The sequence below is a fragment of the Beta vulgaris genome, chromosome 7 (assembly GCF_026745355.1).
Source record: "Beta vulgaris subsp. vulgaris cultivar EL10 chromosome 7, EL10.2, whole genome shotgun sequence".
In the NCBI taxonomy this organism is placed as follows: domain Eukaryota; kingdom Viridiplantae; phylum Streptophyta; class Magnoliopsida; order Caryophyllales; family Amaranthaceae; genus Beta; species Beta vulgaris.
Genome location: NC_079208.1, coordinates 9,126,919 through 9,271,097, shown reverse-complemented (window position 1 = coordinate 9,271,097; position 144,179 = coordinate 9,126,919). Strand labels below are relative to the sequence as shown.

Sequence of the window (144,179 nt, the reverse complement as noted above, 5' to 3'; positions counted from 1 at the left end):
GCTTGGTAGTTGGCACTTGGTTATCTTGTGTCTAAGAATCTCTTTGGTGGTGATATAATAGAAATTTCTCAATATCTCCTTGGTGGTAAGATGCCAAAGGATAAAACAGGTATCTAACAGAAGTGTTTGGACATCATGTTTAACTGTTTCTTGGATCATATTCTCAGAGTAAGTGCCAGCATTTTCGGAATATACATACTAGCCTTGAGGGTTTATAGGACAGGGTGTCTATCTTGTTTCCCTTTGGCGCACAAGGAGTAGCAGATACAAAAAATTTATTCGAATCTCTGATGTCCGTATTTCGTCCCTCCCCACTTTGAGAATCCCGGCTCCGCCACTGCCTTGGGGGTGAATGGTTCTTACGCCCTATATTGCAGGTAAGTGTATATGAATGCTTTGGCTCTCTCTAACCGACCTGGTCATAGTAAACTGGCGGTGGCTATCGACAAATGTCAAGCAACAAAGCTGATATTCTAAAAGTCCCAAACTCTGTCTTCCTACTAGTGTTATCCCCTGAACAATAACTTTAGGTTAATTCATACCTTGAATAGCTATAACAGATTGTTCTTTCATATGAATTGAGCTTAACCTTTGAGCAATGTGCTCATCTCCTTCTAAGACTAGGAGCCCTTTTAAAATAAAAATAGCTAGGTGCAGGTCTTTCCCCCTTGATCTGGGTAGTGGTTACTACCAAATGCTTATGTTCATCCTATCTGATAGTTCAGGATCGCTAGTGCTTCATAAATCTTTGTCACTGAAGATCCCTTGTCAATATTACTTAACCTTTTTTACCCTAAGTGTTCTTATATCCGTTTCTTTACATTTTAGATGTCGGAACACTACTTGGGTCAAAGCACAATTATACAGAAAGATGTAAATTGGGTATGGTAGGCACATTTTTTAACAGTTTCACTTATCATTATCTGTCATAGTAACCCTTGCTATTTTGTCCTACTGGAGGAATATGTTTTCTTCCAGCTAATTAGAATTGAAGGTTGAAATTACTGTAAGTATAGAATATTTGTTAGTTAAATCAATTGGTGGTTCATAGTTTAGTTCTGTATAGGTAAATTAAACCTCTTGAGAAGTGAGAACATAGCTAGGAGAAACGTCATGGACATAAAGAATTCTCTAGAATGAGAAAGAGGAGCTTTAGTGATGCAGGAAAGTGTCAGGTGTGATTTTAGCTTGGAGGCTTAAACCATAAGCTTGGATTCACCGGTTTCTATGTTTTCCTAGCAATTGGGGACAAAGTTATCTGTTGTGATGGGAATGAAACTCTTATGGTAATTGGTAACTATGATGCCTTATCTGACATGGTAGCTTTAGAGATGGTGTTGGACATAGTAGCAGATATAGTAGAGGTGGATATAATTGAACGGTTGGAAATTGTGGTTTTCAAAATTGTGATCATTTAAGGGGTAAAGCTACTTCTATGCAAGTTTTTGGAAATGAGGTGAGTTTTTAGTTGCTACTATTATTGTTGTATTTTTCTATTTGTAAGGTGCTACTAAATTGGAACTCAATTGCTGATTGTAGAGAAAACAAAAGTGGTAGAAGTTGAAGTTTGGCTCAAGGAATTAAAATTTGGATGATAAAACTTCCTTATTTATATTTTGTACTTGGTGGTCATTAGTTATTTGAGGGATTAAGGATAGAGAACCTTTTAGAATTTGTGGTCTACTACTTGCAAATCGACTAAGGGTGTTTGTGATAAAACTTTGGTACTATATTGGAATCCAAAGTGGTCTTTTACACTTTGTTTGGATAGGAGGAAATGGGAGAAAGGAAAGGGAGGGTAATAAGTTCCTTGTTCGGATAAGGGATTGGGGGAAAGAAGGGAGGAGCGAGAGGAAAGGATCCATTTTCCCTCTCGCTTTAATAAACGTCATCCCTCCCAAATTAAAGAGATTTGGAGGTAAAATGGAGCTCCATTTTCCCCCTCCATTTCTTTCCCCTCCTCTATTCCTCCCTTCCTTTCCCTCCTATTTCGCTATCGAAACAAAGTGTTAATATTTAAAATTCACAATCATGGCTGACTATCTTTTTTAAGTGGAAAAACAAAAATAGCTTGGGTGGCTGAATAATTGTGGCAGAGTCCATGTAACATATCCAGTGTGAAGAGATATGTATCCATCTATCACTCTCACTCTCACTCCTATATTCTAGAGCCCAGATCTGGGCTTATTAAGTCAGGATTACTAGTTCTTTTTTAACCTGAAAAATCGTCAACATGCCGTATGATTGTTATGTCATAATTCAACATTTTGAGCTCCTGTTATTCTGGTGACATTAGGCTGTGATGTACCGTACTGTATATGCTAAAATGGCACTAATATCGCGAATTTGTTTCGCACTCAGAATCCTCATCATCTTAATATTTCTCTATTTTGCAGCTCTTAGAAAACCACAGATAAATAAAGATTCTTCGGAGAAGAATGCTGTAGAAATGGAAGATTAATAGTCTGGCATATCTATGAAAGCAATGAGGTGATTCACTTTGGTAAAGTATAGCCTTATAGGTCTAAAAATGTACAAGTATTAGAAAATCTCTTGAACTGCACTTCATGATTAGATGCTTTCTGCATCGATTCAATTTTTGACTGGGCACAATTTTTGCATACTGGAAATTTTCGTTTAGATTGCTTATTGATATTGTTTTAAAGTTTTTGAGGACATTTAGTTTAGGTGAGTGAGTGTAACTATATTGTAAGATGTTTGTCTCTCTTAGCAAATCGCAATAGTTTCTTGGATAAAATTTTACGGTTTTGTAATTTGTATTGACAATTATGGATGGTTGGGAGAAAGATTAGTACTCCTATATTGGATTTTGAATTGAAAGTGAACAACTCTAAAATTAACACTAGTAAATATGTTTGATTTCTTTTGATAGACATTATGGATCTGGTTGTGATTTGAATTCATTCTGATGTGAATGGAGTTCTGCTATTTGGCAAAAACTTTGCTAACCAAAAGAAAATATGCAATGATCCTTTTACCCTTACACATGAACCATAGTGGACAATTATCTCTTTCTTTTTTTCTTCTCTACTACGGCAAGGCAAAGTTGGTGGGACACAAACACTTTAGTAACAACTCAATCTCAATCACGATCTCACTTTTTCTACTTCATTGTTGGAGGTGATTGAAGCTCAATATATTTAGAGACAGGTCTAGGCCCTGTCTTTCAGTTGAATGTAAAAAAGCATCCTCAAGGATATAATGATTCAAATCAAATGATAGTCTATTTAATTGTTATGTTGAACCATAAGTCCATAAGTACTTAAGTAGTGACTCGAAGATTTAAGAACTAAAAACCCATGAATTTTATAAAGCTTAAAAGATGAATATGAAGATGAGCTTCATATAGTAATTGATTATAAGCTATAATATATAAAGTTAAAAATGGGAGTCCTATTAAAACCAAGAAATATAAGCCTACCTGCCATCCACGCTATAATAAATAGTGTTTTCGGAAAAATCTGCTAGTGGAGGAAGACCCCATAGGGATAAGAGGTCATTTCCTTTAGTTTTACATTCTTATCCTAAAATATTGAATCTAGTTCTTATAGGCATTTTCGGTGCTGCTATTGCGATAGCTTTTCAGGAAATTATTTTCGGCTACTCCGCTTATTTCATAAAGTATTCGACTTGATTTGCCAACAACTACCCAATATTCGGGAAATCCTTTCCTCGAACTCATACGGGATTCCGCAGATCTTACTGTAACTGGTTTGTTGGAAATTAATGAAATTTGGAATAAATGTAATCTACTAATATGTGGTTGAACATGTGGCTCAATTTGCAATCAAAGTAAATTAAACAACGTTTTTTGTCCATTTCATTTGGTAGTACTTCAATCTTTAGGTAAACCGAAAAGATAGAGGGCAAGCTTTAGCTTGACAAGGAGGCCTTATTATAAGTTATAATCAACCTCACACATCCCGCTCAATACACACCACTTGAATCGGCAAAGAACCGAACACTTGGGAGTCATCGAGATGCCAAGTGACTCCGTCGATAAGAGCTCTTGGGAGTCATCAACGTCTTATCCCCTGCGTACCTTGAGAAGCCTAATAAAGTAGGTAAACAAACTTATTTAAATGGCCAAACAAACATAAGTGGATTGACAATCGTTTGAAAATATAAGCGACATCCTTTAGTAATAGATGCACATTCAAGAATTACAAAATTCATGACCAAAATGAAAGAGTGCAATAAATGATCACATACTTATTTCATTAAGATCATTTACTTAAAAGCATTCTTATATATAAAAAAATCTATTATGGAAGAAATATGTCCTTGACTAATTCTTACATACATTTGTAAGTTTTTTTATTTAGAAAGATAATGGATTCACAAACCAATTCCTGCTAGGCTACTAGCCTGCATGACACACCAGCTCAGAGGCTGGGTATAAGGCTAAACTGCCCATAAGTAAATTCCTCAACATATTGTTGGGATGAGAATTCAAACTCTAGGCAATATCTTGAAATTCGAGGTAGTACTCCACTGGGCTACCACCTCTCCCTCTTACATACATTTATAAATAAGTATGGACAATCAGTTGAAAGCATAATATACACCTTTAAGTAAATGGATGTGTCACCATGAATAACTAGGCATATTACAACAAATCGAAGCTCGTGAAGTCAAGGTTTCAAAGGGAGGCTTTTCTATCAAAATTGCTTTGCTAATTACTCCCTTTTTAAAAATATTGCTACATTTGCTTTTTTATACAGATCAAGGAATTGGTGAGGACCCACTATGCATAGCCAATATTGAGGAGAAAAGCATATTGCTAATGACATAGTGAAAAGTTGGGGTTAATTTCATAAAAAAGGGAAGTTGGCCCACACAATTGAAATCTGGCGGAATTTTTCGGGGGAATTTCCAAACCTTTTTCCCCTCCAAAATTTGAGAGCACACTTTTATTGAATTTCAGTTACAACAGGGGACTAATTACAACAAGGAACTTATTTTGTTCTCTCCAAAGTTTCAGAGACCTCAAATGAAATTTCATACAACAGGGATTAAAATTTTCCCCAAAAACAAATTATTCACCCAAAATTCAAATTAAAAGGGGAATTTAAATTTCCCCCCAAAAAAGTTCCACAAAAAAATCCAAACTGAAAGGGGACTATTGTAACCCCCCACATTTTTAAAGAATTTTCATAAATATATTAAAGTATTTATGTGGTTATATTTAAATCCAAATGAGTTTGGAAAATGATTTGACTTTTAAAAAGGGTTGACTATTTTAAAAGTCAACTAAAAATATTTTTCATAACTTAATAAAATTTGTAATATTTTAATTAAGCATGTTTTAATAAGAGTTTTAATTATTAAAAGCATATTTGAAAAGAAAGCTTAATGGAATCGAAAGCCCAAAAGTAATAAAAGGGAAAGGATTATTTGATGATTAAAGTCCTAATAAGCCCATCTTGTTAGTCATCAAAGTTTTAATTATTGAAATCTCTTTTCCTAAGCCCAAAAGGATTAGCCTATTTAAATATCCTAAAACCCAAATATTTTACCCTACACTCTACTTTTCTCTCCTCCCTTGCACGTGATACTTTCTTTTCTCTCACCCGCCGGTTTCTCTCTCTTCTTCCCTTTGTGCGTGAGTTTCATATTTTCTCTTAAAGATTGTTTCTTCTTCGCTAAGTAACGTTTCTGTTGAACAAGAAACGTCACAAAACCTTGATTGAACCAGAAAGCTGCTGCCACCGCCCCCCTTGCTGCTGTCACAGCCTGCCGGCGCCCTTCCTTCCTCTTGTTTTGGTTGTTTTTCTTTTCTTCTCCTCTAAGATTCCATTAAAGTATTAATTTTATGTTATTTTATTACTTATTGACATGTTTATGATTTAAGTTATTATTTTATATGAAGAATATATTTTCGGTTTTATATGTATAAAAGTAATAATTTCAGATTTATTATTTTCAGTTTTAATTATGAAAGATATGTTTTTAGGGTTTTTAATCACTAGAAACTATATATTTAAAGTATAAATATGATTTTGATTAGAATAGTTTTTATATGCATTAAATATATTTTCAGAAGGTTTATAAATTTTTATAAGTGCTGGAATTTTGTATTTTAAGGGTTTTTAATGATTTTTAATCACTAGAATAGTTGTACTATACTAGGGATTAAAAATAACGAAAGTTTAATACATAAAAACGATTTTAAAGACGTTTAAAAGGGTTTGGGACGTTTTTAAAGTTGCTGTAATTTTTAGTTCAAAGTATTTACTTTTATATTTTATTTTCTAGGCGGAGAATTCATAGTAGGGGACTTTTAGAGCATAAAAGTGGCCTACCGTTGCGTTTACACAAGGTACGTACATAGTCTACGTGCTATATGATTTAGAAACATGCTTTAGGGATGTTTATTTATTAGTATCATGTATAGGACTCTGTTGTTCATATATATGATTTACTGGAATTGTTTTACATGTTATTTTGCCTATGTGCTACATGTAAACTAGAAGTATTTATGAGTATGTATGTTTGTATGGAAGTTTGATGCAAGCAGATAAGTCCAGTTCATGTATTAATTCGTGAGTGAATTAATGTAAGTAAGTTGAATCATGTGTTACATGGATTCATGAGTATTATTTATTTATCTTATAAGAACCGTGGATCTTATTTGGTAAGTATGAGTTATATCTATATAAAGATACAGTTTACTGTTGGCTAGGTTCAACAGGCAAGTTAGTAAAGAATAAAAAGAAGTTAAAGGAGTCTTGAATGATAAGTTGTGAACACTTGTTAATTCTAAGATAAAAAGGAGTTTTGTGATGTTTATGTGATTATTAGTTATGTTGTTATGTGCTTGTTGGTGTCAACACAAGTATTAAAATGAATGCAACGTAAAGTGAAACGAGAGTAGGTTATAGACTTTAGACTGGTGCACGTCTAGAGTTGGACACTAAGGGTTGGGATACATAGTCCGCCGTGATATGTATTTTCCTAGATTGGATTGATCACCTTTCCTTTTTAGCTCAAAGGTTCCTCGATATCGCAGGTCAATTGGAATATGTGGTAGCTCCCATATCTCCTACTTCAGTATAGACAACTCGTCCCATAACTATTTCATTTAAAGAAGAATAAAAGTTTAGAGTCTAGTTCAGTAAGAGTCGTCTGTAGATTGTTATATGTTTATTATTATTTATTCATACACGTTATATTTTTGTAGTATCATGTTTAGGTTATGTATGTCTTATATGGAGTACTAGCTTTGCTGATTACGTGCTTGTCTGTGTTGTGATCATGGCTTTGCCTATTGATCCTGTGGTGATCCTTCGGGGGAGCAGAGTCAATACAGCATTGACATTACAGGTTCGAAGATGCATATCATTGGGGAATCTAGAATGGAGAGGCTCTTGTGACATTAGTTTTATTTAATTGTTTTCTAGGAGTGTATATTTTCAGACAATAGTTTAAGTTGGTGTGTTTATTTCTGACATTGTCATTTGGTTTCATAAGTTTTAATAAAGTTGATTTTTAATAAGTTTTCCGCTGCAAAATTCTGAGTAAGCCGAACATTATCACACGGGCGATAATGCCTGGGTAATTCTCTAAGGTTTATTATAAAGTTATTTCTAGGAAAAGAGAATGATCGGGGTGTTACAACTATATATACAGGGGAATTGTAATTTTCCCCCAAAAAATTCCAAGGAGCCTCATTTCACCTTTGAGCAATTCACCACCTTTGAGTAATTTCACCTTTAAGCAGTTCACAACAACCAACACAGCAACCAACCAACCACCAGTAATTTGGGTGGAGGGGGTTGGGGTAGATTCACTCTCAGGTAAACATCATTGAGTGATTTTAAGTGTCCAATTTTTTTAAGCTTCACTTGAGCATAATGTTGAAGCATTCTCATTTTGAACATGTCTGACATCGATAGCTTAACTATGGCCCGCCCCCCCTAGACAGTTCTACTAATAAACATTCAGCATCATCCACATCAGCTCAATCCATACCACAAATTCAGCCAACATTTGATCTAAATGACCCACTGCTAGAACCAGAATCAGAGGTCTTTGATCTCAATATATCCCCAACAGATGCATCTCTAGAAGAACAAGATGTAATCTTCACTAAAAATCAAGCAAATGAAGATGATGAATTAGTTGCCGAATGGTTAGATAGTGACTTAGACGTCCAGGTCACAAAATATGATTGGACAGATAGTGAATCAGAGATGAATAACAACAACCAGAAGTCTTATATTCAAAGAGGAAGAGCTATATATGTATTAGACAATTACAACAGAGCTAATGTTGCAAACAAGCTACAACATATGGTACAAAGAAATGAGTATGGGGGAGTACAAATTACCTCATGGAGCTCTCACCAAGTTATCAATTGATTTCAAGGTGGATAGTGGGTAGAATATGGAAGAATGTTGCACGACAACTCCAATGTAAGATCGGGCGCCTTGAATCAGGTGAAGTGTGGAGAAAAATGGCAAGTCTGTGAGCTTGTCCGGTCGTGCGATGAGGCGCCCGCCCTGGCGGTTTGGCCCGGGTGACCGGGAGAGACGTTCGTGTGATCGCTATAGTTTTAGCCCGGTCGACCGAGCAAGATTGATTTTGACGTGAGTTTGACAATTTCGAGTCGGGTTATAAATAGATTTTTAACCTAATTCTTTTGTATGTCGATTAGTTCATTGATCACATATGTAATTTTGGTTTTCCTCAAGAGCAGTAAAACTATTATGCTCTGCCCGTGGACATAGCCAACAATTCGTTGGTGAACCACGTAAATTTGTGTTTGTTCTTTATTGATTTCTTTGTTCATTATTTGTTCTTTCTCACATCCGTTATAACATAGATGTCAATCAAAAGAGACCCGACAAAGTTGGAAGAAAGAGAATTCAGTTAGATCCTCAACAGTTAATGTTAATTCCACTACGGAAGAGGACAAGTGTAAGATCAACAACAACAACATCAGGACTGCACAAGTTGGTGCAAAGGGGAGCCATAGAGAAACACAACAATGCCATAAAACCTCATTTGACCCAGCACACGAGGTTGCTAGGGTGTTGTGGTGTTTGGATTCCATCATACCAAACACTATCCAAACAATACCAAAATTAAGCAACATTGTAACACCCCCAAATTACTCGCTTTTAAATAAGTAATTTAGTAAATAATATTTGAGTAATTTAGGAGTATTACCGCCACGTGACTAACACGTTTTCGGCAACCAACTACTAACTAACAAAATAACTTGCAGCGGAAGACTTTAACCAAAAATAATTATACTTCTTTATTAATAAAAGTAAATATTGTCTCAATACTCAATATAAATAAAACACCCTAACCTAGGTGAAGATCCCGTTCTTAGTATGCTCCTATGCACATCCAAAAATTCACCTGCAAAACTGCTTACCAAAAAAGTAAACAGGGCAAAGCCAAATAGGAAAAAAGAAATACGCGTCAGTGTAAAACTGAGTATTAAATATACTACATAAGTAACGCTTTTGTTAGTTCGCAATAATTTTTCATTTCGAAAACTCCATCACTAATAATTCAAGAATAACTATTGAAGAACAAACTATTGTCAAACACTTTAATAATAATTCAAGAATAACCTTTTATAAACAAACTCTCTTTCCAAACACTTGAATAATAATTCAAGAATAACCTTTTAAGAACAAACTCCTTCCAAACAACTTGGATTAAAAATAATCTTGAAAACAATTCATCTTCTTAACTCCTCTTCTATTTTGCTAAGTGTACACACCCCCAAGCCAGTCATCCCATCACAGAGCTATATAACTAGAATTGCCAACAAGTGGACTTTGATGCTATTGATATTAATCAAGCGAAAATAATAATAATATGACTTGTAAGTCATGAATAAACCTCTTTTCCTCATAAACAACTTTTTGAACATTCAAAGTTCATAAAAACCAATCAACCTTTCCTTGTAAAAATAATTTAATTATCCAAAAAGGATAACAAAACTTTTATATATAAAAATGATTGATAAAATCATTCCTTCTTCTCATTTCCAACAGTGAATAGTAAAATATTGTAACCATTTAAAACCAAATTAAACAAATCTAACCATCAAATAAATAAACAATTTTGTCACATAAAACCACATTTCAAAAGATCTAGCTACATAACGTACCTTGATCTTGCACAAATCGTATACTAGTATCTTTACTTATTCTTATGCTTGAGCTTTCTCATAACCAACCAATAAGTAACTTATCACATGAACTTAATCATGAATTTAAACATGAATGACCTATCATGAGCATAATATTTTTGAGTAAGAAATATGAAAAACCTATAATTTATACCATATACTTCAATCTAAATCAGCTCCATACAATTCCATATTCACTTCAAAAAGGTCCATACATTAATCTGATGTAGCTCATACTCTATAACACAAACATAGAAAAGTTGAAAAGATAATCGTCATAGTTAATCACAACACTTTCCACTACTTTTCACCTCATTAAGAATAATTAGGTATGATCTAGGTAATTGAAATAGTAATTTATACCGGACAATACTCGATCTATACTAGAATCAATAATACACCATTTTAAATGAATCGACAAATATGTTAAAGAGTAATATTAATCACATCTTAATTATAAACTCATTAAGGATTCAATAATATCTCTTAACAAATAACCAAAAGAAAGTTTCACACTTATGTCTCAAATCCATTTAAACTTTCATTATGCCTTCATCTTTTAAAAACTACTTCAAACTGACTCGCGAAATCGAGGAGAAAAGAAAATAAAAGGGGAAAAGTTGTTGACATTGGACTCCAGCTACCTCATTGAAGCAAAACTTTTTTAAAATTCTTATAGACTGTTCAATTATAAAAGTTTCATGAATATCACATTTCAATCCAATAAATAGAAGTCATATACAATTATAATGTACAATATGAAATACAACATGATTTGAGTTACAACAATAACGGAAACATACCAATTCACTTAATTACTTGGTCAGTCACAAATTGGAACTTAATTAGACATATGTATTTATAACAGTCCTTAAGTAAAACATGGGATTAGAACAGATAGTGGATTAACCATTTTCTCATAATGTTCCTCAACTAGAGGAACATGCTCAATTATACACCCATGAACTCCACGATCTCTTTGAACGTATATAATAGACTAATATTGCTTCCTAAAATCTAGGAGTTACTTGTGCAACAAACATAAATGTGGTTTTTTTAATTAAAAAATATTTTAATAAATAAAACCAAAATTAAATCCTTTTATCAAATAATATCTTTAAATTTTTTTAGAAATCAAAAAAGGACTTTTATTTTTCAATAAAGATAAAAGTCTTTTCCTAAAAAGATTTTCCTTAAAATCAGATTTTAATTAAATAAAAAACGATTTCTTTAATTTAGCCTTTAAATTCTCAACCGATACAAAATAACCGTTGTAGCTTAAAATACATGTCTAGTTCCTTTAAGTTCTTTAGTTCTTTTAACTAGTACGTCTGTTCCTTTCAAAGGAACACACATACATTCTCTTTTTAATTTGACATTGTTCCCCACCGTAACTTGCTCATTTCTTACCTATGAACTAAAAATAAGAGCCTCGCTTTGATTCTTTTGCTCCAATGTTTCTCCAGTATGAGTTCCTTGAGCACCTATATATACTTAGTCTTAAAAATCCAAACTTGATTTCTTTCTTAGACTTAGTATTCTCTTTGGTCAATGTTGTGATACTTTGTAAATTTCATTCACTTAACAACTTGTTAGTTTATAACTTAGTTTGTATCTTTGTTTCTATGTCATAAACAAAACTAGGGTTCAACATTTCCACATATAATTTACGAGCGAAATTTTTTTCACTATTTGTCAACTTTTGGCACTGGCAAGAATAGAGGAAGTTAAAAGTGCATACTTGATACTTTATATTCTATGAGTACTCTTTCATTTATAGTTTCTTTTTTCGATTTGAATTAGCAAATGATTATAGTACTATGTACGTCCTTAATATACTACTTAATTGTTTTTTTAAAGCTAAATACTTGAAAATTATAACCATAAATTCTCACCAATGTATGCTAAAATGTATAATGTGGGATGCTGTTAGATCTATATCCATACATACACTCATAATTACAATCTTTTATATCTTTTTTTTTTAAATATATGTTAGAGATATATGAGCCATTAAAGATATTTTTTAGAGACCGTGTGGTGTTTAACAACAACTTCTAAAGAAACTTTTATTGTTTGGATCAAGTTTTTTTTAGCGTAAATATTCATTCATTAATATTAAATGATACGAAATTTAGAAGTCTGAAACTAAAAATACAAATCAAATTGAAAGAAACTTAACGTAATATGGCAAAATCACGATCGTTGAGTAGAAATAACCCTTCTGCATACCATCTTTCACATCGCTGTCTGATGCTGCCGTCTACACGAGGAGGTTTAACGATATGATGCAGTTTGATGTTGAACTAGAGCTAATTCAACCGATTATACTCAAAGTAATGACCATCACTGTAATCTCGCACAAAATCCTATCAACAAATCAACCTTCAACTGGAGTCAGGGTCCAAAACCCCTAATACACAAAAAAACCAAACTAATACACCCACATGAAGGGGGTGACTATGAAACCTATAAAGGATATTAAAGCTATCACACATACGTAGGGGTGTTCATGAAAATCCAAAATCGAAAAACCATACCGAAATACAGAAAAATTGTTCTAAATGGGTGGTTATCGCAACGATAAAAAAAAGTTTCAACGGTACGATTACCAAACCGATAAAATTAACTGTTAAACGGTACGGTTACGGTTTCGTTTTTTTAGTGAACGGTTAACCGAAATACCCGAAATAATTTTTCCTCTATTTAATTGTTGTGAAACATTTTCAAACAATTACATTAATTCTAATATTTTTTGTTAATTACAACAATTAGAGTAAGTATGTAATTAATTAATAACTCTACTACTAATACAAACACTATAATTAGGAAATGAAGTGAACTGTTAGTGTTAGTTATATTTTCCTGTGGACTTATTATCCACTTTATAATACAGTTTATATTATAGTATATATAGTATTAAAATATATGCACAAAAAATTTGAAAATATATAGTACATTAAGTAAAACATAATAGTATATATTAAATATTGGTTAACGGTTAACCGAAAAACCGTACCAAAGAAGGTTAACCGCTTAAGCGGTAACCGGTCTAAACGGTCATGTTTTGCAAAAAGAGTGAACTGAAACTTCTGGTTACCGAACCGAAATGTTATTTTAGGACGGTTAACCACCCATGAACATCCTTACACATATGAGACTTATTGAAAACTGCGAATAGATGAAAAATGCAAGAAAATAAACTAGAAATTGCAAAAATGAGAGAAAGAGGGGCTTACCATGGACGAAAACATACAAGGCAGCCCATCTAGAGGGTTTTCTATGAAAAGAGAAGAGAGAAAGGAAAGGAAGGGGATAAGGGCTAGGGTTTTTTTTTGCTAAAAATACTGTATATGATTAATAGTTTGGATCAAGTTAAAACCTTATTAATAGTGGAAATTATTATTTGAATGTATCTTCAAAAAATTATAAAAATAGCTTTTGGGATAAAGGCACCATAAAGTAGCTTTTAAAGAGATATAGCTCATTTTGTTATATTTTTAAACTAATTGTTAGTTTTAATAAATTGTAATTGTTTTGAAAGAAATTGGAATTATCTGCAGCGATTCCTACATACTCAAACACCAGATTGCGAAATTACTATTTGCGAACACTACAATTGGAAAATTCTTCTTATTAAGAAACCATTTCAGAAATTTTATTATACGAACCAAAATCCAAACCTTTGCTAACACTATATTATTGAATTACTCCCTCTATCCCAATTTAGTTGCTACATTTGCTTTATCACAATTTACGAGATGCAACTTCGAACACCAATATCTTGAGTTACATATATGAAAAATTATAAAAATTATATATTTGGAAAATACAAATTGGGACGAATCTAACAAGATCCAACATAACTATGTTTTTTTCTTATATATATGAAGTAAAAGATAGTCAAAATTATGATATAAATAGTGGCTATGGTCAAAATGTAGCAACTAAATTGGGACGGAGGGAGTATTTTTTGTTGAACAATAAAAATTTCTTTATTTTAAACACCATTTAAGAAAATCGCTCTAAAAATAACCCATTTAATATAATTTCTATAAAATTTTACAAAAAGGTGCTAATCGTCAAAATCATACACACACTAAACACATCTTTCTCTCCTTGTTAAAAAAAAAAAAAAAACCCTTCTCTCTCTCCCTGATGCGAGTGTTTTGTTGAGCTCTGAGAGAAAAAAGCTCAGAAATGGCGTCGAAGGGCAAAGGAATAGCCGACGGTAAAAACTCATCTGGAAAGAGAAAGCGTCAAGACGACGACAATGGTGGTAAATCTACCAAGAATCGCAGCGTTCTACAGTTCTTCGAAGACGCTGCCGTTGAAGATGGCAACAGTGACAGCGACAGCTTAAGCGACGATTTTTTTGATGATGGTATAATTTTTTCCCAAGTCTCCATTTTTTGTCAGGGTTTCTTATCAACTTGTTTTTCTGTAATTGCCTTCAACTTTTCATCTTCTTTGCCTACAATATTCGATTTTAGGGTTTCTGCATGTACAATTTTCGGGAATCTGGGTGTGTTTTCTTGTTACATTGTACCGCATAAGTGTAATCGTTTTTTGGTGTTATTAGATTTTTCATTTTTTTAGCTTGTGGATTCTTTTTTCAATTTTTTAATTATTTTTCTGGGCAGTTCAGCAGTTATTTGTATTTTAAGGAAATGTAGGTACTTGTGGGAAGAAGGGAATTGTGGGTGCTTATTGAGAAAGGGAAATGTGGTAATGTGGGTGGGTTTTCATCGCTAATCTTATGGTGTCTTGTTATACTATACCTTAGCATGTCTGGAGCTTCTTTACTTGAATTTTCGGGTTTCGAGTCACGGCATGCATCAGGAAAATCTGGGTGATTTTCTGTGATATTGTAGTGCATAATTGCTTGGTTTTTAATTTCCAGCCTTAGTTTTCTGTAGTTATTTAAAATTTTGTATTTTATGAGTTTTATACATTTATTTGTACTTGTTTTTTAATATTGTTGATATTAATAGTGTCTTGTGAGTATTGGCATTCTTGTTGGATCTTTGATGGCGTGGGTGCTTTTGGCATTTTGTCTGCAATTGATGCCTTTTTAAGTGTGAAAGTTTTTGAACTACTTTGAACTTAGCATGGTTTGTGGTGTATCATTTTTGTTCTGCTACTGCGTTATAGCCTGTGGCGAGTAGGATAAACAACTTTTGTGGGGTCTATTTGCGATATGAACTGCATTTTAATTATTTCGGATGTTGATTTTTCGGCAGAGGTGTCAAATGTGGTTTGTCTTTGAATTAAGACTGTAAATTTACTATGGCAATTTGTTTAAATGAATGAAAGTAAAGAAATCATTGAATGCAAATGGGTGAAAGTTTTTAATGTTAATTTGGTGGAATAATTCAACTTTTGACTCAAAATTTACTTGTTGCTGTACAACTTTGGAACTAGATGTAACCTCTCTGCTCTTATTATGAGTAATGGTCTCTTTTCTCTTTTAGAAACATAAGCATACACATTTATTCTCTCTGGCTTGTAAATATTTATTAGTTCTTTCCTGTTACCCAAACCTAATGGTATTTTCTGCTCTGTGTTATCAATCAGATTTCCTCGCTGATTTTAATGTGGACCCTAAAGTCAAAAGTGAGCCTGGAAGATTTGATCAGGTCCCTTTTTGGCCTAAAGAGGAAGAGTTGAGCGGGGATGAACTTGAGAAAATGTTAGAAGAGCGTTATAGGAGAGGGTCTGGATATGTTAGGTATGCTGAAGATGATTACGAGTCTAAAAGATCTGTGGACAAGAGTGAATTTATGCCATCTGTGGAACCAACTATCTGGAAAGTCAAGTGCAAGGTATGATCAACAATGATCTCAGCATCAAATTTGGATGGCAACTCTCCGTTTTTGCTCTTTTTGATGCCTTCACTTATTGTGCATGCTCTAATTCTGTGAACACCAACTTTCCTCCACATTCAGGTTGGCCGAGAGAAAAATACTGTATTCTGCCTGATACAAAAGTTTGTAGATTTGAAAGTCTTAGGAACCAAGCTGCAGATAATATCTGCATTTGCTGTTGAGCACATCAAAGGGTTTGTATTTGTTGAAGCAGAAAAGCAGTCTGATGTTGCCGCGGTATTCTTATTTAAGCTGCAGTTTCTTATGAAAGTCCTATTTTCTCCTTACATTGCCTAACTTTTTATCCTCTTGTCTAAAGGTAATTCAATTTATAAATTTTTGTTAGGCATGTAACCAGCTTGCTGATGTATACTTTAGCCTTGTAACACCAGTGCCATCGAATGAAGTTGGTCAGCTCTTGGTTGTTAAAAAGAGGTATCATGAAGTCAAAGAGGGCACATGGGCACGGGTAAAGAATGGAATCTACAGGGGTGACTTAGCACAGGTTTGGTAAATTTTGAATGCAACTTGGTAGACATACGACAGTTTCTAGTTTTTGCTTCTCAATTGGAGCTCATATTTGTTTAGGTGGTGGCTGTCAACAACGAGCGAAAAAAAGCAACAGTGAAGTTGGTCCCAAGAATTGATCTACAGGCTCTTACGGTGAAATATGTAATATTCGTAGTCCTCTGTTTTAGTTTCTTTACTCTACTATTAGGAATGAGCATTTTTGTGAATAAATATAGTAGCTTCCATCTTTAAAGTGAATTGTGAATATATTTGTTTCAAGACAAGTACTCTTTGTCAGACAACTCAGAGAAATTCTTATAAGGTATTCTTGTGACATAACACAGCTTTAACAGATTATCTTAACTAACTAGTTATTCTCCACCCTTGCATGTAATGCTTACTTGTATTTGAATTGAGTCAAAATGCATGTTTATAGCTGCTCTTTCCCCTACCAAGTCACATGCTTCTGCAGTAGTGCAGTGTGAGAAACTTTTTCTTCATTACTACAGTTTTGATGTAATCTTTGTATCTTCCTTTACTAGTCGTTGATCATGGGATGCTGCTATACACTTCCATTGATTTTTGAGTTAGAGCTCAGCACGTCGTTCAAAACGGTATCCCAGTTATTTCACATTAGAAGTATTATACTTCGTCCATGCTTAAATTAATGAAACATTTGCAATTTTAGGCCATTTCAATATAAAGACAACGTTCCTTTTTTGGCACTTAGTTCCTATATCTCTCTCATCATTACATGGGTCCCTCTTTTTATTTCTCTCTATCTCTCTCTTCATCGCATGGGTCCCTCTTTTTTATTTCTCTCTATCCCTCTCCTCTCCTTAATCCCCCACCAATATTTCAATTATTTTAGAACGGAGAAAGTATTATTTTGTTAAGAGTGTATGCCAACTAAAAATTCAAATATGTAGAATATGGTTAGCTAATGTAAGTCTTACATGTTCGCAATTTCACTGTGCTTTGGGCTACATACAACTTACTTTCAGCTTTAAGAATGCGTCTGCATCATTTGTGCTAATTGCGGTGTATTCGGATGCCCTTTATACAATGTATTCTGTTGGATATCCAAATTCATCTAGAATTTTATTTTTACAAGTTCATTCACTCTGCATCGCTATTATGTTTTTCGTTTCCAGGTCTATATGTGTAATACACTCTTGTTAGCTTACTGTATTATGTTTGATTGTTCTAAAATTTGTATGCAGGGCGGGGGAGCAAATTCGAAGAGAACAAAAGGCACTGTCCCAGCAGCAAGATTGATAAGCTCAAGTGATCTGGAGTAATTAATATCTCTCCTTTTTAGTTGTAGCTAATTAGTTTACATTGTTCTTGTTTTCTGTTTTTTTTTTTGGTTGCTAGGCGTTGACTTTTGACCTCCTCAGGGAATTTCGACCTCTCATACAATACAGACGTGATCGCGACACAGGAAAAATGTTTGAGTTCCTTGACAGTCTTATGCTTAAGGATGGGTTTTTGTATAAGAAAGTATCCATTGACTCCTTGAGCTTTTGGGGTGTTAATCCCTCAGAAGATGAGCTACAGAAGTTCACGATTTCCAGTAATGATGAATCTGATAATGTGGAGTGGCTTTCACAACTTTATGGAGAGCCAAAAAAGAAGCCAATTGTGAATTATGATAAGGGAGGTGGTAAGGGAGGTGGTAAGGGAGGTGGGAAAGGAGAGGGTTCATCTGGATCCCAAGAGGAATCTAGCTTTGAAGTCCATGATCTTGTTCATTTTGGGTGAGCCATATTTTCCAGGCCTTCTGGCTCTGTCTTGACTGCTTTTGCATCATACTTGCAACATTGAAGTATGATACAAGATTTTAGGAGAGGAGAGATAGAAAGAGATAAAAAAGACCCCTGTGTGCTAGGAGAGAGAATATTTTGCTAAAAATGTCAATGTTGCAAGTATTATGCAACTTCTTAAAATAGGAAATGTTGCAAGTGAAAAGAAAGTGAGGAAGTATTAATTATTCGTTGTTCTGTTTTCACATTTCGCAGGAAAAGAGATTTTGGTATGGTTGTAGGCATGGAGAAGGATGAGAACTACAAGGTGGTTCTTTTTTCTTCTTTAGGTTTTTTTTTTTTTTTTTTTTTTTTGGGGGGGGGGGGATGGCTGAGGTCTTTCACTAAATGTTGCAGCCTTGTGTGTTTCTGATATGTTGCTGTCTATTTTAGGTACTGAAAGACTGTTTAGAAGGATCAGTGACGCTAACTCTGGGACAAAAAGATTTGAAGTATGTGCCTCAGGAGCAGAAATTTACAGCTTTAGATCATCGTATGAAGACAATATCCATAAATGACACTGTCAGAATTTTAGAGGGACCAGTCAAGGTTCTCTTCTTTCTATAGCATTGTTGAACTGTAGATTAAGATATGTATGCTAATATTAATAATGTAACTTTTATCCTTGTTGCAGGGGCGACAGGGGATTGTCAAGCAAGTTTACAGGGGGGTCATTTTTCTGTATGATGAAAATGACTTGGATAATGCTTATTTTTGCACAAAATCCCAGATGTCTGAGAAAGTGAAGCATTCTGCGTGTGTTGGAAAGGTATTCCCATCTTACATGTTATGAGAGTGTTTCCTGCCACCCACCTTCCCTCCCAGTCTATGAAAAGGAAACCATCAAAGTGTGGATGGATTCTCTTTTAAATTTTATTTCATTTTAGTTCTGATGTGCAATTTTCTGTTATTGTGCTCTCACACAGGATGAAGGAGGTCCATCAAGTTTTGAAGATGTTCCTTCCTCACCTAAATCACCTTTGTCTCCTAAGAAACCATGGCAGAGAGGGAATAATTCTGACGGTATGCATGTAAGGTATATGCTTGAAGTTAATCGGGATCTCATTCCTTTTGAACTAATTCTGTAGTTGGGAACTCTTTACTACAGTGGATCAGACAGAAAAAGATGGAATGTTCTCTGTTGGGCAGTCATTAAGAATTAAAACTGGTCCCTTGAAGGGATATCTGTGTCGTGTCTTAGCTATTCGCTATTCTGACGTCACTGTGAAGCTGGATTCTAAACATAAGGTTCTTACAGGTTTGTCGATTCTGAACTTATCTCCTCTAGATATTAGATAAGTATCTTAATGATGTGAAAATTCTGCAGTTAAACGTGACCATCTTTCCGAGGTTCGTGGAAAGAGTTCTTTAATTAGGTATATATCTTCTTTGAAGCATATGACTAGAAGCTCATTTGTTGCTGATTTTCATATAGTTGGTTGTATTATGGTCTGATGAATAATTGTATTGGCAGAGATGATCCAGAAACAAGTTCTCCGTTCAAACCTTTCGACTTGCTTGGCACTGAAGGCACCACAAACGGTAATAATCTGCAATATTTTGTGACGACTGGATTTTTTATCCTGATGTATGCACATGCAACTAATATTATGAAATTACCTTATGTTGGAACTTGGAAGTATGATGATTTTGAAAGTTTTTAGCTCATTATAAAGAATAGGTTTAAAGTATCCTTTTTACAGCAATTCGAGATGATTCTCAAGATCTTTTGGCTCTTATCCTGGGATTTCATCTAATTTTTTGCCATCAGTTTATCCTGGGATTTCATCTAGTTTTTTTTGCCATCAGCTTATCCTGTCGATTCCTCTACTAATCTCCTTCCTCTTTTCACCCCTTGGTTAAAAGAATATGTCAACATTGCTCTGGATACCCCTTGCAAAAAGAAAGAAAAAAAAAATGAAAGAGGTATAACATTAACATAATAAAAAAGATTTGTTCTGGGTTAGCTTGGTACTGGATTCAAAACTTGGTTTAAAATCATCTTTCACGTGTATTTAGTGTAGCCACTGCATTATTGCCGTAATTTGACCCTGTAATGATGGAAAACCTTGCTGATCCTCCCAAAATTTCTAACAGAGATAAAAGGAAGGAAAGAAGAATAAAACTGCAGGCAGTTTGCTGTCTCTAGAATCTGCCTCCTTGTTTCTTCTTAATTTAACCAATTTGAATTTTGTTTGTAAGGTGCGGAGAATTGAGACAGAGATACAGTTATTACATACTGTTTCTTTCCCAGTTATTACAAGTTTTATCTATGATTTTTCGAAGAATTACATACTAAAACGAGCTTAATTACCATTTTTGAAATATTCACCGTCATGGATATAGTTGCAATTTTCCTTGTTTTGAATGTGATGTTAAGGATGTGCATCCTTTCTATAACTTTCTCATTGATCTTTGTGTTCGAAGCATTGGAAGCTAACATGTGCCCTTTTTTTACAGATTGGTTACAACCAGCTAGCGGCTCAGCAGATGGCGATGGTTGGAATGTTGGAGGGATGTCTAGTGAAAGGTATGATCTATCTCTATTTGGGAAGTGTACTTGAGGTGCTCTCTCGAGCTCATGGTATATTCCTAATTCATGGTATTAACCTCCTGCTTTCTTCCATGGTCTGTCCCTGCATGTTTTTCATTTGTTTTTCACCCGCTTCACTTCCCCTTCTTGCTGCCCTCGTCCCCCTCAACTGATGTGGTTTCCAGCACACCAGTAAGATCCAAACCATAATATGTTATTGTTATGATTTTCTGTTACTGCAGTTTAGCTGTCATGGCTATATTGACGCATTTGTTTTTGACCTTGATGATGTCTTGTACAGCTGTTTAACTGATTTAATATTAGTGAAACCTCTCTTAATTTTTTGCATGCAGCCGAATGAATCCTGTTGGGATTGAGGATTGGTACTGTTGTAGTTGTGTGGCACACTGAGGTTTTAAGTGACAATAGAGTACTCCAAAGTCCAAGTGAGCTACTATGATGCCCAATGTGTCGCGCATTGATGTTTTAAGCGACGATAGAGTACTCCAATAGAGAACTGTTACCACAAACTCAGAAATAACCAAGCACATATATAAGAAATGTATTAAAATGTACTTAAGGTAGGATCAATTAGAATGAAACACGGAAATACGCTCTGAATCGATTTGCTGCCTTTAGGCTTGAATCAGAGTTCAATCAGTCTTACTGTTCTTTTGCCTTTTCCTACAATATGGTGTTCCCTTGGCAAGCTTAAGCTCCTATCTAAGCCGGGTAGCCTTAAGATTTCTTAAAAATGCTATGTGTCACCCAGGACACAAGCAGAATCACTTGACATTCTAATGTTCATAAAATCTGCTGGTATTTATTACTTACTGCCCTGTAGAATGTCAGTGTTCCTTTTCCTCTTTAATCATGTGTTGGCAAGGAAAAAAAATTTGATCTGACAACAGTAGCTTTAAACATCGCACTGTGAACTACAGTTTATATTACTGTCTTTTACAGTTTAAAAGTGGTTAATCACAGGCCCAATAGTTAGAAAAGACTTGTGGATTGGTGTCATTTTGTCATAGGAATTGCTGTAGATGGTACTCCCCGGCCCTTGAAGATTGCCCCCCTTTTTCTTCTTAGGCGATCTCTTAAAGATTTCCCCTTTTCTTCCTTTGCTAATATGGCCCCCCTCATCCCTCTCTACTATATCCTATGTGACCTGGACTATACCCAAGCTTGACGCGGGTACGTATCCAAGTGTTTGACACAGGTACTTGTCCAAGTGTGTGAGTTGGCTATTCTATGAAAAGTTTTCAATGGTTTCGACCCAAAATGAAGTGTCCAAGTGTCCTTGTCCATGTCCTAGTGTCAAGGATCTGACACGGGTACTAGAGGTGAATTGAAGAGTCCATGTAACTAAGACTATATCTACTTCCACACATGCTGAAAATACAAATCTACGTACTCGGTACCCACTCAATATAACATTTAGTTAAGTAGAAATTTGGGATGGGACAATCTTTATGGGATGGAGGCTTAGTTTTAAAAAGCGCGCCCAAGTTGTGCCTAGGCGAGGGGCGAGTCCAGGCTCAAGCAAATCATATCCGAAAACCTAGGCAAAGTGACCAACGACGTGCGCAAGGAGGCGCACGCCTCCAGCCGCCTTTGGCGAGGTGCCAGCCCCACCGCCTTTATCGCTTTCTGTGGAGAAGTGAATATAAGATGAGGAGATTTGAGTTCAGGACCAGAAAGAATCAAATCTCCTGTAATTTAAAACTCACTCAGGCTTAAGTTATCAATTCGACCTAGATCCCTCATTTTGCAGGTTTGTTAGATCTACTATCTTTCTGATGGGATACCGAACCCATCTACAAGTCCACCTCAAGTAGTTAAGCCTATTATAACTGATGTTAGGCGTAACAAATAGATCTTTAATTATTAATTATATGTTTACTAGATAAGTCTATCTTTTAATTATCCTATTTTAATTAGGTATCTTCTTCTATCTTAGTTAGGAATACAATAGGTATATAAGGACTTCTGTTATGTTCTAAATTAATTAAGCATTAATAAAGTTAGTATTTGGTAGTTGAATCTCTAATCAAAAGATTCATTGGTTGTTCGATCTCAAATCAAAAGATCAAAGTTCCAATATTGAGCTCGAAGAATCGAGTCTCATCACTTTCTCTTGTGTTCTGCCTCTTCGATCTTGATTCTTCCCTTGTCTTATCACTTTTCCATTCTTGTTCTATTTTATTTATATTGTGGCCCCACTGGCAGCACATTTTTACCTTTCACGTGAACTGGAACTAAATAACTAAATATCAGTCCTCTGTTTTTTTTTTCTTTCTTTTGAGTAATCTTTTTCTTTTTTTCCCCATTGATAAGTCTTCTTTGTCTATATAAAAAATTGACTCTAATGGGGGATGTGGGCCATCAGCCATGGCCAAAGTTATTTTGTCCTGTGATCAGATTTTTTCTAAAAAGTAAATAATTTACAAATGATATGTTTTTTCATGCATCTTTAATGTAATTATTATGTTATTTTGAGCATATATATGTTTTATAATTGATATAAAAGGTTCATGTTACCAACGGTGCGCCTCGCTTACGGGATGCGCGCGCCTCGCTTACGGGATGCGCGCGCCTTTGCCTTGCACCTCCATTCGCTTCATGCCTTGTGCCTAGGAGCATCTCGGCTTTTTAAAATCAAGGATGGAGGTAGTTGTCTGTTAAAAGTGTACTTGGGGCCTTGGGGGGGTGCTAATGTGAAATCTCTATTCTGGGTGTCTTCAATGTTTATGTAGGAGTGTGATATGACATTGTGCTTGGTCGCTTTGCACCACTTAACCATTTTTTGATAAATGATGCTTGTCATAGGATCTGGTGATGCTAGGAACTTCTTTTTGGGTATTTTTTTTGCCATTTATTGTTTCAGTCATTCAATGATCATCATTTTTTGCATATCTATCTGTGCAGGAGCGCTTGGCCTGCATTTCCTTCCTCGGGTGCTTCGGTTGGTTAATTGTTCCTTACTCTTTTTTGGTTTGCGTTGCATGTGAATTTACCCTACTCCCTTCCTAACATGCATCCGCCTTCCTGAAAGGAATGAGGATTTTGTAAATTCGTTGTCTGTGCTTATGCTAGTTCTCTAAATGAGGCCATTTTTCTTTTGGGAAATGCAGATTCAAGCGGGTACTGCAGCTACTGATCTGCCTTCTTCTGTTGGTAAGTATGTTTGTTGTACTACATCTTGCAAAAATAATTAATTGTTGGCTGAGCCAAATTCGTTAAACACATTTTCATTTTTAAAATTTAGTCTCTAAATTTTAGTTTTTACTTTTCTTGTTTTATGTGAAAATTTAGAAGATACTGCTTGGCTCAGTAAAGTTGCTACCGGCAATGAAAAAGCTGTTGATAACAGTGACCAGGTTGGAGGATGGGGTACAAGTTGTGGTGGTTGGGAGAAAGCAAAAGCCCCTGTTGGTGATCATGGAGGCTCGTGGAACGTTGGTGGATGCAGCTCGAGCCAAGGAAAAGCAGATAATGCAACAGACAGTTGGTCCGGTCAAAGTGCTGAGAAGAGCCAGCCTGATCCTTTGGACAAAGGAAAATGTATTGAGGAGCAAGGAGGTTGGAATAATATTGGCTCAGGTAGTGAATCTGGTACTTCTGGCTGGGGTAAACCGAAAACATGTACAAAAAGTGTGACTTGGGGTGAAGGCACAGAGTCCAGTAAACAGAGCATTGGTAAGGCAGGTGGTGTCGAATGGGCTGAACCAAAACGCTCTAGTAATCCAGCTGAAGATACTTGGGGGAAAGTAGCAGATAGGTGGGGCAAAAATGATACAGCAGCTGCATCATCTTGGGGAAATTCTTCGGTAGAGAATGATCGAGTAACAAGTAGTTGGGATAAGGGCAAAAGTTGGAATGACAACAAAGGGGATGGCTCCAAAGGGTGGAATAAGTCCAACGAACCTGATAAGGATGGTGGTGGCTGGTCTTTGGAAAAGTAAGTGAAGTGTAATTTAATTATTTCTGTACTTCCTTTGCTTAAATTTTATGCTCTTGCCATAGTTTTGATCAAATTAACTTTTAGCTGGTACTGTCTATGGAACTGCTTCATAATGACTAGAACTTTTGTGTCTCTTTTGCTTGCTATTTGTAAATGTGTTCTTGAACATGATTCCTCGTTACTGATAACAAATTGTGACATGATTTGCTGACTCATTAGATTTTGGATGTGTAATTGAAGGTTTGGTCTTTGTTATGGTTTTGATTTTGCTAGCAGATAATCTCGGCCGAAGTAGGACATTTTCTTTTCTTTTTAAGTAGGTAAGATGACGGGCTCTATCAGGCTGGAACCTCTTCTAGTCTGGGTTAGTGGGCTAGACACTTGGGGAGGGGTAAGGTTAAGGGAATCCCCTTACCCTTAGTTACCCTTAGTGCCCCTATTGGGGATTAAACCCCGACCAGGAGGTTGGGAGGTACAATCTTACCACTAAGCCAAACTTAGCTTGGTGGCTGTTGATGGCCCCTATTTGATATGCAACTGTTGATGTCCGAACATTATGCTTTGACATTTGGTGCATGATCTTTCTTGTACCTGTTTCTATAGTCATTCATGATGCCTAGTTCTCCCTGTTTTTGAAAAGTGATTCTGTACTACTTTATATATACTGTCGATACGAAAAAATTTGTGGATCTCAAGTTCTCGGACTTGCCCCACTTTGTCCGTAGGTTCAGTTAGTTATGTTTCTTTGTGTATGGATCATGTATTCAGATGCTGAAAAAATGTGCTGAAAAGCTATTGGTGCTTGCCCTTTTAGCATTGGCTCTCATGGGTCTTGTTTTCACCCTTGTGTTTACATTTACAACTTATTTTTTCTCTTAGATTTGTTTTTTTAAAACTTTACTCTTGGCAGATTCTTATGTTTAAAGCTGTAATAGTCACTTTCCCTTTTTGCAGAAGCTCTCCACAAACTGGTTGGAAAGGTGTCTCTTCTGGTTCCTCCAGTTGGGGTAATTCAAGTCAGATGTCTGAGGAGAAAGCATCGGATGGGTGGAAGAAGGATGCTACTACGACTTCAGGTGGCTGGGCACAGGGCGGAGATGTAAGCCAGGGTAATAGTTGGGGCAAAGAATATGGTGGCGAGGGCAGAGAGTCCTGGAGTAAACCAGCAGGATCAGGTGGGCGAAGCGGAGGCAGAGGTTTCGGTGGAGGCAGTGACCAATCAGGTAGAGGTGGTGGTGGTAGATCGGGTGGTGGGAATTGTTATAAATGTGGGGAGTCTGGCCATATGGCAAGGGAATGCCCATCAGGTGGTAGTAGCGGAGGTGGTGGGAATTGTTACAAATGTGGGGAGTTTGGCCATATGGCAAGGGAATGCCCATCAGGTGGTAGTAGCGGAGGTGGTGGGAATTGTTACAAATGTGGGGAGTCTGGGCACATGGCAAGGGAATGCCCATCAGGTGGTGGTGGTGGTGGCGGAGGTGGTGGGAATTGTTACAAATGTGGGGAGTCTGGGCACATGGCAAGGGAATGCCCATCAGGTGGTGGTGGTGGTGGCGGAGGTGGTGGGAATTGTTACAAATGTGGGGAGTCTGGTCACATGGCAAGGGAATGCCCATCAGGTGGAGGTGGTGGTGGTGGTGGCGGAGGTGGTGGGAATTGTTACAAATGTGGGGAGTCTGGTCACATGGCAAGGGAATGCCCATCAGGTGGTGGTGGTGGTGGCGGAGGTGGTGGGAAGTGTTACAAATGTGGAGAGTCGGGTCACATGGCAAGGGAATGCCCATCAGGTGGTGGTGGCGGAGGTGGTGGGAAGTGTTACAAATGTGGGGAGTCGGGTCATATGGCTAGGGAATGCCCTTCGGGTGGTGGCGGCGGAGGTGGTGGGAAATGTTTCAAATGTGGGGAGTCTGGTCATATGGCTAGGGAATGCCCTTCGGGTGGTGGTGGCGGTGGAGGTGGTGGGAAGTGTTACAAATGTGGGGAGTCTGGTCATATGGCTAGGGAATGCCCTTCGGGTGGTAGTGGCGGAGGGGGTGGTAAGTGCTACAAATGCGGGGAGCTAGGTCATATGGCGAGGGAATGCACATCAGGAGGTGGTGGTGGAAGCTTTGGATCGTCTTGGGGAGGTGGAGGAAGTGATAAATCAAGTGGTGATGGGACTGAAAAAAAGGGCTGGAGTATGGGAGGTGGAGGTGGTTCATCTTGGGGCAGCAGTGGTGGAAGGTACGGATCTTCTTGGGGAGGTGGGAACAGTGATAAACTAAGTGGTGATGTAGCTGAAGAAAAGGGCTGGAGTAAGGCAGGTGGTGGTGGTTCATCTTGGGGAAACGCTGGTGGAAGGTCCGAATCATCTTGGGGAGGTGGGAGCAGTGAAAAACCAAGTGGTGATGTAGCTGAAGAAAAGGGCTGGAGTACGGCAGGTGGTGGTGGTTCATCTTGGGGCAACGGTGGTGGAAGGTCCGAATCATCTTGGGGAGGTGGGAGCAGTGAAAAACCAAGTGGTGATGGGGCTAAAGAAAAGGGTTGGAGTACGGCAGGTGCAGGTGGTTCATCTTGGGGCAATGGTGGTGGAAGGTCTGGATCGTCTTGGGGGGGTGGGAGCAGTGATAAACCAAGTGGTGATGGGGTTAAAGAAAAGGGATCATCTTGGGGAGGTGGGAGTGGCGGTGATGGGGCTCAAGAAAAGGGGTTGTCTTGGGGAGGTGGGAGCAGTGTAAAACCAAGTGATGATGGGGCTAAAGAAAAGGGATGGAGTACGGCAGGTGCAGGTGGTTCATCTTGGGGAAATGGTGGTGGAAGGTCTGGATCGTCTTGGGGGGGTGGGAGCAGTGATAAACCCAGTGGTGATGGGGTTAAAGAAAAGGGATCATCTTGGGGAGGTGGGAGTGGTGGTGATGGGGCTCAAGAAAAGGGGTTGTCTTGGGGAGGTGGGAGCAGTGCAAAACCAAGTGATGATGGGGCTCAAGAAAAAGGATGGAGTATGGCAGGTGGAGGTGGCTCGTCATGGGGCAGTGGAAGCAACAACAAAAAAGGTGGCTGGGATTAATGCATCCAGGGCTGCATGTCAAGCTGGATCATCTTGCGGAAACTCAACGTTTGGTCGTAGCAGCGGTGCAGGAGTTGGAGAAAGTTGCGTGAATATGTAGTTTACTTCTTTCTGTTTCTACTAACTTTTACCTGGTTTTTTGCTTTGGAAGTCATTTTGACTGATTTGTCCTGCAGAAGGTATGAAGCTGCGTAACTGCTATATTTGGGCAATGTACATAATTCAGAACATTTGCAAATTGTGTTAACAAGCTACTCTTTAGTCTTTATTGTCATCTGGCATCTTACCAGCTTAACTAAAGTAATTTTCTGGTGGTGTTTTCAGTGTTTATAAGTTTTTGAGCTGGATTTTTAACCTGCATATCAAACCAGGTCCCCTTCATCTGGATTTTCTCAAATGAGGGAGTATATAGTCGTACTCAATACTCTCTTGTACTTTTTCGCCTTCGTCATACCGTGTGTTTACTGTAAATATGTATTTCCATCATACTTACCCATTAAATGTTCTTTTCAGATGGACTTTGCTATATTAAAGATTTCAGATTTTAATCTTAAATCTTATCAAGGCTATGTCTACAGTGAGAGACGACTACGAGCGATATAATTTCAAGAGCGTGTACTAGTTAATAGTTATTGTGGTTGTCGTTGAACAAGGGAACTCTTTTACGTTGTAGTCGTCTCACGCTTGTTCTTTTATGTCGTTTTTTCGAGGTAGGTACGATGATGGGTATTATGAAGGTTAAAACGGTCCGGAAAGTGCACGCTCTTTAAGTTACATGTCTTGTTTTTACCATTCTCCGTTTAGGCTATGTTAATTCACATTATTTTTACTGATTTCATATCAGATTAGAGTTGATCATAGGAAAGTCCAGATCATATTAATTTAGATTATACTTATATCTGAAAATTTAAAATTTTATTATTAATATTATTATTATTCTTATTGTTATGATGATCATGATTATTAATTATTGTTAATGAAATCACCACCACCATCACTACTACTACTATTATTTTTATTAAGAGTTGTAATATTAATAAATGATAATAGCAATAGTAATACTAATAATGAAATACTCCATCCATCCCATAATAGAGTGCCTACTTCATTTTTGGTGGGTCAAATTTTAAAATCTTTGACCGAATATTCTCATTTGTATATATAAAAAAACATATTCATGTGTGATCTTGTTAGATTCGTCTTAATATGTAGTTTCATAATATCAACTTTCTATATTTTTTATTGATACGAAATTGAAGATATTAAAGGTCAAAGTTACGTCTTGGAGACCGTGTAAAAAAATAAATAAGCACTATATTATGGGACGGAGGAAGTACAAAATAATAATAGATAAGATTATATCAGACTAGTTCAAAGCAAGTCAGAAACATAAGTTCAGATCAGTAAAAATAAGTTGAATTAAACAAAGCCTTAATATATCGTTAAAGAGGAAACTCCACATGTAACAGTCGCACATTGAAGAAGGAAGATAACCAAGTAGTATTTGGTCTATCGTTTGGTTTGTATCTCACAACCTCGAGGTTATGAGATAAAATCCCACTAGAAATACTTTGTTGGTGGGGTTTTCCCCTGCTCCCAAAGGGTGTTGCCTGCAAAGCCGTACCGGAGTGACCTGAGCGAGGTTTTGGTGGTCCAATAGGGCATCTTCTCCTTATTGTAAAATAATTTAATTTTGCGAAAAACTACCTCATAAATTTATTTTTTTTTTGCGAAAAACTTCCTAATAAAAAATATGTTGTGAAAAACTACCTAAAAAATTGTTTTTTGTTGTAGGATACTACCTTGCACCGGAGTTGGGTGGTTGACTTAGATCACCGGCATTGTCTATATCACATGAGTTGCACATGTGTTTTCTTATTTCTCCAATTTCACCTCCTGCTCATCATCGGAACCAGGCAAGCTGTGTACTTCATTATAAGATTCATTCAACTCCTCGTCACTAGAATTTCTTCTTCAACATGTTTAGTTTCATTAGCCATTATTTCCACCCAAGCTCCTGGGTACACTTTGATTTATGTCCATCAACATTCTCAACAAATATATCATCATTATACTCATCCTCATAATCCCCGTTACTTAAGACTACATTACTATCATCCTCATAATCCCCGTTACTTAAGACTACATTACTATCATCCTCATTAGAAGCATCAATTTACCCAATATCTCCATTTATTGACTCACCCTTTGATGATCCATCCTCACCCTTTGATGATCTACCATCACCTTCTATAATTGGATTCTCAATAGCAAATTTCTTTCATTTAACAGAATTAGTGAGTTGAATGAATCCCTTAAAGGGGAAAAAATTGGGGAAACTAGGGACAAAGGTTTAGATTAAGAGTTTATTAAAACACACGTGCAACTTACATGACTTGGTCAACGCCGGAGATGTGAGTCAACTTTCCAACTATGGTGCAAGGTAGTCTTTTACAACAAAAAATGATTTATTAGGTAGTTTTTCACAACATTTATTTTATTAGGTAGTTTTTCGCAAACAAATGAATTTACAAAGTATTGTTGCAAAAATTCCTTTAATTGAAAAAGGAAGAATCTGACAAACAATTGGTTCTAGAATGGGACTCTAATTAGACTTATTTGTGGTCAGACTCTTTTAAGGCGTAGGCTTGTGTTTCAATTATACTTTTACAGCTCTTAGAAAACCGCAGATGAACAAGATTCTTGAGAGAACAAGGCCATAGAAATGGAAGATTATAATATGTGGCATATCCATCAAACCAATGAGCTGATTAACTTTGGTAAATTATAGGTCTGAATATGTACTTTTGAAAATTCTCATTGGTAGCAATGAGTTTATTATATTATAAAAAATGGCCATTAACTATTGTTTATTTTGCAAACGTAACCTTATAAACAAAAAAACGGTTAGTTTTGTTAACTTTCAGTTAGAATTAATGCCCGACATGCAAAACGAGGCGGTTTCGATTCTTTTTCCAGTTTAGACCTCAACCCCCCAAACCTCAATCGCATAATTTTCTCGACACACAAAACGAGACACGTAAATTGAGGCGTTTTCAGTTTTTTTTCTTCCTAATTTCGACCTGAAAATTGACTCATAAAGGTCAAACTAAGACCATGTTCTTTTGGACTTATTTTCACTCAATTCGATTCAGTTCAGTTTAGCTCTATGTAATACAGTCTTACACAGCGTTTTAGTTCAACTCAATTCAGTCTAGTTTAGTTAAAATAAGTCTAAAAGAATAGGGTCTAACCCCTGCACCTTACCCGAGCGATTTTCTCAGCATGCAAGCCGAGATACACAAACTGAGGCATTTTGGTTTTTATTTACCAGTGTCGACTTCAAAATTGTCTACTAAAAGCAAAAATGACCCCAAAACCCTAATCGAGTGTTTTTTCGCGGCACAAATAGTGACAAAACTTCTAAACACAAATATCAAAGCATTATTTAACGGAAAGTTAACGGAAGAATGGTTCATAAGTTACATTTGCACCATACGTGATAGTTTAGGGTTATATTTGATAATTTTAAAACTGATGCCTACCATTGAGAATTTTTAAAAGTACATGGCCACCAATGAGAATTTCCTTATAATATTTTGAACTGCACATCATGAATAGATGCTTTGTTCATCGTTTCACTTCTGAGTTCGCGCATTTGTGGCATTTGGAAATTTTCGTATTTAGATTGCTTATTGATATTGTTTTTGTGAGAGCGTTTTGTTTAGATGAGTATAGGTTTTGTTGTTCCTTAGTTTTGGATGATGACTACATTGCAAACTTCTTGACATATTGGATTAGTTCCGGAGTAGGAACTTTGTTATCTAAGCGAGTTCTAGAGTTGGAATCATGGATGGCGTGACACTTATAATCAAGGCAAAAAAATATTATCACAACAACAAGACTTAAACTTTCAAATGATGATTTATGATTCAAGTTCCTATCCGCAGTTCCTCAAGGAACTGCCTGCTGTTCCTTCCCAGATGCATTTGCGTTTCACAATTCTTTCAAGGACCTGTCTGCTGTTCCTGAGATGGGACGTATGGATCTTCAAAGTTGAAGATTTAAAGGGATGACATGAAGTCTAAGTTCAAGAGTATGTACTTAAGATTTAGTAAGTAATTTACATTGCTTAATACTAAGGAACTACATGGAATTTAATCAATCCAACAGTGGTTTTAAAAAGTATTTAACTGAGAGTTTTTAGAAAATATTGTTAATAAATAAAAGTTTTTTTTATTATATAAAGATCCTTTCTTTGTTACCGAACAAATAAAAATGGATTTCCTAAATAAATTCCTTATTTCTCTCAACTGTTTTAAACCATGTACTGTTAGTGGATAGTCCATAACTTTGTTTGTTCCTCAAGAAGTGTGAACGTGGGAAAATAATTCTACGTGGGCTACTGCTTCACACTTAGTGGAGGGAATAAGTAGAACTGGCATGAGAATACTTCACTATATAAAGAGAAGTCTTCCTCATTGCAATCCACCAACTGAAAACATATTTGTCTACGTTTATATCTTAAGAGTTTTCACAAAAGTCAGTTGCATTCAATAAAAGTTCCAAAGTTCCAAAGTTCCTTAAGTACTTGAGTTGACATAATTACTAGTGTTTTCACAAAAAATGAGTTGTATTTTGGGGAACAAGGGTTGAGTGATTCTTGTAACGACTTAGAGTTAAGTCAATGAGTAGAGGCTTCGGAGTAGAAGCAAGAGAGAGGAGAGTTCCAGTAATTAGAGGGGATTACTGTGGAAACTTAGGTTCGAGAGGAACTCGAGTTGTAGAGTGTTATTGTAATAGGGTCATTGCAATAATAAAGTTTTGAAGTTTTCACTTCTTGATCAGTGTCAAGAAGTTTCCTCAATTTTAGATGTCTCTGCCTCTCGTATCACTGTTCCTTTATAGTTTTACTAGTCATATATGCACGCGATGCGTGCGAAAACAAACAAAAGGTCAATTGCGTAATAATATATATGAAAAATTATTCATAAAGTTAATTGTATATTTTTCTTCCGTTTTTTGAAAGCCAATATATCAATGATGATGTAAATATTTTGTTAATTGAGGATATAATGATGAAAAATGATGAATTTGTATTTTATTACTTAAGGTATAAAAGGAATTATCATTTTTGGTGTCCCCCCTCCTCTTCCCTTATATAATAGAGATAATTTCGTAAGAAACTTTGTCAAATTACAAAGTACTCCCTCTGTTTTTTTTTTATTGTTCTCACTTAGAATCTTGACACTATTCATACTTAGAGAGAATCTTCTCAATTTTTTTCAATTTATAAGAAAAAATATAATCATGTGGGATCTTGTTTGATTCGTCTCAATTAGTACATTATTAATATTCAATCGTTATAATTTTTACTAATATATGATAAAAGATATTTAAGTTCAAAGATGTGCATTGGAAGATGTGTAAATGGAAAGTGAGAAAGATAAAAAAAAACAGAGGGAGTACAATTCACCCCCTCTTATACGTGTTCCATTGAAGTATCAAATTTAAGGTAAGATGGTTGTCTTTCTTATTATCAAATAGTAATACGCTAATACTGTTTGGATGAAATTCAATCACTCTTGTAAGTTTACTGTATCGTTCTTTGGATAGGACGCTTTATACTATGTTGCTCCACGTTGTTGATTGGATCATTATTGTACTAATTAGCATCACTGAAGATTTTTTATGTAAGTTTTTTTTTTTAAAAAAAATGTGTCAGTTAAAAAGAAACGAAGGAAGTATAATATAAGAACTTTGCGGATCTTACACATAGCACATTTACAAAAATATCCCCATTAGACTCGTGAGACAAACATATCCCCAACTTCGACTAAATTCGATTGTCCCAACTTCTTTTGACTTACCTTCAATATATAAAATAAGAAGACATAAAAGATGAGCAAAAGTTGATTGACTAGAATATGTAGCAAATAGGTGTTATTGAACAACTATACAACACAACAAAATTTTCACATTGCATTTGCAACTATTATATAAATTGATAAATTCCGAGAGAGTTTGTAATCCTCAAGATATAGTAAATGGAGCTGGGAGCCAACCTAGACAATAGTAAACATATCTTTCGACAAGTAATAAAATGTGAAGAGTGAAATAAAAAGAGGAACAACACAAACAACTCCTTTAAACAAATCAACATCAATATTATCTTCCTCGAAAATGGTCTCTAATCTTGGAGGACTTGAACACTTCCTCTGCCCTCGATTCGAGTAGCGCAGACGTGGTGTCAAGACGACATAGTCTTGTATATGCTTCATCTCTATAAGCAGGAGGAAATCGACTGCGAAAACTTCTTTTAAGCGGGTTAGACTTTAACTTATACTTCAGTGAAGAAATGGTTTTGTTTTGTTTGTTTGATCTTGGAAAACTCTAGGTTTTATGGCAAGAGGTACCCGTACTTAAACTTAAAGTATCATGAGAAACAGAAAGTGAGGAAACTAATGGGTGAGTGATGTTTGGAAAGCAAGATCAACGTGGGGAATTGCTAAAAAATGAAATGAAATGTGTGTGGTGGATGGTAAACAAACAAGACTACAAAATATAAAAACTAATAAATGGTAGAATCTATGGCCAGTTGGCCAGTCTTTTAGTGGGGCGGGGCCGGCAGACGGCTCAACTAGACGTGTGTACCGCGTCAAGAAACTGAGTAAGGTAGTGTACAGTGAACTACTGAAGTGGTACGCCACCAACTTTGTCTTTATTGGCAACAAATGGAATCCCATACCGTAAGTATAACTTCTACACAAATTATTATAATAGACGGTCTAATTTTAATATAAAATTAGACAATTCAAGCCTATATTTTTCTAAGAAGCCCATTCACTTTCTCTCTAACCTAACACTATTTTTAGGTATCTTGCACCATCCTAGTCATCCATTCTCTTCCACTTCCTTTGTTTCCCTTTGAATTTCGAATTAGAATAAATAATTTTTAAAAATAGTCTGACAACTTTACGGAATGGATTAAACTAGTCACTAAATGGGTTAAATTAGTCACTAAATAAATTAAAGAATGTTATTAATGAATAGATTAAACTGGTCACTAAATAGATTAAAATGGTCACTAAATAGATTAAAGTAGTCACTATATTAAGAAAGATGATCCATTCTCTTATTAATATTGGGCTTGGGCCGCGCCTACTTTTAAATTAAAAGTAGACGGTCTCTTACAAGACCAACTATAACTTCTATTTTTTACAAGTTTTTTTTAAGGCATGGAACACAAAAAAATATACTTTCCATATACAGATATGCTGAAATAGTGTCTAAAAGTTTTCCAAGTTTGGTGCTGACTAAAACTGTTTCTACTGGTATCCTTGAAGTATCATTTTAGTTTGATGTGATTTGGAAGCATAAGTGGCTGGTTATCTACAGTTATTTTGACAGCTTAGAATTCGTTTGGTTAGACGGAAAACATTTCTACTGAAGAGTGATTTTTTATGATCATCATTTTGCACAGGAAAACATAATTTTAGATTGTTATCCTTTGTTTGATACAGTGGGGAAAAGCGTGGCTTCCCTTGAAAAGTGATTTTCCAAAATGAAGTTCAATCCATATTTGTTCTTCCTTGATCCTATCCAAACCAAACAGAGGAAAGTGAGGAAAATAGTTTTTCTAGAAAACACTTTTCTCTCAATCAAATAGACCCTTAGTTGGAAAAATGTGCTAATGGTAAGTCATGAGAAATTTCAAACACATTTTTCACTTCTTATATAATCACCAACGTGGTTCAATTGGTATAGGATTACTCGGGATAGGAAATCATATAATTTCTATTATGAAATAGGGATAGTAGTTATATCGTGACACTCCTTTTTCTCTTGAGCCTAGATAGGTTGTATGGTCACTTCATGTGGGCAGCATATCCGCAATCTGACACATGTTGGATACCGAACATGTCATACACACATAATTACGAGTCGGGCATTCTAAAAGACGTGTCCAGTACTTTTATTTTTATTGTCACATGTAAAGCTTGTAGTTGTAGGACACGTCTGAGACATGACTTAATTTTACATCATATGTAGACATATAGCTATAATTTAGGCATAAATGAATTTTCGTTGATACAAAACGGTAAGAATATAAATGAACAATTTCATAAAATTAGGAGTAGTAATAAAACAAAAGTTGAAATTAAAAGAAAATATATGGATTCATAAAATATATGTCTAATAATAACTTTAGTAAGAAAATACAAGTAACAAGTTTCTATTATATCTTTTTTCGTGTCCTCATTCTTAATTTTCAAGATGTCATTTTTTTTATATGCATATCATGAACATAAACCGAGGAAAAGTAACTTTGAAAACTTTTTATGTTTGTGATGGGTCCAATCGTTGGTTAACGATTAGATTGGATACTTAATCTTAGGGATGACAATGAGTCGAGTCTGAGTTAGGTCCGCCTGGATCCGGACCAGACTCAGACCCGTTTATTTTTCGCAGATTCAGACCTACCGCAGATTTGTTGGTTCTATATTTTTCAGACCCAGATCCGCTGGGTCTAGAGGGTCCACAAGTCCTAACTAGGTTCAAACTGGGTCCTTCTTAGTTTTGAGTTTTCATCACATTTTTGAATATATGTAATTAAAAATTTTCGCCTTAATATATATAGGCTCCTGTATCCATGGTTAAAGCATTCTTGAAACAAAATTTTAAGAATTAACTCATAAAATATTAAAATGTTACAATTTACAAAGTTACAAGTCTTATATGGAGTTACAACACTAATAAGTTCACAAAATCACAACTCATAAAACTTTAGAGTTTAAGTAAAAAAAAAAATCTAATATGTAAATGGGTCCGCGGGGCAGGTCTGGATCTAGCATATATGGACCCGGACGCAGACCCGACACATGTTATTCGAGAATCAGACCCGACCCAAACCAAATGGATCTAAAATTTATGGACACAGATCCTTATAAATGGGCCCGATCCTAACGGTCCAGGACCCATTACCATCTCTACTTAATCTTGCTTCATAAACGTTCATTAGTCTTTTTTATACTACTTTTTTTCTCCCGTCTTCTTACACTACTATAATTCATTGATCAAGGATAGAATACTTAACATATACTCCTTCCATTTTTATTTAATCTACACATCTTTTTTTAAATATATTACTTTTCAATTTATATACTATTATTTTCTCTATATACTATTATTTTTCTATTTTTTATAATATGTTCAATCTTGACTAATTCAATTGATTAATTCTAGCAAGGATGAGTAATAAGTAATACTAACTCTGTTTCAAAATATAAGGTATTCGCGCTTTACAAAAATTTGTTTTGATCATAAATATCTCTCAAATTTGCTTCGATCACAAATATCTCTCAAATACTATAATAATATTACTTTTTAAAATTTTATCTCACATATATTGAAAGTAATTAACGATCAAAATTTGACCCTGAAAATCGTATATGCCATATATAGTGAAACAGAGGGGTAAGTAATAACTATACAAAATAATTTGAAGTACACATAAGCTGGAACTCTTATCTTAAAAATGAATAAGAATGGGCACACCGCACACACACTCTAGAACTTTCGTACTAATCAACGGCTATGACAATAGACACCCACGCGGTGCTGAGTTGCTGACCCCATACAAGGCCACACGTGCGGTTAGCATTTAGTCTTAGCTCCATTACCAATTTAACAAGTCTATCACTATTAGAGATTTTGATAACGACAACCAAACCAATCTTTTCATCTCCAAAATTAGAACCATGTTTTTGTTCACGTTGTTGTCCTTTTCTTAGTAATAAAAACTTACAATTTCTTTTTCCTCGAAACTTCCTCTTTTCTCGCTTCTAAAACATCTCCCCTTTAAATTCTCATTCACGCCCACCACTCTTCCTCAACTTTCATAACTAGTCACAAACAATCTCAAAAAAATCTCTCATCATCAAAAGAAAAAAAATATCATCTTTATATTTGAAATGGCAAAGCAAATGAATTGGGTTGAAGTTGCACCTGATCATTTGATTAGACACAAGAAATATTCTGCTCCACCAAAATTAGAGACAATTCATGAAGAAGATCACAATTTAGAATTTATGAATGTTACAAAAAGAGCTGTTTATTTTCTACCTCTTTTGCTTTTTGTAGGGTCGTTTTTGGTGTTGTTTAGCAATTTTGAGAACTTAAAAATATGATAGGTTTTGGGTTCTTGAGATTCTGGAATTTGGGTATTACTACTAATACAACGACGACAACAACAATGTCAAAGTCTTAATCATCGTTACAATGATAAGGTTGGTTGCACGAGTCAAGATTTTATTCCCATTAAAAAAAGTTTTGTGGGATGTTGAAATTTGACAACTGGCAGGTTAGAAAGATGCCAGGATTCAATTTTGGATTCTGTGCATGAGACAGTTTTTTATATTTTTGAATCTTTTCTTTCTACCTTCCGTGTAAATATCTACTATGATTTTGTTATGTATAGGGTGTAAAACTGTGTAAATTATGATTGGAAATGTGTATTATGAATTCGGATATTGGCTTCGAATGAACAATTTTCAATTATGCAGTCTAATGATATGTTATATCATAATTTGAATCTCATGTTGTGGGTTTTTCCCCACCTTGTGTTCCTTTTACAAAACCCAATCTTATTTAGTCATTAGAAAATCTATGTTTGTGGTTGTTTTGGACATAAATACGTCTATTAATTTTGTAAGAGGGGTTAGATATTGGTTCAGGCTGATCCCATCACGTATCTTTGTCCTTAGTGAGAATCGAACCCTCTATCCTAAAGTGGAAAAGTCGAAAGGGTGTCAATTCTAGCAAATTAATCTTGACCTGCTTTATCACACCAATAGACGACTTTGATTATATGAAGTGAAAAATCATGAATGGTTGAGTTATTACATTATTGAATTTCTCAAATATGAGTTCGTACGGGGACTTTATATAGTTCGAGATGGGCATGTAATAAACCACTTTGATTTTAAGTGGGATTTGAATCCAATTATTTAGCAAAGTTTTGCTGGGAATAGAGATGATGTATGAGTTGTTTGTGCCTCTTCACAGTAATGGAGGAGAAGGCTACAATGTAATCAATCCATTAAAGGTAAGCAGTAAAAAAAACTTGTGTTGCTGAGTTAGATTGTACAAGGGGGCACGTCCGTAATTGGAAATTCTCAATCCTCCACGGCTCCATCAATTCCTGTAGTTTTTATCTTTATGTTTGCCGATTTATAATTTAGGATATTACTATATTCTATTCTATATTTGCAATTGATAATACACATTAAGATTACTGAACAGATTGGGAGACTACGATAAGATGTATTCTTTATACAATTCAAAAACATTTGATGGTCAAGAAATCTGTTAGTAATTGAACATGCGTGCACATTTTGCCTTCGTCTTAAAAGCATCAAAGTTTATACTACAACTCTACCGACTACAACTACAAGTATATATTCTCACTTTTTGCGGAAACTATCTTATAAAAAAGTTGTGAAAAGCTACTTTATAAAAATTACGTTACAAAAGGTACTAGTATCCCTGGCGAGTCAACTTGTCGGCATCAAGTGACTGGTTTGTTAGATAGACTTTGGTTTATATTGGTCTAAACTTGAAGGTTAGTTAAACTTCTTTAGTTGTTTTTCCTCATTGGTGGTGCATAAAGTTGTACCCCAATTTATATAGAGAAGTGTTTTATAATGCGTTAAACATGTTCTGAAGGAGATAGTGGATAATTTATCATGTGCCGTCATTTGTCTTCACACGCATCGGGTGGCGCAGGTCTTCGACTTTGGACAATAATCTTATTACGGCGTTTTGAATCTTGATAAAGTAAGATCCTAATCTTCCATGATGTTACCTATGAATTATGGAGTCAATCACCATTTCATGAACTATATAGATAGGTGAACCAATCACATACTTCAAAGTGTGTCAAGTCCTTCGTCTCTTAAACTTACGTTCAAAATAAAAAGAGACGAAAGCCTAATCTTCCATGATGTTACCTATGAATTATGAAGTCAATCACCATTTCATGAACCATATACAAATAGGTTAACCAATCACATACTCCAAAGTGTGTCAAGTCCTTCGTCTATTAAACTTCTTGGAACAAAAAAAAATAGAGGTGAAGGACTTGACATATGTTTTTCGGGTTGTTTTAAGGCTTCTTACAAAATTTTCACCGTTTTCTCATTAATTAATAAAGTATTATCAAGTGATATTAAGTTAATGATAGTCAATAATCATAAAACGGGAAGATAAATCATTACTAATAGTTCTCTAGCTATGTTATAATATCTTATAAAGATCTATAAATAGATTTAGATCTCTTTATCTCACTACCCTATGAAGCACGAGTCACTACCTCAGGGTGCCGTTTTCGTACCGGAGATGGGTAAGGTATGGGTGCGCCGAAAATACGTCTCCGATGCGTCTCTTAATAACGGGGACGGTGAATCATCCGTGGACGTAAAGGGTTTCTTGAGCGGGACGTCTCGGAGACAATTGAAGCAAGTTTAGAGGTATCCCCTTGCTCAATGAAATTTCAACCAGCAAAACACAAGCAAGTAGTCGGTGACGACGACGTCATTGGAGAAGGATGAATAATAGAAAGAGAAATATGAGTACTTGTGATTGAGTTTGAGAGAGTAAGATAAGACTGATTCCACCACTGCGAGAGTGAAAAGAAAGATAAATAGTGTCGGGAAGCTCATACTTGACCACCACCCCTTCGCACCGGTGTTGATACGACGCGACGCGGTTACTAGCATGAAATTCGGGGTACCGATGCTTTTGTAGAGGGAGAAGAGAGAGAAAAGTGCATGACTTTGGTGTTCTGGGAACTATGAATGGGTAAATAAACGGTCAAGGTTTATTGTTTAAATGGTTCAAACTGTCAATACTTTAATACTTTACAACTGGCACAATTTATTTCCACTTGCACTTTTACAGCTGGCACCCTAGCATCATTCCTTTCTTTTGATTTTTTACTATTCCCCAAATAAATTCTTTCCTTATTATTTCTTTTTAAAAAATCCTCATTTTCTCTGATTTTTTAACTTTTTTGATTTTTTTATTCTTCCCTAATCACTTGATTTATTTTGATGTTTGACACTTTGACTCATCAAAGATAACAATAGTTTCTTTTCAGATTTGTTTTTTTTATCTTATATTTTGCCAAATCCATACCATACCCATTTTTTGAAAATTTAATTTTGCCGTTTTTCGTCCCCGTACCATACCCGTATACGACCCCGTTTCGTTTCCGTGCTACCTAGTGACACTACCTTCTTCGGCATGTTCGTGGTTTAAGTATGGCCCTGTTCTTTTGGACTTATTTTTAGTTCAATTTCAATTTAGCTCAATTCAGTTCATTTACTCTCAGCATTTCAATTTCTTCCAGTTTAGCTCAATTCAGTTTCTCCCATTCCAAAAAAAGGCCCTATATTCCAAACATCCTTTGATGTGAAAATTACTAAGATGTCATCGAGTACTCCACTATCACCATTCACCAAAGTCTTGTCGTAGTAGAGACATGGCTTTTTGAAAGCAGTCATATATACATCCTTCATGGGGTCGTCCTTTCAATAACCTAAGCCAGGTTGTGAACGAAGATTATCAGAGTGGAGGGGTGCAAAACATTAGTAGGCAACTTACCCAATAATAAGAAGAATATTGTCATTTCACAAGTGGAAAAAACCTTATCTGTATTTTAACCTTTTTTACATACACAAACAAATGTTGGTTTAACAGAAACAAGGGTTTCAAACACATAAACATGGCTTGATACAACAATAACTAGGATTTTAAACACACAAACAGGGGTTCTTATCAATAATCAATTGTACTTTTGGCGAAAAAGCTGACTGGGGCACGCAAATTATTGGTGCAAAATCAGTTTGTCGACCTTGCAAATGAGTCAATGCATATCCAATAGCTTGATACTGAATGTCGTGGAAGGCTTAGTCCATGGGGGTTACCGGTTTTAATTAGATAAAACCTTACTAACGTACTTTGTTGCAATTTAATTAATGACTAATTACAACTCCCATTGAATTCAAACGAAATGCAATAAATAGAGCAATCAATAATTAATCTTTTAATTAAAGCAAAACATTCCCATACATACCACAAACTTTAAGAAAGATTTTACAACACATATGTAATCCCCCATAATTTTAAAGGATGTTATAAATATATTTAAGTATTTATATATTTATATTTAAACCAATTGAGTTTGAAAATGATTTGACTATTTAAAAAGGTTGACTATTTTAAAAGTCAAATGAAATTATTTTCATGGCCTTATAAAATTGAGAATATTTTAATTAAGCATGTTTTGATAAAAGTTTTAAGTACTAAATTATATTGAAAAAGAAGTCTAATGGAACTGAGGAACCTAAAAATCCTAAAAGGATAAAAAGGAAAGGAGTCATATTGATGATTAAAGTCTTAAGTTATTTATCTTGATGATCATCAAATTTCATTAAACCTTATCTCTTTTTCCTAAGCCCAAAAAGGAAGTCTTTATATAAATACCATATTACCCAATTATTTTATTCCACACAAAGATTTATTTTATCTCTCCTCACACTCAAATTAATTTCGGCCTTTATATTTCTATTCTTTCTTCTCTCATCTGTTTTTTCTTTCTCTCCTCTCTCACTCTTTTTTTCTCTCACCGAATCTGATTGGCCAGATTTCTCATAGTTCTATTTATTTTTAGCCAAAAATTCCTTCTTGAAAGTTGTAGATCTCGAAAAGTTATTGAATTTAGGATCAAGAATCACTCAATTTCGATTCTTATTCTATTAGTTATGGCCTCTGCAAGTTTCGCAATTCTGTTGCCATATTTCACTCGCGATTTCGGTATTTCACTCTTTTCTCCCTTTTTCTTTTCTTCTTCCTCAAGTTTCCATTAAAGACTATATTTTTTATGTTTTCTATTATTATTAATCATGTTTATTAGTTTTAATTACTGTTTTTAATAAGTAATTTCTGATATCTATAGTTTATAATATAAGAAAATTTCAGATTTGTTATTATGATTAGATTCTTAGTTTTAATCATGAAAACATGAGTTTTTAGGGTTTTAAATTGCTAGAAAACCATAGTAGCATATTATGTACTATGAGATTAACTTAGAATATGATTTTAAATATGTTATACATGTTTTAAGGAGGTTTATTAATTTTTAAAGTTGTTGTAATTTCAGAAAAGGTTTATTTATAGAGTTTTTAAGATTTTTTTAATTACTAGTATGGTAGTCCTATGCTTGGAATTAAAAATGTTCAAGTTTTGATATTAAACTCGACTTTTAAACGTTTTAAAGGGGTTTTAAGTATTTAAGGCTGCTGTAATTTTTATTTAAAGTTATTAATTTCGGTTACATTGATTTCTAGGCGGAGAATATTTCGTAGGGAACTTTTAGAGATTAAAAGTGGCCTACAGCTAGTTTACACGAGGTACGTACATAATTACGTGCTATGTGATTAGTATCATGTTTAAGAGATTTTGTAGTATCATGTATAGGAACTTATTATGTTCATATATATATGATTGCTAGTATATTTGATTATTACATGTCGTATGCCTGTGTGCAATGCATGTGAATTGAGATTATTTTTGAAGTATTGGATTGTATGTTTGTATGGATTATTTGATGCAAGCATGAAAAGAAGTTATTTATTAATTCGTATGATGAATTGTATACGTTATTGAGAACTGAATCATGTTATTCATGTATTCTTTGATGAGTATTATTTTATTATCTTATGAGGACTGTGGACCTTATTTGTTAAGTTGGAAATATACCTATATAAAGGTAAGATTATTGTTGGCTAGGTTCAACAAGTAAAGAAAGTTGAGGTTAAAAAGGAATTAAAGTATTCTTGGATTGTAAGTTGTGATCACTTGTTGAATCCAAAGATAAAAGAAGTTCAGTTGTGACTGTCTGATTATTATTTATGTGTTACTTGTATGTCTGTGTCAACACAAATGATAATATGTAAATAACGTAAAGTGTACCGAGAATAGTTATAGACTTTAGACTGGTGCACGTCTAGAGTTGGACATTAAGGTTAGAGTACATGGTGGTAGCCCATGGCTTTTCTAGGAATGGATGGATCACCATCCCTCTTTTAGTTCAAAGGTTCCTCGATATCGTAGGTCACTCTGAAGTACGGAGTCGCGCCCGTATTTCGCATTAGTAGATAAGACAACCTGTTCCAATAACTATTCCATTAAAGTAATAAAATGATGTTTAGAGTTTAGTTCAGTAAAAGTTATCTGCAGATTGTTGTATGATTATATTATTATTATCCCTGCATGTTATTTATGTAGTATCATGTTTATGAATGTGTATGTTTGATATGTAGTACTCAGCTTTGCTGATTACGTGCGTTGTTTGTGTATGTGATCATGGCTTTGCCTTATTGATCCTGTGATGATCTTTCTGGTGAGCAGAGTTGGTATAGCATTGACATTACAGGTTCGCAGATGTGCATCATTGGGAATATGGAGTGGAGAGTTGTGTAACTAACTTAGTTTAATTCTTGTTTTACTTAGAACATATTTTATTTGAGTTGTGAGTTATTAAGTTGGTTTGTTAAGACCTAAACATTTGTTATTTATTTTGAGTTATAATAAAGTTAAAGTTTAGTTAATGATTTTCCGCTGCAAAATTCGGAATAAGCCGATACGTTATCACACGGGCGATAATACTTGGGTAATTCTCTACTTGTATTTTATAAGAGTATTTTCTAAAAAGAGAGAATTATCGGGGTGTTACAACATAAGAGGATAACCCAGGCTGTGTAACACCCCGATAATTCTCTCTTTTTAGAAAATACTTTTATAACATACAAGTAGAGAATTACCCAAGTATTATCGCCCGTGTGATGACGTATCGGTTTATTCAGAATTTTGCAGCGGAAAACAATTTACTAAAACCAACTTTATTAAAACTTACTAAGTAAATGACAATTGTCTAGAACTTAAACAAACCAACTTAAATAAACAACCAACTGAAATAAACATGTTCCTACGAAAGCAGAAATTAAACTACGCTAGATACACAGTCTCTCCACTCCAGATTCCCAATGATGCACATCTGCGAACCTGTAATGTCAATGCTATATCGACTCTGCTCACCATAAGGATCATCACAGGATCAACAAGGCAATGCCATGATCACACACACAAATAAAGCACGTAATCAGCAAAACTGAGTACTACATATCAAACATAAACATTCCTAAACATGATACTAAATAATAATGTGTAGGAAAAAAATCATAAAAAATCATATAATAATCTGCAGGCAACTTTTACTAAACTAAACTCAAAACATCTTTTTATTACTTTAAATGGAATGGTTATTGGACTATGAGTTGTCCTACCAACCAGCCTTCATTACGAAGACGAAATACGTGGGCAACTACGTATTCCTGAGTGACCTACGATATTGAGGAACTTTTGACTAAAAAAGAGGAATGAAGATCAACCATCCTCGAAAAGCTATGACACGCTCACCATAACCCCAACTCCCAACGCCCAACTCTAGACGTGCACCAGTCTAGAATCTACAACTATTCTCGTTTCACTTAACGTTAGTTACCAATTATTACTTGTCATAACACCACACATACAAGCAACATTTTAAATAATCAAATCATCACAATAGCTTCTTTTATCTTAGGATTTAACAAGTGATCATAACTTACAATCCAAGAATACTTTTTTTTTAATCCGATCCATTTTAATTGTTGAACCTAGCCAACAAACCAACTTAACTTTATATAGGTATACTTCCAATTTACCAAATAAGGTCCACAATCCTCATAAGATAATAAAATAATACTCATCAAAGAATACATGAACAACATGATTCAGTTCTCAATAACGTATAACAATTCATCATACGAATTAATAAATAACCTTCTTTTCATGCTTGCATCAAATAATCCATACAAACATACAATCTAATACTTCAAAAATAATCTCAATTCACATGCATTGCACACAGGCATACGACATGTAATAATCAAATATGCTAGCAATCAGATATATGAACATAAAAGTCCTTATACATGATACTACAATCACTTAAACATGATACTAATCACATAGCACGTAATTATGTACGTACCTCGTGTAAACTAGCCTGTAGGCCACTTTTAAATCTCTAAAAGTTCCCTACGAAATATTCTCCGCCTAGAAATCAATGTAACCGAAATTAATAACTTTAAATAAAAATTACAGCAGCCTTAAAGTACTTAAAACCCCTTTAAAAACGTTTAAAAGTCGAGTTTAATATCAAAACTTGAACTATTTTTAATTCCTAGCATAGGACTACCATACTAGTAATTAAAAACTCTTAAAAACTCTATAAATAAACCTCTTCTGAAATTACAACAACTTTAAAAATTAATAAACCTCCTTAAAACATGTATAACATATTTAAAATCATATTCTAAGTTAAACTCTCAGTACATAATATGCTACTATGGTTTTCTAGCATTTTAAAACCCTAAAAACTCATGTTTTCATGATTAAAACTAAGAATCTAATCATAATAACAAATTTGAAAATTTTCTTATATTATAAACCATAGGTATCATAAATTACTTATTAAAAACAGTAATTAAAACTAATAAACATGATTATTAATAATAGAAAATATAAAAAATATAGTCTTTAATGGAAACTTGATTGAGGAAGAAGAAAAGAAAAAGGAGAAAAGAGTGAAATACCGAAATCGCGAGTGAAATATGGCAGTAGAATTGCGAAACTTACAGAGGCCATAACTAATAGAATAAGAATCGGAATTGAGTGATTCTTGAGCCTAAATTCAATAACTTTTCGAGATCTACAACTTTCAAGAAGGAAGTTTTGACTAAAAATAAGCGAAACTATGAGAAATCGGGTCAATCAGATTCGGGAGAGAAAGAAAACCACGAGTAGAGAAAGAATATAAAGGCCGAAATTAATTGTGTGTGAGGAGAGAGAAAATAAATCTTTGTGTGGAATAAAATAATTGGATAATAAGGTATTTATATAAAGGCTTCCTTTTTGGCTGAAAAAGAGATAAGGTTTAATGAAATTTGATGATCATCAAGATAAATAACTTAAGACTTTAATCATCAATATGACTCTTTTTCCTTTTTATCCTTTTAGCATTTTTGGGTTCCTCAGTTCCATTAGACTTCTTTTTCAATATAATTTAGTACTTAAAACTTTTATCAAAACATGCTTAATTGAAATATTCTCAATTTTATTAGGGCATGAAAATAATTTCATTTGACTTTTTAAATAGTCAACCTTTTTAAATAGTCAAATCATTTCCAAAATCATTTGGGTTTAAATATAAATATATAAATACTTAAATATATTTATAAAATCCTTTAAAATTATGGGGGATTACAGGCTGGACAACTAAAGGGAAAGCACGAAGGCTGTTTCCTTCACGGTTTCTTGCTTCAATCGGAGAATTACAGAACTTGGCGCTAGTGCGTGTTCTAAGTTTAAGGGACTAAACTATAACCCATAAGGGGGTTGGCTAGACTAAGCTAAGAAGAGAGTAAATGCAAGTTGTTGCATGTTGTTTATTCGTTGTCTTTTGCTTAATGATCATCCTTCTATTTATAGGAAGACGCGTTATGTAACTTTTCATGCTTTCTTGGAGGGAAAACATTTGAATCATCTTTGATTCGAATCTCAACAATCATTTGGCGCTGAATAACTGTAGCCGTGCACGTTGTTCCTTATGTGGATCCTTCTCATAATTACTCTTTAACCACCTGTATTTTTGCTATTCTTGACTTTCATCTCTTGATGATCTTGACGACATTCTTCTATTGACTTTGACTTATGTTGACTTCGTCCAATGGGATTTATGATCTAGTTGGGCCTTCATATTAAGGCGAAATTAAACCTTTTGAGGTCTAATAGAATGTACCATAATAAATGCTATCGTACATCTAAAAACGGTGGTAACAAATTGCCCTCCTGATTTGTGGAGTGATGTACTCTGCACCTACAAATTATAAACAAAGAAGGGCGTTCAATGGGTGTAGCCAATATCATCTAGTAGTATTCTGAATGTGACTTCTTCCATTGTTCTAAGGTGTTAAATGAACCTTTCTTTAGGATAACTTTATTTGGTTGAGAAGAATAACCTTTCGTGTATTCCTTCACCTTTCTTCCCAGCCATTGTGAAATCCATTAAGAAAGTTTATTCAAGATGCGAACTTGTAGGATTATTTGGTGATAACCAACAAGGACTTACATCATAGGTCATGAGATCGTACCAAATTTGACATGCACATTAATATTGTACCAAATCTCTAGATGATGACCCATCCACCATTCTATGAACTTTTATTTTCTTTGTAGTTCCCTTGACAAAGAGCTTTTTTAGATATTTCCAAGGCATGTTAGGTTGCCATATATCTTCCGTGATGATTTTTCTCCATGATTTGCAAACCAGAAAAAAAACCTGATCCTTCCTTTCAAGTTTAGAAAATATCCATTTTCATAGGAGATCTAACTTGGATTCTAGTTGGAAGGCCTTAGATCCTCTTGTATTTTCCAGATCCTGTTGTATGACAGGATTATCTCCAAAATATTTTTGAATATAAGTAATCCATTTAGTGGATTTATCCTAATAAATTCATCTTCAGCTCCAGATATGACATTTAATGCCTTGTGACGATTTGGGCATTTTGATGGATATGACATATACTCTGGAGCAGATTGTCGAAACATGGGCAGATATGTGTAATCCATTTTTATTTCAGTCTTGAATCATTTAGAGATTATACATATATATTTGTAAAGACTTGGATGCTTTAACCGTCCAATAATTTTTCCTAACTGCCCAATTTCATGGGAACAATTTTTCAAGGAATACAAGTATTAGATGGACACGTGTTTGTTTTTACTTCACTTCGGTGAACCAAAAACTAAAGTTAAAGGAATTGAATCATTGAATATGTATTTAATAAGATTACCATTTGAGGTAATTTCATTACATTTATATAATGATTTATCTGTATAAAGATAAGATCATTAATTGCATTTTGATTAAAAGGACTTGCATCTAGAGATAACATTTGGAAATGTTCCCTAGATACTGTCTCTACCATAGCCTTATACTCATCGGCTTCTAACTCGTGACATGCACTATTTCTGGTAACTCTAAAGTAGTGGTCATCTTCAGGGGAGTTGTTGAACCTTGCCTCGAAGATGGTCCTGTGGTAGCTGTTGTCCCAAGCATATCTTCCGTCGATCAATGCAATGTACATCCATGAAAAGAATTTTTCTTGGGCCAATAGCTCACATAGTTTGCACATGCACTTAAAGTGCACCATCCTTCCTTGAGGATCATCTTGACATTCTTCTATACTCACCACTTTGAGGGAGGACTGGATGCAAGAGAGAACTAGGCGCTTCACATATGCCCAATTCATCATTTGAGGTCTTAGAAAATTTAGATAGTGGAAACCTCCTTGCCCCACCTTTTGCAAACTGTCAGCAGTTTGTCTCGTGAATCCTCTTCCAATTTAGGTCAAATGTGGGTGGACAGAAGGTCGATTAGAACCAATCTTTGCAGCGCTTGATCCTGCTAGCGCCAAGTCTTTTGGCTATACTGCGAGTTCATCGCCAAACACCCGTGCCATTTTCTTTGCCCTCTTGGCTCTTTCATTTGTGATGAAAGATTCTTTGTCTTCCTCTATGTTGTTGAGGGTGAATCAATGATTGAAATAATCATTATCAAACTCAGCTGCCATGTTTGCATGCGCTTCGTTGTTCATTTTAATCACTAGTAGAATAATTGATTATTGCTGCGGTTTTGCCCATACGCAATAATATATCACGTAAAAAGAAAAGGTAAAATATAAAATAAAGATATTGTTGCGGTTTCGGCCAAAAACCGCAGCAATATGGTTTCAACAGAAAATTTTTGAAAAAATTTGACTTTTTGACCAGACATATTGCTGCGGTTTTGGAAAATAACCGCAACAACATATTGAAATAATATTAAAAACTAATATTGCTGCGGTTCCTTTGAACACCTGCAGCAATAGGTGTCTTGTTTATATAAATAGACACGCGACCCACTTAGGGTTCATAACAGCCGTTTCATCCTTTCTTTTTCAATACATGGCCAGCCGTCTTGTTCCTCTCCCTCAACCTCCTCTTCCTCTATTATCCTAACTCCTCTGATTTTCCAAACACCTCTGATTTGCTGACAAAACTCCTCTGATTCGCCGGCTCTTTGTCTCCAAACATGAACTCCCCTGATTCGCTGGCCAAAACTCCTCCAAACACGAAAACTCCTCCAATCGCCGCTCGACTCCTTCGTCGGTTGCGATTCTCTCGTATATCCTTCGTCGACTGCGCTTCTCCTCCGTCGGCCGTTCGAAGCTCGTCGCTCGACAACTCGTTCGTCGGCTGTGGTTCGCTTGACAACTCATTCGTCGGTTGTGGTTCGCTCGACAACACGTCCTCGTTTGACGACCGTTCACCGACTGCAATTTTTTGGCCATCGGATGGATTCAAGAAGGCGACGACAGTTTTTGAATTTTTTAGTTTGTTTTTTCCCTTTTTTCTCGATTTTCAGATTTTTTATATTTTATTTGTAATATAATTTTTTTCTGCTATTTTTTTTGTGTTTCTTATTTTTATTTTGACTTATTAATGCCACTTGATCTTTATCTACATTTTAATTTTCTCATTGATGTCTTGGTTAAAATCATTAATTCATGCTGTTTTTTAGTTTTTTCATTTCAGTTTCTTAATATTTTTTAGTTTTGTACCTTTTTTGCGTTAATTTGTTTCTTAGTCTCTTCATTTAACTACAAAAAATTTACGCCTCAAGAAATGAAAAAAAAAATAAATTTTTTTAACCTACCCATCATCTATTGCTGCGGTTTTAGGAAGAAACCGCAACAATAAACCTGTTTTTTTAATATTAAAATAATACATGTTGCTGCGATTTTACCTAAAAACCGCACCAATATGTTCAAATATTATTGCGGTTTAAAACCGCAACAAGATATTAATTACATATTGCTGCCCCTTAATTGCTGCGCGGCCAAAACCGCCGCGATAGACCACTTAATGACTGCAACAATAAACATTTATTCTATTAGTGAATTTTTTGAAATGAAATTGTGATGATAGGATGTTATGGCCAAGTCCCTTTAAATAACCATCCCATTTGTTCAACGTTACTTTCGTAATAGCTTCTGGGATGGAGTGAGCAATTGAGTACTTTGCCCCTTTTTAGAGAAGTTTGTAGACTTTTTGCCGATTATTATTTATTTTAAGGTTATTAATTTGTTGATAAGTCTTAAAATTAATATGTCAACTTTTTAGGCGTTTGAGCCTAAAATTACTTTCTTGGATTTATTATTATTCTTTTTATGAATAAAAATCAAGCCCATAATTTTTATATGATATGGATGTAAGAAGGGATGCCAGAAATAATAATTACTTCATTAATTGAAATAACATTTCTTAATCACAAAATATCTTTAAAAAGACATTTATTAATTGAACTTAAATAAGTACAGAATTTCCTAAGAAGATACAAACTCTGCACTATCACTATGATGATTACTAAGATATTTGCCCCCTACTGCTTGATCTATCAAGCATGGAGATGGGAAAGCTAATGGTGATTTGCGGCTCCTCATATTCATCTACATCAGGATCATCATCATCTGAGTAATCTTCATCCAAGAGCATAGGAATGCCTCTTATGGCTAAGTGTTCTTGCCACAAGAGACATGTACATTTGTACTGTATGAGATTTTTGAGATTATCATCCATTGGGACTACCCTATACTTTCTAGTGAAAACTTCCAAACTGCTTTCACAAACTATGGACCTGTGATACTTCAATGCGAGTTCAGGAGGAAAATACTGTTTTATAATGCATTCTCCTCATGCCTTGCAAATGCTTAGGATTTTCAATAAATCTTCTTTCTCCATTTTTGGCCATAGATTTAGCGCTAGGAAGTCCACATCATTTCCCATAATAGCAACACTGGATCTTTATTTCTCCAAATCTCCAGGTTCGACCTTTGGTTCCCTTCCAAAGAGCTTGATGATTTTGGATTTTCATATGTTCGTTTCCTCTTCTTTGAATTCCTTAGAATCTTCTTGTGTAATGTCTCTATTAAATCTATGCCTCCAACATTCTCAAGGAAAGAGTGATGAAGGAGCGATTTGTTGATTAGCCATTTCTCAAGAATTTTTCAGGGTTTTGATTGTAAAACAAAATTTTTAGGAATGAAGAATTTCATTGTTAAAATAGTGTATTTATAATACAATTATTTTAACCGTCATCCCTTTTTAGAAAATAATATCACGTATTTTGTAGCCAACCTCAACCACCTCAAGTTAAGACCCTTAGTGGGTAAAGATAGGTCTGTCCACTAACTCTTTGATGTGTCATATCACTTCTAGAGTTTTCCATTAGTGACGTGTGCAATTGGACGGTAATTATTACTTTTAGAAGTAACTTTTTCCCATCTCATTAATACATGTTAAGAGTTTTAGTATCCCAAGAGACACTTTATTTAATCTTAACCGTGGAGTTTGCATTATTTGATTTGACGGTTTTATTTTTGAATAACATATTGATTTGCACAATTCTGATTGGACAAAATATATAAACAATGCAAATAAAAGATAAGATAGAAGAAATTTTGGACTATATAGAGAAAATTTTCATTTCATTAATAATAATAAAAAATTTACAACCTAGGGCTGAAATTTTCATATTACAATAAAAATTACAACCTATTTAGAATGTTTGAATTCTAAATCCTAGGCCTACATTCAGTCCCTTGGCGACCTTGGCTTATAGGCGTTTGAATCCTCTTCAAAGGCGTCATAATCCTCTCTAGCAGTAGGATCGCTGGAGTCACCGCCAAGAGGGTAAAAAGTTATTCACCGCTGGAGGCGTCCTCTGGAAAACGATCCTCCTAAACCCTCTGCCATTAGACAGGGGGCTCATCGTCATCCTCATCATCATCATCAGATTCATCTGATGGTGGAGGAGTACCCTCTTCTTCTTCTTCTTCTTCTTCTTCTTCTTCTTCTTCTTCTTCTATCTTCTCTGGTATCTGGAGGAGGGAATAAGCACTGGTTAACCTCATGTAGGTCGAACTATGGAGTCCCAGTAATACAGGATTCGACAGATGATTGAGGGGCATCCATTTCTAGAGAAGAAGTTTGTTTGACAAGGTCTGGGAGATGAGAGGTTTTCTGGGGGTGTTGTTTCAAGAGATGAGTAGTGTGTCCAGATTATTACACTTACCCCTTTTTATAAAGAGATTTATTATCTCCTGAAAAACGAAAAGTTACCCCCCTTTTGAAATGGGCTTCTAAGTAACATACCCCTTGAGATGGGCTTCCAAGTCACTATGGGGCTTTTTAGTATGATGACTTTGGGACCCTATGTTTTGATTTGTTAAAACTTGATATTAACATGACCCAATAAAAGATGACCCAAAATAAAACATATCACGCATTCTGCACGTGTTTTCTTCTTTTATTGTTTCATTTTGGTTGTCTTCTCCATTAATACCCTTTTCAAGAATTTTAAGAAAATTTAAGATCTTTCAGACCAATTTATTTTATTTCTTTACGAATTCACAACCATCACCAAACTTCAATTCACCATGTCTAATGAAAGAATTCGTCGTGAAAATGAAATTCGTGAAGTGCTTGCTAGAAAAAGTGACGACGCCATGCAATCTGAGGCAGTTTGTCAACTATGCTACGCTATTAGAGTAGTGAACCTTGGGACTTATAAGTCTCAAGTGTTCTGGTATGTGAATGAAAGCATTGACTCTAGTACTCCTTTAGAGTACAGGATTGCCACTATTGGTCCTTGTTTTCCTTTCAAGATTCAAAAACCAAAGCGCCAAACAGTCTTACAGCAACGACACATCCGTTCTTGGATCATATTATTTTAGAAGATAATAAACCCAGGACGCTTCCATTTGCTTCAAAATCTGTCCACCATTTGCATTGGCCTTTATCCAGAAAACCTTTTAAAGGTTGGATTTCAGGAGTGGATGCAAGAGCATGGTTTCTGCACATGAAAATTTTTCATGACAAATAATGGTCCAAGAAGAAAATATATTCCTGCTTGAGATTGGCTTCTTATGAAACCATTCCCCTTTGACGGAGCCATGTCCACTACCTTATTGGCTTGTTGGGACCCTGTCATTAACTGTTTCTTGTTCCTGATGGGGACCAATGACTGTAACATTGGCTGCTATTGCCTTTATTACTAGGACTTCTTCAATAGGCAAATATGGAATTGAACTCCCTATCTTTCACCATGTTAAAGAATATAACCAGCTGTACATTCCGTGTTTATCAACCTTTTGCCAAATTGCCAGTCTTTCTGCTAGTGCTAGCAAATGTGGCTTTTAGAAATTTGTTGATTTCTTCATCAATAAGGATTCTAGTGAAGAAGTAACTCCTCTAGAGGAAGTATTGTTCCTCACTTTTGCATTTTCCAAATTAAGGATGTCTAGAGCTAGAGGAGTTGTAACATTATGGCTATCTTTAGCTGTTAATATCTCCTATAATTATGAAGAAGTAGCTTTGGCTCCTGACTTGGGACTAGGGATGGGCAAGGGTCGGGTCCAGCTAGACCCTAGACTCGGACCCTAAATTTTTTTGCAGACCCGAACCCGGACCCTAAGGGTCTGAAAAAATTGGACCCTGGAGGATGTAGAGGGTCTGGAGGGTCCATGCCTATATTATTTATTTTTGCCAAATTTTCAGCATTATTAATATCCATAATCATCTGAAATTCGCATGAAACAAACACAAAAAATCGCACGAAACAAACACAAGAATTCGCATGAAACAAACACAAACATATAAATTGAAAAAAAGAAACAAACACAAACTTATAAACTGAAAAAAAAAATGAAACAAATACAATTCACAAACATATAAACTGGAAAAAAAACGAAACAAACACAAACATACAAAATGAAAAAAATGAAACAAACACAACTTACATAAGAGTTTAGAATAGGTGTTTTGGTGTTTTAGTTTAGGTTTTAGTCTTTTAGAAAATCAATTTGTTTTTTTGAAAAAAGTTAAAATGTATATATTAAATAAGTTTAGTGTCTAAGAGTCGGGTCTGGGTCCAAAATTTTAAGACCCGGACCCGAACCCTAAAAAATTCACTTGGACCCAGACCCGGACCCTGAGTGTCTGAAAAAGTTGGACACAGACCCTTAAATTAGGATCGGGTCCAACAGGGTCCGGGTAGGGTCCTGGACCCATGCCCATCCCTACTTGGGACATCTTTATATATGTCTTTTCAAGAGTAGAGAATCCTTCAAAGGTTTTGGAATTCATACCTTTGAGTCCCTTATATTCTAAACCGATAAGGGATTTGGAGCTCCTTGACTTTTGACTTGCTGGGACCACATGTACTTACCTAGTCTGATGGTTCTCAACCCCTCTTCTACTTTTGAAGCACCTAAGATTTCAGAGGAAGAAGGCCTTTCTTTTGATCCTTATTTGTTCCTTTCTAGTCTTGAAGATTGTAGCTGTTATGGTGAAGTCAGCTTCAATCTTGTATCTCCAGATGAGGTTTGGCATCCAAACTTGACCTTTTTGTAATTCTTGGTTTTTAAATCCAACCTTGATATCTGGAATATTTTCTCGGGCAAGAGGGTTGTTTCTATTGAAATGAAACTTGGCGCCTTCATGCAATACCTGCTTGGCTACAATCCCTTGACATTGACTCTAGTTCCTTAGGGAGTGGAAAATTTTTGGAGTAGTGTCCTTAGGTCCAGGGATTTATTACTAGCTGCTGAACTTGAGTATTTTGGCTTTGAAGCCTATAATTCACAATTGGTAGCTAGATAATTTGGATTGGTCCAAATATTAGCTATACCTTATTTCTTGACCTGCAATAATTCTTGGACTTTAACGGGTCGTTTTGAAGAAGGTAGAACCCTTGGAAGTAAAACTTTCACCCTTACTTTCATGTCCATTTCTCACTAGTAGAAAAACGACGATTTGCGTCCCCTGATTTGCATCGCACTGACACGGAAGTGACGCAAAAAACCTATTTGCGTCGCACATGAAGAAGAGTGCGACGCACATCATGTGTAAACTAGCACCAAGATAAGCTATCTGCGTCGCATCGAACAAAAGTGCATTGCAAAAGCTTAATGTGCGTCGGACCACGTGGCCCATACGACGCAAATGAATTTCCCTATCTGCGTCGCATCGTATTTGAGTGCGTTGCAAAAGACCAAATTGCGTCGGACATCATGGCCCATCCGACGCACATTTGCGGCCCAACCAAATTCAGCCCACCGCTCCCCTTAACATATCCCTTAACCTAACTCATCTCTCTCAATTTCTCACTCCTCTATGCGCCGCTTCAGTACTCCTCTCAAATTCTCACTATCTCTCTTCACTCCTCTCAAATTCTCACTCTCTCTCACTCTATGCGCTTCACTCCTCTATGCGCCGCTTCAATACTCCTCAACCCTCCCTGCTTTCAGCGAATTCCAACGAACGAATCAAAGTATGATTCCAACGAATTCCCCCTTTCAAATTCAGCGAATACCTGGGAAATGAGCGAACGAATTCCAACGAACGCTTCACAACTCTCAAATTTGCGAACGAATTCCCCCTTTGCGAACGAACGAACGAATCAGATTTGTTTCCCAGGTATGATTCAACGCGAACGAACGAATCTGATTTGTTTCCCAGGTATGGTTCAACGCGAACGAACAAATCAAAGTACAATCTTGTTTCCCAGGTATGATTCAACGCGAATATTTGATTTTCTACTTTAGTTTTCAGATCTGAAAATTCGTTTTTTATTTTCAGATCTGAAAAATAAAAACTTAGTTCATGCAGATGAAAAATAAAATTTTAATCATTTCGTTTTTATTTTTATTTTTTGTATCTAATTTTTTTGTTTATTTTTTTGGCTTTTTTATGTTTTATTTTCAGATCTGGAATTTGTTCTCGAAGTTGTCTCCCTCAAACACATCGAAAATCGTCGCCATTACTATTTTCCTTTATTAGATTCATTAGATTCAGTTTTAGTTTTACATTTTTTTTTACATATTTACAATGTAATTTGTTTTGTATATATTGTATATATTTTTTTACATTTATTTGTATCTAATATTTACATATTAATGCAAAGATTTGTTTGTATATAATATTTACATATTAATGCAAAGATTTATTTGTATATATTATTTGTTTTGGGATCTTGTCTTGATTTACCAGAATGGTGAATGAAAGTATACAATATGTGAGTTTGAGAGAAAAAAAACTGAAAATAAAAAAAAATACAAAATCAGTAATTTGCGTCGCACCTATTGCCTCATGCGACGCAAATTACTGACTGCTGGGCACAATTACTGACTGGCGACTGCAAATTCCCTTTCTACGTGGTGTTGGGGAGAGTCATTTGCGTCACACCGTATATTAGGTGCGACGCAAATAGGTAAAGGATCTGCGTTGTTTTCGCATACGACGCAGATCAATTTAAGGTCATTTGCGTCGAGACCTGTGCCGTCGGACCTAGGTCCGACGCAAATAGGCGTCTCAGGTCCGACGCAAATCGGCATTTCTCTACTAGTGTCTCCTTGAAAATGGATCACTAAAGTTGGTCGAGGCTTCCATATGTGGTGGGATTATGTATTCCCAGACGACTCAAAATGTTCTAATGCTTTGGCAAATTTTGAGAATCAACTCTTCTTAGGCTATAAGTAATTTATTTCCTCATTTATTTTGTAACTTTCAGTAGGAATAATGAGTATTACTAAATATTCCTTGTGCCTTTTGTTGTCTTTCAGCTAAGGCTGACAGGAAGAAGCTAAGAGTGCCTGATGGGATGGCAACAAACTCTAGATAGGACAAGTTTTATTAGGTCACCACAGACAAAAGGGTTCCACCTCATGCCTCTTTAGAGGATGAAGATGATGTTGCTTATGATCAAGGGGTTTCCTATGGAGATATCCAGACTGTGGAGGACATTCAGACCATGGGACCTGGAGCATATTGACCCTTTTAAAAGGGATGCAAGGAAAAGAGATTACAATTATCTCTCTCCCTCCAAGGACACTCAACTCGAGGGGTTAGTGGAGCGACCCGAGCCTTTTCAGAAGGCTACCAAAAAGAGAGACCACAATGCCTTTCTGCTTCCAAACCTTTGAGACATTCCAATAGGAAACATCCTAAGTTAGAAGCATCTTCTGAAGTACAACAGTATGTAATCTCCTCTGATGAGGATGATGCTAAGACCATATCTCAAATCTTTCTTAAAAGAAAACTTTCTGGAGTCAAAGCAGGTATCGATACCATCGTTTACTCTCTTTTATAAGAAGTTTCATTCTATGGAATACTAACCTGTTTAATCCCTGGTTCTTCTGGTTTGAAAGAGCCTAAGACCTCCATTGACCCTTCTTTCTGAGAAGTCATCACCTCTTGGCTCTGCTAGCCAACCTTCAGTAGATGTTTCTAAAGTGGTTGACCCAGGATTGAAACTCAAAGATGGTTTCGTAGATGAACTTGTCATCGATCATCCCACTTTCCTTTCAAGCGACGCTGCCCCCAGTTGGAGCATATGGCTACTCCTTAGTTGGAAGGATGTGCTGCCCCCAGTTGGAAGAGACTGAGCACCTTAATGTGGAATTCCCTGATGAAGAATTGTTTCATCAATTTAGTAAGGATCCCTTGGAGTCAAGTCCTTTAGATGTTGAAGTTCCAAGTTATCCTGTTACTCCAATAATTGTCATAGCAATCCCTTCTATTGTTGGGAGTGAGGTTCCAAAAGATGTTATTCCTTTAGAGATCACACCCTTGAGGAGAAATACTAAGCTTTTGACTACCTCTGTGTTCAAAGGTTCTTCATCAACTTGACAATCCTGTTCTGGGACTGGTTTGCCTTTCTTTCCTCGTAAATTCATTTTAGACTTCCTCTATATGAATCCATATCCTCATAAAATTAGACTTCACTCTCTTGCTAATTTGGCTTCTCTAGTTTATGATGGAGAGCAAGCACTCAAGAAGAAAGTGTGATGAAAGAGTCTGATGGGGGAAAGAGGTTAATTTGCAAACATCCATCGTTATAAGGAATCAGCCTGCTTTTGTTAGCAGTGATCATTCCTCAAGTGATGAGTCTTCTGAGCATTTAAAACAAGAAGACAAAATATGGGACCTTTGCTTGACCCTAACAGACAACCCTCATGATAAGACTTCTGGACAGACACTCAAACATATTTTGGAGTCCCTAATTAACCTTTCAAGGCTTTGAATATTGGATACCTTGCCTTGATTATGTCAAAGAAACCCTTCTTCTCCAGCAATGTAATGCTGAATCAAGAGTCCAATCTCTCAAATTCTCAGCTAAAAAACTTCAGGAAGGGGAAGCTTCTTTGAAAACTCAAGCCAAATCCTTCAAAAACATCAGTAAACAGATCCAAGATTCTTTGAGTTCTTTTGATCAGAAGCTGAAGTTTATTTACGAGGAAAGGCAGTCTATTCAGAATCACCTGGCTGAGATCAATAGAGAGGATATCAACATTATCAATGAGAAGTCTTCACTTCAGAGCTCTATTGATATTGAAAAGAGGAAGCTACACCAAGGGCGAACCAAGCTTGCCAATTTGAGGCAAGAGATGTTCAAAGACATGGATGTACAACAAAGCTTGATCCTCCAAAAGGAGAAACTCTGTAATGCTTGGTCAGACATTAAGGGATGATTAACAAAAGTGAGGACAAGTGTTTAACAAAAGGATTGATCAACACAAACTCCTACTGCCACCACCTGATCCACCAAGGCCACCACCACCGAGACTACCACCACCAAATCCACCGAGTTACCACCACCATTGAGACTACCACCACCACCGAGGCACTGTCACCACCACCACCATCACCACCGAGGCACCACTAACACCAACGAAACGCCACCACCATCAAAACACAACACCCCCAAATCTACCACCAAACACCAATTTCACCATTAACACCAGCGAAATCCACCACCAAACCCTAATTAAACCACTAACACCACCAAACCCCAATTTACCAACACCACCAAACCCCACAATACCAACACCACTGAAATCCACCACCAACCCCCAATTTACCATTCAAAACCCCAAATCAACCAAAAAAAAGAAGAGAAAAGAGGGAGAGAGATCGAAATTTGAAGAGAGAGAGAGAGAAAGATCGAAATTCAAAGGACCTAGGAATGAGTACCAGTTGTCAGATGTTGTTTCTTTTCTTTTTGTTTGGGAGGAGGTTTTAGGAAAGGGATGGAGCCAGTTCATATCTCTCATCGGTATATTGCACTACCAAAAATAAACCGTTGTTTCGAAGAGAGAGAGAGAGGGGGAGATCAGAATTCAAAGAGAGAGAGAGAGATCGGAATTCGAAGAGAGAGAGAGAGCGATGGTGGAGACAAACTCCGGGATGGTGATGGTGGGGACGAATTCCGACGGATGGCAATGTTGGGGACGAAATCAACGGGTGGTGTGGAGATAGAAAGTGGTTGTGGGTGGGAGTGAGGAGAGAGAAATTGGTTGTGGGTGGGAGTAAGGAGAGATAAACTTAAGGGGGATGATGATGGAGGTTTAGATGATCATAGGTGTAATTAAGTGTGGTTTAATTTTTTAGTAAGGGTATTGTCGTAAATCCACACCTAAAAAACTTATCAAAAATAGAAAGTTTGGAAATGTTGCACTTAATTTGAAACATCCTAAAATGAAAATTGTTGCATTTAATTTGGAACGGAGGAAGTATATGTGACCATGCTTATTGGGCGACGGCTGGGGATCAAATCCCCCCCCGGAAGCGGAACGTTACCCCCTAACCCCTCGGGGGGAAGGAAGCAAGGGGTAAGAGAAAGAAGTTAAGCTGGAACTGTCAGCTTTCACTTAAAATTCTCTGCCCTCCCCATTCATGGCTTAGCAATATATTCTATCTCTTTTGTGACAGCAGATAGCTGCACCTCGTAACAAAAAGAATTTTATAGAGGTTTCAAATGAGGAATGCGTAAAAAATTGCCTTATATATCATGTTCATAATATACCGGAGTGTATGATAAAAAAAGTGATACAATACATATAAAAATCTGATATTCTTGTTAAACTTCAACTTTTCACATCTTCTCTTGATTTCTATTAAAATCTGTATTTAGCAAGGCAATAACTTAAACTGCATGCTTGGATAGTTGGATGGTATTGATTAAAAGTGACAAGTCAAACCCCATTATAACTAACACCACCTGGACTAGGAAATATATCCTCATCCTAACCAATAGTACAGCCCAGACAAATAAAACAACTACCAAAAAACACATAATATACAAATATAAATATCTTCCCATAAACATTAATTAATTAAATTCTTCCCATTTTTATCATTACCCTCAAAAACACAATCATATTCCTTCACATATTTTTCCCTTTTTTCTGTTTTAAGATTTCCCACCTCTAATTTTCTCTCTCTTTTCTCTTTCTTACTTTCTTCACTCTCAATTTTTTTTTTCACCTCCCAAAAAAATCTCCCCTTTTGTCTCTTCCCATCCTTTCTTTCTTCCCAGAAAAATCCCCAATTCAGTCCGATCAACTCGCTGCAACTTGCAAATTTCTGATCGAAATATGAAACTGACTATATTTCATATTTGCAGTGATGAGATTCTATAATCAATGGTAACGTTCGTAATTTTTTGATTTTTTGTTGTTTTTTTTGCTGAATAGATGTGTTTCGGATCGATTTGATAGGTTATTAATGATAAATATTGTACCAACATTAGGTTTTTGTAAGTGGGATCTGATTTAATTGCTGTGATTTCTTTGATCGGTTAATTTTTTCAATCTAGGGTTAGGGTTTTGTTTGAAAGATTGAGGATAAGAGAAAAAGGGATAGATTGGGGGGAAAGAGAGGGAGGGGAAGAGTGAGTGAGCCAAGATGTTGAATAAATTTATGAAACGAGGGAATCGTAAAGGTTCCAAATCAGATGATATGGCATTTCCCCCAAATAATCGAGGATCTGGGGTGGTTGCGTCGTCGAATGTGGTTGTTAATCATGCCTCAAGGGTTGGGGTTCCGGGGTCAGGTGGCCCGAATGCCACGCCACAGGGCGGGGGCGGGGGTGGGGGTCTGGTTGTGGCTGCCCCGCCTACAGGTACTGTTGAATCTCTTCCGTTGTTTAAAGATGTCCCTGCTGCGGAGCGCCAAAACCTGTTTATGCGTAAGCTACAAATCTGTTCTTACCAATTTGATTTCACTGATACATTGAAATCGGTTAGGGAGAAGGAAATCAAGAGGCAAACATTGATGGAACTTATTGAGTTTATTCAGTCGGGGTCAGGAAAGATTCATGAGACTGTGCAAGAAGAGATGATTAAGATGGTTTCAATTAATATTTTTAGGTGTTTACCTCCATCGTCCCACGAAAATACTGGTGTTGAGGCTACTGACCCTGAAGAGGAGGAGCCTTTTCTTGAGCCCTCTTGGCCTCATTTGCAGCTCGTGTACGAGCTTCTGTTGAGATATGTTGTGTCCCAAGATACTGACACTAAGGTTGCCAAGCGTTACATTGATCATTCCTTTGTGTTGAAGCTATTGGATTTGTTTGATTCAGAGGATCCAAGGGAGAGGGAGTATTTGAAAACTATCCTTCACAGGATATATGGAAAGTTCATGGTGCACCGACCGTTTATCAGGAAAGCGATAAATAATATATTTTATCGGTTCATATACGAGACAGAGAGACACAGTGGAGTTGGAGAGCTGTTGGAGATTCTAGGAAGTATAATTAATGGGTTTGCTCTTCCGATGAAAGAGGAGCACAAATTATTCCTTGTTCGAGCTCTGATCCCACTTCATAAACCTAAGCCAGTTGGATTGTATCATCAGCAGTTATCATACTGCATAACTCAGTTTGTTGAAAAAGACTACAAGTTGGCAGATACGGTGATAAGGGGTTTATTGAAATATTGGCCTGTTACTAATTGCCAGAAAGAAGTTCTATTTCTTGGTGAATTAGAAGAAGTATTAGAGGCAACACAGGGTGCTGAATTCCAGCGCTGCATGGTCCCACTTTTTAGACAGATAGCTCGCTGCCTCAACAGTCCTCATTTCCAGGTATGGGAAATCTTTAAATCAATGCTTGTGATGTCACTTGTCAGCTGATTTTTAAGTAATTAGATAGTAATGCATAGCAATGGTGCTCGGTTGAGTTATCTGACATGCTAATGACCATAAATTTGTTAGATTTTTGGATGAGACTCATCTACAGTTCTTTGAATCAGATACAAATAGATGAATATTATTGTTGTCTCAAGTATATAATAGTATTTGCGCACTTTTGATTAGAATAGCAAAGTTAATTAGGACAATAATTATAGCTTAAGTTTGGTCCTTTTCTTTTCTTTGTCTCTAGTCGATTAGTTACTCTCATTGTCTAATTCTTGATCTGTAAGTATGAGGGAGTTTTCTACTTCATGCTGTGTACTCATAGGAAACAGCCTTTTCGATTGCATTTGGTGCCAAGAAGTAGAGGAGGAGATTCAGCTGTCATGGCGTAGTCAGTTTAGTTTCTTTATATGTTTTATTGTATTTTACAGCTCTTTGGCATGCCTGTGTTTTTCCAGGTTTTCAGATATGGTTTGGGATATCTGTTTTTTTTTTTTTTTTTGTAGCTTCATTGAGTATGCTATGTATGCTTGATTACGTGGTGTTGGTATTCATTACTATCAAGCTCTTACATGCAGTTTTTTTTCTCGATCCCTTGGTATACTTGCAATATAGGAGCATATCTTATATGTGATTCTTCTTTCCTTTTCAATGTTGATCTTGTTCGTCTAGAAGTTTGTTGCATTGGGTAGGAGTCATAGGACAATTTACACTCATTTCTCCATCCTTTTCACTAAAATCATTACACTTTGTTTTATGGCATTACCCATATAAGAATAGGAAAAACATTTAGTCATGTGGGATTTGGTTAGATTCATCTCAATATATATTAGTATAACTTTTATAATTTTTACAAATATATAATTACAGATATCAACGCTCAAAGTTTTACATTGGCAAGTGTGAAAAGTCAAAGTGTATTTATTTGAGTGAGACGGAAGGAGTATTTGAAAACTACATAACATTTATGCCACCTTTTGGGGGGCTCCTCCCTCCTATGTGACAGGTCGTAGGATGTTGTTGCCAAGCCTGTCAAAGAATTGAATAATGCTCTTATATAGGATTTGCATCTTCATTATCGCATGAGGCATTAGGCATGAGGCACATTGTGGCTATAGAAGCGCTAGCCTACATACAAGTCAAGAGATGAAAGTCCACATTTTGGGGGATTACAATAAAAAGCTATAAGAATCGTAGTTCTTTTTAAAGTAAGACCACAATCACCACATGGTACCATATCATATGGAGAGGAAGTATTTTCATTTCTATGGAATATGACAAGGTTATTAGGCTCCCATAGGTGTCATGAGGCACATTGAGGCGATAGTCTAGATACAAGGCAAGAGGTGAAAGTCCACGCTTTGGGAAATAGAGGCCCTTTTTCTAATTAACAATATTCATCTAGAATTGCATATTACAATAAAAGTTATAAGGATCTCTAAGTTCTTTTTATAGTAAGACCATATGGTACCATATCATGAGAGGAACTATTTTCATTTCTATGGAATATGACAAGGTTATTAGGCTCCTGCAGGTGTGCCTCATAAGCTGAAGTGTGCCAAGGCAAACTACAGTTTAACCTGGTCATTTTTTGAGGCTTGAGCCTTGCACCTTGTACCTTAGGTGCAATTCTTTGTACATGGTGTGGCCTCAGCTCTTTATTTGGTTTAATGCAAGTACACCTCAAATATGCTATAGGCTTGACAAATGTTGCAAGGAACATTAGTGTCGCTCTTGAGAGTTACACTCCCTTGTTTGGTCCCTAATGTTGATGTTGGAAAAAGATAATGATTTGGCTCTGTGATCCCAAAAATGCATGATATTTTTGCCGGGATGGAAATTGGGTCAAAAGATGTCAGCCAAAACCTAGAGTTGACTAGGCCAGGCCAATGTTGATAAGTTCTACTACGAAATTTCCTTGTCTGACATTTGCTGGGTTCGTCAGATGTAATATGGTGCAAAGGTGTGCTCTGATTTGAACAAACATTCTGTTAGGGTACTGGGATTTTGGAGTGTTAGGGGGGAGGGTTGATATGTGTATATATTCAGAGTCCAATTCATATAGTAAGTATTTCATGTAAGTTGGATTTTTAACACCCCTCCCCCTCAATTGCAGACAGATGATAATTTTTTTTTGAAATATGGCTGCCTTTCTGTATGAATGGAATTGCAAGGTAGATGTAATTATGTAAGTTAAATGTGAGTTTTATTAGTACCTAGTGAAAATTAATGAAGTTGTTGCCTTTTGTGGATCATTTTCTGAGCATGACAAACATGTTTTAGCTTAGATGTTGTAGAGTTTGTAGACTTTATCACTAGCATTGTGCTATTCGCATGTTTTCTGGTTAGGTTCTACTTCCTCCATCTTTTTAGTCGCAATGTTTCCCATTTTTGGCAATTATTTATTACTTGCAACTTTTCTGTTTTTGGCAATATATTCTCTTTTTCTCTCCTAGCACATGGGGTTCTTTTTTTTTTTTTTTTTCTCTCTCCTTTTCTTGGTCCTTGTGCAAAGGAAAACGTTGCAAGTACTAGAGAAGGCAGGAAGTATTAGTTTAACTTATGGGTTATCATTTCTTCTCTACAACTAAGGTTTACAAACCTCACCACCAACCCTGCACAGACTGCCTGAGCAATGATATTCCTGCCTTTTCATTGCTAAGAATGTAGCTTGTCTTGTTCAATTCTGTCCTTACATATCGTGGTCCTTTCATTTTCAGGATAAGTGTTCCATGCTGCTGGTATAAATGTATCCTGTGTTCTTAATTATGAGGTCCCATTACATTTTGTTTTTAGTGACCACAAAGGGCAGCAACGTGGACTGGATATGGTCGGATCCCATGTCTTGGACATTAAATCCTTCCCAGACTTAACTAAGCTAGTTGCGTACCACATGATGCCTCTATCTAGCTCTGTGAATAGTACTTCGTGATAGTTGATATATTTCGCTATATAAGTATTTATTGCTTCAATTTGAACATATTTAGAATTTTTGAACATAATATGGGGCATTGGCTTTGCAGGTGGCAGAGCGAGCACTCTTTTTATGGAATAACGAGCACATAGTAAGCTTAATTGCCCAGAATAGGAATGTGATTCTACCCATCATTTTTGAGGCATTGGAGAAGAACATTCAAAGTCATTGGAACCAGGCTGTTCACGGGCTCACTGTCAACGTCCGGAAAATGTTCTTGGAAATGGATGTGGAGCTATTTGAAGAGTGTCAGAGGCAATATGAAGACAAAGTAGCCAGAGCGAAAGAGGTTGAAGAGCAGCGGCAGTTGACGTGGAAGAGACTAGCTGAAGTGGCAGGAGATGATATGGTTACAGCTTGAGTGAGTTTGAAGGTTCATGACTTTGTGTCCACCAGTATCAACAAGCAAAGACACTTGGTGGACTTTTCTTATCTCCATTTTGGTGGCATTCTTTTTTTTTTTTTTACTCTTATCTCATAATTTTTTGGTCCTTCAATATTTTTTTTCTCCTTTTAATTTCATTCTGACCACCGAAGATGTCGGGAAATCAGCGATAAAATGTAATTTATTTTGTATCAAAAAATCTGCAGATTAAGAATGATATTGCCCAAGTCTCTTCCTACTAGTGTATGTGCTCTTTCTTTTTAGAGAACTTCAAATTAGATTTATGGCTCCTGATTAAAGGTGATTTTTTGACCTGAAATTGGAGATGCAGATGTTTATTGTCTTCAAATTTAACAACTTGTGAGATCAATTGAGTTTTCTTTCCATAGGAAGGGAAACTACTGGCTTTGTGCCTTTAAGTTAGACAGTTGGGAAACTGATTCTTTCTTTCCTTTTTTCTTTTTCTATGTGCGTGCGCGCATGCGCTAGATAAGAGCTCTTTTCATTTTGGTATTGGAGCAAATGCATTTTGTACTGTGAAGCCCACATTGGGGTCTGAATAGCCAGATTGGCTATATGCGGGCCTGACTGAACCTATTGCTCGAAGTCCAAGCAAATGCTTTGAGGACATCGCTCATCCTATGTCCAAGGCTATGTGCAAGACTAGAGCCGGGTTAAAGGCTATGTCCAAGACTAGAGCCGGGTTAAAGGCTATGTCCAAGACTATGTCCAAGTCTAGAGCCGGGTTAACACGTTCATGTTGTGTTGATTTATTCAAGACCGAAACCATTTTGATGCTATTAATTTACATGACACTCAATCAGTCATGTTTTGAGTTTGGTGTTCGCGTGGAGATTTGATAAGCATACGAAACCGACGCATTAATGAGTTATGTAAAAGCCCTTATATAGATACCTTTTGCAACCATTTTAGGTGATCAGTTATATTACAAGAGAGTTTAAGAGAGATGTTTGAGAGTTTGTAAACTATCATTGAATTTGTATGATTCCTAGTGCAGATTTGATGGTTTTTTTTTCCCAAATTTTGGGTTTTCAGTCTTGAATCCCTTTTGTTCATAATTTTGATTTTATTGTTTTTTTAGTTGTCATAATTCCTTGCTGTATGTGATAGTCGATAAAACTTGGACTAATATCAATACCTAAGAACATTATCTTGATATTATGATTATTCAACTTGCATGTATTTTGTGGATTTGGTTATTTGGAGTAGATGAAATTGTTGACTTTTTTCTTCATGTATGTACAAAGCCATTGAGAAGTAGGTGATACACAGGTGATATCTTAACTTCAAGATCGAGTGTCACCCATTTTAAGAGGGATCTCTAATCCTCTCTTTTTTTTTTTGCAAAGGACTTTAACTTACTTTTAAAAAAAGTATGAAATTTTTATAAATATAAAAAAATATGAATGACTAGTTTAATTCCTTTAGTGACTAAGGGACTGTTCTCCCTAGCTTATTTTCACTTCAGTTCAGCTCCATTAGTTTATAACCATTTTGTTAAATATTATTATGTTGGTCTAATTTATTTTACTAATTATTATTATTATTATTATTATTATTATTTATTTTTATATCATTATTGTTAAGTATTATTATTATTATTATTATCATTATTATTATTATTATTATTATTATTATTATTATTATTTCTATACATTATTTTATTTATTATAGCTTTACTCATTCTTATTACTATTATCATTTGGAGTAACATGGTTTAGGTCAAAAACACAAATAAACCCACGTTTGTTAGCCCATAAACCAATTAAATTGCGTCAAAACGGTTAGTGATGCAATTTTCCGCGGTCCGACCCAATAATTATTTTTATACATTATTATATTATTAAATCTATTTTTTTGAGAGGTCTAATTATTAAAATATTAATATTAATTTACTTCTTAGATATTATTGTTATTATATAATCATCATCAAGTATTAATATATTAATACAAATAATATAAAATAATTATTATTAATTATCTTTATTATCATTAATTATTATTATTATTATTAATTTATAATTATTAATATTATTTATTTATAACTATCATTTAAAAATATCCAAAATACTATTATTATTATTATTCATTATTATTACTTATCAATATAATAATTATTTAATATTCATATTATTATTGTTTAAATATTATTTATATATTTATTACATTCAATTGAATTCAATTCAGTTTAATTCAATTCAATTCAATTCAATTTAGTTCAGTTCAGTTCATCTCCTCAGTTCAGTTGTTTTATGCCGAAAAGAACAGATCGTAGGTCTACTGTTATATTAAATCTAGACCGTTTCTTTTAATAATTTTTGAAAAAATATTTACTCACTTCTCATTATTTTTAAGGACCCTTTTTCAAAACTTCATGATAAGAAAAATTTTCTCTAAATACCGCTCTCGCACGGGGTCACTTAGGGCCTGTTCTCTTCGGCATAAAACAGCTGAACTGAACTGAACTGAACTGAACTGAACTTATCAAAGCTGAACTGAACTGAACTGAACTTATCAGAGCTGAACTGAACTGAACTGAACTTATCAGAGCTGAACTGAACTGAACTGAACTGAACTGAACTGAACTGAACTGAACTGAACTGAATTGAATTGAATTGAATTGAATTATATACATTGAAATAAATTGAATGTAATAAATATATAATAATATTTTAAACAATAATAATATGAATATTAAATAATAATTATAATGATAAGTAATAATGAATAATAATAATAGTTGTATTTTGAATATTTTTAAATGATAGTTATAAATAAATAATATTAATAATCATAAATTAATAATAATAATAATTAATGATAGTAATGATAATTAATAATAATTATTTTATATTATTTGTATTAATATATTAACTTGACGATGATATATATAACAATAATATCTAAGAAGTAAATTAATATTACTATTTTAATAATTATATTTAATAACTTAAAAATATTTAGATAATAAAAATAATGATTGCGTTGGCCGCGAAAATTATACAATAAACCGTCTTGACGCGATTTGATTGGTTTATGGGCTAAAAAAAGTGGGTTTATTTGTGCTTTGACCTAAACCATGTTCCTCCTAATAATATATAATGTAATAATAATTAGTAAAGCTACAATAAAAAAAATATATAGAAACAATAATAATAATAATAATACATAATAGTAATGATATATATTTAAATAATAATAATAATAGTAATTAGTAAAATAAATTATATCAACATAATAATAATAATATTTAACAAAATGGTTATAAAAGAATAGAGCTGAACTGAACTGAACTGAACTGATCTGAACTGAACTGAACTGAACTGAACTGAACTGAACTTATTGGAGCTGAACTGAACTGAACTGAACTTATTGGAGCTGAACTGAACTGAACTGAACTTATTAGAGCTGAACTGAACTGAACTGAACTGAACTGAACTGAAAATAAGCTGGGGAGAACAGGCCCTTACATTCTCTAATTTCCCCATAAAATTTTACAGCGAATCGCAAGGTTACAAAATCAGAATTGGTAGCAAAACTGAAGATTCTCGAAGCCCAGCCTAGTCTCTTAAACCCAATTTTCGACCTTACCCAAATCCCATCGTCACAAAATTAATCTCGTACGCCCAAAAAAAGATCATAGTGCTAAGTGCACCATCTTCATCTTCATCTTCATCTTCATCTTCATCTTCATCTTCATCTTCTTTTCCCTGCATAACTTACACATGTCCAAGAAAAGTGGAGTTGGGCTTCAAAAGGATGCGCCATGGAGGGCTTCTCAGGTGAAACCCATTCCCAAAATACACCTTTCCCCTCTTCTTCGCGTTCCTCATACACCCTTCTCCAATTACGCCATCTCCATTATGAAGGTATCATACTCTTTCCTTTCCCCCTTTTTTTTTTCTTTTCTGAATTTTGATATAATTATTTCTGGGTTTTGGCTCTTTTATTTTTTTTGTAATTTAAGCTGTATTTTGTTTAGTGTTAGAGAGCGACTAACCGCAGTGATGTAGACGGGATTAGGGCCCAATGGGCACCATCCCTACACGACTTTACCAACTAGATGAATTTTATGCTGTATGCTTAAATTTATTCACTTTTTTCTTTGTAATGTGATGAAATTTATGCAGGATGAAAATCCAGTAGGAAATGGATTAGCAGTGGATGCTGTATTGGAGGCAGCAGGACCAGATTGCATTGTTCCGGGTCAGGTTACACCTGTCAAATTACTTGGTTTGAAGGTCCTCTTTTTGTTCCTTTCACTGGCTATAAATGTGCATGACTGCATTCATTGATTAGACTTTGGCTGTTTGATAGAATTTCGGGTTACGGACTGTTTCATTGTATGTACAATATATAAAGTCATGGGAAAATCTCTTTTCCTTCTTTTATGTGTCGTACTATCTTTTAGCTTGGGATTTGTTGATATCTTTCGTCATTAGCTTTGTCTTGAATGATTGGCGTATGACTTCGAATGGATGAACTAATACCAATGAAGCTAGGTTCAAGTTCGTTAAGATACCTTGAGGTTTGTACTTATTGGAGTTATTAGTAAGATTGCTTGATTTTGCTCTTGTTAGTCTCTGGTGGTTAGGGAATAGTAGAAGGCTATTGAGAAGGTATATTTTTAGAGATCATAGTTGCCGAGAGTGTAAAGAAATAATTCCTCTTAGATTGAAAACAACGAGTTTGGGTTTTTAGATTTGGTTTCTTGTAACTGGAATAGGTTATATGAACTTCATAGTAATATAGAATGTGAAGCTTGAGAAGCATAGATCATCTATGTATAACACCATTTTTAACGAAGAGGGTCTAATGTGGTTTGTGCTATGAATCTGATATCTTAACTTTTTTTTTGATCACCTGCAATGGTTTGCCGTTTAAAATATTTTGAGGTTATATTTTAAGGAAAGGTTGGATGAAGCTTTTGTCTCATTAACTCGGTAATGTGAGTAGCCGGAGGCAAGTACAAAAATCCAAGAGTTCCATTTTCCTTCTTGTTCATCAATCGGAAATCAAGAGAAACTAGGCAAGATGTTCTAAATAAAAGAAACTTGGGTTGGGAAATTGGATTCCCTTATGAAATGAAAGAAAGCGGCAGCTATGAATTTGTTCACCACTCTATGGGTTCATTCCTATTCAATTTGCATCTTCGTCTTACTCATGCCAGACTTCTTTTCGCTCCCCGTCGGTTGTTGGAACGACGCGGGCTGGGCCGGGCCCAGTTCAGAATGATAAAGGGCCAAAAGTCTGAAATGAAACTCTTTGCTGTCTGAGACTACGTTACTCCGACACCCACTTGAACCCCGCGTGTCGCGTGTCGACTCGACACGACGCGCGACACGCCTGGAAATGGGTGTCGATACGCGTATCGAAAAAGTGTCGACTATCGGAAACTCATTTGGCGAAAGTGAGAAAGAAACGCAGAGAGAAGAGGGGGGAAAAATCAGATCTAGGGTTTTTTTGTCAAAATTTTCGAACTCTCTAACCTTAACCGAGAAACTAGTCGCCTACCGTCGTCGTCGACCGCCATCTCCGACAATTCCTCCTTCGCGTTTCGTGCTTCTTCGCATCTGCTGGAGATTTCTGCCATGAAAGGAGAAGTCCTTGCTCTAGAAAGAAGATGATGCGAGAAGAAGATGAAGGGTTTTTACTTTTTTGTGGTCTATCTCCTTCTGTCACTTAATGTACTATACTAGATTTTTAATTTTAAATTCTAAAGAAAAGGAGATGCAGTACATTTGAAGGTTTTTGACAGCTGTATTTTTTTTTTTAAAAAAAAGGCAAAAGGTGAGTAGGTGACAACTTTACTCCCTTTTGTTTTTCACAAATTCTTTTTTTTACTCCTTTTTTTTCTAATCTTTGACTTTTCAACTCTTTTAATAACAATTTAGTTATTAAATCAAATATTTTTTTTTTAAATTTCATAATTTTTTAAATAATACTTCCTCCGTTTCAAAATAAGTGCAACATTTCCCATTTTAGGAAATGTCATAATAAGTGCAACATAGCTTAAAATGGAAAGTTTTTTCTTTTTATTTACAGAAATGCCATTACTTAATTCTCCAACAACTTAATTAAATTATCATCTAACAACCTAAACAACATTAATTAATCACCACCACCTCCTCTCTATCTACCACCCCTCTTAACCACCCACCCTCTCAGTTCTTCCTCAACTCACCACCCAACCCCTCTCTTTCCAATCAACCCACCAACCCCACACCAACCAACACCAACCCCACCACCATTCCGACACGAACGCACCCGTACCGGCCGACATCTCCAGATATGTCATCTCCAGCCACCACCATGTTCAATTTCTTCTCTAGATTTTTCCTACTACCACCGTCTTCTTCTTCTCCTCCAAAATTTTCATACTATCTCCTCCTCTCCTTCTCTTATCCTCACCAAGTGACGGCAAAGAAACATTTGTTTCTCTTCTTTACAACCCGACTCGCATCCAAACCCAATAAAGTTTGTTAAGGAAAATTAGAGGTAAAAGAAAGAAAATTGATTATGGGTTTTAGTTGCAGGAGAAAGAAATGGATGAAGTGGCGGCGATAATGGTGAATTACCATTTAATTTTGGAAAGAAAAAAATGCAGGTTTTGTTCGGGGTTTTTATGAGAATTTTGTTAACTTTGTGGTATTTTATGGGTTCTTCAGGAGTAGTACAATTGAGATGGAGGAGAGAAACGAGACGATAAAAAAAGGAATTTTTATGGGTTCTTCAGGATTTTGTTGACTTTGGTGGTTAGGCTGGGGAGGGAGGGTGTTAGTTTCGGGGGTGGAGGAGGGGAAATGGGGTGGTTTCAGGTGGGCAGGGGTGGGGGAGGGGTTTTTCCGTGGAAAGGGTAGGGGAAAGTGGTTTCCAAGTGGTGGTGTCGGTGGTCAGTGGTTGGTGGTGGTGTCGGTGGTCGGTGGTGGTGGTCGTGATGTCAGTGGTTAGTGGGATATAAATTTATTTGGCATTAGTGTAGGTGTTTTATTTAATTAAGTTGTCTAATATCTCTATTAATTGTGGTCCCCAACTTTCTCTCTCTATGTTCCTTGGTCTGTGTGCCACTTCTCTCTGTTGCACTTATTTAGAAACGGAGGAAGTACTAGTTATTACAATTTAACTTTTTTTATCAACATAAGGTGTCGGGAAATTTTTCCCGACACTTTCAATTATAGACGTGTCTATAATATTGGTCAAGACACTCTCTTGACCGTGTCGGAGTATCGGCAAAATTTTTGAAGTAGGGTGTCGGATCCTCCGATCCCTACTTGGATACGACACCCGTATCCGTGTCGGAGTAACATAGGTCTGAGAGGTAGAGGAGACTAAGAAAGGAGAGAACTCGGCATCGTGCAAATAATTCCATCAATCTGGTCAATTCATTTCCGCTGCTCTACTCATTCGCTTTTGCATTTCCATATGAGGCAGTCTACCCAGGATTTGTCAAAAGATATGGAATTTCCTATTTGTATTATTGAAATAGGAGAATTGAGATCGAAAGATATCCATATCAGTGAAAGAAACCATTTTCTTGTGTGATAGGAACAAAGCTTCGGGCAAGCAGCTTAGTCGAGGCAGCAGCCTTATAAATCTTCCACGGCATGCTCAGAGAAAGACTTCATCCATGGCATGCTCAGAGAAAGACTTCATCCATGGCATAGCTCAATCATTCAATCATGATAGGGTCAGTCAGACAGGATTCTTCTCCTAAGTGAAGGGGGTGGAATAAAGTCCTTTAGGATACATCTTAATTATTAGCAAGTGGGATGGATTAGATAGCCATACAAGATATATTGATAATATAGGTTCTTTCTCTTATTGGAGCAACTTCCGAACAAGTCTTACTTCCAGGAACTCTCCCACTCGTTCGCTAAGCTCACCTCCCCTAGATTTTGGTTGTAAGTTATATGCCGTAGTACTCCAAACGTATCATCAAGGTTCTGCACTTAGTCCCTTTCTCTTTGCCCTAGTCATGGACGAAATAACGAGGTCAGTTTAAGATGATATACCATGGTGTATGATGTTTGCGGATGATATTGTGTTGATTGATGAGAAAAGGAAGGTGTTGAGAGTAAGTTGGAATTGTGGAGGCATACATTAGAAGCCCGTGGTTTTAGATTGAGCAGAAGTAAGACGGAGTATATGGAGTGCAAGTTCAGTGGGGTTACAAGCAGCGAGGCGGGGGCGGTCACTTTGGATAGCAAAGTGGTTCAAGGATCGAACGTCTTCCGTTACCTAGGATCCATTCTCCAAAAGGATGGAGAACTGGATGGAGACGTGGCGCATAGAATTAACGCGGGTTGGTTAAAGTGGAAAAGTGCCACCGGATTCCTTTGTGATTCCGGCATTCCCCAAAGATTGAAGGGAAAGTTCTACCGCACTGCAATTAGGCCTGCTTTGTTATATGGCACCGAATGTTGGGCGGTGAAACAATGCCACGTTCATAAGATGAACGGGCGGAGATGCGTATGTTGCGGTGGATGTGTGGCCACACAAGGAAGGACCGATTAAGAAATGAAGTGATCCGGGAAAAAGTTGGAGTTGCATCCATTGAAGAAAAGATGAGGGAGAATCGGTTAAGATGGTTTGGTCATGTGAAAAGGAGATCAGGAGATGCACCGGTGAGAAGAATTGAAGAGTGGAGGAGTAATCAAATTGTAAAGGGTAGGGGAAGACCTAAGATGACTTGGCTGCGGGTAATTGAAAGTGATATGAGGTTACTTGGGATTGAGGAGAGCATGACGTTGGATAGAATGGGTGGAGGGGTAGTATCTATATGGAGGAAGGGGTCTGATTACTGCATTTATTTGTTTTTCTCAATTGTGTTGGTATTAAAACCTTTTGCTGAAAACCTTTTCTAAACAATTTTTGGTGTAAACCTTGTTTTCAAAAAAAAAAAAAAAAACTTTTATCATTCTTGACGATGCCATCTCCTCTGGTCACGATTCCAGTTGACGATTCATGTTAGCCGACCCCAAGCACCTTGAGAATAAGGCTTAGTTGTTGTTGTTGTTGTATCTCTCAACAAAAACCCCTGAAATCTATGCCCGAGGATTTGGGCAACTCCCAAGTTTCAAGAATAATGACCTGATCCTTTTGTTTCTAACTGCTTCATATCAAGGATGGGTTTGCATTATCCTGTGAACTTCCTCTTGAGGTGTGTGGACCCTTTCTATTATAAGATCTGTCCCTATCAGGTCTTGCAGGGACCAAGCAGCTCCATCTTGTATCCTTTCCTCTGTGATCCTTCTTTGATTAATTTTTCTTCTTGCTGAAGGTACCCGTAGAGACTCAAAACCATTATCTAAAAGTTACCTTGGAAAGTCCTGTTACAAGCCAGCAGTTCCTGGAAACCCAGATCTCCGTCATCTAGGGGCGTAATTACATAGCTCCAGGCGACTAATCTTCTCCTGGTGGTTTCAGTTCCAGCCTACAAAATATGACCTACATAAAGCTTGATTCAGATCAGTAATACAATCTGGAAGCCAAAAAAAAGCTCAATAAACCAGGCCAGGAGCTTTATATAGGTTTTTGGCTTTCCAAGCCCGAGTTTTGGTTGTAATGCTAGAAATTAGAGCTACATAGTTTTCTCTCTTAGCCTAGAAGGGAGTAAGGGAAATTCTAGTATTCAGACTGGAAGTGTCCCATGCTCATACCAAAGAAGTTGACTGATCACTCTTGGATAACTTTGCATACAAGCCAGATTGACACACAATATTATCAAAATATTCTTTAAGATGCGACTGAATGAAGCTCGCATATACCAAAAAGGATCAAGTTTTACCCAAATCTTTAGGGGGCCAACTCGAGTTTTTATAGTATCCTGGATATGAAACTTAGAGCCATGGTTTTTTATGCTTCTTCGGACTTTCTTTAAAGGAACTCTGTTGCCAATACAATGAGATAAGGGGATAGTGAGTCTACTGTTCTCAGCCCTCTGGCTCACTGAAAGCCTCCCACTGTCCCATTGACTTAAATTGGGAACTTGGTGGAGCTGACACAAAGAGTGATCCATGTCACAAATGTCAGCAAACTTAGAGCCTCTCAGTTTGTTTATGTGAAATTCCCAGCTTATAAAGTTGTAAGCTTTCTATATCCACTTTAAAAGTACACAGGATAGATGACTTCTAATTGAAGTGTTTCAGAACGTAATGTCACAGGAACATTATGGTTCATCGACCTGTTATCTAGAAAAGCATGATGGGAGACATGTACCAGATCTGGCAAGATAGCTCTTATTCTCTCAGCCATACTTTTTATTATGGCTTTATACAGAAAATGTAGCACTAGATGGGTATGAACTATGAATCATTGAGATAGTAGCTTTCAAGCTTTTTGGAATCATGGAAAAAGAGCTTTGTGTTGATTGAGGAGCTTGCCATTTCCGAAGAACTTAGAACATGTTTGGGATCTAAGAAATGGAATCAAATACTTATTCCTTTTCTTCTTGATTGGTTCAACCTCTCCTCAATCCATTACCATTACTTGGTGGTAATGGATTCCCCTAGTTTGTTACATTCCATTCCCCATCAAGTAACAAAATCATTGTTTGCTGGTATTGGGTTTCCTTTTTTTTCCATTTAAAGCTTGAACAGTTGAACCAAACTTCATAATAAAGGTAACAAGTTCCATTACCATTCCACTCCTCTATATTCCATTCACTTTTTGTTCCATGCCTTGAACCAAATATGCTCCTAATGTCTTTAATGAGTACTGACTTTCTCCTACAACATGCCAGGACATTTTGAACAATAATGTCTTATACCTGTCTGGCCCTGGAGCCATATCGCCGTTCATAGAAAGAGGCCTGCCTCATCTTTCCGTCTTTGATTGGTTTATCTGGGACAGTAAGGATGCCTGACACATACCTTCTTTTCAAATTCAGCCTCCTCTCATCTAGTAGCAAATATAGAATGTCACAAGCTCACAGCAGCTTGTCTATCTGCTGTTTATCAACAAGCCTTCGATCAGCATCTTATTTCAGCATATATGTTGAATGGGTGGCTCGTCTTTGCTTACTGGAAGCAATTAAAAAGGAGGAGCATTCTTCTTCGTATCTAAACCATCCGACTTTGGGTTCTTGCTGATATGGGCCATACAGTTGTTAGAAAGCTGATGTTTCTCGCAAACAGTGGCAACCAAGATCTCTTAATGGTTTGATTCAGCATTAGATTCGTCTTCTTTGAGATCATGGGGTTCCAAGTTTCCAACAAGAGATGTACTTCAGTAATCTCAGTCCATATTTACAGACTCATAGTTCATTTGTAGGACCTCTTTCTGACTCTGATGGAACAAAATTCAAAAGCAGGCAGTTATATTACTGTGATTTTCATGCAATAGCAGCCTCATATTATTTGGATGTTCGGGGTTTTGTTTCAAATTTTCCCCCATCCGGTTGCTTGTGTTCTTACTCCTCAATTCTATCTCCACCCTTTTTGCTTGCTTCATTGTCTTCTGATCCTTGTTTGTCTACCCTGAAGTTTTCCTCAAGGTCTGATTCACCTTAAAATCGAGAGTTTAGCATATCCATGACGGGTTTCTGTTTGATCTAAGACCATCTTCCGTATTTCGTGGTAGAATCTGCAAGCAGCCTCCTGAGCTTTCTGCTTCGTTGCCATTGGGGTAATTAATTTACTGCATATTGTGTGCCTTCCAATGCACCCACAGGTGCATCCTCCTATAGGCTTCACTCATAGGAGGAAAGGGAAGGGCACTTAAGTAATTGCTGCTGGGGTTTTCAGTTGGAAGCAGAGAGCAGAAGGTGACGCATGGGAAGTTAGTTATAAAGAGAGAAAACACAAATGACAGAGAAACAGAACATCTTATGGTTGTAATACGTATAAATAGCAGGATAACAGAGAGAGGAAACGTTGAAATTAGCCTCTCGAAAGCTGAAGTTCATATACACCCAATTAGGGTTTATCAATACAACTATACAACCAACCTTACCTACCTTCTTCCTCTTCTTCTCTTAGGGCCTGTTCTCCCCAGCTTATTTTCAGTTCAGTTCAGTTCAGTTCAGTTCAGCTCTAATAAGTTCAGTTCAGTTCAGCTCCAATAAGTTCAGTTCAGTTCAGCTCCAATAAGTTCAGTTCAGATCAGTTCAGTTCAGTTCAGTTCAGCTCTATTCTTTTATAACCATTTTGTTAAATATTATTATTATTATGTTGGTATAATTTATTTTACTAATTATTATTATTATTATTATTATTATTATTTAAATATATATCATTACTATTAAGTATTATTATTATTATTATTATTATTGTTGTTGTTGTTTCTATATATTTTTTTTATTATAGCTTTACTAATTATTATTACTATTATTATTAGGAGGAACATGGTTTAGGTCAAAGCACAAATAAACCCACTTTTTTTAGCCCATAAACCAATCAAATCGCGTCAAGACGGTTTATGATGTAATTTTCGCGGTCCAACCCAATCATTATTTTTATTACTAAATATTTTTAAATTATTAAATCTAATTATTAAAATAGTAATATTAATTTACTTCTTAGATATTATTGTTATTATATATCATCGTCAAGTATTAATATATTAATACAAATAATATAATTAATTATTATTAATTATCATTATTGTCATTAATTATTATTAATTATTATTTATGATTATTAATATTATTTATAACTATCATTTAAAGATATTCAAAATACTACTATTATTATTATTCATTATTATTACTTATCATTATAATTATTATTTAATATTCATATTATTATTGTTTAAAATATTATTTATATATTTATACATTCAATTTATTTCAATGTAATATAATTCAATTCAATTTAATTCAATTCAATTCAGTTCAGTTCAGTTCAGTTCAGTTCAGTTCAGCTCTGATAAGTTCAGTTCAGTTCAGCTCCGATAAGTTCAGTTCAGTTCAGTTCAGCTTTGATAAGTTCAGTTCAGTTCAGTTCAGCTGTTTTATGCCGAAGAGAACAGACCCTTAATCTTCTCTTTTCTTGTTATTCAGGTTTAATCTACTGTATGCCCTTTCACCTTTGATCCTGTGTGTAGTTATGGTGTTTGTATATTTTTGGTTTCCTGATGTTCACCTTTTTATCTATGATGTGTAGTTTTTTCAAGCTTCACATGATTGTGCTTACCCTAATTTTTGCCATATGTTCAGGTGTGGCCTATAGAAGTGGACTTGAAGTTCATGGAGCCAGTTGGGCGGGAACTCAAGAATATTGGGAAGGTAAAATTTTGGGACATTCTTCTTTTTGCCTTATATCTTACCGTCGCTATTCTTTACATTTATTGAAGACAAAATAGCTCGTCTAAATTGAAATTTTTTGAAGTTTGTGGTGCTGTAGTTTATGATATTTTGAAATAACTAGATTCATAATTTTTTTTATCATAATTTAACTATTGTAAAGTGGTTTAGTTGCTATATTTGGGAAAGTTGGAAACTATTAACCAGAGACTTTGTATTTTGGGATAATGCATTCTATGGGGAAAACATAATTATTGCTCAATTATTCTCAAAGATAGAATTATGTGAGCTGAGATTTTAAAGGAGTTGGAGGTGAACTGCGGATTGGTTGGATTACTAAAAAGTTTAAACATTAATGCATCCCCCTGGGAATATGATCTCAAGTTCTTTGAGGCTGGAACACTTTGCTAAAATTATCATGGCTTTTATTTTAAAATATTTGGTGCACTTCTATTCTTATAAAGCCATGGATTTAAAGAAGCAGACTGTTATGCACCCATCACCTGTGTGCTCCACCCTGAGCTACTGGTAGAACAGTTTTATTTCAAAGGGTTTGTACAATGTGCCATTTAAAGGGTCTCAAGAGTGGGGTATGCATAGGCAGTTTTGGCACTATGAATTACCATCGTCAGAGAAGTAGCTGGCTACTGTTGAATGTCGCATCATAGTTGTTCAGTAGTTAGTACTTGTTTGGTTTACATTAAGAATTATGGGAAGTGAAATATCTTGAGAAATAGAAAGCTGTAAAGTTTGGTTTAACTAAAAACATGGGAACTGGAGGAAGTCACTTAGTCCCCCCAGGTAAGTAGAACTTTGCACTGGATTTCTATTTCCTGAACTAAAACAAACAACTTTTCTGTACTTCCCAAGAAATAGAACTTCCAAGCTACACTTCCTGCACAGTACAATCAATCTCGTGTCAATGACTCCCTTCCATAAGGACCGTTTGCTGCCAAGTCTGAAACATTCTTGATGGAAAGCTTTCTAGAAAAAAGAATTGCTAAAGATTTGGGATCATTAATTGAATGTTAAATGATTCGACTTTTTAAGGTAGTTTCTTGAGATATTAACTGAAGTTTGTGTTTGTAAATGGGCTTTATGCAGTTCATGGATTCAGCTGTTGATTTGATGAACAAGTCATTCATTGATCGTTAATATGCGTTGAGATGAGAATTTTTTTGATGAGATCCACGTCTTATTGGCTTATCTTTGGTGCATGCTACTGCATATATCAAGCTGATGGGCTGTGGTACGGAGCTGAAGATAAGTTGTGAGGTATACTTGGAGAGGCTTATGTTTCATAGTTTAGTAATTGTTAATTTGTGTCACCTGTCATAGAATTTTCTTACTGTTCTGTGACGTGAATGTAGTTTGCTACTATATGATTTATGATGGTGATATTGTGTTGTTTATATTAGGCATTCGTACTATTCTATGAAGTAGGTGAAAAATAAAGAGTAACTCCCATGAAATAATAAATTTTGAATATGCTGTGTCGCAGAACTCATAAGACTCAGCTTTTGAAGTTCACTGTAACACACGCGGAGACTGAGAAATTGTTTTGAGGACATGATTAGCTTTGCTTTGTTAATAGAAATAATATGGGTGAGCTTGATCAATAGGCCTCGGAGGTTGGTCATATCTATACATTTACTTTGTTGCAGGAATGATATTTATTGAATAAGTTGGCGAAGATGCTATCCATGCCATGTAACTAGGGCAGGAACACAGTGGTGGGTTTGATTACAAGTTTGTAAGCTCTAATATATAATTAAACCCGTTGGGGTGGTAGGAGCCAAACTACACATTCCAACGTCCTGCTGAGCATTGTATCTGTGAGCATTGCATCTGTGAGAACTTTCCTAGTCGAGAAATTCCTAACGTTCTACTGAGCATTGTATCTGTTAGAACTTTCCTGGTGGGGGAATACCATCATAAGTCTGAACTTTATGATTGGAGGATAAACAAGTCTCATGATTAGTTGTTTATGTGAGCATTGTATCTGTGAGATCTAGTAAGGATAACTCCGGAAGGTGGTGGGGAGTAAGGGAGGAGATAGATGTGGCCAGTGTAGAAGATTGATGTAACGATTGGTGCAAGGTTGAGGATGTTTGTGGTTTATGGAGATGTGGACATGCTAACTTATTTCTGGTACTTAGTACGATGTTGAAATCGGTCTGAACGAGAAAAATTCCTTTTGTAACCAGACCAGATCGGAATCCGTTCGATAAAATGAGAGCTGCATAATGAAGGGCTTTTAGTCTACCTTGGTGGAGCAAACTTGACTCTTGATGCTGCTAGCTGCTAGCTGCAACGACTCACTCAAACACTAAAGGGGTGTTTGGTCAGATACAGGATAAGCTATTTTTTGGCCTTTTTTTTAAAAAAAAGTCGGTGATACTTGTGTGTCTTTTCTGTAGGGATCACTAACTCTTCCTTTTTCTTTTCTAAAAAGAATCTGATTTTTCACTCTGAGGTCCAAATTAGAGGCGGCTGTGCGAAACGACTGTGTGTTTTGTCATCCATTGGCACAAGTAAAATCTTATTCCCATTTTTCCTAAAGGAAAAAATGACTGAAATAATCCTAATTATGGAACGCGAGTTTTTTTTTATTTATTCTCGACTATGAGTTATTTCCAAATGAGTCTAGTTATGATATGCGTCTTCAAAATATATTATAGTGACCTAAAGAAATTTGTTCGGCAAGGTAAATTAATTAAGTGTTACATTTTTATTAGATTTGTAATTTTCAAAATTTTAAATTTTCTTTGTATCTTTCGTTCATTCCTCTGTAAACAAGTGACCTATTTTCTCCTTGCCAGTTTTACTGGCGGGCATGGGCCATGTCGGGAGACCCACAGGCCTCGTGCCATGGGGGTTTGTCCCTAGAACGGTTCAAGATCAATTCGTGTCGTGTCGGGCTCATACTGAGTTAGAAAATAAGGCCCATGCACAACTCGACCCATATTTTGCGTTAGGTTGATTGGTGTCGTGGGTCACTTATAAAATTTAAGCGTGCCAACTGGAAGGCTAGCCCATTGTGCTCGTGTCAAATTTTTAAAAATGCTGTCCATGCATAACCTATGGCCCATGAGCGTGCCTCTTATGTCGTGTCATGCCAATAGCGGGCATGTTGGGTTCGGCCCAACTCTTATTGTGCCAAGCTGAGCCGACCCGGCCAATGCCCAATTCTACTAATTCTCGTTACAACTTTGACAGGTGACGACAACTCTCTTGAGTGGCTTTTTGACTAATGGTCGTCCGCCAAACCACCTCCACTACACCTTCCTCACTTTCCATGGCAGTCCAACCTAAGAGGCTAAAACTAGGTTCACAGTTGACGGTGCTATTGTTTACGCAATTCCCTTTGCTTAGATTCCCATTTTCTCTGTCCTCCAAACCTCTTTCTCCCACCCTCATGGACAAGGCAAAGGTAGAGATAGCGACGGTTAGAGATTATAGTGGGTAATGGACTCTACCCGCATTTGTGGATTCTGATCCATTTTTGATGGATCTTGGTCCTTTTTGAATATTATGGATTCGGTTGAAAAAAGGATATAGACCGGTCCTAAATTATTATCCGAATTCAGACCCATCTACTCGTTTTTATAATATTATATTTAATATTATATTATCATAATATCATAATATTAGTTATTACATGTAAAGACAGATTTTTGCTTGAATTTCGAATTATTGTTTTGAATAATGTGCGACTTTTGTGCAAATATACCGAATAATTGAGTTCGAAAATTGGATTGATAATTGTTAATTTTTCAGAATATAGTTAATTAATCTATAGTTTGATAATTGAATAGTTGTAAATAGTTGCAACTTGCAATGATGATTTTTCAGAAATTAAATGTAATTTTTGGTTGATAATAGAGATGACTTTATTGTTTAAAATCTTTAATTATTGTGAAAATCATGCTAGTTTGAAGAAAATAGACAAGGATCTGTTTAGAACTCGGATGCATACAGATCTGGATCCTCATTCTTATCACCTGATGGATCCGGGTAGGATCTGGATCCTTGCCTAAAAAACGGATCTAGATCTTAGAAAATCTTGTCCAGATCCTACCCATTACCATCTCTAGCGGCGGTGCACCACCACAACTATGTTTTGACTGCGGACAATGGTGTATCCAATTGATCATCTCCACTTAATATTCATTTTTCTTTTCTTTCTAAGTTTCCTCACAATTAACCAAACAAAAAAAGCATTACTTTAAAATTGTATTTTCTCTTAAAACTTTTCCACTAAAATAAGCCTAAGCAATTTTCAAATCAGCAAAGATTTTGGATTTCCACAACGCAGTTGTCCATAAACTTGCCTAACTCATCATAATTATCCATTGTAGATGATTCCTTAATAAAGAAATAACGGAAGCACATAAGATCAGATTTAGACGAAGATTTGTAATTTGGTATCTTTTGCCCTTCTATTCGCCACAATCGCCAGTGGCTCATTCTCTGGGTGTACATTATCCTATCTTATCTCATTCCTTCTTACACTTTCATGCTGCCTATTACTATTAAACTAATTCATTCAAAGTTTCAAGTGGACGATCATATATACGCAATCTTTTCAGAACTTGAAGCTTACATCACATAAATTAAGTATCTAAACACACATTAAACTTGCTAATTAGCATTTAATTACTTCCATAAACAGACAAAAGTGATGATGATGATGCAAAAAAGTAGCTAATTCTGTAAAGTATCTATGTCCCATTAGTGACATACTACATAATTAAACAATGATAATCACACGAGTTTAAGTTTAGACAAACAAATGGGTGCACTTTTAATTTGTATATCCACAATTATAACTTGGTGTTTTTCCACCTATTATTGCTGCCAGGTAAGATTTTGGTGAGTCATAATCACTTTTTGTGCACTTTTTTTTATATCTTCCTTCATTTTTTGTCACTGTTTTCATATGTATAAATAGACTCTATGACTTCGCCTATCTCAAGTTAAACATTGATATATATTCCATTTAATTAAACAATGATGAGAGAAGAAAATCTGCGAAAGGGACCTTGGTATGAAGAGGAAGATGAACGGCTCAAAGCTTTCGTCGCGGTTTTGGGTGCACGACGATGGGATTCAGTAGCTAGGATATCAGGTTTGTATATGAACGAAGATTAGATCATAGATAACATAAGATCATATGACTATGTGTTGGTTATTACTGCTTTTGAAATTCTTTTTTACATAGAATAGTTTAGTTAAAAATATGGTATAAAATTGCAGGGCTAAGGAGGAGTGGAAAGAGCTGCAGGTTAAGATGGTTGAACTATCTTAGACCTTTTCTGAAGCATGGTCCTATAACTCCTGAAGAGGAGCACGTAATAGTCAAGCTCCATGAAAGATGGGGTAACAAGTAAGTTTTGATGTTGATCTAGTAAGAATAAATGTTTTTTGATTCGGTAATAAACTGGCCCAAGCAGGCTCAGACGCTCAGTCCTCATGAATTTAGGGGTAAAAAGGGGATCCCGACCCATAAGGAAACTTACAGAGACTGGAAACTGGGAATTTATACGAAGCATAAATCCACACTAACACTCCAAATATGGGATTGATGAGAATCGAACTCCCGACCATGAGGTTGGGAGGTGGGAGCTCCAACCATTGGGTTCCCACATGATTCTCTAGTAAGAACAAATGTTGATGAGCCAAAATAAAATTCCATATATTAAAACAAGTTTAGTTTATTAAGTCACTAATTATATAGAAGAAATACAATAAATGAATAGAACTTGGATTTAATGAGGTAAAATCGGCTTCCAGAAGTAAACTAATTATAATGACTAACATAAACCATATGAAGAAAGGTTTAACAAATAACCGTTTAATTTTGAACTTCGATATATAAACAATTTTTACGTAGTTATTGATAATTCTTTAGTGAGACGGACTTACAATAATTTATTACTAGTTTTTATATGCACGCGATGCGTGTGAACATACGTACAAAATAATTTTTTTAGGAGATGAAAAAAATTAAATTAATTATTAATTATTTCGAATAAATTAGAAATATTTGAATTCTTGATGGTTTTCTTTTTGTAATATTATTTATTTTTAAAATTAATTAGGTAGTTTTCTTTTTTTATTTTTTTATTTTTTCAATAAAGGAAGTAGTTATAATAGAGAATTAGAGATGTTATGAGGGTAAAATGGGGTTTCTAATATTTTGGTGTCCTACCCCTCTTCCCATATAGAATAGAGATTAGAAGTTAGCAGTTATTAATATGAATGGTAAGAAATTACCCTTCAACATAGAAAAATGACCCCGGCTTACAATAAAGTATTTCTATTACATCCGCCTTATATAGGATTTTGTGTTTATAGAATTACATATAGAATCATACTTATTAATGAAGTTTGGTTTATTGATAGATGGGCTAAGATTGCTCGAAGATTACCAGGAAGAACTGACAATGAGATCAAGAATTATTGGCGAACTCACCTAAGGAAGAATATGCAAATGAAAATTTCATTACCACACAACTCTACCTCATCTAAATCCCCTTCAAACAACATTTGGACGGTGGAATTATCTTCTTCAAGTGATCATACAAACAATTATTCCATTCAATCAGACGCCTCGCTTAAAGAAGGCGATACGATTACTCCAGAAATAAGTAGCAACACTGATAATATAACATCTTGTACTGATGAAACTATTGGAGCTATAAGTGGTCATTCTAGCTCTTATAACAATGACGATCATCAGAAGGGATTAATATCAGATTGCATGATCACGAATTCGCCGTATGAAGACCGGTTATCGGACTGGATAAATTTGCTGTTGAAAGATGAGGAAACTGATAAGTGTAGTTCATCGGAGTTACGTTTAGATTGTCCCAAAAGTTGGTGTCTTGGAGATGATAGTGCATGGGACTTCCTTGATACAAAGTGGGATATAGATTTGTTCAATATGTAAATATATTGAGTTTAATATAGTTAAATGTGAGTGATTAGACAACAACAACTTCTAAGGATTATATTGTTGTTTTTACTGATGAATGAATTGTTTAAAATGATGAAAATTTCTTTAATTTATTAATTTTTATAGCTAAGGAATCTCTAAGAGATTTTCCCTTGGACCGAAGCCGCAGTATAAGAACATTCCACGATATTTAATGACCTCTAATTATTGAAGTTGGATTTGTGAGTAGGTAATCACATAATAAAGTTACGTGTACAACTTTGAAAGATGCCATCATCTAGACAATTATGCAAGTTTACTCATACTATCCTAATCATGTTCAATTTTAGTTTTCTGTTTTACTTGGACTTGGACATAATAACACAACCCGAAGTAATCAATTTATACAATTAGACCCAAAATGTTGTGGATTTGAATAACTTATATATTTTAAATAGTACTTCCAACATTCTAAAATATTTTTTACATTTTTCTTTTTTATCTGTTTCATAATTAGGGCTGTCAATGAGTTGAGACAGCTCGCGAGCTACTCCAACTCGACTCGGTCAAAACTCGATCAAAGCTCGACTCGAGCTCGAACTCGACTCAAGATGTTAACGAGTCGAGCAACTCAATACTCGACTCGAAAAGCTCGTGAGATACTCGAAAAAATTATATATATATATAATATATATTATATATATATATATATATATATATATATATATATATATATATATATATATATATATATATATATATATATATATAATTTTCTATTATTTTTTAAAGAAAATTATATACATGTATGTCCAAGCCGACTATGTAGTGATATGATGATAATGAATTTGTATTAGTTGTTTGTTTGGGATTGATTCGAAATTTTTTTTGATGTTGATGTTTTATGTATGGTTAAGTATTTTTAGGAGATCTATTTTGAGTTTGATATTTCTTGTTCATAAAAAATCTTCAAAGAATGCATATGGATAGCTGGAACAAACGAGTTCGAGCTGGAACAAACGAGTTCGAGTTCGAGCTGTAATCGAGTTCGAGCTGTAACCGAGTCCGAGTTCGAGTTCAAGCTCTATCATACTTACTTTTTAATAAAATAACAATTGATAACCAAACAACTTATTATCTAAACTACGTGCCTTGAGAAGTGTTAATAAAATTTTGGGATGGAGGGAGTATGAAAATTGATTCAAACTATATGACTTAATATAACTAGAGTCGACCTATCTTTTACAACTAGAGTTGACCTATCTAAAAAAATTATTGTGTAAAATTATTGAGGTAAACTAATTTAAAAATTGTTAACATATGCAAACTATTATGTTTTATGTAGTACAACCAATTACCCATTATTTAATTGAATGGTATTATAATCCTTTCTTAATTTTAATTAAATCCCTAAAAATCTTCCAATATATATATATATATATATATATATATATATATATATATATATATATATATATATATATATATATATATATATATATATAATAGAAATTATGAGAGGATTATATTGTCAAGTAACATAACTGTATGACAAATCTTCCAATAAAAAATGTTATTTAGCTACATTTGGTGTTTAATGTGATTCAAAAAATTATTTTTTTCATAATACCATATAAACAAGGTTGTTATATGCAACTTATTACATCTCAAATTTATAATCTAGAATTTATGTTTCATTTAAATAAAAATTTGCTATGAATGACATGCATGCAACGATCAGAGGTATAAAAAACGTAAGTAGCAATGTTTCCTCCTCTCCATTCTCTCTCTAATTCTCTTTTTAGGGTTTCAATTTTCTTGGTCTCCTAGGCCAGAACTAGTATAATTTCTTCAAAAGTTAGACTATTTATTTCCGAGCTTTTCCTTCGTTTTTAGGGTTATAATCTTCTTTACGGCTTTGTTTGGTTTGTTCTCTCCATCCTATGACAGTTTCGACCTCCTTTTTAGTGTGTTGCATCTCATTTGGGTAAGAGTTTTCTTGGTTTCATGGTGTTAAAACTTCAATTTGGAGGATGGTCTGCATCTATGAAGGTTTAGCTTTTTTTCAGCAATTCGTCACTGGAAATAATTATACCACATAATCAGATTATGAAGGTCTTTATTTGAATAGATGCAAAGACATCAAAAATTCAATGCTCGCGTCAAGCTTGAAGCGGTGCAGTTGGAGCTATGCTCGAATATTTGTTAAAATTAATTGGTTTTATTGTGAAAATTGTTGTGATTTGCTAAATCTGTATTTTTCAAATCTTATTTACCATAATGCATCGTATGCTTATTATTAATGATATTTTCTTTGAGTAAAAAAAAAAAGAGCTTGTCTTGTAAGAGACCGCCTACTTTTAAACTAAAATTAGGCAATGGTAAAGCTAATATTAAAAATAGATTTAGCCCAATAGTGACTAGGTTAATTTCTTTCGGTGACTAGTTTAATGCATTTAGTGACTATGTCTAATTATATATTAAAATTAGACCGTCTCTTTTAATAATTTTTGAAAAAAAAAACGATCCGAGGCATCGGCAGATCACTAACTAGAGTTTTAGTTTACAACAACTATGTAATTACAAAACATATGCGTCAAACATTCCATGCGTGGTCAATGATTATTAAATATTAACCATGCCAAACTGTTGCTGATATGCTTAATTTTTGTATTACAACTTTCGCCCAACAAAGTTTAAAGACATGTTATGTTCTTCTTTTTCTTTCTTTACCGAAAAAAAGACCTGTAATGTTGAATTGAATTTCAATTAAAATATCATTAATTTTCTCTTATCTAATTTACTTTAGTGCCTTAATTCTGTCAGCGGCTTCGATCATGCATAAACTTGTAAGCTTAGTTTATCTATTATCACATATGCCGTAATCAGCGCGCGGATATGATGATGCAGTTCAAATGTTCAAATATAGCTTATCCAGCTGTGCTACATTTTTCTAATCCCAACTTTTTATCCCGTTTTTGACATCACAGGCAGCCCTCAAAAGCCAAAGCTGCAAAATCTTCCCAAAAGAAGAAATTAATACTATCCTAAGTAATTAGAAAAATGGAAAGGATATGAAGATAACATGTGATGCAAATTCTTTGGAGATAATTTGGTACCAAATTTATCCACTAACTGTTGGAACATTCAGTTCATTTAGACTGAGCTCTTTCCGCAAATATATCAATTGTGGTGCAATATTCTGCGGAATATTGTGCTTGCTCATTCGTGCTTACGCTTGACCAACTTCATGATTGGATTAATAAGTGTAATTACCACTTATCGTATACGCAGTTACGGGAAGCATTATGATTTATGCAAAATTTAAACTAATAAAGATTTTGTGGTGATGTATGATTATTGAAGAAGATATATGTTTACCCGTCAAGAAAAGAAGATGATGGATTTGTACAGTGTCCCTCGTGTTGGAATGTTAGGATTAAAACACATGTACAAAAGGCGACCTAACCTTTTCCGTTATCAGAATTAATCGCCTAACTTGTCAATAATGAGAAACGGTATGACGACGTCCTTAAAAAACATTCCTTGAAACAAGAGATGTTCTGTTAACATCTCACTCGGAGTGAGTAAGAGTCGTAATAGCATAATTTCCTTCTTTTATCATCGTGTAGCTTGTATTACTATTGTATGGAGGGTGACTAAGTTCCATACCGATCTTGAGGAACCGCTAACGAGCATCATAGTCAATACATTTGCGATATACATCATACCGGTTTTATCAGGATACCTTGATGGTACTCCTACCTAGGCCATTCTCATATGGGCCTGCGTACGATCCAATGACCATCTAATATGCCTATGAGCCTGAAGATAAGTATTGGAAGAGGATAGAATTGTATCCAACCAATAGGAGCAGAGTTCTATCTTAGCAAGAACACAACCGGCTCCAATAAATACCCCCTGATCTGAGTCATAAGGTACGTTCACATAAATTATCATCATACTCTACTTGAGATATACCGTCTATTACCTTACTGACTTAGGCAACAGAGGAGGGTTCCTCGGATCAACCCCCGAGGTTAGTTTACGTGTTCTTTCTTTCAGGATATGAAACCGGCTTATACACTCACAGGATACTGGTTCACTCTAATGCATTTATTCCATACCGGAACGATTGGCTCTAGAAGGAGGGGTGAACTATACCTTTAGTCTTAAGTCATAATTTTGCCAGCATACCACTCTCATGGATCCTAACTAAGCAGACTTTTTAGGATGTCGGAAACTAATGAGAATAATGTTCCACTGGGGAAAGTATCACCTGGTTTCTCAACTCCGCAACCGGTGGTGGGATCTTCCAGGGCACCTGTCGATAAGGAGAAAACTGCTAATGAGACCGTTCAACCTAACATCTTTGAGGCGCTCCAGCTGATGTTCAGTCCTGAGCAGCTCAAGAGTGCTGCAGAGGTCTTCAAAGTCGCGGCAAGCCAGACTTCACCGACCGGTCATACCGGCAAGCGTCCCCTGAGTAGGCCTCATAGCCCTGTGAGAAAGATGCGTTCTCTCGCAACGGGCCGCCAGGGTGACCAAGGCCGGAATGATTAGGATTAGGTGGAGAATTCCAAGACCCCTATGGAGCCACTGGGAGGAGGAGGTGAAGAGGATCAGTTCACTAAGATCCGTAGGAGGAGGTGAAGAGGATCAGTTCACTGAGATCCAACAGTCAACTCAGCCCTGAAAAGAAATCTAATACCGGCGAAGGGCAACGATATCTCTTCGTAATTCCTCTTTCTCGACGACTATCCATCAGGAGCCCATGGAAAAAATCAAGATGACGACATGCAAGTATGACGGTAAGACAGGTTGATCACATCTCTGTGTATGAGGGGCACATGTTGCTGTATACTGATACCGACTCGGTCTGGTGTGAGGTTTTTCCTTCCACTATATCTGGACTAGCCCAAACGTGGTTCAAAAGCATACCGTCGACAATTATCTTTGACTTTTGGCAGCTCACTTCCATGTTCGTGACACACTTCGTCAATAACAAGCACAGGGAGAAAACTACCGGCGAATTGGCGTCTATCAAGCAGGGAGAGATGGAAAGCTTGAGGGATTAGATATGACGCTTCAATTCCAAAGCAGCTACTATTCCCAACCTGTAGCAAGAGATAGTAGTCCTAGCCTTGATGATGGGTTTAAAAGAAGGAACTGCCTTCAGAAGTCACCTAGGTCGCAAAAAAATTGACTAGCCTAACAGAAGTCATAGGAAAGGCCAATGACTTTATCCAGGGGGAAGAATTTGACAAGGCGGCAACTACAAAGCGACCTAAATGGGATGGAAAGGAGAAGAATAAGGACAAGTACCAGAAAGACAAAAAGCCTAATAGTTCTGGAAGAAAAGAAGAGCGTAATTCGATGAAAAAGGGAGCAGAAGGGCGATCTGACTGTTATCGCAACTACACTCCTCTCACAATCTCCAGAGCCGAGATCTATGAGCTCCATAAGAAGGACGACAAGTGGCAGAGGCTCTAGAAGATGTTCTATAAGGACTAGGATAAGTCGAAGTGGTGCGACTTCCATAGAGATTACGGTCATATCATCGATTGTTGTAAAGATTTGAGGGACGGGATCGAAGACTTGGTACGAAGAGGTTACTTCAAGCAGTACCAAATAAGAACAGATCGAAGCGACCCATCCAGAAAAGATGAAGATGGCAGCAAGAAGTCGGTAAAAGAGCAGATCACTGAGATGCATGTCATCTCAGGAGGACCGGTGCACGGAGGTAGTATTCACGGTGCAAGGGCTAGCCTGAAAGAGGTAAGGCACCAGGTGAACTACAATAACACCGCACAGTGGCCGGCACCCCCAAGCATGCCATCGGTAGCATTCACGTCAAAGGACGCCAAGGGGATCATTTACCCCCACGATGACCCCTTGGTAGTATCTCTGCAAATCTCAATGACGATGGTTCATCGCATCTTGGTGGATGGTGGCAGCTCCGCCAACATCCTGTTCATGGACACATTTGAGAAAATAGGTATCGTGGTGTCATGTCTGAAACCGGTCTTTTATCCCATGATCGGATTTATCGGGGCATCAGTTGTTCTGAAGGTACAATTCAGCTGGTGGTCAAGATCAGAGAAGGATCCCAAACCAGGAACTTGATGGTAGAGTTTCTGGTGGTCGACGTCCCGTCCGCATATAACACCATCATTGGACGGCCGTTTATCCATGACGCGCAGACGGTGGTATCCACCTACCATCTGACAATGATTTATACGTCAAACACAAGAAGGTTGGAAAAGATAAAAGGGGATTAAGAGTCAGCTAGGGCATGTTACCTAAGAGCTCTAAAGAACTCTAATCACAAGCGACTGGTAGAAACGCCACCATCAGAGAGAAAGAGGTGCGGGACTTAGAACAAAACCAAAAGGGATTTGTCAATGGAAAATTCGAGGGAAGGCCAGCAAATTTACCGAGACCTAGCTTAGAAGGCGAGATGAAAGAAATCAGTCTTGAGCAGGAAAGATCAAAGAGAACGGTTAAGATTAGGGCCGACCTGGCAAACGATGTGTCAAGGTAAACTTGATAAGTCTTTTAAACGTAGCCACGCAGATCAGATGTCTTCGCGTTCTCAACGGATGAAATGCCGAGAATTTTCCCAACGTTCATGGTTCACCGGTTAAATGTCAACGAGGATGTGAGGCCGGTAAAGCAAAAGAAGAGAAAATTTTTTGCGGAAAAGAATGCGGCTATCGAAGAAGAGGTTGATAAACTAGTGGCGACAAATTTCATCAAACCATGTGACTATCTACAATGGCTGGCGAACATGGTAACGGCCAAGAAGGCTAATGGGTCTTGGCGAATATGCGTAGACTTTGCCGACCTTAACAAAGCCTGCCCCAAAGACTGTTACCCATTACCCAGAATCAACCAGCTGATAGACTCCAGTAGCGGCCATGCCCTGCTCAGCTTCATGGATGCTTTCTCAGGATATCACCAGATCAACCTCCTAGAATTTGATAGGAACAAGGCAGCATTCATCACCGATGTAGGGGTTTATGCTTACAAGGCTATGCCATTTAGTCTGAAGAATGCCGGCGCTACTTATCAGAAGCTGGTGGATAAGTTTTTTTAAGCACCAAAAAGGCCAGAATGTGGAGGTATACGCGGATGATGGCATTGTGAAAAGCCTCACAGAGGAGGCCCACGTCGTCAACCTTGAAGAAACCTTTGCAACCCTCTGCAAGCACCAAATGAAGCTGAACCCTAAGAAGTGTGTATTTGGGATAAGGTCCAGCAAGTTCCTCGGCTTTATGGTCAGCGAGAGAGGGATAGACGCGAACCCCGATAAGGTCAAGGCAATCAGCGAGCTTCTGGAACCAAAGAGTATCCGCAATATACAAAAGCTAACAGGAAGAATAGCGGCCTTAACTAGATTCGTCCCCAAATCAGTGGAAAAAGCCTTACCGTTTTTCAAAGTCATGCGAAGGAACAAGAAGTTCGAATGGGGAGACAAACAGAAGCAAGCTTTTGAAGGAGTAAAGGAGCACTTCAAAAAGCTATCGACCATCACACGACCTGAGCTCGGGGATAAGCTGCAGTTGTACGTCTCGGTGTCAAAGAAAACGGTGGCAATCGTTTTGTTGGTAGAAAAGAAGGGGCAACAAATCCCCATCTATTTTATAAGCTATGTGCTGGTTGGGGAAAAACAAAGGTACAAGTTGGTGGAGAAAATGGCATATGCCGTACTCATAGCGACGCGAAAGCTTAGGCCATACTTCGACTCTCATACCATCCAAGTGCTCACGAATCAGCCCTTGGAGAAGGCACTTCACAAGCTAAATACGATCGGCAGGCTACTCAAGTGGGCAATTGAATTGTCAGAGTTCGACATCGAGTACCGGCCCCGTACGACCATCAAGGCCCAAGTTTTGGCCGACTTCATTATCGAAATGACCTATGAAGAAACAATCGAGCTGGTCGGTACCTGGTAGGTAGAAGTAGACGACTTCGCTGCCCAAACGGGCGCCGGGGCCGGAGTAGTGATGACATCCCTAGAAGGGGAAACGTTCGAGTATGTCGTCCGTTTTGGCTTCAAACCTCCAATGATGAGGCCGAGTACGAATCAGCCCTAGTCGGTATCAGCCCGAGCATAGCGGCGGGGACCAAGAGAATAATCATGCTGACGGATTCGCAGCTAGTATCCAGCCAGATATAGGGTACGTACAAAGCCAGAGAACCTGTCATGCAAAAGTACTTGAGAAGGGTCAAGCACATGACGGTGGGATTACAGAGCTTCGAGGCCAAGTTGGTACCAAGGACGGGGAATATGGCATGAAGCGACATGAAGCGCAGCGTAATGGTAGAAATGCTGCCGGGAAGAAGCATCGACACTTCCCCGCCAACGGTACACACAATCAGTCAGGGGAAAGAGTGGTATGATGATATAACCGCCTACGAACCAACGGAAAGTATACAAGAAGACAAAATGGCGACTAATAACCTTCGAAGGGAATCCATGTGGTACCGCATCTTCCAAGGGCAGTTGTACAAAAAGGGTTTGTCACTCCCACTTCTAAGGTGTGTAACGGCCCATGAGGCCACGAAAATTATCGAATAAATACACGAGGGAGTGTGAGGAAATCATATCGGCAAAAAGACTTTAGCACTAAAGGCACTTAGAACAGGATTTTACTGGCCTACAATGCTAGTAGACGCACAGGCCTACGTAAAGAAGTGCGACAAGTGTTAGAGATTCGCCCCATTTATCTACCAACCAGCAAATGACCTACCGCTGATCGTTAACCCCATCCCTTTTGTCCAATGGGGGATGGACATAATAAGACCATTCACACCGGCATCTGGGGAAAGGAAGTTCCTAATAGTGGGAAATGACTACTTCACAAAATGGATTCAGACCGAGCCGACTGCAAAGATAACGACCAATAATCAGGTAAAGAAATTCATTTGGCAGAACTTGATCACGCGATTCAGGATTCCCATGGGGATTGTCATGGACCATGGCATCCAGTTTGATTGCGGTCCCATAAAAACCTTCTTTAGCCCTTATGGTATTAAGTTTGCATACTCATAAGTATGCCATCCTTAGAGTACTAGTCAAGCAGAAGCTACCAACAAGAAAATCCTGAACGCGCTGAAAAAGAAGTTGGATGATTTGCAAGGTGTCTGGGCGAATATGGTTCCAGCGGTATTATGGTCAAACATAACCGTCGAAAAGGAAGCTATCGAAGAAACCCCGTTTAGGTTGGCCTTAGGAGCAGAGGCAGTGATACCAGTCGAGGTAGGACTACCTAACTGACGAATCCTAAACTACGACCTTGAGATGAAGAATAAGTTGAACAAAGAGGACCTCGATCTCCTACTGGAGGTGAGGCTAGATGCAGAATTGATGTTAGTTGCATACAAGAACCGGATAAGTAAAGCCTATAACAAGCGAGTACGAAGTCGGCCGATAGAAAAAGGAGATCTCATACTCAGACGCACGACGACCACATGGAAAGCGCATGCAATAAATAGCAAACTAACTAATCTATCTAATTCACATGCCTATTTTAAGATAAAAATAAAAATAAGACTCCTAATTAGACTCAATGACAAAGGAATTAGACTCCTAAGTATAATAGGATTCCTTCATCACTAAAACACTTAAATTAAAGCAATTAAACTACATAGTCTCCTAACAGAACTAGGATACTACATAGATGTCCTAACAGAACTAGGACTCATCCCTAAAAGACCTTAGCCCCGCATCAATAAAGATCAGATCTATAAATGGAGGGAGGAGCTTCAATCCCAAGTGAGGTCTATATTCGATAAAAAAAATGGCCAAAAGGTTGAAAGATAATCACCGCTTGATAGTAAAGAAGAAGGGTGGTGTATGTCCGACGTGGATGTCTGTGAGCATTCACGAGCAGATGATGAAGAATGCTCAAGATGAGAAGTTCAAAGCCCGATCTGAGAAGGCCAGCAAGAACCGGCGAGGAGGTGACTTGACCAGCAATGTACCTCCTTCTCATTGTCAGGGCTCCATTTCCTCAGCAGAGCGCGCCAAGAGATTGGTAAGTGTAACTTGTCTTGAATATATTTAATCCAGAAACTTTATTTAATTAATGCGTTTGAACGTGTAGGCTGCACAACGTGGAGGGTGGTGCCTTTCGCTTTGGACTTGTACATGGACACACACATGAGGGATGAGTCTGGAAAGAAGGTGCCGATCAATTACAAAGTGCTACAAATCTAGGTAATGGAAATAATATTGTTAGCTTTATATAGTGGGACTTGCATAAGGCATTAGAACTTGAAATAGGTGTAGAGATTAGATTATAGGAACATTATATTAAACCCAAAAAAGGGCTCGAAATGGCTTACTTTCACTCATTTTTATTGGCTAAGTGTCTTAAACTTGCTTAGAATCATACAACTAAGTAATAGAAAGCTTAAATGAGTATTGTAGGACTTGCATGAGGCATTAGAAGTTGCGAGATTCGGGTGTTTTGAAACTTGTTATTGATTTTACTATCCGCAAACACATCATTTGCTTTATAACTCTTTTTCGTAGTTGTTGAATGATAAATGGGTCCTATATGTTTAGGAGTCTAATTCCCTAAAATCATTTGATTCTTGCTAGTTGTTTTGGTTTACTTTGGAGTCTTCGATTTATATCTTAGGTTATCGTGTTATATATTTATCACAATGGCTGATTTTTTAATTTGTTCGGAGTCCTAACTTAGATAAGACTATTCATGCTTATCTTTGCTTAGGCGTGGCTTTGCTTGTTTAGCATAGCTCGGAGTCTTTGTTATTTATTTTCTAAGTAGTTGTGTAATATATATATGCACGTTATATTAGTAATAAAATTCGGTGTGTGTTTTTAATTTTACCACTTTCACACAAGCTTGGCACTACAAATTAGGCCATCCCTCCCTTCCCATTTTGAAGTCTTGAGCTTCTCAGTTTAATCTCAATATTTCGGATTTCAGTACTTCTAATTGTGTTTTATAGGTTAAAGGCCACTTTGACCTATTGGGAGAATATTGATGTAAAGTTTGTATTATTAAATAATAATCAAAAGTTTCTATTATTGTGAGAGAACGGCGAAAAGTTTGTATTATTGTAATTAAAAAATCCTAAAACTAATTACATTTTGCAAATCGGTACATCTTCGGAACAACGATTATGGACTATATAGTTGAAGTTTACTTGTCATGACTCCATGTGTATGGTCAACGAACCAAATAGTGAGATAGGAAGTGATAGGAAGTGAGGGTACAAATCAGGATGTGAGCTTGGATTTGTCCAACCTCTAATTAACACGCTTTATTATATTCCCTCCGTTTTCTTTTAATTCTTACACTTATTTTTTGGGGGAGAATCAAAGAGATAGGGGTGTAAGCGGACTGCGAAAAGTCCACAATCCATCCCAGTCCGAATTTGTCGGACTAGATTGGACTGAAAATGTTATGGACTGGACTCGGACTCAACTTTTCGAGTCCAAATATTTTCGGATTTGATTTGGACTCACCCCTTTGGAGTCCAATAAGTCCAGTCCAGTCCAAAAATATTTTTTATATAATATATAGTTAATATTTATATATATAATGTATATATATTTAATATTTATATATATAATATAGATGATGTATGTGACTTATTTTAAAGAATGGATATAGTGAGTTTAATTTTTGAAAATCAATTATGAGAAAACGTTATGAATCATCAACTCTAAATCAGAGAAAATAATAATATAATAATCGGACTGGACTGGACTGGTCAAAAAATAATTTGGATCGGACTTGGACTCAACTCTCAAGTCCAAAAAACTTTAGACTGCATTTGGATTTGGCAAAATCCAATCCAATTCAATCCACTTACACCCTTAGAAAGAAATAGTGCAAAAAACAAGGAGTAAGTACAAAAAGAGAATGTTTGATTTTGAGAAATGTAAAAGAAGCAATATAATAATGTACGAGAGAGAATAGTTGTTAATCAATAAAGTGAAAAGTGGGGTATAAGAGGTAGAATAATAGAAAAAATTGATGTTAATGGTTACCCTATAAGGAGAAAGGAGAAAGGGGAAAGGAGAAGTATAACAATTAAAAAAAAAAGGACTAAAAAGAAAAGTTTAACAATTAAAAGAAAATGAAACGAGTAACATTTATGATCACCATATAAATTTAAATATTTATGCATATACCAGTTAATTAAGACAAAACTAAAAATTTAGGTGATAGATGAAATAAGCCATCGTATTTCAAGCTTCATAAGCCAATTGTCCAAATTTTTGACTAAGCGTTAGAACATTTTATTAGGCCTTGTATTTTAAAATATACAAGTGCTGGTTAGATCAAAATAACGAAGGAAATAGAAAATAACGCGATCATCGAGATTAATTCTAAGTAATAAATATAATAAAAGAAGGAGAAAAATGTTAGTATACAAAATGTACGAAATAAGAGACATCGCTATAAATTACATCATGAAAACATGTGTTATTAAAAAAAAGATAATAATAAAAGTAATTAATTAGGATCCTCGAAAATATTAAAAAACCTTGTATGGACCCTCCACCAGATATGATAAGATATAATCTTTTTTTTATTTAATATAGTTTATTTTTATTTGATATAGGTTTTTTTGTATGATATATATATCACCTTTTATATAGTTAGATTTTGTATGATATAGTTGAGTTTTTATATAGTCTGTTTTTGTATGATATATAGTTAATTTTTTTTTAAATCATAATCAATTTTTAATGATATAATTAGTTTGGATTCACAATAACTTATTGTGCATCCGGTCCATCCAATACTTGCCATAGAAAAATTTATTTGTAAGAATTTGAATTTTTTTTATAAGCCGTTTAAAAAAGAAGTGTTAGTAGGTGTTTTTGTAGGTGTTTATAGGATTATCTGTATGTGTTTGAGAGATTTGAATGAGTTTGAAGGATTTTATTAGGGTGTAATTTATATACTCCCTCCGTCCCAAAATATAGTTCCCATTTCCATTTTGGGTGTCCCAAAATATAGTTTCCATTTCCATATTTAGTTCCACATTTTTCCGTATTTTATCTAGAAAAACCGTGTCCTATCATTTATTTGCTTCTTGAATTTTGTTTTTTCCTTTGTTTATTCAACCAAAATGTTACAATTAATGCTCTTTCACCAATTATTCTCCATTCTATCTCCTAAAATCATCTTTTCCCATACAACATTTATTTAAATAAACAAAAAATATTTATTATCCCTCTTATATTCTACTTGCATAAATTACCGTGAAAAAAGGGAAATGAGAACTATATTTTGGGACGGAGGGAGTATAAAAAAAGTATTGTTTAGAGAGAATCAGAGAAAAGAAGTTTCGTAATTCGGACAAAGGTATTGAAAAATCAATCAGAAAATATGAGGAATATTATTAGGGAGATATGATAATTAAGACAAAACAAAGGCAAATTAATGTCCGCCATGGTTTTGTGCGCCACAAAAGAGTCGTGTGTGGCCCGTAAAGCAATTGTGAGGGATGCAAAGCCTTGCGCTTGCTTAAACACCTAAAGTTTTGATACTTTTGCATCTACCTCTTAATTAAAAACAAAGTTTAACGTTGCACACTGAGAGACTGCGTTAGATGTACGAAAGAATTGATTGCTTATATTTTAAAAATATAGAGGAAGTACTTACCATATTTCGGTCTCTAATTTGGCTCTCGCCAACACGTCCATCGACATTTAGTTGCTACCACAACTTCATTTGCAACAAAATTTGGATTAACTACCGATAATATCGTTGGAGTTTTTCTTACTAATAATATCAACTTACCCTAATTATTTGCTTTTCTAAATTTGGCTCAACTTATATTTATTCTTCCAGATTTTACAGGTTTCTTGTTAGGAGCAAGGTGTTACTCCCTCCGTCCCATAATATAGTGCTTGTATTCCTCTTTGGGTGTCCCAAAATGTTGTGCCTATTTCTTTTTTATCAATTTGTTTGGACTAAATTATCCTTCATTTCTACATAAAACTTTCCAAAATATCCCTACTTTCTTTTAAAATATGTGCCCCTATTTAATGTTTTACATCATTCCAAGGAATATTTATTGCTCTTTCACTTTATTTTAAAGGAAAAAGAAGAAAAAACTAGTCCCAAGATAAAAAATACCCAATAAACATTTACTTAAATAAATATTTTTGAAAAATCCTAAAACTCCTTTCATTTTTCTTAATTCTTGTGAAGAATGAGAAGTGAGCACTATATTATGGGACGGAGGGAGTAAATTTTAGGAAAAGTGTAGTTTGTGCAGCTATTAATGCTATCTTGTATTAGGTGTAGAAGGCACAAAAAGAAGGCTACACTTGGAGCACAAAATTCCTGCAATAATAGGGGAATGTAAAGATTAGAGTTAGGTCTAATTTTGCATAGGAATGAGTTAAGTACACAGGAGGGTACTGAACTTTGAGAAAAGTTTCAGTTAAGGTACTGAACTTTCAAAAGTTCCAGTTAAGGTACTCAAATTGGATGTCTGTTAACTTAAGGTACTAAACTTTGGTTTGTACCGTTATCAGCCCCAAAAATAAAAGAAAAATATGACATGGCATTAATTAAACAGAAAAAGGTGACATGACATTAATTATAAAAATTCCAAACTCTTTTCTCTCTCCTCTAATTCCTCCCCCTCTTTTCTCTCTCCTCTGATTCTTCACCCTCTTTTTACTTTTTGCTACTTTTTCTTTTCTTAAGTTTCTCAGATGATTATTAGAAAAGTGTTGCTCTAAATTTCAGCACGCATTATTCCTAAGGTTTGCTTGAATTTTTTTTTTCTATTATTCTTCCATTCTTTTAGAAAAAAAGTTTGAGTTGTTGTGGAATTATAAATATTTTCTTTGACTATTTGAGAACTTTTTTCTACTCAGATTTACCATTATCAAGGCAGATTTATACTAGTATTTTGTTTTTAGAATTTCAAGGCAAACTTCATTAATTATTTGTTCTGAAACCATCACAGATTAACTTACTCTTCTTAAAATTTTAGATTCATTCATTCATTCATTTATCTCCCATTGTTCTATTTGCTTCAATTTCCTGGGTATTTCCTCATAATTGCTTGCTGATATATTTTTTTATTATTCTAAAACAATTTATACTCTTTATGTTTCAGAAAATTTGCTTCAAATTATCATAAGGGTTGAGCGGGAAATTGAAAGCTTGAAACTTTACCTTATCTTTGGCAGAAAATAAATCATGGGTATTGCTGAAAAAAAGCAAAAAACCCAAGAATTTTGCATAATGTGTAAAGTTGAAGATGGTGAAGTAATTAGAGAAAGAAAAGGTGTTAATGGTGGACGTGAAAAAGAATGGAAGATAGATATAAGTTGGAAAATCTACTGGGTGATGCACAAAAAGTTGATAGATTAAGATTATCAATGGCAAATCGATCTAGAAGTAAAGCAATGGATGATTAGAGGATTAACTTTGATAATTTTGTGGGTTTGTTTGATAAAAGAAAAATGTGACATGGATCCTTTGTGTCGCGGTACATGCTGGACCTTCACCTAGAAACCATACTATAGTCATCACTGTTGATTTCTAATCCCATCAAAACAATCAAACAATCACAACCATCATCTTATTCCTATTTCCTATGTTTGCATCACCATTCACCACATAACAATACTGCAATGGTTGAACTTTGAGGAATAATAGAGGAGGAGAGAGAAAAGAGGGGGAGGAATTAGAGGAGAGAGAAAAGAGTTTGGAATTTTTATAATTAATGTCATGGCACCTTTTTCTGTTTAATTAATGCCATGTCATATTTTTCTTTTATTTTTGGGGCTGATAACGGTACAAACCAAAGTTTAGTACCTTAAGTTAACAGACATCCAATTTGAGTACCTTAACTGGAACTTTTGAAAGTTCAGTACCTTAACTGAAACTTTTCTCAAAGTTCAGTACCCTCATGTGTACTTAACTCGCATAGGAATATGTCTAATGTTAAATAGAGTCCAGTTAGATAATTGTTAAAGTTGGTTCCCTTTTATGAGTACATGTTTGTTTGTTGGTTGTAAAATTGGTTTAAGCGTGGCTGTTTGAGCTACAAAGTACCTATGAATTTATTGTGGGTAGGTAAGATAAAAGGTTTACCAGCTCTATGGACTATGGGTCAATCTGGTCCAAATTAGTGTAGGCCACAATTTTATTGATATTCATCTATCCAGGTCAAGTGTAATTTGATGATTTGGATAGGATAATGAAAGTGCTCTTAAACATGCAAGTTATCATCATTTCATATCCTGAGTACAAGTTGATTTAGTTGATAAAGTCTTAAAAATATTATCTAAGAAAGACTTTAACATTGGGATCAATCTTGTCTAAATTATCACTTCTTGTAGTGAAGTTTAGCAAGAAAGAAAAGCAAAATTCACTATTGTTCAGAAGAAAATGAAATGAACAACAATTCTAGAGACATGACACTTACTTATCAATGTCCAAGTTAGAAGTAGCAAGAAATGAGAAGCTTCTTCTCAAGATGTTTGTCATAGAAAGTTGATGATAGGAATTGCGTATAAATAAAGAAACGACATAGTCAATAAAAGAAATAAAAGGATATATGTCGGGGAAGAAACTGAAGATGTACCACCATCATAGTCATCATTATAATCATAATCGTCTGAATTTAATCCAGTTTTTTCACCAGGTCCAGCAGTCCACTTGCCAAGACTATGTCTCCTACATACATTATATATATGAAGTTAGAATTTACATTTCTATATATTAATTTGCTTCATGAATCTTACGACTCTAAAAGTATAAAACCCTTTGAACTTATCACTGAAGGAAAAAGAAATTTGAAGAAGAAAAGGAGAAAAGGGAGCAATTACTTGTCACCGAGAACACCAGCATACATGACGAGCTGGTCAAGGTTGGCAGCAGATTTGGGCTCCACGCTATATGCTTTCTCGTATTTGACTTCGACTCCTGCCCCAGACGCCACAAAATACGCACCGTTCATCATTTCGTCTCCTTCTGATCTCCAATTCCACCCTTTCCAATTATTATCGTTTGTATCTACTCTTTTTGTTACCTGCAACACAATTAATCATTACAAAGTTTTGATCCAGCTCAAATTATGTTATAACGAAGAAGATATAATATCAAATGACTAAAACCTATTATAAATGTAAAAACAATATGCTCAACATTGTACATTATAGACTTATGCCTCCATTTATTTCTAATAAGTGGATATAGTAGGTTAGAATTTTTTTTAAAGAACTTTAGAAATCAATAATTCAATATAGACTTGTTGCTTCACTATTATCTTATCTATTACTTAGCTCTATTTCGATGTACCTTCGATTAATCTTCTTGATATGCAGTTTTAGAAGGATGATATACGAGAAAAATGAAAAAGTCAAATAAGATAATTGAAATATACAGTTAGCCAATCGCTCCTCTAACTTGTGATCTATTTGATATATTTTCCTAGTTTTTATTAGAATAATCAAAAAAATCTTGTAATATATGTCATTAAAGTAGCTAGAAAAATCTAGGATAGAAAGACCTAGAAATTAAGTCTAGAAAAATCTAAGCTAAGAAGCAAATTTAAGAAAAAAAAAAGAGAGATGTATCTAGAGTAATCCTAAGCCTTAGTAGATTACTATATGGATATTACTAGAAGGAAAGTAACCGACATCTTTCCTGTATAAATATATCATTACACTATGTGATGGAATGAAGAAGGAAAAAACAATCCAAGTTCTTTGAATACAAGTTTTTCTCATATACTAATCTCCTTCCTTATCAACACTAATATCTCACCTTGTGATTATCTCTTTTTCCCATTACACTTCTTATTGTTAGAGTACTACAAAAGTAAAAACAACACTTTTGTTAAGTCACCAAAAATATCTATAAGTGGTATCAGAGCCAAAATTCCCAAAGCCTCACTACTTTAGCCACAAAACACATTTAACCCATATACAACATAAATTATAATGGCACTCAACAATCCAACCTTCCCAATTCCAATTTTCGGGGGAGAAAATTATGATTTTTGGAAAATTAAAATGAAGACATTACTTAAATCTCATGGGTTGTGGAGTTATGCTGATAAAGGGTATACAGAGTACGAAGACGAGAGTATCCTAACTGAAGCTCAAAAAAAGCAGCTTGAGGGTGAAAGAATGAAGGATGCTAAGGCATTATATCTAATACAAAATGCGGTCACGGATATAATATTTCCAAGAATTTTAAGAGCCAACACGGCAAAGGAGGCTTGGGAGATCCTGCAACAAGAATTTCAGGGAGATAGCAAGGTGAGAAGTATCAAACTCCAGTCTCTAAGAAGAGAATTTGAAAACTTAAAAATGAAAGAAGGAGAATTAATGAAAGGTTATTTTTCAAAGGTAATAGAAATAATGAATCAGACGAAATCATATGGAGAAGAAATTTCAGATGAGAAAATTGTGAAGAAGATTTTATTAAGTTTAACGGAAAAATATGATAACATTGTTGCTATTATTGAAGAAACAAAAGATATATCAAAATTAACAGTAGAGCAACTTATGGGATCTTTGGAGTCCCATGAACAAAGGAAAAATAGGCATATTGATGAAGAAATGATTGAGACTGCTCTTGCAGCAAAATTTAAGAAAATGCCCAAGAAAAACGTTGAGGAAGAAGATGAAGAAAAATCATCGAAAGATATGAATCAAAAATTCTCCTGCAATATTTGCAAAAAGACTAACCATGATACTGCAGATTGTTGGCACAAAGGAAAGCCACAATGCTGGGAGTGCAAGAAGTTTGGTCATGTAGGAAAGAATTGCAGGACCAAGAAAAATAATGAGATTGCCAATTTTGGCAAAGAAAATCAAGAAGAAATTTTGTTTTGAATCTTGCTAATGACAAGAGCATTAGCGGGAAAGGTTGGTGACATGAGCACCAATTACAACAAAAGAAAATTTGCAAAAAAAAAAAAAAAAAAAAAAAAAATATTTGGGTGATGGCTGGTGACACGAACATCAGTAAAATAGTTGGTAACATGAGTACCAACGAGAAGATCAGAAAAATTGAAAAGTCGTATTAAGAAGATGGAGGTTGGTAACATGGGTGCCAACATTGAAAATCAGAAGTTCATGTTCTATGGTGGTTGGTGACAAGTGCATCAACAATGTTTAAGAACATTATGAGAAAGAAATCAAGAGTGCAAGATTTTTTAGATTAGAGGGAGTATTAGAATAATTAAAAAAATCTTGTAATATATGTCATTAAAGTAGCTAGAAAAATCTAGGATAGAAAGACCTAGAAATTAAGTCTAGAAAAATCTAAGCTAAGAAGCAAATTTAAGAAAAAAAAAGAGAGATGTATCTAGAGTAATCCTAAGCCTTAGTAGATTACTATATGGATATTACTAGAAGGAAAGTAACCGACATCTTTCATGTATAAATATATCATTACACTATGTGATGGAATGAAGAAGGAAAAAATAATCCAAGTTCTTTGAATACAAGTTTTTCTCATATACTAATCTCCTTCTTTATCAACACTAATATCTCACCTTGTGATTATCTCTTTTTCCTATTACACTTCTGATTGTTAGAGTACTACAAAAGTAAAAGCAACACTTTTGTTAAGTCACCAAAAATATCTATCAGTTTTTTGTTTCAACCATCTTCATAAAACTATATGTCATGGAGTTTACTTTTGAGGATTACATTATGAGTTAGAGGAAGCATGCACTACATGTAAATGAATTACTCTTTCTGAAAGCAGGGGAGGTACCACACATAAGCAATATCATAATAATATTAAAAAGAAAAACATCTTATTTAAAGTGTCATGTTCTTTGGACCGTCATTCTTAAATTTTTTTATAGGGCCTTGAAAATATTTGAGACAATCTTATCACCAAGATAAAACTACGCCTATTTAACAACAAAATTCCAACCAAGGATGTCTTGGCCTAGTGGTTAAGATTGAGGTGCTGTGAACGATAGGTCACAGGTTCGAATCCCCCCTCCCCTTCTTTGTACTTTGTATCGCCTTTGTGGCTCATATGGATCAAAAAAAAAACAACAAAATTCCAAAGCCAATTACATCTTCTCGTCTTATTTTTTTATATGTAAAACTAGCAAGACATCTAATAAAATGACAAAAGGCTTTACAAATCAAAGGTTAAGATTAACACTACTTCAATTTACTATTCAAATGGTTTTAATTTGAAAATATGGTCAAACAAATGTGCAACTTTTTTTGAGGGGAAAAACGAATAGGTAACTAATAGAATTGCTTTGGTATATTGAACACCATATCTTGCTAAGGTCTTGTTGAAAAATAAAACTTGGTTTTGGAAATAGGAAACCATGTTAAAAATTACAAGTAATGATATTTTTAAATGTTCCATAAGATACAATTAGAAGATGTAGAGACTTTCTCCTACATATTGATGGCAATGGATCGGATGAAGGGCCGGTTCAACAAGATCCATACTCGATTTTTTCGAGGTGAACCCAGACCTGCTCCACACCTGCTCCAGACCCATTAGGTTTTAAAAAACTTAAACCCTTACCCATACCTACTTGGTCTAACGGGTTCCGGAGTCAAAATAGGTCCATAAGATTAATTTTTTTTATTCTCAATATCATTTAATGTATACTTTATTCGCCAAGTTTTTTTTTAGATATACTAGCTTTTTATGCACGCGATGCGTGCGATGACATTTTTAGGCCTAATTATTACTAAGTAATAAACAAAAATAAAATGCAAGTTAGTATTTTTAAGTTCACCTCCATTTTGTGAATAAGATTCTTTGAAATACAATCAAATAGTACTCCCTCTACATTCTGTTCTTTCTTTTGTAGTCATTAACTCTTTGCATTTAAGTAGCATTACAGTATTACTCCCTTAGTTAAACTTATCTCTATTGAACAAAAAAAAAATGAGTCCATATTATCTGTTACGTTGAATTTCCAATGCAACAATATTATAATTTGGCTAATTTATACTTTGATCTACACTTCTATTTGAAACCCACATTATAATTTGGCTAATTTATACTTTGATCCACACTTGTATTTGAAACCCAAAATTTTGAGTGACGTATTGTAGCCTGTAGGCACATCCTTCTAGAATTTTAACAAAAAATATTTCCCCACCTTTTTCACTACTTGGCAACATCAGTATAATTCCACTATTTTTGCTATTCATTTTCTCTCTCCACTCACTACAAATCTACAAGCCATATTTTCAAGGAACCTAGTTCATCAAACTATACATTATACAATAAGAAAATCAGCCTTTTCAAGTATTAAGCAAAGCAGTAGATCTAATTCATCAAAAATCCATTAGCCGTATCAACCACTTTTGAAGGAAGCAAACCAACTTCAATTTTTCTTGGGTCGATTTTCTAACAAAGAAAGGTAATTTCTTAAATCAACTAACTTCAGTTTTTTCTTGGGTCGATTATCTATCATCCCAAAATTTAATTTGAAAAGTATGAATCAATTTCAGTTTTTTTCCCTTGCCTTCACAAACTTATATTTAAAATTTCATCAGTCTCATATTTAAAATTATATTTGAGATAAAATTGTAAATTTTCATACACAATTTGATATTGGAATTTTTTTAAAAAACAAAAATCGTTTCTTTTATCTTGTTTTCTGATTTAACATGAAAATGAATTAAATTTAAATTGTATAAAAGCCCTTTTTTTCCATTTCAATATTTTACAGTTGTCTTGGTGCTTAATTTCACTATTTGTTTTTGCAAAATAATGTAATTTTTTTTTTCTGAAAATGGTTTTAGCAAATTAATTTAATTTTTTTCTGAAAATTGATTTTTCGAAAATTTTGATTTTGGGTTGTTTTTTCAAAATTTATTTGTGAAAATGGTTTTTTTTGCAAAAGTTATGAGCATAATTTTTAATATTAGAATTTTTTTAAAAAAAAAAACTAAATTTGTTACTTTTATCATGTTCTCTTATTTCACGTGAAAATAAAGGGTTAAATTTAAGTCCTCTTTAACTAATTGCTATCATCTCCCTTTTTTCGTTAGTCGCTACATAACAATTGCTATTGTTTTTTCAACTAATTTGAAATAACTTGGAAGATTAAAAGAATTATGTACCTTTTTGGAAGTTTGCAATTCGTCGATGGACAAATGTGTGATATCCCCGTCGAAATTTTATGTTTTTTACAGATTTTTATGCATAGCGTGTATAGGTAAAGAATAATTTGTAAGTAAAATTTGTGAGTTCTTGAGAACAATCATTTGTAAGTGAATTTTGTTATTTTTTTTTTTTATGTATTTACGCCCTACTATATTAGTTTCGGTTTGTAAGTTGATTTTTAGTTTTTTGTAAAGTTTAATGATTTGCGGGATTTCTTGAACGTGATTTAGAAATGGTTTTGTAAAGTTTCCTAACATAAGTGATTTGGGAGTGATGTTGAAATTTCATTTCCGGTAGCTTTGTTTGAATCCCCATTTTGATATTGATTTTATCTTTGTAATTTAGTAAGGAACGAAAAGGGGGCAAAATAGTCTGTTCAAAAGAGGACACCATAGGTCCCCCTTCCCTTATGTAATAGAGATATTATGAAATAGGAAATGTTAATTATGGTAGCACAGAATCAAAACAAAAACCACAATGAAAATGTGAAAAAAATTGAAGAATAAATGATTTCAAGATTACCTCTTTGGCGTAAGGATTAAAAGGAGCAATGAAACGATTCCCCTGACTATTGATGGTAGGATTCCCGCTACCCCCAATGGCGTACATCTCCCATTGGACAAAAGCATTATTAACAACATGTATATACCCTTTCCTACACCTTGGCATCCTCTGTACTAACTTAGGCCCAAAATGGTTGAATGCGACGGTTACCTGTTACACCAGTATTGTTGTACCAGTCACTTACAATTTAGTTCCTCTGTTTCAAATAATCTTTAGTACGTATGTTGAAGGTATGACTTGTGAGGTAGCTATCAGTACTTGTGAGCTGAGTGTTTCATATTGATAGAGAAGAAAGATGAGTAATGAGTTCACTTTATAATACAGAAAGGTTACTCTTTTATTGTCATATGGTTAAGTGTTAACCTTCTTAGTCTTGTAAATAAACAATTTTTTTATTATGATGGATGCGGCTCAAGTCCACATTTAACAACGTATCATAATAACATAAGTTTAAAAGGTCTTTTTTTTTTATCGGTTGAGGTGTTCATAAAACTAAAGTACAACAAAGAATGCCAAGCCTCGTTTGGTTGTTAATTGTTTATTAGAAATTCTTTATTTTCTTTCAAGGGTTTATAATTAATTTTTGATTTCCCTTTTATAAAATTATCTTTCTAGGATTGATGTTATTTGAAGTTACGTACCTGCATTCCTGTATCTGGCTCGTATGTGTCACTGTGACCTAGTAGCATGACCTCATTGTGGTGGGAGAAATGGTTGTTAGACACGGTGATCCCGGTTGAACCCATTATGATGTCGATTAGCCCATCTTTACAGTGGGACAATGAGCAGTGGTCAATCCAAAGGTCCTTGGATCCAAATACAGAGATCCCGTCGCCATCGGATAAAGACCGATAACCGTAATGGGTCGGGCTCGACCTAACCATGGTGTTGCCAGATTGGTAGCAGTGGTGGACGTGAATGTTGTGGATTATAATGTTACTTATGAATTGTAACATTATGCATCCTCCTCCCGTTATGTGAACGTCCGCCCCTCGGCCGTCTAAGGTTTTGTAACTGTTAAATATTAGCTCCTGCAGTGCATTATAAAACAAAAATTTACCATTAGTAAAAACGGTAAAAAAAGTTGTTGTAAAGCAAATGTCGGGCAAGTCCCGAACCGCGGGTCAGAAGAACGTATCTAAAAGCCGTGCCATTTTCCAATTGACCCATAAAGTAGGTCTATGTTGATCACCTCTAAAGTCAAGCAACACTTTTTTTTTCCAACAGAAAAAAGAAAAAAATAACAATTTGGCCAACGTTCTACTTGCTTTTTTTTATATTGTTTCTATTGTTTTATTGAAATCATTACTACGCTCCCTAAAATAATGTGACACGACATATAATAAAAACATCGTGTTAGTATAAAAAAAATGTACCACATATGTATTTTGGATCATCTATTTGGATAAGGCTACAATTAGCTAGAAACGGCTTAAAAATATTTGCTTATAACAGCAACGATTGATCCTTGCAGGTTTGCAATTAGCGAGCGACACACTGCCGAAAGAGATTGGGCTCCAAAAGGCCCCAAACCCATAATATATAACCCGCGCCTGCGCCGCGATCAACGCATGCTCAGCACGTACGGTGTGCGTGTGTTGTCTACCAATTCCTCTAGCCTTTAATTTTGCCACACAAGTCAAAGGACTATATAAATGTGTAAAGCAACTCCAATGGTGAACATTAGCGACTTGCTAGCAAATAAATAAAAAGTTAAGCAATTAGCGTAACCATTGGAGTGAGTAGCTAGAATTTCATTTGCTAGCCAATGTATCTTAACTAAGCCAATTGGCTTGAGCAAAAATTGTGGGCCCATGTGGGAATTTTGGTGAACAATTTCTATACTCTTCTCTAAAAAAAAAACTATCTTACTTCAAGTAGGACCCACTCATATTGGCTAAACATTAGGGGAGTTTTGACTTAAATTGGAATTAGCTAGAAAAATCTATGTGGCACTCTAAGCCAATTTTCATTTTGCTCTACCATTAGAGTTGCTCTAAAGACTAAAGACCTTGTCGTTTCTTTCATTGAGACAGTGGATTTGAGGGATAGGTGATAGCTCAGTGGAGTACAATATTAATCCTAAATTATAGGACGGTCTAGGGTTTGAATCTTAATCCCAACAATATTTTGGGACATTTACTTCTGGACTGTTTAACCTTGTATCTAACCTCTAAGCTGGTGTGTCCTGCAAATTAGTACCCTGATAGGAGTTGGTCATCGTACCAATTATCTTTACTAATAAAAAAAATTAAGACAGCGGATTTTCTCTTCATCTTTTCTCTTTCTTTTGTACGCTTTTTGCTCTGAACTCTTTGTAAACTTTCATCATGTAATTTTCCCTCAGGATTTCCTATTTATCCAATATATACTTCGTATATATGTCAGTAATTACAGTTACATAGTCTTAATAGGAATGCAACAAAGCGCTTTGAGCAATATACTGTTGAGTTTGTGTCACCAATTCTACATTAATTATTCAAGCTTAGTCTACAGGCCTCGGAGAAAATCACACATAATGTATCTTTACCCTCTAAGACTTGTGCTAATATGCTTGGCTTCCAAGAAAGGCGGAACATAGGGGGTGCACAGGACAGCCTCGGTCGGCAACCCCCAACTTCAATTTTTTTTGAAAAATTAAGGTAAAATTTGTTGTATTTTTTCAAAAATAGGTAGAAGTATTGAACAGACCCCTTGTAATCTTTTGAAAATTTTCCTACGGTCCATCTGAAAATAATTTTCTGGTTCCACCCCTGCCCCCAAGCTTTCTTGTACTATAAAATTCCCACTTAGCATAAACTTACAATTTGTACCAAGTGTACAAAGAGTACCATACACAATATAAGCTCATATAGAGAACACCATTTCTAGCTCCTTAGTTCTTAGTGAGTTTGTTGACCCTCGTTCTTTGAGAATTAGATCCAATATAATTTAGAGAATCGTACCATTATTCTTTTACCGTTCGCGGTATACCCCATTTCAAATATTGGATAATTAGTGCTTGTCGTTTGTGGGTTGTTTACTTCTTTGAGGGTTTTTCCTATGTTAAGTTATATGTGTTTATTACTTCTTATATTGTGCATCTTTTACATATATATCTCTTTTTGTCAGTATTTGCTTCTACTTGTGCTCCTAACCCCAACATTTATTACTACCACGATATTGATAGAGCACCTAAAAGCGGGTGAAGCTACAAATTTGGAAGTTTGACCTTTAATAATACATACATGTAAATAAAGGGTAAAACTCTATCTTATTGTGCGAGTGTAACTTGGAGAACTATATATGTAGAGAAGTTACTAAAATTAATTACCTGGGAAAGGTGGATCACCATATTGGAAGCAAAGACAATCCAAAGAGGTTCAGTTCGTATGACAGCATAGCGAAGGGTACCAGGTTTTGGATTAACAGCATCATCATCTGAAGGGTCGGTGACTACGTAAAACTCGCCACCTTTGCCACCAAGAGCATACTGCCCAAATCCGATGCCGCAATCGGCTAACCTTTGCCGGTTATTATGCCAATTCGGGTCGCATCTCCAGCAATCGTCAATTGGATTTCCAGTCATGCAATTGGAGGCTTCATCTTCAAGTAAATGTCTTCTAGCTAGGGAAACATTAACCTTTCTGCATGAAAACCCAGATAATGCATGTGGGTCACGTATTGCAAATAATGACATTCGAACCGTGGTATTAGTTAATATATTTTTTTTCAGATGTGGCCATTGTCCATTTACTTAGGTTATCGATGTATTAAGGTGCGTTCTCTCCAACTTATTGGCCCTGAACTTGTTGGACTTTATCTGAACTGAACTTATTGAACCTGAATTGAACTTATTAGAACTTATTATTTTACATAGTATTTCCTCTGCTTTATTAATTTTCATTTTCGGTATTGTGATATCTCTATCTTTCTCTTTATTAAATGAGTTCCTTATTTTAATTACTTGATCCGTCTATATTTCTTATTCTTTAATATGTATGCCTCCTCTATATATAGCAATTAATAAGGAACGGAGTAAGTAATAACTATATAGGATCCCACTATTCTGGTGACTGGTGTAAATCATGTGATCTGCTTCCAGTTTACGACAAGGTTATTTATTTGAACCCGAAAAGATTATAATGTTTAAGGGGGAATGAGTGATATATTATAATAGAATAATGGATATGCACTTAATTGAGGTGTCTTACATAAGCTTCCTTGTTGCACTAAGGGAGAAGTACACATACTGATCTAATAAACTAATTAGATAGTTTGCACAAAAAATATAAAATGATAAAGCAATTGTGATTAGAAGTGCGTCCAGTTTTTCTTCTCTTGAATTGACTTTATCTAGACAAACATCCGCCCCACACTCAATTATTGTTTGAAAATGTATCAATAACAAAAAATTGCGCGATAAAATCTTTTTTTTTTCTTTTAAATGTTTTGGAAGGATTAGACGTTACTCTTTCATTATCATTAACAAAAGTAATCCTATAAATCATTAAAGACAAAATCTTGTAGAATGAGAATACGTATAATATACTCCTAAATTAAAATTTTTTTTAAGGTAAAATGAAGTCTCTTTCAAGGAGGGAGGAGAATTGGAGATCCCGCCTTACCAGATGTGAGACTTGATCCATGATCTCAGGTATCGTATGTGATGCCAACACCACTAGACTATGGGAGTGTTTGGCAAGTAGAGTTTTGGAGTAAAAAGAGTGTTTTGGACCACTTTTAGAGTTTTGACTAGTAAAAAACTCTTAAAGAGGTGTTTCGTAAAATAGAGTTTTAGAGAGAGTTTTGGAATGAAACCTCTAAAAATGAAAAAGCTCCTAATAGGAGTTTTTTCTTTAGAGAATTAGGTAAAAATATGTTCAATGACTTTTTTATCTCTAATAATGCCACTACACATTGTATTAAAATGTCTATAAATGTCATTTCACTCAAACAAATGACAATAAGCTTTTAGCAATCAGTTAATTGTTACCAAACACATTTATAAAAAAAGTTGTCAAATCAGTAGTCAAATCTGCTGAACAAAAAGTTAAAACTCTAACAGCAAACTCTAAACTCTAACAGCTAAACTTTAAACTCTATTTGCTAAACAAAGCCTGTCACTTGTTGCTCATAATATCCTCCTAAATGAATATACTTTCTCCTTTTTTTTACTTGCAATACTTTTTTTTTCATTAACTCCAATGCAAAATTTGGGTAGGAGAGATGTAGAGAAGAAAAAAAAGAGAGGGCCTCATGTGATTGTAGAGAAATAGAGAGAAAGGAAAAATAAAAATAAGAAGTGTTGCAAGTAATTAATTATTTTCTTTTTAAAAAAGTGGTATAAGTAAAAAAAAAAAAAAAAAAAAAACGGAGGAACTAAATAAATTCATAATTTCGGTAGAATGTCGTTGCATGAAAGAATGTGAAACTGTCGTATTCTTAGGGAGGCTCTCTCTGCATTGTTAGAAATTCATAGATTTGCATTGCTCAAAAAAAGGGAAGTAGGGTAGCTAGCTCTCATTCCAACTACAAAGAAAGATGGATTTACTACTTTTTATCTTTTCTTTTTTGATTTTATTGATTTAAGATTTTGGAGTGTGAACCATAAAGATGCCCGGTAAATACTATTGTATTATCTGAGCATAATCCACTGCTAAAAGTAAAAGTGAAATATTAAAGGAAAAAAAAATAATCTAACACAAAAGTAGAGAAAAAAATGTCTCAAGTCATGAAATAAAGGATTTGTACCCTACATTGGATGCAATTTACCGATTCATTTTGCAAAAAAATTGTGTTTCAAACTAATATCTATCTAGACAATCACATATAAATTTTAATTGAGTCATAATCAGTACAAAAGTATAATGTATTATTTTAGAAAAACAATAATACTATTTCTAGTAAATTTGTAACCATAGAGTACATGAAAATTTTAACAAAAATATTTCGCAAATACTCTGCAGTTTTTTTTTACAGTAATAATGTGTTTAGTCAAGATAATCCACATTTTTTTAATTTAAATTACAGAATAATTAGAATATTGGTGAATCAATAAAATGCATGAAAGGAATATTTCATATGCGTTCACTTAAGTATATATGTAACCTTATCTGATTATTCTCCTTTTCTTAGATAAGGACCACTTTTGTTTCATGGTTGAGCACTTTAGTGTATTTAAACCACCTTTGTTTCTAAAAAGATTTCACACTTGCCTTTACCTATACATGGATATTCCAAATAAACTTCTATTTTTCTTTCTCACCAATAAAGACTATTTTTTTTTCAACGTTGTTTCTCCTTCTATTCCCGTATTTCCAATTATATAATTTTATTTTATTCTGTACATAATTTTAGTTTTTGAGCTAAACACAAAAAATAAAACATGCAAAAGCAAAATACTTAGGCTTTCTTCATCTCTACTTAAATTTGTTGAACTTAACTTAGTTTTGAGAAAATTAGTATATTTATACCGAATTTAAAAATGTCATTGCCTTGCTTCAATGATCTTATTAGCAATTTGTTCTTATTTTTACTTATATTTGTTGAACTAAACATATCTAAGCTTCTTTTTTTCTTATAAAAACTAAAAATAAGGTGAAAAAAATAGATCCTTATTGTTGAACTTAACTTATAATCTTTGCTTAATTTTAGTTATTTTTGTGAACTTATTTTTTCTAAACTTTAACTTCTCTTCCCAGACATAGTTTGTTTCTTTTGTTGGTAACTAAAACTCTTTTTATTATACTTAAGTTCATGGTGAACCTGACTTATGTTTGCTTAATTGAAAAATAAAATGAAATTACTTTTTTGCTAAAATTAACGTCTATGTTATCTTCATATATTTCATGTGAAGATAACATAGTATTAGTTTTACTCCATTTATTAACAAAGTATAATGACGTGTAGCACTCCAAATAGAGTTACAATTGTTTTTAAAGATCATTTCATATTATATTGTCTTATTGGCCAATGATGCAACAAAAAAAAAATCCAACTGCAAAAAAAAAAAAAAAATTCCTAAACATCAACTATATTAAAATTGGCAATGTGATCTCATGCCAAACTAACCAGGTGTATATATAGAAAGTAGAGCGAAAACCAAAAGAAAATATAGAGTTAGGTATTTCCATGATCCATTGCCTCGCAAGTCGCATGTAATGCATTTTGTTGTTATCTTTTAATTGAAAAGTTGATCGTTGAATTAGTTTGCTGATTTAATTTTCTAGCTCAACAGAAAAAAGTAATGTACATATATGATGTATGTACCTATAAAAAAAACAATTACTAGGTCTCGTAAGATGGTTATATAGCATGCTTGTGTTGTGAAGATGTAACCAACAACTTAAACTTAAAGATTATAAAATACCTATGAACTTCCCGGGCAACGGCTTCCGGGTCCGGGTGCTGACCCGGGAGAGTGAGGTTGAGGATGGACGAACCAAATGCAAATACATAGCATAGCACCAATATTTGCACAATGTAGCTTCTTTGAAGCATTTTTTTTTGTAGTAGACAAGGGGAAAAAAAAGGCTGGTGAAATAATTTGTCAGCCTATATCTAAAAATTGGTGAACGAATTTTCGCTATAGTTAAAGAAAGTACATTTTGGAGAAAATGGAAAAATAATGGAGATAATTTTATAATATTAATAATAGTAATGTACCTTAAAAAGAGGCATTAATATAGCAGGAATGAACAAGTAGGCTCTCTCACTCTCTTATAATTATCCACTACTAAGCAGTGAGGAGTGAGGAGTGAGGAGTGAGGAGTGAGGAGTGAAGTAGTGTAGTGAGAGTGAGAAGTGAAGAGCCTACTCACAACAGTGAAGCAGTGTGATTATGTCTAGATTTATAGTAATGATATATGTTTGGACCTTTTTTGCATTGAGAGGAGATTTACTGCTTAGAACGGTGAAAAAGGTGGAAAAAGAAAAGAGGAGAGAGAAATTATGGAGCATAGTGAAAGTTTGACTGTTTGGTCTATCTCTCGATTTTGTTGCCATTGTTACACTTACACACACCAAAAAATAAATAAAAGAAAACAAGAAGGTTCTTTATTTTGTTTTATTTTCCTTCCCTTTTTCTTTTGAAAGTTATTGTAAGAGATTGGTGCTTTGTAAAACAGGTTCAAAAAGATTCCGAAACAATGACTAGTAAAGAATGCAAAGTGCGCCTGTTTATTTGGTGCTTATAACTCATGCTGCCACTTTTAGAACCCTTTTTGGCTGGGATTAGGGGGCTAGGATTGGGGAGTTTTTGATCAACTTTTTAAACTGAAGACAGGCTTTGTGGTTTTGTCACTGTTTTCTTTTCTCCGTTGAGTAAGCAAGATTTCATTATATGGAGCTCCATGTAATACAACTAAAACTCAATGTGCAATTTTTTTATGAAGGATCCTCCAAAACCATAAAAAGTTGAAAACACATAAGCCACTGTTAAGAAAACGGGGTGTTGTAATGTTTGATTAATGCAGAATAAGTCAATGAAATAATAAGGATGAGAAAAACCACAATGAAGATAATTAAGAAGAACACAAGGATTTACGTCGTTTGGTCAAAATAGACCTACGTCTACAGGTGGGAGATTCGAGTTTCTTCACTATAATGGAGAAAAAATCAGAGAGAATAATACAATGAGTCCTAAATTCTATAGGTTAAAAGTGTTTCACAAGTTGCGTCTATCATAATAAACACTAAGGAGGTCCTTATATAACATAAGGATCCCCGCACAAAACCTAAAAAGAGAATCCGATTCGAAAATCACCAAGCCGCGTCAAAATCCCAGCCGCCCGGTTGGGCGGTCAATTTCTCCAAACCTACTGATGTCTCGGGCACGATCAGGCATTATCCGCCCGGTCGTGATTCGTAAAGGATGCCCGATCTGGCGTGCCCGCTCGACCTAACCGGGCGTGGCTGCCCGACCTGACCGGGCGTGCCCGCCCGACCTGGCCGGGCGCCTTGCCTTAAGAACCTGATGAAGATGAGCGACCCCGCCCGATCGAGCGAACCTTCTCGACCTGACCGGGGCAAACCTGCGAAAACTCTGTTTCACGAGATTGAAGGCATCAAACTAACAAATCTCCACCTTAACTCTAAACCGATCAAACAAGATAACTCCACCTTGAACCAAGAATTGATCATCTCCCAAAAAACCATAAAACCTCCACCTTAAACAAAATTCCATAAGCCTTTCACTTTAGGCAATCTAAAATACGAACATCTTGTATAATTGTGTACCGATGCATCTTCGAACGTAAAATTCCATATATGAAACCATCACATGGCCGAGATTGAGAGTACAAAGTCACCAATGGGAAGCCTGCTTATTCAAATTGACCAAACTCTCTTCAAACGCTTCTTCATCTCAAAAACAAACTCAAGCAATTCTAGAAAATTAAATGACAACAATAATTTCTAATTTGCAATTGTACTTAACAAAACACAAAAGTACCAAATTGAGATAAGAAATAGCATAACTAGAATAAAATCTAATGCATAACAAAAAATTGCTAATTTATTACAAACTCAAAAGCAACTATCAAAGACTCCATAGCGATAAAAACATTCCACACAGTTTCTCATTTCACCAAGAAATCTCAAAGGGAACCAAACATGAAGAGAACATAGAAATCACAGCCCCAAATCATGTAACCTTAGAGTACAACACTATCATCAAAGACATCGCTGGCAATATTTGCGGATTGGTCCTCCTTAGAATTTTCCCCATACTTCTTCTTTAATTTCCAAAACTCAGCTTGGATATTGACCCTTCACATGACAATAGTTACAAATATTATTCTTGCCAGAATTCTTTCCACCATGAGCGAGCAACCAAAGCATTAGTTTGAGCAGAATTATTAGATTTATTAATCAACTTATTGTCAATCAAATGTCTATGAGTTAAGACATCCTTAACTTCCTGCAAACTCATATCATCTCTACTACACAATAAAGTATCTCGAAAATGCTTATACGAAGGCAGTATAGAACACAACAACCTAATAGCCACATCCTCATCATGGATCTCAACATCGATGTTTTGCCAATCCGTAATAATAGAGAAGAATTTATCTAGATAAGTCTCAAGCGGTTTACCTTCTTCTAGACTGAGATCATGAAGTCTAGATATGAGTAGTAGACGGTTGGTCACGCTCTTTGTCATATAATTAAGTGACTCTAACTTCAACCACAAATGAATTATCGAGAATGCCTTCAAATCGATCTCCTCCCACTGATCATCCGTCATACCCGAAGGCTTTTTGGATGCACCTTTAAGAGCCTTGTGACAACCACTTTGAACCAAGGTGGCTTTTATCTTCAATTGCCATAAGCTTAAATTTACTTGTCTATCAAATTTCTCAATGTTGAATTTCATTGACATAATTAAATCAAACTCGTTATATGAGCACCTGAGGTCTTAAACAACCGAGCTCTTGATACCAGTTTGTTAGGAAACGGGGTGGTGTATCGTAGTGTATGATTAATGCGGAATAAGTCAATGAAATAATAAGGATGATAAAAACAATAAAGAAGATAAACAAGAAGAACACAAGGATTTACATGGTTCGATCAAAATAGACCTACTTCCACAGGTGGAGGATTCGAGATTTTTCACTATAATGGAGAAAAAACGAGAGAGAATAATACAAGGAGTCATTCTAGAGGCTAAAAGTGTTTCATAAGTTGTGTCTATAACAATGAACACTAAGGAGTTCCTTTTATAATATAAGGAATCCCGCACAAAACCCTAAAATGAGAATCCAATTCGAAAATCACCAAGTTGGGGCAATCTCAACATGGACAAGAATAGCCTCTTATAGTTTTCATACAATTTCATATATTGGAATTTTAAAAGGAAATTTCATCCTATGTATTTGATGTTAAATGAAAATTAAAGTTAGACATTTAAAACAACATTATATTAAAGTTTCATTACTATGAACAATAATAATTCTAATTTATGCTAACAACATGTTTGGTAGAAGGGATTTGGAAGGAAAAGAAATGAATTTAAAGGAAATATTTTAGTTTTCAATGTTTGATTTGGTTCAAAAATAACATTCTAAGTCATGGAAAATGGAAGGAAAACTTTCTTAGGTCCATGCTTAATCTCATGGGCTTCAAAGAAACAAAATTTTGTCTCCCTTTCAACTGTCGGGGCTGAATATGTTGCAGCTGCCTCATGTTGTGCACATGTATTGTGAGTAAGACAATAACTTCGAGATTTCGAAGTTATGATTGATAATGTGCCAATTATGTGTGATAATACAAGTTCTATAAACATCTCAAAGAATCTTGTTCAACATTCACGCACTAAACGCATAGAAATAAGATATCACTTTTTGCGTGATCATGTCGAAAAAGGTAATATAGCCCTTGAATTTATTTGTAGTAACGATCAAATAGTAGATATTTTCTCCAAACCACTTGCTCGTGAATGTTTTGAAAAATTTAGAGTGGCATTGGGATTGATTTCTGAAACTTAGCTGAATCATATGCTTTGTTGTCTTCTTTTCATATGTCAATTGGAGTTAAAAAGATTATTATTAAACTTAGTATGAACTTATCTCTCAAATAAACTAGGACTTATAAAAGAACTATTAATGTTGTCCTGATATAATACACCTAAGTTGCTTCATGAATTTCCTTGAAAACCTCATATGTGTCGCAATCTTTTTAAACTACTTAAAGTGATGTTGCTTTGAACAAAACAACAAAAATTGTTTCGAAATTTTTATAATTTTTTTTTCAAAAATGTTCAAGGTCCATCTGAAATTCATTGTGCAGCCCTCAATAGGCCTGACAAAAGCTTACCCAACTCGACCCGAACCCAACCTAAAATTAGCGGGTTTGGGTTGATGTTTTCAACCCGATTAGTTAAATGGTTTGACATGAACCCGATCCGAAAGTTAAATGGGTCAGGTTCACGTCAAATTTTCTGACCTGAAAATCACCCGCATGACCTGATTTGCAAATGGATCAAAATCAGGTCGGGTCAACCCGTATAACCTAACCCGAATAATTGAACTAAGAAAATAAAATATTGGTTTTGATGTTTGCCCAACCCAAAAGATAACTTCCCCAGCCCAAGAACACAATCATAAACTCCTAACCCTAGAATTTTTAACGCCTCACGCTCACCACACTCTCTCTCTCACAATTTTTCACACACACTCTCTCTCTCACTATTTTCTTTTTCGCTGGCTCGCTGCTCGCTAGCTGCTCTTCGTCTTGCAATTTCGTTGCGCTTCATCAACAATTCAATACATCAACATTAGGTCGTATTTTTTTTTTTCGTATTTTCACTTGCAAAGTTCAATTTTTTTCGTTGTTCTTTATTTCTTCAATTAGTATTTTTCTTTGCTCGATTTTTTTTTCTTATTTCCTTATTTTCTTCATTCTCCTTCAGAAATCAAAATATTTGTTGTCTTCTTCAACATTAGTTTTCTTCTTTTGCCATTTTTTTTTCTTCTTATTTTGTCCTTTATTTTCTTATTTTCTCGTTTACTTTCTTTCTTTTTTTCAACTATTTCTGATATTTATGTGATTTTCGTATTTTGACCCTTTTTTGTTTCTTATTTTGTCATTTATTTTCTTTGCTCTTTCTTTCATTCTTTTCCTACTAATTTTCTGTTTTTTCTATTTTTCTATGTTATTTTTGTATTTTGACATTTATTTTCTCATTTTGTCATTTATTTTCTTTGCTCTTTTCCTTTTTTTCGTTTTTTTTTCTGTTTCCCTAATGTGTTTAAGTTCTGGTTTTTTTCTATATATTTATGTGTTTTCCTATATGTTTAATGGTCTAATTTTTTTTTCTATTTTCCTATCTTTTCTTGCTCTTTATTCATTTGTATAATTTGGTTTCTAGTTTAATATGGTTGATGACGACTTCAAGCAGCAAATTGAGCTCTCATCAGAGGCAGAGGAGGAGATTCATTTGTCTAAGTCTAAAACATTAAGGATACATTAATGTTGTTATATTTTATAAAACTTTGCTGATTTGGTTTGTAATATTGCAAAGTATGAACTTGGTTAGCTAGAACTTGGTAGTTGGTACTATGTATGTGATATTGGCAAGTATGAACTTGGTTAGCTAGAACTTTGTTAAAATTTCAAGGCCCTACCAAGTGCCAATTATGAACTATGTGTACTGTTCAGAAGAAAAAAAAAATCAGGTTATATGGGTCTGCTCAACCTGAAAAAATTGGGTTAAATAGGTTCAGGTTAACCCATTTACTACACGTTTAAAAAAAATTCAGGTCAAACAGATCAGGTCAGGTTGATCCAATAATTTTCAGATCAGGTTAGAGTTGATGACATCGACCCGAAAATTAAAACAGATCAGGTTCAGGTTAGGGGTTCTCAATCCGATTTTACTTGACCCTAACACGAACCTCACCTAACCCGACCTCATTGACAGGCCTAACCCTCAATAACCCTCAGCCCAAACACAACTAACCCTGCACTCCAAAAAAAGCCCAGCCCAAAATACCAAATCCAAGCCCCAACTCTCCTATCCAAACCCGTAAACCGCCTCTCATTTCAAATTACCCTTCTCACTCCTTCTCCCTCCATTTCTCTCTCGTTCTCAAACCGTAACAATGGTCAAGGTAAAAACTACCCGCTGACCGTTCAAGAAAAATGCCACCCCCACACCGGTGACACCCACTTCATCTTCTTCTGCCACCCCTCATTCCACTCCCAAAGAACAAGCCACTAGTAATCCGGCTCGAAACCCTCCCGTCTCCAAACCAACCGCTAACAAAACCCCAACAAAGAAAACCACCGCAACAAAAATCCCTCCTAAGAAAACAACCGCCCGCAAAACTATGGCTCCCCCTGCCAGATCCTCGACGGTTCCTTAGCTTCCTCTCCGATTCCGCCGCCATCGTCCGAACCGTTGTCTGCTGTGCCCACTGCTCCTCATCCGCCTCGAAAATGTCTCGCCTCCACTACCAGTAAGTCTGCTCTAGGTCCTTCAAGTTCCAAGAGGCCGAAATTTTCCGCCTCCTCTTTGGTGGTGAAAATTTTGTCCGGTCGTATTTTTCCGGCCTCTTGGTTGTCCCGGCCTGAGTTTAAATTTTTATCTGATGCGATTCGTTCTTAAGGATGGTTGGAATTGATGGATTTTAATGATGCAGTTTATGAGGATGAGGTTAGCGAATTTTATACAAATTTGGATGTGAATGCGGATTCGAAACTTACCTCTATCGTAAACAATATTGAATTTAGTGTTTCCCTCCCTAATTTAGCCCTACTGTACGGAGTTCCCTATTCTGGGTTTGCGGATTATACTTCTCAGGCTTGGCCGTTTGTTCTCGGAGTGGACAACGCCACCATTTCCCGTATACACTCGGACCAACCTCTCCCTCATGCTCAAATCTTTCTTGTTTTTATGCTTTCTGCCAAATTCAAACTCCTTCGCAACCTAATTACCAAAACTCTTCTCCCTCATGTCGAAAACCGAGGTGATTGCTTGATCATGGACATGATCAAGTCTTGCTGTGGTTTCTTCACCACGGCACCCCTATTAGCCTTCCCCATCTCATGGTCCTTCACATGAGCAATTTGCAATCTAGCCTTGGTTTCTATCCGTATGGTTTATGGCTTACCAAAAATTTTCGGACCTATGGAGTGTTGACTGAAAGTTCGAGTGGTCTGAGTTTTAGGGATGTGATGGGGGATGGGGTTCTAAGTAAGATGGAGCTGTGTGTCATGGGAGGAGAATTGTTGAAGAAGGATTTCTTGGGTTTTCAACCAAAGGAAACATGTGATGGCTGCCTGAAAATGCAGATCAGGTGGCACAGGTGAACAAGCAGCTTCAACAACTTTTGGCTCGTGATCGTGCTCGAGATAGGTTGATGGGCCAGCAGCATATGCAGATTATGTCACCCCTTTCCTTGCTCCTCAAGCCTCCGTCTCATTGATTCACTTTGTACTTTGTTTTTGGATGTTGGGCCTTAGTTTTATAACTTTTGTTTTTATAATTGTTTTTGGTCATACTATATGGTTTTTTTTTTGGACTTTTGTGATGATTATGAAGTGGTGCATTACTGTAGCACCAGCATCACTAACTTACTTGTTTGAGTTACTAGACCTTTGTGGATCATTCTTATTTTGTGCAGTTTTTTGTCTCTTTGCTCCTTTTTAATAATGTCAAAAAGGGGAAATTACACATATAATATTCTAACTTTGGAACTATTTCAATGCTATGCTTTGTTTTGAATATAATATGAGCTTTTGGTATGTTGGTCATCATGGATGCTATTGGATTAAAGTATGAATGAATGTTACATGTGATAGTGCATATTTTAAGGGGGAATATTGGTTGTTTGTCATCATCAAACAGGGAGAATTCGTTATGTATGACTATATAGTTTTGATGATGATGAACAATATATATATATATATAATATATATATATATATATATATATATATATATATTATATATATATATATATATATATATATATATATATATATATATATATATATATATGCTATAATCTATATGGTTGTAACAGTGGTCCAAGAAAGATTATCAAGATTCGAAATTCATGAAAGGTTGAAGACTTTGAAGAAATGGAAGATTAAGATATTGTTACATGTTTCGTTACGATTATGCAAATGTAAAGTATTAGAACTGTGTGATGAACTTTGTGCTAAAAATAGAAATGTGAAATTAGAATGGTTGTTATTTTCTTAGAGTTAAGAAATTTGATAATCATATTAATTTCATATATCTATATGAAAAGGAAATACTAGTTCGAAATTCAAGATTATCAAAGAAAACGTATTTTAATAAATATCTTAAAAAACCGATTTGAAAAAGGATTTTAGAAAAACCAAGTAAAACCAAGTTTAAAAAGATTTTGTAAAAATCAATTTTAAGGAAAAAAACGTTTTGGAAAAGAATTTCGCAAGTAAAAGAAGTGTTAGTAAAGATAAAAGGAAAACTGATTTGGTTATCAAGTTGTAGATAAACATTGGTTTGAGAAAACTTATCTTATAAGGGTTAAAGATAAAGTTGAAGTTATAAGAAGATAAAGATTGTTTTCTTAAAGGAAAAAGTTTTATCCCTAATATTAGGAGTAAAAGATGATTATCACTTAGAGAAGGATTTTCGTTCAGAAAATAAACTATATAAGGAATAGAAACTCAGTTTCATAACTCACATTTTCAGAGAAAAAATATCGGAGATTTTGAGAGCTGAAAACTATTTCCTAAAGCACGGAGTATAGGACAAAGTACTAATCAGTGTAGGTAATTCAACGTTTGTAATTGTGCTCTATTTTTCTTGAATAAGAAGCACACTTTTGAGGATTTATTCTTTATGTAATTTCATTATTTATGCAGAGTAGCAACACTTAGAGTTTTTAGTGTTGGGGAGCACTACTAGGGTTAGTAGTGGGAGAATCATATTGTATCAAATGTTTGATATTTTAGGATTCAAATAATAAAAGAGTTTTGTTGTGTGGACGTAGATCTCAGAGGTGAGATTGATCCACGTCATTTCCGGTGTTTGTCATTTGAATTCGTTGATTTTAGATTGTGTTACGAGTTAGTTTTCGCAAAACACAAATCGTAGAATTCACAAGTCAATAACACTGTGTGAGGCACAACGCTATAGCAGAGTTTTTGCGAAAAGGGATTAAATTTTGTCACTCAATTCAACCCCCTCTTTCTTGTGTGTCACTTACGCTCTAACAGTTAATTTTTTCTAGGATTCGGTGATGCTTTTATTTTGGTGATGTTGTACATTCAATATTTGATCTTTTAACTCTGTACAACGAGAAAATATGTAATACATTTTGTAGAGAAAGTGACGAGCTCTGTCAATACCAGTAGTATAGTGTCTTTGGTCTTCAGCTCCTCACGTGGAAATGGGACATATCAATGAAGTTGACTAGTGTGTTGCGATTCATAAATATGAAAAGGGTTTCATAAGCTCGCTACACAAGGAAGCATTGGAGAATCAGGAAATGAAAGCTCCGTCTGTCCAGTCAATTGGAAAACGAAATGTTTTCGCTCTTTGAAAATCTCAAGGAAAATGTGCAAAATATTATAAAAGACTTGGTTTTTTTTCATGTCTAATTCGTATATATTCACCGGTTTTGTGCAACATAGAATTAGCTAGAGATTTCGTAATAGATATATGTAGCAATTATGAGAGTATTTTGTTTGATTTGGGTTTGGTTGTTCGATAATATCAGCTTTTCCAGCATTAGAGGTTGACAATTTCTCATACTTTTGCTAATAACTGCCTAAAAGCTGCTTGATTCTGTAGAACATTGGCCCTACTATAAATTCATCAAGGATCAACTCGAAAAAAACTAAAGGATAAGAATTGTTTGAGTGACTGGAGAAGGCTTATGTACGTCTATACCAGTACCCGGCACTATTGGCATTGTAAACAGAATAATTTATAACCGGTTTATCGGTTATGCATGTAAAAGCTTCTTTGGGATTTTGAAAAACTGCACTAACGTCTGGCCGTATTAGGTCGAGTTCGGACCTAGGCACGTGCTCTTATGTGCAGAAAATTCTACTACTAATCCGGTAATTTTCACACAATATATCAGGCTTATATATATGTCGTCCCTTTTTATGTCTCACCTGATACATGCTGACAATATTAGAGATGTTGATTTATCTCCATTACTAGTATTTTTTGTACGCTATGCATGCCGAGTAATGATAAAACCATATCAGATATGGGTAATTTTGCATATATCAAGGATAAGTTTGTCAATTCAAGTAATTTAGTAAGATGAGATTGTAAAAGCATGGGAATGGAGTATTCCCTTTCATTTCATAAGTTAGTTTGATAATATTTTTGAAAATTGTGCCATCCTCTCTCCAAACCTCACTCTTCAACCCACCCACCGAAATTGTAACTTAACGTTTGATGCTGGAAAATTCGCTGGAAAGACGCACGAATTAACTGTGTTTTTCGTGAATTGAAGGTATGTGGAGTACATACAAATGCAAATTTCTGTATTGGAGGAAATTACTTTATTAATATTGGAAGAAAAAAACCTTAACAAATATTTTAATGTGATATTAATAAGTAATTTACCACATGTTTTGTTAAAAAAAAAGATATGACTTTAAAAATAAAAATAAAAGACATGACTGCATGGCGGTGCTCACATCATTTCTATCATTTTAGCAATATATGTCAACTCAGAAACACAATATGTTACTACATTGTACATAACATTTTCGAACTTACAAAGTAAAGCCACCTTAACACTATCACATATGTTATTCAGAATATAATATAACTGATAAACACAAGACCATGCCTTCATTTTCGTTAGTTAATATATCGATACTAATAACACTAAGGTACTAAACAGATGAATTAAAAAATTAATTAATGTTTGTTAGTTTTTTATACAACAAAACCATCATTTTTTCAAGAAAACAATATCTACTAGTGTATAATCTTAATTTGTATGACTTATCATCCAATAAAATCATATACATACTAATAAACCTTGTAACAAGTATAAATTACCCAAAACGAATATTATATTGAACGTTAATGGGAAAAAATGTTAACGCATATTAGTTTTTTTTCACATCTAAATGATTGACTACTAATAGCACTAATTCAATGTCACATTAATAAGTAATTTGCGACGTGGTTTATCAAGAAAAAAGACATGCGTGGAAAATGTTCACATGAACACCATTTCTATCAATTTTGACAATGCAGAAACACAATATGTTGCTTCGTTAGTTAAAAGTTTTTTGAACTTATAACATAAAGCCACCTTAACATGACATTAAAATGTTGTTGACAAACACAATACGATCCCTTCATTAGTTAATAATCCGATACTAATTACACTAAATATATGCATGAGAAAATTTGATTAATGGTTGTTAGTTTTTTATACACCAAAACCATCATTTCTTCAAGAAAAACAATATCTATTAGTGTATACTCTTAATTTGTGTGACTTATCATCCAATAAAATCATATATATACTAATAAACCTTATAACAAGTATAAATTACCCAAAATGAATATTATATTGAATGTTAATGGAAAAAAAAAGCGCATATAGTTCTTTTTTCACATCTAAATGATTGACTACTAATAACACTATTTTAATGTCACATAAATAAGTAAATTGCGACGTGGTTTATTAAGAAAAAAAGGCATGCGTGAAAAATGTTCACATGAACACCATTTCTATCAATTTTGACAATACATGATAATGTAGAAACACAATATATATGTTGCTTAATTGGACATAAGTTTTTTGAACTTATAACGTAAAGCCACCTTAACACCATTACATATGTTGTTGACAATATAGCGGAAACGATAAATAAACACAATACTATGCTTCATTTCGAATACGAAATGATTAGTTCATACAACCATAATTATAAAAAGTACTTAAAATTATCCATACAATCATTATAATGCTAAGTGAGGTACTTAAAATTACACTTGCATTAGGTAGATCATTACAAAAGAAAGCAATCCGACGTGCAAAATACCACGAACATGTCATCGTTATCCATTTCCCATGTAGTAGTATATATGTACTCACAATAATGGAAAATTTTTTAGCGCCAAAACCAAAACCATAGTATTGTGTTATATTGTTTAATGTTCATTTGGTTTCCCCCAAAAAAAACAAGTTCTCCTTGTAGTACTTTTGTGTGATTCATAGGCGTTTAAGGGATTACATCATAAAGCATGTTTAAGCTGTATTGTGTTCCTATAAGAGAATCTTGTGTTTATAATTAGTAATATTGTGTTGGACCCCATTTAACCATATATTTTCTATTAAAATAATTGTGTTCGAATGGGTTTGTTATGCCAATGATGTTTGGGGTATCTACAAATATAAGGAGACTTTAATTATTGTAAAAGGGGTGTTCATTTCGGATATCTGATCCGAACGTTTCGGATATATTCAAATGTTCGGATTGGGAAAAATGTGATCCGAATTCGATTCAAAATATTTTGGAACAGATCGGGTCGGATATCCGAAATTGAAATGTTCAAAGGTAAAGTTCGTAAAATAAGTTTCGGTTCGAATTGAATCATCGGATATTTTGGATATCCTGACTTGAAAACATTTTTTCCCGATCGAGTATCCAATAAATTTCCATGATTCGTATATTCTCAGATATCCGCAAATGAACCCTAAACACCCTAAACCTTAATCCCTAAACTCGAAATATCCTAAAACAAAAAACAGAATTAGTAACAATTAACAACTAATAAGTTAGTGAATTACTGAGTTATTAGGTCTAGGTGAGTAACTGATTAAGTGCTAAGTTACTATATAGTAGTTGACAAGTTTAGTAACTATTTGATTTGACGTAATCGTTTGATGATTGACCATAAGTGACTTTAATGTATATTGTTTAAGTATATACTCCATTGTAATAACACATAAACGCAATAAGCCCGTAGCCAATACTGTAAGTATTAGTTTAGTAACTTTACTCATTTATAAATTGTTGTTATGTTTATTATTATTGTAACATATGAACCCTCATTATTATCACTTAGGCCTCATATGAACGGTAGTTATAATATATAATTGTCATTTTTTATAATATTATAACATATCAAGAGTCGTTATACTAATTTATAACCAATAGAGTGATAATATTGTGTTTCTTTATAAGAAATTCATATTATACAGTGACAATATTGTCTTCAGCTACCATTCTTTATCAATTATATGTTACACCTCGATGTTATTGGGCCATATACTATGGGCCACGACCAAATATTAATCCCCAATATTGTGTTATTGAACAAAGATAGAGTGTTAAATTTAGATATTATTGTGTTTTGTTACAATACAATATTCAGTTCCAATTTAAATTTATGATAGAGTATCTTGAGGTGAATTAAATATTATATCTTTCATAAGCAAATCATATAAAGTAAACATTTGCGCAATGTTCTTAAATTAAGTCAACATTTGGATTATCTTAGATTAAGCAAACATTACAATTACTTTAAAATTTGATGAAAAGTAAATGTTAGCAGCAAGTTAAATGGTGATGTGACAAAAGTTGTTGGGTTTATTTTCAATTTCAATTTTTTGTTTTATAATTTTAAACCTCTATTAAAAGTTTCTATCTTCCTCTCCAAATCTCTCTCTCTTCATCCTCTCTTTCTTCCCCATAACTCCTTCTCTTCACCAGAACACCATGTCTACGAGAAAACAAAATTCCTTCGGCTCTGGATGTTCACCTGATTTTTAACAAAATTCAACAACACTTTTTTTTGAAGGAGAAATTCAATAACACTTAATTTCCCACTTAATTTTGGTTTTTATTTCTCCCCATAATTTGCGTAAAGTTAACGTAAGAAGTTATGTTCACCTGGCTTGTGTCGTCAAGTCAATTGTAGAAGAGGAGATAGAGAGGGGAAGTCACTTTTTCCCATTTTCTTCCATTCCCCTTTTATTCCCTTTCTCAAATTCAAAAAGTTGAATATAATATGTTTTCTGAATTTAATACATTATTTTTGTACTTGCAGCTTTTTACAACATTACTTTTTCAATTTTATATTGCTGATATGGGTAAAGTAGCCCATATCTGATATGGTTTTATCAGGACTCATGCGTGCCTGACATATTAACATTTTTTTTTCTCAATTAGTTATTTATCAGTGCTACAAAAAAATTGATTAGCAAAAATATTTTTAATGATTTTTAATTTTTTCAATACATTTTTCATAAATCAATGTTTCATTGCTTTTTTTAGTTATTTATTTATCATTATTCAAATCTCTATTATATAAGTGAAGGAAATAGAAAGCCCGTGCTCAAATAAAGTAAAAGTATTTGTGTATCAAATTCAATCATTGAATATTATTAAATTAAAAGAGTTTCATTTATATAATAGTGTTTACCGAATAATAATCAACATTTAGGTTTTAAAATATTATCATTATAATTTGAATATGAAATCCAAGTTTTATTTTTTGTACAGATTGTTTCAATCAAGTTGTATTGCCAATTTAATTTTTGATCAGAATTTTTTACACACATTTAAGAAGAGAAAATCATTCTCCTTAATTTAATATTTAATTAAATTTGAAATTCAATTCCATTATTAACTTATTTAATATATATATGGCAAATAGGAAGAAGAAAAGACTATTTAATGTTATATGGCAATTTAAATCATTAAGGGTATATTAGACTTTTTGTGAGAGGACACCATCTTCCTCCCACTTCACTTATATAATAGAGATATATGAGAATTCTTAATAAAATTTTAATTTTCACTTGATTTTATCTAAGTCCCTTTATTTCAAGATAATTAATGAGGGCAAAAAAGTCAAAGAAATTCATATAAGAAACTCTAATGTAACTGGCAGATTTTTTCCCTCAAAAAGACAATGCTAGATTTTTATTAGTGAAGGTAACTTCTATATTTTTTAAAATAAAAAAAAATATGTACAATATCACCGCAGTGTCACATACGAATCGTGTGCAAACAATATTAGTGTCGTGTAATGCAAACAAAAGATAGCTTTATTAAACTATTTTTCGGAAAGTGTAACCCGAATCAATTCCCAATTCCTAATCAATTATTATAACCTATAACATGAAAATTTTGAACAATATGGGAAATTAGGGGAGATTTAGAGAAGAGTTCAAAAAAATTCAAATGTAAAATCCCTATTGGGAAGATTGAGTTTCACGAGCGAATAGTTAGTTTTTCTACATGGAAGAAATTAATAAGAATTAGAAGAAATTTTACTTTTTTTATTAAACTATTTTATGTAGTCTTTTTAAAGTACTCCCACCATGAATTGGGTCTTAGGCTAAGAGGGCAACTTTACGAGCCGAACAACGTAACTCTTCTTCATGCATGCACGCACCATCACTAATTTTATTCCACATTATATCCTTTGTTCTATATATTTACCATTTGTAGGAAACTTGAGCAAAAGTAGTAGTGAACTTTTATGCTTAAGAGATGTTTTTTTTTTTTATCAAAGAGTATTGTTGTTTGATGGTAAAGGGAGAGATTGTTTGTGGGACAATGGTAGGCTTTGTAATGTTTTTTTCATACATTATCAAGGTTTACACCATCACCTATTTATAGGTGTGGTAAGAAAACTTGTGCATCCTCTAGATTTTTCTAGGATTTTTTACATCTAGATTTCTCTTAAGACTTTTCTAGGATTTTCCCTAGGCTAAATATTATTATATATCATTCTAGAAAGATACCTAGGTTTTTCTAAGATAGATATTTTCATGGATATTTTTCTAGATTACTTTAGATATTATAATTACATGATCTTTATACTAATATGAAGAATATTCTTCATTAATATCTAATACTCCCCCTTAATCTGAAAATTCTTGTACTCCGAGTTGTCTTTTGAATTGGATGAACTTTTCTGTTGGAATTGCTTTTGTGAATATGTTTGCGAGCTGCTCTTCCGTCTTGCAAAATTGTAGCTCGATCTCTTGCTTTTCAGCTAGTTCTCGGATGAAGTGATGTCGTAACTCGATATGCTTCGTTCGGGCAGGAAAGACTAGATTCTTTATCACAACAATTGTCGACATATTGTCACAATAAATTGTTGTTGGCTCCTCTGTGATTTGTTGTAGATCACCAAGAATCCTTTTAAGCCAAAATGCTTCACATGCGGCACTTGTTGCTGCTATGTATTCTGCTTCAGATGATGATAGAGCCACTGTTGCTTGCTTCTTTGATGACCGTGATTTAACTTTGGATCCTAGCTGGAAGACGTAGCCACTTGTACTTTTTCGTTCATCGATGCTCCCAGCCCAATCGTTATTTGTGTAGCCTTTGAGCTTGTTGTCATCCTCGGCTTCGTACAAGATTCCATAGCTCTTTGTTCCTTTGATGTATTGTAGAATTCTCTTTGTTGCTGCTAAGTGAGCTTTACTTGGCTCACTCATGAACCTTGATACCATGATGACTGCATGTACTATGTCGGGCCTTGTGTTCGTGAGATATATGAGGGAACCAACCAAACTTCGATATATTGAAGCATCGACTTTCTCTTTGCCATTATTCTTGGATAATTTTTCACTAATTGCCATTGGAGTAGCCAATGACTTGCAATCATTCATGTTGAAATTTTTGAGTAGGTCTTCGGCATATTTCTCTTGTGAGAGAAATATTTTGCCTGGGCTTTGCTTGACTTGCATGCCAAGGAAGTACTTCATGGCTTCAAGGTCGATCATCTCATACTCCGACATCATTGCTTTCTTGAATTCTTTAATCATTTTCAAACTCGTGCATGTGTAGATTAGATCATCTACATAGAGACACAAAATGAGAAAATCTTGAGCTCCTTGGATGATATATAGTGATGGCTCACTTGGGCTTTTGGTAAACCCGACCATTTTGGATGAGGTAGGCATAAATTTTGATATTCCAGGCCCTGGGAGCTTGCTTAAACCCATTAAGGGCTTTACGAAGGCGGTATACTTGGTCTTCTTTGCCTTTGATGGGATATCCTTGCGGTTTCTCAACATACTTCTTCTTCGAGCTCCCCATTTAGAAATGATGACTTGACATCTAATTGAAAGACTGGTAATTTAAGTTGAGCAGTAAGAGAAAGGATTGATATGATAGTCTCCATGCGGACAACAGGAGCATATGTCTCGTTAAAGTCAATCCTTAGTTATTGGGAGTAACCTTTTGCGACGAGACGAGCCTTCTTCATTATCCTTGACCTTATAGACCCATCTGAGACCAATCACATTCTTTGTCTTAGGTTTCTACAAGCTCCCAAGTCTTGTTCTTCTCGATCATCTTCATTTCTTCATCCATGGCTTCGATCCATTTTTCTTCGCATGCTGCTTCTTGAAAGCTTTGTGGTTTGCTGGTGAAGAGGGCCATGATAGCTTGATTGCACTGAAAAACTTCCAAGTAGCTTGCTGGTCTTCGATCCCTTTGTGATAGTCAAACTGGAGCTGGACTATGAGAGTTACATTGTGTTGTTGGACTCACAGATCTCGAGGATGTTGTTGGAGATCTGGGCGATGATAGGCTGGAAGACGGTTGAATTACTGGAGGAGTCGGACCTTCATCTTCACTTGGACTTGGTGGAAGAAAATCTCCTTCACATGGTTGAGATTCCTTTTCTGTCCACGTCCATTGAGCTCCTTCATCGAAATTGATATCTCTTGAGATTATTAACTTATTAGATTCAGGTTGATAGAGACGATATCCTTTAGACTCGTCACTATATCCGATGAAGATATATTTTTCTCCTTTTCCATCGAGTTTTTCCCGATTTTCTTTCGAGATGTGGGCATATGCGATGCACCTGAATACTTTGAGGTGCTTCACTCTTGGTTTTCTTTTATGCCAAGCTTCATAGGGTGTCATATCCATGACGACCTTCATGGGAGATCGATTGAGAATGTAGATAATCGTATGTACAGCTTCGGCCCAAAAACATTTGGGTAAGTTTTTACCTTGCATCATACTTTGTGCCATCTCAGCAATGGTTTGATTTTTTCTCTCTGCAACACCATTTTGCCGAGGTGTGCATCTTACACTTAATTTTCTTTTGATTCCATGCTTTTTATAAAAGTCGTTGAACTCATTACTTGTGAATTCTCCCCCATGATTTGTTACAATTTTTATAGAATGCCCACTTTGTTTTTATAGTGAAGGCTTTAAATGGCATGAAGTGGGAAAATGCTTCTAATTTTTGCTCCAAGATATAAACCCACATCATGCGAGTGAAATCATCGACAAATAATAGAAAATATCTTTTTCCGCCAAGAGACAGATTTCTGGTAGGGGCCCATATATTTGCGTGAACGAGCTCTAATAGGGCTCTGGCCCTCCAAGATGGAGTAGAGAATGGCAATCTATGCATTTTTTCCATATATACAACTCTCATAAATTTTTCATTCATTAGTTATAGGTGTAAGCCAAATCACCATTTCTTTTTGTTTTAACAGTTTTAAACTGTTAAACTTTAGATGTCCGAATCTTAAATGCCACAACGTGGACTCATCCACTATATAACTCAGGACAACATTATGCTTCAATTGCATTCTTAATGAGAATATTTTATTAGGATCTATTTGAGTGGTAGTAATTAATTTCCCTTTTTTCCTATCAAATATGAGACATTTATTAGCATCGAACTTCACCATGTAGCCTCTTTGGATCAGTTGGCCTATACTTAACAAATTTTGTGCAAGCCTGGGGACATAGAAAACATCGTAAATGAATTTTGATGAGCCATTTTTTATTTACACGGCTATTGTCCCCTTGCCAGCAACCTCTTGGTTGCTTCCATGACCAAGAGTAATTTGTGTTTTTATATTTTCATCTAGACTAACAAATGAATTTTTATTGCCAGTCATATGGTTAGAACAACCACTATCGATATACCATATATCATTTGACTCTTGGTGAGCATTTAAACATGTATAAAATGATTGATCTTTGGGCTCCTTATTTTCTATAAAATTGGCATCGCCCTTTTGCCGGAACCAACAATCTTTTTCAAAACGAGTGTGTTTTTTGCATTCTTTACACTTATACCAGCAATCTTGTGTATTATGGCCATTTTTCTTACATAAATTACAATAGGAGCCAGATTGATTTTTTTAGTTCCTTGATTTTTATATGTTCCTCTCCCCCGGCCACGATTATATGATGTCCCTCCTTTTTGGAAATTTTTACCGTAGCCATTTTTATTTTTATTTTCTCCATTATTAGAGAATTCTCTCCATTACTAGTGGCCGCTCTGTAAATCTACGCATTCTATCTTCATGTGCTAGAAGGGAGCCCATTAATTCAGTTAAACTTAATTTAGATATATCTTTATTGGACTCCTCTATGGCAACAACTATGTGATCATAATTTTTGGGGAGACTTCTTAATGTTTTCGGATTACTTGGGCATCTTCAATTTTATCTCCATTAGTTCAGATTTGATTTATTATATTTGTTACCCAACTAAAAAAACTCTTTCATTTTCCGTCATTAATAGATTATCAAAGTCTCTCCACAAAGATTGGAGTTTAAAGAGTATTACCTTCTCGGAGCCCCTATATTTTGTCTCTAGAATACTCCAAGTCTCCTTGGCCGTTGTAGCAGTCATAATAGTAGGGAGGATTGTTTCATCTACTCCCCGATATATTAAGGATATGGCATAATTGTCCCTTATTCGATTTTGTTTATATTGCTTTCGTATGCTTCATCCCAAGTAGCTTCTTGGATCAAATTATTTGGTTGTTCATAACCATTTTGCACTTCCTCCCACAAATCTTGTGAGATAAATATGAATTTCATTTGAATAGACCATTGTTGATATTTGTATCCCTTAAATGTAGGTACCCAATTTACTTGGGGGTAGTTAAATGTGGTTGAGGTTGAAGTGTTTGAAGAAGTCATTTTAATTTATGTGGTGTTTGGTTTTAATTTAAGGGAGTTGGTTTATTTTGCGTTTGGTGTATAAATTTTATGGGGGTATGATAATTTGTATAATATAGTGGAGGTTTGGATTTAAATGGCTCTGATACCAAATATAGGAAACTTGGTGAACTTTTATTTAAGAGATGTTTTTTCTATCAAAGAGTATTGTTGTTTGATGGTAAAGTAGGGGGAGATTGTTTGTAGAAAATGGTAGGCTTTGTCATCAACTTTGTAATGTTTTTTTCATACATTATCAAGGCTTACATTATCACCTATTTATAAGTGTGGTAAGAAAACTTGTGCATCCTCTAGATTTTTCTAGAATTTTTTACATATAGATTTCTCTTAGGACTTTTCTAGGATTTTTCCTAGGCTATATATTATTATACATTATTCTAGAAAGATATCTAAATTTTTCTAACATAGATATTTCATGGATATTATCCTAGATTACTCTAGATATTATAATTACATGATCTTTCTACTAATATGAAGAATTTTCTTGATTAATATCTAATACCCTTACAATGTTCTATTTTCTTACACCACCACTTTATAATTATGCCCGTCACTAACATATCACTATTGTAAATCTAAGATTATTGTTATGATATGTTACAAACTCATAGTTAGTGCTTTTTTGGTTAAATGTAGGAAGTATGAATTTCTTGGAAGTTTATTTTCCCATTTAATTATATTTCCTAGGATTTTCTAAATGTTGTTTGGTGATTCATGGAAAATAAAAGTTCTTATGGGAATTTCCACTTACCTAGGTCCCCCTAGGTAAGTAATTTCGTCCATTTTATGGGAAGTGGAACTTCCTAGGAATTTATACTTTCCATGAATTTGTCAACTAAAGAACATCAACAAGTTTCAATTCCTAAGAATTTTAACTTCCCATATTAAACAATGTCAACCAAACAAGCACTTAGAGTCTAAGGATAATTAATTGATACAATTAGATGAGCAAAAAATGGAAGAGTGTTTCCCTAATATAAATATTTTAATTTATATGAGGGGATTTTGGGAAGTCAACTTTGCCATCGGTACGAGTTAAGAGGTTTGATGGATATCTTCTCAACGCAAAAGAAGACTAAGCTACCATGAGGTGGTCGCGGAAATTTCTGTGATGCTCAAGTTGAAGATTTTATTTATAGAATCCGAAAGTAAAATAAGAGAGTCCATTATTTCATATATATTACAGGTGTCAAAAACAGGACCGACCTATGGGTGAACCCACATGCGACCTAGACCAACCTGTTCCGAGTCAAGAGTGGTCAGTTGGAAAGATGACCCATTCCATCCAGCATTCACCTGTGTCCAGTTGAACCCGTGGAATTAGTAACCCAACCTGAACTGGCCCGATCCAGGTCGGACCCGTGCCTAGTTGCACCCGTGAGCAACGACCCAGACCCAACTTGTTTCCGACCCAAAACTAACCCACACCTAACTTCACCCACCACTGACCTAGTTAAACTCACCCACACTAGTGGACAAAACCTTATATGTGCCTTAGTAATAGATTCAGTGTTTGTAAAACCGCATTCGAAAATCAACATTAAAAATGGGAGGAAAAGTTGGGAGTACAATCTAATGTGGTCCTCTTGTGGACCGCATCATATTAAATGAACCGATGCTATTTTTTAAAAATATGATACGGTTTGGTGGACCGCATCAGATTTGTGTAATGTTTTCGCTCAATTTGGCCTAGCACGCCCAGCACGCTAATTATAAGCCTCCTCACTCCTAACCCTAACACGCACTCTCCTCTCCTCCTGACCTAGACTCTCTCTCCTCCCTCATAACCCAGTCGTCAAACCCTAATCTCCCTCCTATCCCTTTTCTCTCTCTCCCCTCTACTCCTCCCTCATGCACCATGCCATCAAATCCCTTCTCTCACCTCTTTCCTCTCTATTATCATGCATTTCACAAACAAAAACCCACAAACAAATGAAGAAACCAAGAACGATGAATGAAGAACGAAGAAAATGAAGAACGAAGAAACGAAGAGCGTAAATGGGGAATGAAGAAACGGGATCGAAATGAAGAGCGAAACGAAGAAATGAAGAGACGAAGAATCGAAGAAATTGGTATTTTTTCCGTTTTTCCGTTTTATTTGGGTTTTACTTTTTGGATCTGGTTTTGAATGTAGGTTTTTATTTTGATTTTTTGGGCTGCCATTTTCGTTTCGAATTTTTTGCCTTTCATTTTCTTACAATTTTTCGCTCTTAATTTTCGCTTTTTCGCTCTTTATTTTCGTTTTTCGCTCTTCATTTTCGCTTTTTCGCTTTTTATTTTCGCTTTTTCGTTCATAATCTTCGCTCTTATTTTTCCCTTTATTTTGATAATTCTTTATATATGTTAATTTGTTATCTTTGTTTATTTGTATAATTTTCTATATTTATGTTGAAATGTTGTTTCTAGGTACGTATTTATGTTTAGTTTTTATATAATTTTCTGTATATATGTAGTTAATTTTCTATGTATTTTTTTTTTGTAATTTTGGATTGTTTCTATGTATTTTGTATAATTATGGATTGTTTCTATGTATTTTGTATGATTTTGGATTGTTTCTATATACTCCCTCCGTTTCCTAAAGATCTTCCCTCTTTCCGTTTAAGGGTGTTTCCAAAAGATCTTCCCTCTTTTGCTTAATTCATTATTTGGCAAAACAAATTTCCCTATTTACCCTCTCATGTCACTATCATATGGTCCACCATTACATTATTAATTCAATTTTACTCCCTTTCTCTCTCCTACTTTAACCCCTTTTTATTTGTTTTTTTATCTTAACCCCTTTCTCTCTCCTACTTTACTCACACCATGCCCCACACAACTTGATTTTCCTTGGTATCTGTAGGAACAGTAAGTGGGAAGATCTTTAGGAAACGGATGGAGTATATGGTTATATGTTAGAATTTGTTTTACATTCCACTTTCCAAGTAGAATATGTTATAATTTTGGAGTCCACAACAATCTGGCCATACGCGTACTGCAGACCTGCAACCAGCTGGTCTGCACTTTTATTTGACATGAATTAAAAGTTTATTGATGCGGTTCATTAACTGATGCGGTTTTCCTTCAAATCCGCATCAGTAAATCATTCACTGATCCGGTTTTGGACCGGATCAGTAAATCATTTACTGATCCGGTTTTGGACCAGATCGATAAATAAGTAAAATCTCTGCTGCAAACCCATCTGATGCGAACCAAAATCGCGTCAGTAAGCTCAATTTTGACCGCATTAGATGGGCTTTTTTCCACTAGTGTCGGTTTCCACCGACCCAGTTGTCACCCGATCCAGGTTGCATGCCTGCACTTATTTTATGACATGAATTTAAAGTTTACTGATGCGATTCTGAAGGAAAACCGCATCAGTAAATCATTTATTGATCCGATTTTGGACCGGATCAGTAAATCATTTACTGATCCGGTTTGGACCAGATCAGTAAATAAATAGGATCTGCTGCAAATCCATATGTGACCCCTTTAGGGTAAAAATTACCCTCATTGTACATTAAATTATTGTATATCCGTTTTAGACAAGAATTTGTGGTGGGATTGAGGGAGTAGTTATAAAAACGTATTGGGTATATATCTTCAAAAATGAAAACTATAAGTTAGATTTTCACAAATTACAAGAATTCTCCTTTTGAGGGGAAATTATGGGAATAAGATAACATGAAATATTACTCTGCTCTCACACTCACACTTATATTCAAATTCTTTAATACGCAGTTCTGAAATGTGGAATAACTGAGATGCAAGTGATGTCTTACTAAAAATCAAAGCAAAGTCTTGAGGCAACATATTCCAGCAAAAGGAAAAATGAATAGAATATAAAGGATCCTATAATAGATTTTTAAAACATAGGATTTGTACCATTTATAGGTGTTCCGTGTTCTTTTAAAAAAGAACATTTTTTTTTTATCTGGAAAAGGCCTAATTGAATTACTTCAAATTCAATCAACAGCCATCAATTTGGGGAATGAGGCTTCTTTAAGAAAAAAGGGCAATTACAGAATGAGGCTTCTTCTAGCAAAAAGAGTTCACAACCTCTATAAATAACAACTGATGATAAATAAATACACACAACTTGCAATATTAACTATATTTAGTAAACTTGCTCATAGTAGGGTCTGATCACCAGCATATATTACTAAAAAGAAATGGCGACCAACATGTTGACAAGCTCTCCTTCAACTCTGGTGTCAAGCAGGGGCTTTCCTAGTCCCCTACCAGTTGGTTTGTGCCCGCCTTCGGTGTTGTCGGCAGCACCATCGAAGAAACCACCCTCAAGGCCTTCCGGCCTGGTGGTGCGAGCCCAACAGGGAGGTGGACAGCAAATGGACCCAGTGACTGGTGAACACTTCCATAAAAAGGTCGCCCTCATTGAAACCTCTCCTTACGGTAAATATTCCATTTCTACACCACCTTTTCCGATTTACACTTGTCATTTGGTAGTTTTTGTCCATGTTATCTATAATATCTAAATAAGCAGGGGTCTAATCAGTTAGGGCCGTTCGGTATTACTGTTGTTTTCTTTTTTTGGTTTTTTGATTTTCAAAGTCATATGATATATGTTCTATAATTAATAAAAAATTAGTTAAATTTATTGGGAATATGATGATCTTGAAAACTGACAACTGAAAAGTGAAAACCACTTTTTGTGGTTTTCAGTTTTTGGTTTTTAGTTTTCAAAAAAACTGAAAACAAAAAACGATAACGAACTGGGCATTAGAGTTATGTTTAACTTATTATCGATGTCTTACAAATATATGTACGTTGTTTTGGTACGACATCTTCATTTCCTAGTACGTTCATCTATGATATATTTGCATGATGCATTGCCAACCTGAAAAATGAACAAAATATGCTTAGAATATTGCTATGATTGATTGCAGTCCGTACTCCGTGGAACACTAGTGAGGATGAACACGAAATCAAGATGTGGTTCGACATGCCGGGACTTGCGGCTGAAAATATTGAAGTGGATGTTGTGGATAACTTGCTAGTCATCAAAGGAGAAGGTGGAATTGATGCTTTTGGGAGGAAGATTTTCAGCCCCTATGATAGTAGGGTTCAATTGCCTACTAATTCTTGGAGGGAAGAGATAACAGCCATGTTTAAGAATGGTGTTCTCTACATAACTGTGCCTAAGATTACCAAATTTGAGCACAAAATTATTCACATTCCAGTTAGATCAGCTTAAAAGTAACTTTTCTATATGAATTGTCTCCCCAACTCTTTGGGAAAGATCATGTGTTAAGAGCTTTATTACGCTAATAAGGGAGTATAGCTGAATAGCTCTATTTGTTTTTAAAGTTTTCAAGCCGTATGACATTATTAGTTGGTACAATGGAATACTGTATAATAAGCCTGCTTAGTCTTAAAAATGTCAAGCTCTACTCAAATATGGTGTTGCATCGGATCATAAATTCGTTTATTATACTTCTTTTGTTTTCTTTTTTATGATTTCACCATTTGCATCATTACACTATACACACATTTTAGGTAAGGAAAAAGTTTAGTAATAAAGGATTTTATTAGATTCATTTTGATATAGATACATTCAAAATATATAATTTATAAAAGAGTAATTGAAGATATTAATGTTTCAAATAATGCATTGATATGCTTGAAACTCCAAAGGATGTAATTATCAAAACTTGGAGGAATTAAATTATATTTATATCATGGAGAATTTAGAGGATTAGAAAGAAGTTATGATATATTATTAATAAAAGACTAAGTGTATACACAATGTACAACTAATAAGTTTAATAAAGGAAATTTTGTCAACAAAAAACCTTTTACAAGTTCAGTTTTGCGATTCAAAACCTTAAAAAAGCATTTTTTGCGAAAACAAATCAAAATGTTAATTGTTTTTGCACGATGAAACCTGAGACCATTTTCCGATGTTGACCATTGACTTTCCAGCATTGACCACCTCTATATCCCTTCTTCCTCCATAATCACCACCTAGCCACCATTACCAACACCTACCGCCAGCCCCCGCCCACCCTTGCAGCCCCCACTTCACCCCTAGCCCAATCCCCACCACCTGCAGCCCACCCAACTCTACCAACAACCCCCAACCCCTTCCACCCCATCACGCGGCAACTCCCCACCACCCCTACCCTCTATCCTCTCCCTCAGCAACCTAGAAAATTTGAACCCACCACCATCACATGACCATAACACCATGAACCCCCTATCACCACGAAACCCACTATCCACTACCACCACAAATAAAAAAAAACTACCTCGAAAACCTTTGCTCAACATCAAACCAAAAACCACAAATGAGCATATATCGAACTTAAAACTAAAAATCAAATATTTGGGTTTGATACTTTGAGAGTCAAACCTTAAATTCGATTATTGGGTTTAAAACTTTGAGATTTAAGGTGAAAATTTCCAAAAATAAGTGTTCGAATTTGAGATTCAAACAAAAAAAAAAAACCCCATAAAAAGAAGGAATGAGGTACTTAGGAAGGGATGAGGCTCACAATTTGAAGTGGCAGCACATAGGAGGAGGAGAGGTGCGAGAGAAGAAAGTGGGAACCATGGAAAGTGAGAGAAAGGATGAGTGAGGAAAATAGGGAGAGGAGCTGGTGTGGTGGGGGGCTGGCGGCTGGTGTTGGTAGTGGTGGCTAGGTGGTGATTATGGACGAAGAAGGGAAATTGTTAGGGTCAATGCTAGAAAGATAAGGGTCAATACCGGAAAATGGTCTCAGGTTTCATCTTGCAAAAATAATTAACTTTGATTTGTTTTCGCAAAAACTGCTTTATGAGGTCTTTTTCGCAAAACCGAACTCATAAAAGGTTTTTTTTGACAAATTTTCCTTTAATAAAAGATTACAAGGCTAGATAAAGGAAAATATTAACGAAAAATATTGAGAAGATTATATACAAATATACAATGCTATAATCATGAAGAGCATCAAGGATGTTAGCACACGATTGACTGTGATATTGAGAAGAGGAAAGACCTTATCATGCCCCCTTGAAAGTTGAAACTGTCGGCCAAGAGGAATAACCGATTTTGCAAACTAAGGTAGTATATGTTATGCGTGGGATTGGTTTAGTATGTGCAGATGTCAACTGAAAATTAGTTGATATTTATGCCACTCGCAGATTACCAGATTGAACTGTTGATTTGGGTGGCCCAAATTCCTCTTTGGCCCAAACCGTATACTGCCCACTTATCTCTAAAGCTAACTACCTATATGTCACTAAGTCTCACTTGTTCAAGAATTATCTAGTAAAATCATGATATGAAGAAAATTAGGAGGTGATGCTAGCTAGCATGCTACGTGGCTTTTTTTGTTAGATGAATTCTT

The 144,179-nt window shown here is 35.2% G+C and overlaps 8 protein-coding genes across 13 annotated transcripts in view; 6 read left to right on the top strand and 2 right to left on the bottom strand.

The window, feature by feature from the left end:
• LOC104908832 (uncharacterized) overlaps positions 1 to 2,841 on the top strand; it is a 5,486-nt gene extending 2,645 nt beyond the window's left edge. Inside the window, exon 3 of the mRNA XM_010697995.4 lies at positions 2,397 to 2,841. Within this exon, the coding sequence (XP_010696297.1) occupies positions 2,397 to 2,461 (65 nt within the window). The 3' untranslated portion in view covers positions 2,462 to 2,841. The remainder of the gene's footprint in view (positions 1 to 2,396) is intronic.
• Positions 2,842 to 14,128: 11,287 nt separating this feature from the next.
• Positions 14,129 to 28,853, top strand: LOC104908833 (protein RNA-directed DNA methylation 3). 5 transcript variants are annotated; one of them, XR_008967156.1, is made up of 20 exons: positions 14,144 to 14,561; positions 15,755 to 16,002; positions 16,126 to 16,281; positions 16,391 to 16,549; positions 16,633 to 16,716; positions 17,778 to 17,851; positions 17,955 to 18,314; positions 18,576 to 18,627; positions 18,753 to 18,908; positions 18,994 to 19,128; positions 19,286 to 19,382; positions 19,468 to 19,617; positions 19,687 to 19,735; positions 19,834 to 19,901; positions 20,820 to 20,889; positions 23,821 to 23,857; positions 24,027 to 24,069; positions 24,208 to 24,853; positions 25,811 to 28,202; positions 28,416 to 28,853. XR_008967156.1 is itself a non-coding variant. In XM_057390964.1 (19 exons), the coding sequence occupies exons 1-19, from the start codon at positions 14,378 to 14,380 to the stop codon at positions 27,900 to 27,902; spliced, it is 4,854 nt and encodes a 1,617-aa protein (XP_057246947.1). In that variant the 5' UTR covers positions 14,129 to 14,377; the 3' UTR covers positions 27,903 to 28,256. The 5 variants fall into 5 exon arrangements, 4 of the variants coding, with proteins under 4 accessions (XP_057246947.1, XP_057246945.1, XP_057246946.1 ...); XM_057390964.1 differs by lacking the exon at positions 28,416 to 28,853 and having other exon boundaries at positions 14,129 to 14,561; positions 23,824 to 23,857; positions 24,211 to 24,853; positions 25,811 to 28,256; XM_057390962.1 differs by lacking the exon at positions 28,416 to 28,853 and having other exon boundaries at positions 14,137 to 14,561; positions 24,211 to 24,853; positions 25,811 to 28,256.
• A 32,500-nt stretch (positions 28,854 to 61,353) lies between these two features.
• Positions 61,354 to 66,746, top strand: LOC104908834 (serine/threonine protein phosphatase 2A 57 kDa regulatory subunit B' beta isoform). The gene is made up of 3 exons (XM_048648013.2): positions 61,354 to 61,657; positions 61,828 to 63,095; positions 66,170 to 66,746. Exons 2-3 carry the CDS (start codon positions 61,917 to 61,919, stop codon positions 66,479 to 66,481), a joined length of 1,491 nt encoding a protein of 496 aa, XP_048503970.1. The 5' UTR covers positions 61,354 to 61,657; positions 61,828 to 61,916; the 3' UTR covers positions 66,482 to 66,746.
• Positions 66,747 to 70,063: 3,317 nt separating this feature from the next.
• On the top strand, positions 70,064 to 81,181 carry LOC104908835 (hypothetical protein). Its single transcript, XM_010697999.4, has 4 exons — positions 70,064 to 70,395; positions 70,657 to 70,767; positions 79,683 to 79,751; positions 80,874 to 81,181. Exons 1-4 carry the CDS (start codon positions 70,252 to 70,254, stop codon positions 80,922 to 80,924), a joined length of 375 nt encoding a protein of 124 aa, XP_010696301.1. The 5' UTR covers positions 70,064 to 70,251; the 3' UTR covers positions 80,925 to 81,181.
• A 238-nt stretch (positions 81,182 to 81,419) lies between these two features.
• On the top strand, positions 81,420 to 86,871 carry LOC104908836 (transcription factor MYB27). Its single transcript, XM_010698000.4, has 3 exons — positions 81,420 to 84,900; positions 85,029 to 85,158; positions 86,178 to 86,871. The coding sequence occupies exons 1-3, from the start codon at positions 84,783 to 84,785 to the stop codon at positions 86,722 to 86,724; spliced, it is 795 nt and encodes a 264-aa protein (XP_010696302.1). The 5' UTR covers positions 81,420 to 84,782; the 3' UTR covers positions 86,725 to 86,871.
• A 16,120-nt stretch (positions 86,872 to 102,991) lies between these two features.
• LOC104908838 (probable pectate lyase 12) lies at positions 102,992 to 117,218 on the bottom strand. 2 transcript variants are annotated; one of them, XM_010698001.4, is made up of 6 exons: positions 116,770 to 117,216; positions 112,732 to 113,044; positions 110,060 to 110,449; positions 109,377 to 109,568; positions 103,565 to 103,767; positions 102,992 to 103,412 (listed from the first exon to the last, which is right to left on the bottom strand). In XM_010698001.4, exons 1-6 carry the CDS (start codon positions 116,898 to 116,900, stop codon positions 103,220 to 103,222), a joined length of 1,422 nt encoding a protein of 473 aa, XP_010696303.2. In that variant the 5' UTR covers positions 116,901 to 117,216; the 3' UTR covers positions 102,992 to 103,219. The 2 variants fall into 2 exon arrangements, with proteins under 2 accessions (XP_010696303.2, XP_048504483.1); XM_048648526.2 differs by lacking the exon at positions 109,377 to 109,568 and having other exon boundaries at positions 116,770 to 117,218.
• A 1,975-nt stretch (positions 117,219 to 119,193) lies between these two features.
• On the bottom strand, positions 119,194 to 119,781 carry LOC125491709 (uncharacterized). The gene has a single exon (XM_048633802.1). The coding sequence runs from the start codon at positions 119,779 to 119,781 to the stop codon at positions 119,194 to 119,196; it is 588 nt and encodes a 195-aa protein (XP_048489759.1).
• Positions 119,782 to 140,860: 21,079 nt separating this feature from the next.
• LOC104908839 (small heat shock protein, chloroplastic) lies at positions 140,861 to 142,305 on the top strand. Its single transcript, XM_010698002.4, has 2 exons — positions 140,861 to 141,243; positions 141,738 to 142,305. The coding sequence occupies exons 1-2, from the start codon at positions 141,003 to 141,005 to the stop codon at positions 142,043 to 142,045; spliced, it is 549 nt and encodes a 182-aa protein (XP_010696304.2). The 5' UTR covers positions 140,861 to 141,002; the 3' UTR covers positions 142,046 to 142,305.
• The last annotated feature ends 1,874 nt before the right edge of the window (positions 142,306 to 144,179 follow it).

Bases quoted from the DNA above. Each gene is read 5' to 3' on its own strand.
- LOC104908833 (XM_057390961.1), top strand. From the start codon at position 14,378: ATGGCGTCGAAGGGCAAAGGAATAGCCGACGGTAAAAACTCATCTGGA. The intron at 17,852-17,954 runs GTAATTAATATC...TGACCTCCTCAG, and splicing joins ATAAGCTCAAGTGATCTGGA to GGAATTTCGACCTCTCATAC. The intron at 18,628-18,752 runs GTGGTTCTTTTT...TGTCTATTTTAG, and splicing joins AGAAGGATGAGAACTACAAG to GTACTGAAAGACTGTTTAGA.
- LOC104908834 (XM_048648013.2), top strand. From the start codon at position 61,917: ATGTTGAATAAATTTATGAAACGAGGGAATCGTAAAGGTTCCAAATCA. The intron at 63,096-66,169 runs GTATGGGAAATC...TTGGCTTTGCAG, and splicing joins TCAACAGTCCTCATTTCCAG to GTGGCAGAGCGAGCACTCTT.
- LOC104908835 (XM_010697999.4), top strand. From the start codon at position 70,252: ATGTCCAAGAAAAGTGGAGTTGGGCTTCAAAAGGATGCGCCATGGAGG. The intron at 70,768-79,682 runs GTCCTCTTTTTG...CCATATGTTCAG, and splicing joins TCAAATTACTTGGTTTGAAG to GTGTGGCCTATAGAAGTGGA. The intron at 79,752-80,873 runs GTAAAATTTTGG...GGCTTTATGCAG, and splicing joins AACTCAAGAATATTGGGAAG to TTCATGGATTCAGCTGTTGA.
- LOC104908836 (XM_010698000.4), top strand. From the start codon at position 84,783: ATGATGAGAGAAGAAAATCTGCGAAAGGGACCTTGGTATGAAGAGGAA. The intron at 84,901-85,028 runs GTTTGTATATGA...ATAAAATTGCAG, and splicing joins TTCAGTAGCTAGGATATCAG to GGCTAAGGAGGAGTGGAAAG. The intron at 85,159-86,177 runs GTAAGTTTTGAT...GTTTATTGATAG, and splicing joins CATGAAAGATGGGGTAACAA to ATGGGCTAAGATTGCTCGAA.
- LOC104908838 (XM_010698001.4), bottom strand. From the start codon at position 116,900: ATGCTTCAAAGAAGCTACATTGTGCAAATATTGGTGCTATGCTATGTA. The intron at 103,768-109,376 runs GTAATCTTGAAA...ATTGTGTTGCAG, and splicing joins TTAATCCTTACGCCAAAGAG to GTAACAAAAAGAGTAGATAC. The intron at 103,413-103,564 runs GTAATTGCTCCC...TAATGTATGTAG, and splicing joins GCTGGTGTTCTCGGTGACAA to GAGACATAGTCTTGGCAAGT.
- LOC125491709 (XM_048633802.1), bottom strand. From the start codon at position 119,781: ATGTCAATGAAATTCAACATTGAGAAATTTGATAGACAAGTAAATTTA.
- LOC104908839 (XM_010698002.4), top strand. From the start codon at position 141,003: ATGGCGACCAACATGTTGACAAGCTCTCCTTCAACTCTGGTGTCAAGC. The intron at 141,244-141,737 runs GTAAATATTCCA...GATTGATTGCAG, and splicing joins CATTGAAACCTCTCCTTACG to TCCGTACTCCGTGGAACACT.